The following is a 144179-nucleotide window of genomic DNA, read 5'->3' on the forward strand; positions in this document are numbered from 1 at the left end:
GTATCAAATTTCATTTTATACCTGTAATCATTTGAAAGATTCTCCTATTTTCCGACACCCATTTTAATGCAATACCTTGCAAATCAGACAAAACTTTTAAAGATTGATAGAGGAAATTCAAATTAATTACAATCAGTATATGATTTTTATGAAACCTGTGATTTATTTGGTTTGATTGTATTTTAAATCTTTCAACAAAGGCTTAATAAAGATTGTGTGTATTAAAGTTTTCATGCATGTTTTTCTTTTTTGTGTACAGAGACTAGAGTTTCTTGATTATATCAGATGCACAACTATGACACTCTGTTAATTACCATTAAAATAAACTCTTTAGGAAGTGAAAACATTGTTAAATTAAAGAATCATTTTCTCTTTATATGATTGGTTTTTAGAAATACAACCATTTTTGGCAGTGTTGACTTTCATGAAGCGCGCAGAGTGTTTTTTTTGTAAAAGTCAGATCAGAGGAAATTCGGATTTTCAGCCTTTTTAATTCAATTAGTTGTAGTATTTACAACACAACTCCATTAATTTTGTTCAACAAGAACTTATGCAGGTTCACAGTATAACTAGTTGAAAGAAATTGCCATTTAAAACTGAATTATACGTCTTTTTTTAACAGCATGTAGGGTTTGTAGCATCTACTCCAATAGAGGTCAGAGGAAATTCAGACGTTATTATCTTTTTTTCTAATTCACCAACATGCCAATTATTGATTACTAATTTTTTGCTATTTATCATTTCTTCAAAATTACATTAAAAAAATAATAGTGTAATTATAGGAAATAGTATTTTTTGCAATTTTTCTAGCTCTGGTCACGTCAAAAAATGTCACTTTTTTAGTGGTCAGAGGAAATTCAAACTAAAATAGCGGATTAAATAAAAGGAATTCTTATAATCCATTTTCAGATAAATAGAGTATTTTATTAGCCTTCTTAATATTTTGGTGAGAAAATTTTTCTAGTTAATTGTAAATATGTCTTTTATGATATTTTTAATTTGCATTTAAGTTTTTTTTTTCTCGTTCTAATTTTTTGAACATGGGTAAGTTTGAAGGTCGTTGCCATGGAAACGAACTCACGAACATATGCTTAAAATGTCTTTTTTGACAAAAACAAATCGATAAGAGTCTGTTTAAACAATTTTTTCAATTATTCAATTAGTTTCATGTCAGGTTCACATATCCTTAAAGAAATAAACAGGAAAAATAGCTCTATATGATTTAATTTTGAAAAAAATAAAACGTCCAAATTTATGCTCTATATATTGAAATAATTCTTAGTGTATGTACATGTTAGAAACCGGAAACCACCCAGTACGCTCTAATTCACATTGTATTTGATTGTTTTATTTTTACAATATTTCATATCGATAGAAACATTGTATTTGATCTTTTTTTTTACAATATTTAATATCGATAGAAAGGAAATTGCGGTTGGTACCATCATCATCATCATCATTCCTCCTCCTCCTCCTCCTCCTCCTCCCAAACTTGAATGCATATATGATATTATTTCGCTTTGTTATGTCGCAGGTAAGTTCTTACGGCATATCATTCAGGTACATGTATCCACATGTACATGTCTGTCTGTCTGTCTGTCTGTCTGTCTGTCTCTCTCTCTCTCTCTCTCTCTCTCTCTCTCTCTCTCTCTCTCTCTCAAAACATCCGACTATCCTTTTAATGAAACCAATTAGAAACAAAAGATATTAGAAAGTACATCAGATATTTTCATTCTTATATAACTTTTGCAAAAATACCGGATATGCGGCTTAAAGGTATATGTGCCGTTTTTAACGGCATTTTGCGATGCTGAAAAACAGACTCAAAGGACTATGTGCGGTATGTTCAAATATCTGCCCCCGATTTCAACCAATTTTTAAATAGAATCGTATAAAAATAAAATCTTCACAAATCATTGTATGGAGGATGCCTATAACTTTAATCTCGATTTTAGTCATCATTGCTCATTCGCTGTTAATCTATGACGTCACCTAAATGACCTAATTCCCGCAAATTTGCAAACAAATGAAAATATTCTCATTTTTGCTTTATATTTTGCAATCGGAAGTATAGAGCGCAGATCTGCTCAAGTGCGATCTTAACGTACTATGTTTTTCTTCAGATAGTTATACACATTATACTGAAAAATGGTACTTGAGCAAGCCTGCGCTCGATGTTTCCTAGTCGAAAATCATCGGAAAACACCCATATTTTGCTACAAAACATCACTTTATCAAAATAATGCAATCTTTATGACGTCATTTCTATATCATGACGTCACTGTTGTGATAACCTTTTACACCTCTATTTCCATATGATTTGAACTATCTTTCACCTTATTTTTAAAGCTTTTTCTAAAACATTGATTTTGGGGGGAAAAAATGCATAAAACCGCACCACCTTTGTCGCTGGGGATACTGTTGCATTAGATTATTAATTGATCATTTACTGTTTCATTCCTTTTAACAAATCTTTAACTCATATAAAGATTTCAAAGTTTTTAAAACAGTTTCAAGGCTCTGAATCTTAGGTAGAGAGCTTGATTATCACACATCAGACAAGATAATTCCAATTAACAGCCCCCTCCCCCTGAAACTATCACACATATATGTATGATAGTGAAGAGACATCAAACAAAATAATTCTAACTTAAACTCAAACTATCTCTCTCACAAACATTCTCTCTCTCTCTCTCTCTCTCTCTCTCTCTTTCTCTCTCTCTCTCTCTCTCTCTCTCTCTCTCTCTCTCTCTCTCTACTGAAATCTGATTGGTCAAGACGCAGTTGATAATCCGTTCTCTTACCCTCAGCGTTAGCAACAGACCTGACAACGGGTAACACAACGAATTGTTACATGCGCGTAAATTATGCGCGTACGGTTCGACGTAGAATTCACGTCATTTCTATATAAATGCAACTGAGTTTTCTTTGAAATGAAGACATTCAGTATATTAAAATAAATAGTGCCTGTTTGGAAAGGTAACAGTTCAATTTGACACCCCTCTTAGTTGTTTAAACCGTGACCTTTGGACCAATACTAGTGCCACAAGAGGGGTTCAGAGTTGAACATAGACACAGAGGGAATATGTTTCAAAATTTTGTGATATTAATATGCAAGCATTGACAGATAGTGTAGATTCTGTATTTTTAAGATGCGACCCCCAGGCCAATAATGGGGCCTAAGGAGGGGTTCTAAGTTCAACATTCCACTATATAGGGAAAATGTTTAAAAATATTTTAAACAAGAACTACAATGCTAAAGTTTGTGAGATTACTATGCAAACAATCTAAGATAGTGTAGATTCGAATTTTACACCGTGACCACAGGGCCCCATTGTGGGTTCAAATGTCAATATGAAAGTACATAGGAAAAATGGTTAAACTTTTCTTCTCAAGAAATACAATCCCATGTGTAGTTATATTACTATGTAAGTATCCTCACATATTCGTATTCTCATTTCAAGGTCCAATCATCAGCAAAACTGGTAAAAAATATTGGTAAAGGCATGCATATCCAAATGAATATAATACGTTTGAGGGCTAAATTTATATACCTGAATATTTTGAAAATATCTGGATAACATACTGTAAATTCCTTATCTTACGCAAGTACTTAATTCCGCAATCCCGCTGGTGTTTTATCAAATCGCGAGAATATAAAATCGCGAACGTTGAACTTTTCTCCTTATTTCTTATACTTTTCAACTCTCAGAAAATAATAGCGAGATTTTAAAATCCGTGAAGGATGCTTCTCGCGATTTTACGCGGATTATAATTCCTCGCGTTTAATGAGAAATTTACAGTATTAGCTAAACCCTCTTGTTATGGGGGCAATGGCAATTAAGAAAATTGTATCAAAGCAGTAAGTATTTATCAAGGAATAGAGAAAAAATGATGGGTTAATGTACTTTTAATTTTCCTTTTTTTTGTTGGTCTTAAAATTAAATCAATATAGAAAACTGGTATATCAGTGGTATCAATGCAAAACACAAAAAATTATAATGACTGATGCATTTGTTGAAACAATTCTGGGGCCTTTTTTAATGATTAATTACAAGTAATGCGTGAAACTTTTTACTCTTATTCCTTACTGCCATTGAGAAAGAATTATCAAAATGAACATGTTTTATTTAAATAAAAAATTAAATGAAATAGAATTGCACGCTTTGGGTTTTCAAAATTTTTCCTTGTTCGGCTTTAAGCTCACCTGAATCAAAGGTTCAGAAGAACTTTTCTGATCACCTGTTGTCTTTCGTCCGTTTATCCATCTGCCTGTTTGTTCATCTGTATGTAAACTTTTCACATTTTGACTTCTTCTTTAGAATCACTGTGCTAAAGTAAATGGAACTTTAAATAAAGCATCCTTGTGGGAAGAGAATTCCGAAATGTTGAAATAAAGAGCTTAACACTTTTAAATTAAGGGAGATAATCACTATAGAATGAAATAGGGTGTGTGTCTTAAATATTCTTCTCAGGAGAACTCGCACCAGAAACTCCAATATTTATACCAAAGCTTGATAATGTATATTTAGCATGAATAGATATATGAAAAAAGAAGTTTATAGAAAATTTTGGATTTTTTAAAATAAATATTACTGAGGTACTAGCCATAATTTGAAAATGAATAACGACAATTTACCTATGCATATTCACAAACGGTTTAAGCGATACAATTGTTTAGCCAACCTTGAAATATTTTCGATTTTAAAGTATTTCCAAGACTGCTTGGAAATATCTTTTATGAAAGGTGAAGATGTTTCAAAAGTGATCATGAAAAAGATACAGACATATGATAAATAAAAGTAAATAATTCTACAAATTCAATAAAGTAATAATTTTTCAATAGAAAGGGAATACCATTGATATATAGTGTTACGGGTAATTTAATGTTCAAGTGTGATATCAATATACTATAGTACACTAAACCAAAGTTCTAGGTGATCACCCAATATAAATACCTTTACTATATGAAACAAACACATTTGTTTATGTTGTCGTTAGGGTGACTGATTTCCTTTTATTTTCCAAGTAGTTAAGAATAATGTAGCTCTCTTGGTCTCTGGTTGCGAGCCGAGGCAATTGCCTTTCGGTTTTTGTTTTAGGTTGCCAGTGGAAATGGCGATTTAAAGTGAGAAAACTAAGTTAAATAACATTTTATTCGTATTGCTTATAAATAAAACAATTTTGAGGATAAAAAAAAGCAGGCTCTTAGTAAGTACAATCAGTCTAAAAACAATCCCGAGATTAAAATTTCAACAGTTCAGACTCTTTCCTCAATGGTTATTCTGACAATCTTAAGTTGTTTCCTTTTGAAAAATGTAACTAAAGACTAATCTCATTTGCCAAAAGGTTGCCATTGAAATGAACCACACGCAGAGAAAATTAATTTCTTTTTTTTGACAGATTTCATGACGGATAATTGCTTTCAATCGATATTGTCTTATTTTATGTGTGATAATAATGAGGCAACATAGCGGTTACAAAATGTTCAAAAGTTCACATTTTATATTTTGCAATTTTAAAATTATTCTAATTTACTGAGTAAACAATTAGAATTTTTTTAAGGATTATATTCTTAAAGGTACATGGATATTCATTCAACAATACAATAATATAAAATAATCTCTCTCTCTCTCTTTCTCTCTCTCTCTCTCTCTCTCTCTCTCTCTCTCTCTCTCTCTCTCTCAATTGTTCGTTTTCTGTGTTTTTTGTCAATATCTCTATGTATGCATTACTGTTGAATAATAGCTTCAGAATGAAATTGAATTTATCCAAACAATAGATTTATTATTTCGGAAAAGTGTGTAATTCGTTGCAACAAATATTATTTTTTTAAATTCAAGTTTTCTTCCGACCTAAAAGACTTAATTAATATTTCTTATTTATCTCTATCAAAACGCCATACAAATTTTCCTAAAGAACATAAGCTCAGGAGCAGTTACAAAATTTATCCCTGATCTCATGAGAACTTCCGTAAATGCACTTCAAATATAAAGCTGATTAAAAAAATGAGAGATCTGTTTTAAAAATCACCTTCTAATTATAAACTCTTTACTAAAAACAGGTGCGTCTTAAATATCATACACTGATTTTTTTTACAATTCTTATCAGTTAATTCACATGGGAAAATCTTAACAATTTGGTCAAAATGTAAAGGTGAAACTCAAAATATAAGGTTCAATGGAAAATAATAGTTTAAAATGAGGCACATAAATACACAAAAGAAAGGTTTTATACTGTCCTCTGTAACCAGACCACTGTACATACATTACACAATAGAGAGATTCTAGCGCTAAAAAAAATCAGAGGAGGCTATATTTGTATTATTATTCTCTGAACATGTTTGCAATTGATTAATTGCACCACATTCATACTATCATAAAATTAGCATAAATCAAGAAAGATAACTCCCATTTCAAAATATTATAATTATTTTATATCTATTTGAATAATATATATATATATATATATATATATATATATATATATATATATATATATATATATATATATATATATATATATATATATATATATATATATGACAAACACGTGATTTTCTTCACACTAAATAAAAATCCGTAAACGTTATATTGCATGCAATTTTCATTTTTAACGAAATAATGTTTGGTTATATGATCTGATAATGCGGTTTTAGCATGTTGAAAAAGATGAGACAGATGCTGAATCAGTACTTATATAAACCGACTAAGGACGGATATAATCAAACAGAGGACAGCTTCTTGATACGTGTATATGTATCAAGTTAGAAGAAAATGTCACATACTCTGCTTGCTATATCGCTCATTTTGCTTGGTCTTACGATCGGCGGGAACAGTTTACAAACAGGCACAGAGACAAAGGTTGATTTGTTGAAGTCGCTAATCTACGACAACACCAAAGCCACAGTAACCCTGGATTCTGTGGCTCTAAAACAGCTTATTCAATTTTCATCAGGTAATTTGTGGAACAATTTAATTCCTTTAAGTCATATTTTAGTTCGTTGATACCTATGTATAGTCAAAAAAAATGTTAATTGTGTACAGTTTATTTTGATATGGCTACAGGTTCATCAAACTTTCGACAAAGAGTCAGCTTTTCTGTCTACGTAAGAATAAAACCTCTTATGCTTGGAGCTGGACAAACAGTAAAATATGACGCAGTCCTGACAAATGACGGGAACGGATATGACGACAGAACGGGAGTGTTCACGTGTCCTGTGGCGGGAACTTACATGTTTGTTGTCGATTCTTTATCTAAAACTGGGATCTTCTTGCATTTGAAATTAAACAGGAAAACCGTGGGTACATTGTATGTGTCAACTGCATATCAGAAAAACCCTTTAATCCAAATAAGCAGAACTGTCGTTTTGAAGTTACAGATGGGAGACCATGTCAAGGTTGAAAATCATGGAGGAAATGGTTACATATACAATGACCTATCCTCGGGATTTAATGGAGTCCTCTTATACTGACGTATATAATCAGGCTTTGTTATAAAATTTCTAATCAGAATAAAAATACCAAAACAGGGTAACAGTTTTTGTCATCAATAACAATGTAATCAGAACGATCGAAATTTACAGTGTATAAAAAAAAAAGCAAAATATTAAAGCATGGAAATGCTTAAGATACAACAACTAACTGATAGTACACCAGATCTTAGAAAGTTTTTATTTGTCGAGAAAACAAGCGATGTTTCCCCATTTAATTCTAAGTTTAAAAGAATTTTGCTAAATTTCTAAAAAAATATATATAATTTTTTCATAATGTGATGATAAGTATTATTTTTATTAAATTGTCAATATTTTTTTTTTCGTTGCTTAAAAAGATACATTCCAAACGTATGAATACTCATTTGACGTAATAAAAAAATGGTGATTTTAACAAATTGATTATTTTTTTTTTTAATATGCTTAAGTAAATATTTTCTGCATATTTAGTTCGTAGGTAGATTTACTTTTTATTCATTTAGTTTCCCCTCTTTTAACGAGGCCGGGTCTAATTTGTTCTGCCCTAGATTTTTTGATGAAACTTTTTGCATGAATTTCTACTGATATAATTATTATTTTAAGATTAAAAAATAAGACATTTACCACACCGTTCGTTTAGGGGGTCATCTCAAAGTTTGTTAATCTTTAACATAGGACCCTATGGGATTTTGCTTGAAATGTATCAATTTTGCATATTTTTTACATTTTTTCAAAACTTCTGCCCTAGGGATTTCTTTTTCTGTTCTACATATTAAAGTTATTACTAAAAGGCATCAAATGGTCAAATAAAAAAACCCTTTTACCTCCTGGTTTGTATTAGGGGTCTTATCAAAGTTGATTTTTGTATGCCTAATTTCCCAGATTCGTCAGATAATGGCTATTTTTTATATGAGAAAGGCGGAAAAGGTGATCTATACAGTATTATTAAAACATTCAGACATATTTAAGTAATAAAAAAAATATATAACATCACATATTAAGGGTCATTTATATAAAATACATGGTTACTGTCTTGAAATATATGAATTAAGCTATATTTAGGCGGGTTAAGAAAACGTGACAGAGGGCTAGGTTGCTGAACCCTCTTCACGTTTTCGACCCGAGCCCAAATATAGCTTATACTTCGAGACATTTAAGTTTATTCCACAATATAGCATTATTTTTACGCATCAAACGAGATATTTTCAACAATTTTCGCTGAATATCTGCAGTTGAAACTATCACACCATGGCGTCAACCAAGCAAAAAGATGACGTCACAATACAAATGAAACGCTGCGCGAAAGCGTGCGTACTCGTTCTGTACTCGGCCTCGTTAAATATGATCTGATTAAAAAAAAAAATAAACTTGCAAGATATTTTTCGCTTAGATATACATACCCTTCTTACTATATTTTAACCAATTTTTTAAATGATGTAAATGATGATTTTTATTTCCCTGGTTTTTTTTTCATTTTTGAGGTCAATTAAGAATAGTCATGAGCAAGAATAATTTGGTGGAAATGTTAAAGTTTTTAGCCAGCCCAAGCGCATCAAAAGTAAAGCTGTTTTACATTTAATGGAATAAACGAAACAATTAAAATGTGCTGACTTTTCAAGAATTTAAATTTTTAAACAAGCTCATACTTGATTTTTCTTAAAAGTCTAATGTGTATAATTTTAGAATGACTTAAAACATAAAATTAATCATCGAAAATAAAATGACCATGTAGTAAACATGTATTTTAAGTTCACTTAACCTAAAGGACTAAGTGCGGTTTTATGCAATTTTTGCCCCCCAAAATCAAAGTTCTAGAAAGAGCTTTAAAATAAGGTGAACGATAGTTAAAATCATATTGGAAATAAAGGTGTAAAAGGTTATCACCACAGTGACGTCATAATGTAGAAATGACGTCATGGATATTGCATTATTTTGATAAATTGATGTTTTGTGGCAAAATATGGGTGTTTTCCGATGATTTTTCGACTGGGAAACATCGAGCGCAGGCTTGCTCAAGTACCATTTTTTAGTATGATATGTATAACTAACTGAAGAAAAACATATGTTAAAATCGCACTTGAGCAGACCTGCGCTCTATACTTCCGAATGCAAAATATAGAGCAAAAATGAGAATATCTTCATTTGTTTGCAAATTTGCGGAAATTAGGTCATTTAGGTGACGTCATAGATAAACAGCGCGTGAGCAATGATGACTAAAATCAAGATTAAAGTTATAGGCATCCTCTTTACAATGAATTGTGAAGATTTCATTTTTATACGATACTATTTAAAAATTGGTTGAAATCGGGGGCAGATATTTGACCACACCGCACATAGTCCTTTACTTCATATCAAAATTTTTAACTTCATATTGGAGCTACCTTTACTTGCCCCTTGGGCAGTATTTATAAAGAATATAAAGATTTATTACATTTTCACTTTGTGGTAACATTGTCCCCACCCAAGGGCCTGACCCCTGACCAAGGGGTTCGGAATTTCACAATTTAAGTAAGGGCTTCACTGGCATCATGATCACGCATTTAATTTTCTCCCTTTCTATGGAGGTAGTGAAGTAGATTTTTAAAGAATTGTATACATTTTCACTATTTGGCAATTCACGCCGCTCTATGGTTTAAACCCCTGACCCAAACTGGGAGACAAACTAAATTCATAGTTATGATGTTCATGATGCCCTGTACCTAAATTCAGACATTAGAGAAATGGCTTCATAAACATCACAATCATGCATTCAGTTTGTCCCCAACATCTGGGCAAATAGAGAGGAGATTTTTCTAGAATTGAATACACTTTCACTATGGGGCCATATTGGTCCAGCTTAATAGCCTAAACCCCAATCCCAGGGGTAATGAATTCTACAGTTGATGAGGGGTTTTATAGGTATCATAATCATTCATTTTTTTTTTCTCAAACTTAGATGGAGGCAAAGAAGAATATTTTTTGAAGATTTAATACATGTTTACTATGTAGCAAAATTGGTCCCGCTCTAGAGTCTCAACTCCTGACCACAGGCCATGAATTTCATAAATATGGTTGCGGCAGTCCTTGTCATCATTATTAACATGTGCTTAGTTTCACTTCTAATTATCCAATAGTAAAGACTAATTTTTTTAATGTGCATAATGTTTAACAGTTTTTATTAAAAATAGGTTGTACCTAATCTGTCGGGGTCATGACTCTCACAAATTATGTTTCGCTCTTTCTATGGAAGCTGTTCACCAAATTTAATTTCAGTCAAGTCGTTCCTATTCATTTCAGACAAAAAGATCAAAATGTTGAAATGTTAAAAAACGGTGCTCAACACACGGGCACGGTGCTAAGGCACGGTGCTAAACGAGGAACAAAAACGGAAAGCAATAGGTCACCTAATTGACTCAGGTGACCCAAAATTGCAAATCATGTAAACACTTCTAGGAGGCCGAATGCTCCACAAATTATCGAATGGATCTACCTTAAATTTTAGAAAAGTTTTGATTAAGGTGGCTCACTACATCTTGAAATATTTTCTAAAATCAGCAAAAAATTACTTTATTTTGATAGATATCACAATCGGTAAGAAGTATTTAAATCAAATAGGCCGAAAATGTGCAATTTTAGATGAAAAATTACATTTTCGAAAATTTGATTCAGTAAACAAGAACAAAAGCTCCAGGCGGATTCGAGCTCGTGATCTGCGGTTCAGAAGTCAAATACTTTAGCCACTGAGCTACGACGATATAGAACCGAATCGAATGATATAGACAGTTTGACAAAACATTTAAATCGCCATCTTGTGACGTAGTGTCTTAAAAAGTATAAGTCTGGGTTTAGTGAGGTACCTTAAATATAGACTAATTTTTACATATTATAAAAAAATCAAATATATACTAATTTTTACATATGATTAAAAATCAAATATTTTAGCTTTCAAATTTGAATAGATTCTTATTCTCTATTCTTTTCAAGGAAATCAATTTTGTCTGACAACAACCTGAAACACCAAAACGTTCCACACTAGTTAGTGATTAGACACAATTTTACTTATCAACAATGTGCGTTCAACTTTGTAAATAAAAAAGTTTCAAGCCTTCCGGAAAAAAAATATCATGATAATCAAAATTGATTGATGGAACCTATGAAATATCAAAAGTTAAACACTCTATTTCATGTGTGTAATAAAAAAAGTCTGTTCATAGATAAATATAAATATACATTGATTAAACAAAAAATTATAATCGGATCCATTTCGGATAGAAAGGTAATAATCCTAGAATCCTTATAACAGCGAGATATTGATATCCACGTTAAATCGTAAGAAGCAACCCTCGCTGATTCTTCAAATTTCACATTTATTTTTCAGAGAGTTTAGAACTGTAAGAAATTATGATAAAATACTGTGCGATTTTATATTCTCGCGATTTGATTCAAAACAGTGTAATTAAGTATTTGCGTAAAATAAGGAGTTTAAAGTAATCATATGGAAATTATTGAGAAGAAAATCATAGTTCAAACTTTACAGTTGTTAAAAGAAATTCAAACTTTATACGCAGCTATAAAAATCAATATCGGATGCACTATATTTTACTGAGTCAGGTATACTTTGTAATATGATATATATAAATGGTGTATTTGCATGATAATATGTTGTATCAGTTCTTTTATAAGGTGAACTATGATTGATTCAACATTGTTTTATGAAAAACTTCTATAAGATGTCGATGATTACGCTTTGTGTGTCGTTATCTGGTTTACAATGTCAGACTTACGGAGGAAACACTTTACAGACCAACTTTCGGACTAAAGTTGATTTGTTGAAATCGTTAATCTACGACAACACTAAAGCCACGATTACCCTGGATTCATCAGCTCTCAAACAAATGATTCATATTTCTTCAGGTAATAATGTTTAAATTTTTGTTATCCTAATTCGTACACGTTGCATACATGTTGCAATAAAATTTCAACTTTACTATGCCTACAAGAATTCTAATACACTACAGATTCATCCAGTTCATTACAACGAGTCAGCTTTTCTACCAACTTAGAATCAAAATCTTTAACACTCGGAGTTGGACAAACAGTGAACTTTGACACAGTCCTGACAAATGACAGGAACGGATATGACGACAGAACGGGAGTGTTCACGTGTCCTGTGGCGGGAACGTACATGTTTGTTGTTGATTCTTTATCTTACCCCGGGCTCTATTTATTTCTGAGATTCAACAAGAACACAGCTGCTAGACTTCACGTGTCCGTTAATTACAAAGACAAACCTTTAGTCCAAATAAGTAGGACAGTCTTTATGACATTGAAGTTTGGGGACCATGTCAAGGTTGAAAATCAAGGAAAGAACGGTTATATACACCATGGCCTTTATTCGGGATTTTCGGGATTTCTCTTGTACTGAACACAGTTATGAAATATGATTCCCCTTAACCATGTTAAAATTATCCCTTGATAATCAGTAACCCGTAGTTTAAAATTTATGGATTGGTTAAAGTGATATTTGATACTGTGATCTTAACTGTATGTTTTAAACTTCTGTTAATCTGTTATTGTTATTTCAAGAGAGAAATAAGATGCATTGTCGGAAAAAAAACAACAAATACAGTTGTGTTATTATGAAATTTTTGACAGGCAGTTTGAATAATACAATAATGAAATTGCACAAAACAATTCTTGGGTCACTTATTATTTTGATTTTAGTGCAGTACACCTTCAGTGGAGTTTATAGTACTTCTTGGTACATTGAGAGTGCTGATCTACCTCAATATAAGTATTAAAATGATTAAATTTGATTTTTTTTATCATGTAGATTAAATAAATTAAAAAAATATCTCACAAAATAAAAACGAGTTGACTATGCGGTAATGACAACTGCGATTATTTATTATAAAAAACTATTAAAGGTATACTATGCGAGCGGATCGGCGTTAATTTTAGTTAGATCAGATAAACAAGTTAAATTAAAAAACTAGAAATTCAATGAAACCACAATTTATTAATAATTAGTTTCTACGGAAAAAATACAAATATAATAGTTTATAAGAAATGGAGCATTTGCCACTTTCACAAATGTTCTTCCTAAAAACGTAATTTATGTTTAATATTTTTGATAATGAATTATAATTTTAGTTTTAAAGGCAATCGAAATGATTTGTATGAATAACTTTTATTCTCTTAAATTTTTGTTTGTTTTGCAATTTTTTGAATTTTCTGCAATGAAAAACAGAGCAGTAAATGTACTTATGGCAGATATCAAATATACTGCACCTGTATTATAAAGATAAACTACAATATAACTGTTATTCATCTTATTGCAGATTGACAGTGTATATTATTATGGGAGTCTCTCTCATGTATAGCATTATAATGGGCCAACCTTGAGATTATATTTTGTTGTTGGGCCTAGACTCATGAAATCGGTCTTTTCTAGATTTTGCATTAACTATACTTTTTTTTTCGTGAATTTGGAACGTGAAAGCAACGAAGATTTGATTCTAATTGACAATAATTTACAATTTTAAAGTATACATAACATCTTAAAGTATTAACATTATGGACCCTTGTACCCTATTTTGAGGCAAAGTTACAACTTAAAAGAGCACAATTCAAACTTTTTCTCAACAAATGGTTGTAGAGAGGACACCAATGAAGTCTCTTCATATTTTCCAGATTTTAAAACTTCCAAATAAGTCTGTAGCTGCGCAGTTCGACAGCTGTTCTGAGTGATTAAAAAGGCATTGTCCTGACTTGTATTCATACTTTTCAAACAAAATGAAATAAAGGACTTCATATTTATTTCTTTTATATCTTTTGGCAACATTTTAGGCCAGTTTTGGGCAGAAACAAGCTAGTTCAAGAAACGTTTACATTCTTATCCTCAAATGGACAAAATGGCCGCACATCTCCCTTAAATGTAAAGAAACTACCACACAACTAGTCAGTAGCTCTATATTAACATTTAAGCAGAATATACATCAAAGGCTTAATTAGATGAAAGATCGATTAAGTGTCAATGAATATGAACAGAACTCAAAGATTAGTTGTCCATCTTTGATTGTGGCTTAAAGCTGAACACCGCTCGTAAATAGGAACCGTCACACAGGTACCTGGTATATAAACCCTTCGATTTCGTTACACCCGATTGCACATCTGAAACTCGTGGCCGACGTGTAGTGTTCCTTTCGTTGTCTTTGGATTTTTATGCATTTAAATGTTATTTATGTGCACATTATGTCTGTAAATAATGCAATGACCAGTTCATTTGATGTTAGTACTCTCCTGGTTTGAAAAAAGTGCGTAAAACTTGACAATTTCATCGCGACCGAGTAACATGGCGAGGCAAGATGTACGTCCACACAGGTGAGACCTCTACAGCGATATACTTTGAACTGTTAAGAGGTCTATGGCTTATATAGGGGTGTAGGAAGAGCGGTGCTGAAAGAGAAATATGGCGGACAGTGCCTATTTACGAGCAGTGTTCAGCTTTAAGTTGGATTAAGGCTGTCTGGGATTTATAACTTTATGAAACAGTTGTCGAATATAAATAAGGTTCTACTACAGTAAGCAAAGTCTGCAAAAGTAAGTTTACACAATAATATTACAATCCGTCAAATGGGTAAAATTTCAGATTGTCAACTATAGTACATAGTACACATGGTTTGTAATTTATAATTTTTTTTAATAGAGCTTCATTTTAATTTATTTAATCTTTTTTGATTGGTAGCTTGTTTGTAATTATTTTTCAAATAATATAAATGCTACTTTCTGGATGTTGCCTATCAAAACTAAGTCGGTATAAGGCCATAAAATACAATAAAAAGTAGACAAACTGGTAAGGCCAAGTTCATAAAAGCTGGAATATCAGAATTTCCAGGTAAAATTTTTAGATACATAGTTCGTTAATTTTTCAAGGTCTGACGACATGTTCCTCAATTCTATATAACTTTTCCCAGGAATTTGTTATTGATTTACTACTATTTTGACAAGCTTTCTTGCGAAAAATCAGGATACCTTACCAGGCATTTCTGCAAAATACTAGAGTATGCAATCTCCTATATTATCTTTTTGAAAATACACTTGAATTGCTGATATAAAATTAATAAAATATATAAAGCACAGAAAATTCCCCAATGTTGGAGCTTCATCGGGGCCGGGGCTTGAACTCACAACCTATGAAACCTGCGCTCCTAGCAGGGAGAGGCCACCCCTCTAATTAAAGACGATTTAAAATAATAATAATTTTACTGGAACTCTTTATAACGAGGAGATACAAAAAAAATTCTCTAAGAACGTGTCGTCTGACTTTAAAAAATAGTTCACAGGATGAATGACCATCTTTAAGTCCTCCTTAAAGATAGCTTAAAGGTGTTTAAAGGTAGCTTAAAGACGATCTTTAAGCCACCTTTAAGCTACCTTTAAGCTATATGTATTGCTTAAAGGTGGCTTAAAGAAAGCGTAAAGATGGCTTAAAGGCAGCTTAAAGACTATCTTTAAGCCACCTTTAAGCCACCTTTAAGAACAACTTATAGGTCCTTAATGTCCAAACTTCTTTAAGCCACCTTTAAGCCACCTTTAAGCTACCTTTAAGCCACCTTTAAGCCATTAAAAAAAATTAATTCAATATTGTGCTTAATTTCCAACAAAATGTATTAACTTTATGAAAGAAAAGGTATTAAAACGGTTTTTGTTCTAGAAAGAAAAATGAAAAAAAAAAACACCAAAAAAAACGGCCTCGGTGAGAATTGAACCCGGGACCCTTAGTTTACTAGCATCACCACACATCCTCTGCGCCACGGCAACTTACATATTTTTAAGCGTTTTTATATCCTATATATCAGTGGATATTGAATCACTGTATTGAATGTGTTTACTTGAAAAGATTTTGACAAACCATTCAGTTTGTAACAATCAATTATATCTAATTTATAAATTACATGCATGCATGTATTTAGAATGAAATACGGAACTTGGTCTTCAGTGAACAAAAATATATTATACCTAAATGGAAACCGTTAGGTTCACTATAGTAGGCTTTCTTAGTTAATAAATTTAAACAGAGTAGATATACGTAATTCATCTAATTTATAGCTATAAAAATGTAAGAAAGAACATGAAATCATTTCTTTTATTAAATGCATTGATACTATTAGGGTATTTGTTCAATTTCCCGCAATTTCCCGGTTTTCATGATCGCGGCGCCGTTCCAATATGTTTAAATATTTACATGTAATTGTATGTACATGATTTTTAAACTATCAATTCTATAATAAACAAAATTACCAATTACCGGTGACGTATTTACTGCATGTGGCAATTGCAAATGACTTGTACATACAATTGTATGATGTGCCAGGCCGGGTATATTTGACATATTTACCCTTATACATATATTTAAATAATCAACCCCTATTTATGATCACCGGTACATTAATTAATTAGCCTCAAGATTTTACTCTTACATACATGTATCGTTAATTTGTAGACGTAACATATTTGAAACCCAGAGCTAGGAAATAATACTTTGAAAATGAATTACAAATGTAAATTAACTTTCATTCACTAGACTTATCGTATACTCGTACATACTAAGATTCAACGCCTTTAGAAACCCTGACGTGCACCTGGGCACACGACACACCTGTTGTGTATATCTTGTATATTCTGTGTTAGTTCCAGGGGTTTTCTTAAGTTGGACAAACAATAGACTTTAATTAGATATACACAAACATGCACCTGGGCACACGACACAACTGTTGTGTATATCTTGTATATTCTGTGTTAGTTCCAGGGGTTTTCTTAAGTTGGACAAACAATAGACTCTAATTAGATATACACAAACGAACAAAACTATGTCTAGACAAACAAAGCAGTAATATCCTGCCCGATATAACAAAGGCAGTTGAGAGTCTTTTCATCTTTAACATGTATCTAGCAGATCTAGAGTTAGAAATAATGAAAATTGAAAAAAAAAATACAAACCTTAAACCGATTAACAAATTAAATCATGCATTTTTGGTTCATTATCTTTATTTTGTTTAATAACCAGATGAACTGAGAGAGAGAGAGAGAGAGAGAGAGAGAGAGAGAGAGAGAGAGAGAGATTTTTTTCACCGATTAATTTATAATAGGAAACAAACATACTTTAATTAGTTTTATGCACATATTAAGATACAGAGACTGCGCTCATCCCTACAATAATTTTGAAACCCCCCAAAAATTATAAAGAATTTTATAACGGCAATCTGTGTCCATCGGAGCGGTGCTGATGATAGCGATCTGTGTTTAATGGAGCGACGATTAAAACCGCCTGGACCCCCCCCCCTTCCTTGGAAATTATATTATCACCCGGATGACCCCCTCCCATCTCTATAAAAGAGCTTTTGCATTTAATATATGTTTTTATTGTTCAGCTTGATCAATATTGACTTAAAGGCCACTTAAAGACAGTGTAAAGGCAGTGTAAAGAGAGCGTAAATGCCACTTAAAGATGCTTAAAGGTGGCTTAAAGGTAGCTTAAAGAAGTTTGGACATTAAGGACCTATAAGCACTTGCTTAAAGGTGACTTAAAGGCGGCTTAAAGGTTGTATAGCCTTTAAGCTCCTTTAAGTCACCTTTAAGCCACCTTTAAGGACTTGCTTAAAGATGGTTTTTCGCCCTGTGGTTATTGATAAGTAAGCTGCAAAATACTGTGACATGTATATTATACATGTCATAGAATTTTAGCATTAACAATATGACATACAGAATATGTATTAGTTAAAAGAAAATGACTGAATTTTTAAAAAATATCAAGTTTGATATTTCATTCTATTTGCACATTCCTTTTACATATTTACATTCATTAAATTTATTTTAACTGATTTTGATGGCAATTCTTTGTGTAATAGTGCATAAGTTTTTTGATAAGGTAATTATATGGACCAATTGTTTTGCACAATTTTTTTCTTATGCCAATGTATTTCATTGCTTCAGTTCAATGTCATGATTTTATCGTAACATGTTTCAACTCTTAAAAGAAAAAGATATAAGGAGTTGATGCCATTGTGTAAATGATAAGATAAAAAAAGAAGGTACAGTTTCTCTCAAAATTTGCCCTAAATTTCACAAGTTGATAAATCTCATGAAAATATACCATCTTGAACGCATGGGCATATTAAGTACCAAGTTTTACATTTGTACCTTGTTTTCAAAAAATATGAATAATGACTTCAACACTTTGTCTTTTTATAATGTTGACAAATATGATGAAACATGGCACATTGACTCAAAGTTTTTTGAAGAGGAAAATGTGTGCGTATCCGTCGTTCACAACGAAATTAATATGTTTTATGTGATATCACATGGTTAAGTTATAACGTACGTTTTATAATGGGCGACGGCTGCGGACATGGTTTTCTATTTTAAAAAATCACTGAAGAAATGGTGTCTTCTGCTCAGTTTAAGAAAATTACGGGAAAATGTACTGTTTATGACGTCATTTTTACACTTGTGAAAGTCTTATCAGGTAACAATTTATAGATTCCTACTTAATGGGTATTCTCCTGTAAATAATTGTTATATTTCAATTTTTTGGAATGTTTTTAAAAATCACTCTAAATCAGGACAAAATATGACCGAAACCATATCTAGTTTTTTCTGTAAGAAAAAAGAGCATTTTTTTTTTCAAAGCTAAAAGGGCAAACAATAACCATAAACAATACAATTGTTAATAGAAAGGTGTTCACATATAATTGAAAATTTAAAAAATCTTCAGAAGATCTTGTTGTGAGCGGATTTTAAGTATTTTAAGTAAATTTAATTAAACAATTTTTTTCCTAATTATTTGTTTTGATACAGAAACTTAAAAAAAAAAAACTAAACCAAACAAAAAATACTTAATCTGAGATACTAGGAAAGCTTAGTAGGAACCTTGAACAAATGGTTAAAAAGATTAAAATTTGTCTTAACTGATTCTAAAATGTGAATAAATGAATTAGAATAAATTTCACAGGACTTATTCCATATACTCCACAATCTCAGATTTTAGAAATAAGAAATAAATCTGGAAATTCCAATGTTTGAATAACGACAACAGATAATTTATTGTGCAAGTCCAAGTTAGAAAAAAATAGTGTTTTTTTTTTTAATTTTGAAAAATAGCATAATATGATTACACAGTTATTAAGTTTTAACAAGATTTAATGAGTTAATCAATAGCAGGTACAAATAATTGATAAAGTGTATGATGATTCTGGGAAACAAGTCCAAAGGCCTATACAAATCCCGTTTTAAGGTAAGATAAATGGGAGAGGTGCAAATTACATTCAATACTAATACAAAAGAAAGAAAAAAACACATCCAAAATGTAACAATCAAAATATGGAAGAAAAAAAAATACAGTTCAATATTTGAATAATGATAGATAGTTGAAAATAAGTATGGAATATTTACTAGAAAGCTAATTGCACGAGCCTATATCTAGACGAAATACTAAAAATAACCAATGCAATAAGTGAAATACCATGTACTATTAAAAAACATACATAAAACATCTATAATATGATATAAACATATGCAAGACACTTATTACATTTTAAGTTACAGTATCCTGACGTTGTTTGCTCTCTATGATGATTTTTGAACAATATATAAAACATATTTAACATTATTGTCGCTGAGATTAGAGGGTCCAAAGAGTGATAAGTTACGCTAGTTGATACAAGTAAATATTTGCTAACTGTAATATTGAGTAGTTCACTATGCTTTCGACAATATATAAGATAATACTCATTACTTTATATTGAATCACAGATTCAAAATAGGAAGGGACAACAAAAGATATACAATTTGAGAGCACCGCACTCTAATTCAAGTTTTGAAAGTAAAATGAGTCCTATTCTGGATTTAAATTTATAGTTATCGGGAATTTTATAATGTTACGATTGAGCCCTTTCTTGCAAATCATTTAAAGAAGATTTGTGTTGTATGTCATTAGGTTATTAATAATTATTGCATTCCAAAGCCTTATACTAGGGTATATTTTCGTATGGAATGATTACTTCTTGTATGATGCGTTACATTTAGAGAAGTTTGTGTTTGTAATAGATTAGATAACTATTCTAATTTTGCCGTGGAACATTTTAAAGAATTTAATAAGTCGATGGTGTACTTTACGCTTTCACAGAACTGTAACACCCAGCCTGTTTTTCTGTATAGAATTGGATTGAGAGACATTCTATTATCCCCCAACCCCACCCCGTCACAATTTGTGCCGCGTCTAACTGAAATGTTTCTATTTTTGACTAAGATACTTCGGCATATTATCCCATGTTACATCAGCTCAACATATCGTAAACCTGATCTAAAAAAGAAGGGTATATTTTTTCAAAACTGCTCATATCTGATATAAATGTAACTTTGACATCATCAGGTATAAGCGATAGTTGAACAAACTTCTTAAAGAATCTGGGGGAATAAGCCGTTGCAAATGCCCACGACCCTCTCATGCGTCTTATAAGAAGTAATAAATGTACGAGTTAACTGGGCATTTAAACGGTGGACAGTATTGTCCAAATGAAAATGTCCAAAAATGCGAGAAAGGGGCAATCGACATTTGAAAGACGTAAATGCGCTTACAATTTGTAGTATTTACATATACTTTAAACTAGCAAATTAAGAATGACAATTACATACTCATTTAAAGAGTTAAAATACAAAAATGTTGATTACTTTCTAACAATATTCAATTTACTAATTTACCTCAGTCATCGAATAGAACCCCTAACGCAGGGGAGTCGACAAAGAGTATGGGGGAGTCGACAAAGAGTATGGGGGAGTCGATTTTTCCGCTTCGGAGACAGAAGAATTTAGTTAACTCCTTCTGTAAGTATTCAAAACAAGTATTTTAAAAAAATATACAGTGGCGTCGGAAGCAAATTGAAAGTGGGGGGGGGGGGGGCAGTTTTAAAAAAAAAAAAACCTGACAATCAAAAAAAAGGTCTTTGCTATGTATAAATTTGCAAAAAGTGGGGGGAGGGGCTAAGTCCCCCTTAGCCCCCCCCCCCCTCCCGGTTGATATATACCACACGGAAGACAGCGATAGTCAAACCAGTAACGTATAAAAAGGGGGCTTGTTATAGGTCACTGGTCAAACTTTGTGTTGGTAATTGGTCCTAGTGGTCTTTGTGTCTTTTGGTATGCTTTTTCTTTCACAACAAAACACGCATTTGTAATGTGATTTTCCTGCCGATACAATTGGAAGTGAAATACATGCCTAGTTAATCGTTGACTTTTCTTTAGGCGCATACTGTACATTTGCCTTAGCTTGTATTCTGCATTTTGTGCACAGTTACATGCTTTTGTCCAGCGTATGTCCTTGTTGTGTTAACAAGACTCTCAAGGATTAAAAGATGGAACGTTTTATTTTGCCATTTAATTGTTTCTTGCATACACAACAACCATTTGTTTACAATATGAAATCGTGCAATCTCAAAGAGAATAACATACATTTTATATTTTATGTAAGTAGTAGAAAACGCATATCAAAATAATTTCAAGTTATTATAAGCAAATTTTTATTATTAAGAAAAAAAAGAAAATTACATTTTAACAATGTATATTATTAAGTAAAAAAAGATTACATTCTAACAATGTAAACAAAAAGAGAAAAAAAAACAAAAACCATACCGCATACGATTCGAACACCCACTTTTACGGTTACAAAGATCTCCTAGCTTACCACTACACCACCGATTCGCTTGTTTAGATGCTATAATATAGCTGATTCTATTGTTATCAGTTTAACGCAAACGACTGGACTTAGTCATTTAAAGACCAATCTTAAAAATTAAAAGAAGAAAACTTACTTTTTACCATAGAGTGGGTTTTCGTACCATTTTTTGGAAAATTGAAAAAGATAGACGTTAATATGTGTTAACAATATTCGTTCTTTAAAAAATGGCACGAAGACCCATTCTATGAAAAAATATAATTTGAACATTCGATTTCTATATCATTTTGTTGCCAAATTAGCATATAACTATTTTGTTGTCTTAATATCATTTAATGTGAAGTTACTTTTTGTGGGTTATTGCATCACTGAATGTATATGATCACATATGTTTAATAAATGTAACGAAAGTGAAATTTGCTTGAAATAAAATATTAATAGCATATTGTTTTTTTATGAAACTTTGTGGTTTTTTGCCGCGGCTTATTCCCCCAGATTCTTTATTGGAAATAGTCATAGATTCAATTTTGGTTGTTTTAAGAAAACAAGCTATCTTTAGACCAGTCAATATATTTCAAGATCTGTGTTTAGTAGAGCTGCTGAGATAAACAGGTCATTTACATTTATAGAAATTGAGATATCATCGGCAAACATTTAATACTACAATCAATATGAACCACTAGGCTTTTTATGTTAACAAGGAAATTAAATTACCTAAATTTCTTCCTTGTGGAACGCGCACTTGCACATATTTCAGGTCTGATTTGTTACCGGTTATAACGACACATTGTTTTTTATTATAAAGATAACTAAAAAATCTGTATAAGTATGTAAATTTTTATAAGAAAATGTAATGCACTGTTTTTAAAACGCAATATGTACTGCACTATTCTAATCATTAGTACATCAAATATATAAATGTGTTAAATAAGAATCTGCTCTTCCCTTGATGTTGGACTTATAATATTCATAATAAAGGATTACAATTACTAACAACATCTCTAAATCCATTTATATAATACAATAATTATCTGATTTTTGGGATTGGTCTTGGGTCTGATAGTTATGAAAATAAATAGGGCGTAAACATGTATGTTAATGTTAAAGTAGCAGTCGTATATTTATTACACCATCAAACAAGTGTAAAGAAAATTCGAATTGTCTTTACTATTAAGTCATTAATATGGAGTGGACACAAAAACACCGAAATGGTCATAGGAAGCTACATTGTATAATGAGAATAAATCGGTAATTCCACTCCCCTTGAACTTTGTGACGGGCGCGCTTGATTTTTCCAAAAGGTGTACACCGTGAACACATTTGTAAATCAAGTGCAAAGGTGTAGCGTTTAGGTGTACACAGGGTGTACACTTTTCTACACCGAGTCAGGGGCATGTGTTGTTGGATGTAGCACTGAAACCAATATGGCGGACGAATGTTATGATGGGAACTTGGAAAATGATTTTAAGTAATGTAACGGATTAGAAGTCGCATAAAAGTTGTCGTTTGTATGAAAGCCATTAAATTTGAAATGTGTGTTTATTTTATTGCATTTATATCACAAAAAAAATATTCTTTGTTAAAACTGCACCCTTTTCCGTCATATTCATTCTTAACTTCCCTACACCATGTACACTACACCATTGAAGTGGACTTGATATACAATACAAAATGTTTATACCGGTGTATACCGGTGTATACCAAGTTAAGCTTAATCAAGTGCGACCATAGTTCTTGTTTTGTTTTTTAATTTCAGTTTATAACCCTGTTTTGCTTTTCCTGTTACCCAAAGCGAAAGTGATAATATAAACTTGCAGTTGGTTTGATTGTGTATGGTGTTACTTTGGGAAGCTTTTGATTAAGTTGTCTCAAATATTTAGCGTCTACTTTAGGAATGTGAGTATACATTTTTCATCTCAACAATTTATTTTCACTTTCGATCATCAATAACAATATAAGTTATAATCCAAGTTGAAGGTGATTCTTGCTAATTACAAGTTGATAAATTTGATTTAGTAAGTTTGTTTCAATAATTAGCTGAAGGGACTGTGAAGTATTTCGAAAGATTAGAGGTCTGAAAAGAAGATCGATTTTACTACAAAAGGATGAGTAGCTCAACAATATATATACCGGTATATCTATTGAATAACTCCCGAATCTTATATCTTTCTGAGTCACTTGTACATACATCGTCATGATTCGCCGCATGTTTAAAAACGTCTTGATTCTTGAGAAGAGAAGTGGTTTTCATTTTTTATAATGGCAAAGAAGACAAAATTATGTATTTAATTACACATTTTAAATATATGCGGAAGTTCTCCTTTTTACAAACCTTTAAAATTCACAGGGATTTGATGGTAATGGCACACTTAGTTGTGTTAGAAATTTATATATTCATCATGAAATTGAAAAGAATTGCAATGAAAGAAATGACACGTAACGTTGATTTTGGGGCACTCTGTTGATTGCAGTCAAACATCGGGATTTTTTGAGACCTCTCTTACTCCTGCTAGATGCCAGCTGTTGTACTCACATAAATTTGTGTCGATTATTTTGAACTATTATAGTCAAAACCCTCTATAAAATTTATAATATGTATTATTCTCTTAATAACAATACAACATCAACAACGTTGGAAAAGCTAACAAAATTATAAAAAAAACACCAATAAAGTCAGTTAGATATACATTTTCAGCATTTAATATAAGATATGATTTAACGATTATTTTCCATATGTACATATCAAATTGGTTATGTAACTTTGAACGTGTTGTTTAAGCTTACAATAAGTATATAAAAAACGTGATGATGAAGTTAACTTGTGCTCATACTCCATGATCAGATATGGCGTATTAATAAGAATTAAACGTTATAGATTTCCAATGCAAACATAAGGGGAAATATACACTGAGTTTAAACATTAGACAATGGAGGAGTGTGTCCAAAAACAATCGTCGTAGTCGTTTAATCCTATACTTTTCACTAAGTAATGAGCTAATGATAACATTAACACAGTGTAAGAAAATATAATTGTAGCTACCACTGTACAAAAATCATATAATAATACAATCATAGCCTATTGAAAGGGCTAATGTGTGTCATCATAGACGCGAAGTCCAAGGGTGATATACTCGCAACAGATCTTAAAAACATGTATCTACCAATATTAATTTTGTTTTGTTTAACTAGTCTCAAACTAATATTTTTTGTTAAAATTAAAGTTAATAAAATGGGTTCACGGTGTCTTAATTGTGACATTAAAATGTAGCATTTTAAAATCAAAAGTTTATATAATTTCCTAAGATGAAGTAAGGTTTACAACACGATCAATTGATAACAATGTGACTAATCTTATGTTTTTAAAACGTGATATTATAATTCAAATTGTTCATTTTATCTTGATAATACATCTATCTGTTGTTTATTATAAAACGCGTTTATTTATTTGTCGTATGCAACTTATATTGATATATTGAATGTGATAAGGAGCAGGTATAGGTTATGTTAAAGCACTTTTTGCGGGAAGGGACAATATGTACCGATGAACGAGGATATTTATGTTACATGTAAGTGCAGTTTTGAATATGTCTAACAGCGTATGAAAGGACCCTACTGCGGGAGTTTTTATCGCCGCAAATCAGGCCCTTTCGTATTTCTTGATTTACATGTTTTGGATACATGTTACACTACCTATTGTTCAAGTAATTCAACGAACTATTTCATTATTTGCAAATTGCCTTATAAAGTTGTCGCATTATGACTGTAGCGTTTTCTAATTTTGGTGCATACTGTGGTTTCATTAATATTCAAGGATATCAATTTTCGTGGATAAAGTGAACATCACAGTTTCAAGGATACGTAAATTCGTGGCCATTGACCCTATCAATACAAAATTTTAATAGAAATTGCACTTTAATGAACATTAAATTTCCTGGATCAACTTAACAACGAAATCCACGAAAATTGGTATTCAACGAATATTAATGAAACCACAGTATGTGACAAATGTTGTGTTTAAATTTACAGAAAACATGGCATCGCTAAGCACACTACAGACCTCTATCGAATGTGAGAATTACGCTTGTGCAGAGAAATGTAAATTTTACTGCAACTCTTGTTACACACCGTTATGTGAGAAATGCAAAGATGTTCATCTCTCTAGTTCGGTGACAAGTTGCCATGAAGTTGTACATTATCAACAAAGACTTAGGAGTTTACTAATGGAAAAATGCAAATTCCATCCAACGAGAATAGCAGATATTTGTTGCGAGGAATGCGAAGTTACAGTATGTTCTAAATGCACAACTATTCCTCAACACAAGGGTCATACCTTTGTTGATTTAGAAACAATCTGCACGGAAAGATTCCACTTCTACCAAAAGAAATCGTCTGAAATTCTCGAATGTTATATTCCAGGAGCCCATGACGTTGAAAAAGAGATCGAAATGAATCTGCACATCTTAAACCACTTAGTTGATGATATACGAATTTCTATGTATGAGGAATTTCAGGAGTTTATGCAAGTGGCAGATACCATTCTTTCTGATAATCTGAAAATGCTTGACCAAATGGCGTCAGAACATCGGGCAGAAATGGAAGACCATTACATAACCATTGGTGACTATATCACACATTTGGAAGAACTTCTAAGCAAGTACAATGATGACACAGATGTCGAAAGTACGGATGCACTGATTTTGTTTCAAAAGCACAAAAAGGATTTCGATATTCCGTCAATTCCCGAAAATCGTAAAATGAACAATTTTCCTTGCTTTAAAGCGGGTTCTTTTACAAGGAAAGACATTGCTGATATTTTAGGAAAAGCCTTTTTCCCTAAATCACGAAAGGGAAAAAAGACAAACAACTCTCACTAAGCGTAAAGAGAAAAAAGCTAAATAATTTAAGGATTTTTTCCGTGATACAATATTTTTGATTTGTATACACGTGCAAAGACTGACGTTTTAGGACATTAATGGATGTGATATGTTTAGCAAATATTTTTTTTTTTTACGATTTTGAATTGATTGATGAACAATAGTAATTTTAAAGAAAAATTTGTTGAGATGAAAACAGCTGGAAATATTACGTTCTTCTATATTCCAGTCACATGGTTTAACTAAACACCCCTAAGCCTGTGCAAAAGAGAGCTCTCTTGCCGACTTTGAGGACAAATAGGCAAACCTGTACTTATGTTTTATCAAGATGCAAACATAAAGCAACACATATCAAACGAAGGTGTATGGTAACATGTAATATTTTTTAAAGTAGCTTGATCATCTTGAATCTTATAATCATGATATATTATATAAAAATATCAATACTAATTTAAAGGGACTTGGACACGATTTAAAATCAAAAGGTTTATTTTTTATTTTTTATGTATAAAATGGTTTACCGATGCATTTAAATAATTGACAAAAATATTGAAGGTTAACGTCAAGTTACAAGCGAGATACAGAGGTAAGAATTTTAATTCAATATCTTCATAAATACTATTATCAACAAAAGAAAGATACATTTGATTAAAACTTACACCAGTACAACACATACTTTTATGCGAAAGAATGATAATATTGGAGCATGGTTTACAAAACAAAGAATTATGAACTCTTTATATTGCTTTTAACTTGATATTTGTTTTTAAAATTTTGACATAGCATCATAAACTTCTATATTTATCAGTATAAACATTGAAAGGGGGAAAATAAAATTTGAAAATGTTAGGTCAACCCGTGTCCAAGTCCCTTTATAGTTAAACGGTGTGCCATTTTCCCCTTTACACTCCTAGTAAAACATGGAAGCTCTATTATCGCAAATATTTCCGTAAGTATGCTTTATCAATTCAAAAAGATATTTATTTCACAAATATCACTATTTAAAAAGTATTTTAAAGTTTTCAAGCATGGGAAAAGTTTTTAAATTCAGTATTCTGTAACTGAAATGATGGTTAATATGTTGAACGATTGAAGTAGAAATGATCGCCAAACTTTCATTTTGCTGCAAACCGAGGTCGTCTAAATTCGTGGAAAGGCAAAAAAAATGTAAAAAGAAAAATTCTCTTTTTTTGCATTGTTTATGAAGTTTCGTTAAGACTGGAAACAGTATAGATTATAAACTGTTTTTTAATTTAGTACAGTTTTGAGACATGCATGATAAGATAATGAACCAGATTTTAGATGAACACGATTTAAATGAGTATTTTTGTATCATAAACTATTTTTTTAATCGTGTGTTGGTTTAGTTATGAAAACTAAAAAACCGGATGCGCAAATAGTATTAAATAATCTTGTCGTAAAAAATGCTTCTTTAAATTTCATTAAATTTTTTTGTTCAAAGTGGCTATTTGATGCATATTGTAACGTCAAAGCCAATTATTGTGTTACATTACATACAACCATGAAATTTCGCCATACAAACAACTATCTAGATAGTTGGATGGTTAAAGCAATGTCGAACATGGTCTTTGCTTGATTTGACGGAGAATCTAAAACCAGTGATTCCATAAAAACCCAAAAGTTAATTGTTTTACGTTTTTTTTATATTAATTCAATATTATTAAAATTAATGTATATTTTTTTGTTTACATTTATTTACTCATCTTTTGTTTGTTTTTTTTTTCCTTATGAGATTTATCAAGGCAAACGCTTACGTGGCGTTTAAACATTAACATAAACATTTCATTCAGATATAGTGATTTTGTTACTTTGATTATTATAATTATTTCAAAAGAACTTGAAATAAATGATACCACAGAGTCTGCGTCATCTGTTTCATATTTGGATAATTTACTGGAAATGGACATTGATGGTAACCTAACAACAAAACTCTATGACAAAGTCATGCGTTTAATATTTCTATAGTTACCTTTCTTTACTCATGAAGCAATATACCTTCATTGCCTGCATATGGAGTTTTAATCTCTCAGTTGATTCGATACACAAGGGCATGCTCTTCGTATGAACAGTTTCTAAGGCGAAGCAAGCTACTGACAAACAAGTTGATAAAACAGGACTTTGAACTTTTGAAGTCGTTATCACCACACATAATAATATTTTTGTAAATGCAAACAAAAAGATACACTTTTTGACGACTAATATGATGATAATTATATTAAAAGAATTTTGTTTCAAACAATCTTGATTATATAATTGTTTTTAAGGAATCTTTTGAAAATATTTAGTTTTAACCAGATTTTTTTTTTTTTTTTTGGGGGGGGGGGGGGGTTGTAGACGTGTTTTTTTTTAATTTCGTAGTAACATTTTGTTCTTAAGAAAGTTTGACCTTTTAATTTCAACAAAACCCTTAAACGACTATATTAAACATGTACAAAAGACTCTCAGCACCAAGTTTGATTCGAATTAGCCTCGTAATTCTTCGGATAAACGTAAAGGGTTAAAAAGCTCATTTGAACCTTCCCTAGTAGCGACCTAAAGCTATTAACAAAATCAATTCAATGCTTACTCTATTCTCATCGATACCTTAGTGATATAAATGCTGGTTATTTATTTCTCTTGGTTTATTACTTTAATTTAGGGCTTTATAACAAATATTTTCATTGGCATGACCCGCTGTGTGGAAAACTTAAGTACATATACAGCAAGTAGGCATAACAAGTAAAGCTGTTAAATAGAAGATAGCGCACAACTCTTCAAGTTTTTTTTAATTGCAGATTGCTAATCAAGGGCAGTTCTCACTTTTGGCAAATTTCTCGATCAATATCAATGTGATGTTTTGAATATAAGTGACGTGCTTTCACCCTTAATGACCATAATGTATGTGAAGTTGAGCCAAGTTTTTATCAATCAGACTATACCAGTAAGTTTTGATTATGAAGATAAATACTTGTAAGACAAAAATAATTTGGATTGGTTCCAAAATATTTTCTGATCAAGTCTATCATCATACAAGATGGAAATTGGATTGGGGATCTACAACCTTTAATCTTTTAGGTATTCAGTTTTCAGTTGATCTTAAAGAAATTATAGATATTAATTTTGGGCTTCAAATCAAAAATTGTTGCACTCATTGAACAGTGGAAAAGAAGAATTCTTACTCCTATTGGCAGAGTTACTGTTATTAAAAGTTTGCTTATCCCAAAAATTAAACAATTTATTTATTTCACTGCCTACTCCAAAAAGGGAGACAATTTTATACCTATATAAATGTATCTTTGAATTTTTGTGGAAATCTAAGGTAGATAAAGTTATGAGATCAATTATAACACAAGACTATTTTTCAGGGGGTATGAAAATGGTGGATATAAACAACTTTATTACAGCCCTTAAATGTTCATGGATAAAAAGGTTAACAAAATCATATAAACCTTGGATGGATATTTTTTACACCATCAATGGACATGATTTTTTACAGAAATTATATGATTTTGGAGACACTTTTGTATTGGAATGTCTACATAAAGAAAACAATGCTTTTTGGAAAGATGTTCTCTATTCTTGGTCATGTTATATGAAAACTATTAATAACCACCCAACCATTAAAGACAACATTTTAAATGTTCCAGTATGGTATAATTCCAATATAAAAGTAGCCAACAAAACAATCTTTTATAAATCCTGGTATAAAAGTGGGGTAAAGGTAGTGCAAGATTTTCTTGATGAGGATTGTAATGTTTTAGCTTTTGATGTATTTAAACGCATATACAACCTCAATGGCATATGTATTATGCAATATAATAGCATTACAACATCAATTTTTAAATATTTGAAACTATTATCTATTGACAGGAGTTCTGTAAAAAGAATTCCTAATCCATGTATGCCAGTTTTTTTGCAACCTGTTTTAATATCAGAAAAATGTACCAAAATTATTTACAACTATTTGAATGAGAAAGATGATGTACCAACTGCTATAAATAAATGGAGGACAGAACTAACTCCATATGGTGTTGATGATATTTCAGTAAATGATGTTTTTAAGATTTGTTTTAAAACAATTCATGATTCTTCTGTTCAGTGGTTACAGTTTAGAATTTTACACAGAATTCTTCCAGTTGGGTATTACCTTAAAAAATTAATATCAAGTCTTTAGACAGCTGTAGATTTTGTAAGAAAAATGTAGAAACCATAGTCCATGTTTTTTTTCTTGTGATATTATACATACTCTGTGGAGTGAACTGAGTCTTCATATTTACAGAAAGACTTCTGAAAGGATTGGGTTTAATGTATTAAATATCATGTTCGGTGAAGCTCCATTAACATGTCATAACAAAGTTATTAATTTTATTATTCTATCTATGAAACAATACTTATTTTCTTGTCTGATGTTGAACAAGGTGCCAACACTGATTGGTTTTCTTGGTCATTTAAAGATAAAATATAATGTTGAAAGATATGCTGCAGTTCAAAGTTCTAAAGTGCATAAATTTGAAAAACAGTGGGATAGTTGGAAAGAAATATTTGACTAATAACTTTTCTCTTTGTCTCTTATTTGTTTTATGGTTTTTTTTCTTGTGTATTATGAACTTTACAATAATTTTTTCCTCTTCCTTACTTTTTTGTTTTTTGTTGTTATTTGTTTTTACTTTTTTTTTCAAGCAAGTAACCACTGCTTAGCGCAATTAAAAAAAGTAAGTTTATTATTTAGAATATGATGGCGAGTGTGTGAGTTGGTGTGTTTGTGTGTGGTTTTTGTGGGTGTAATTGTGTGTATGCTTGTATTTCAAAAATAAATAAATCATAAAAAAAAGAAGTTTTGATTATGAATTTTAGGTTTGACCTTGCAAAATGTCTAACAATTGTCCTGTTGCATATATTAAAAGTGATGGTTATTAGGAAACTATATCTAAATAGTCTAATACATTCTTAAATACTGTAACTTAAGGATTGAAACAAAATTTGTCACTCTTTATACTTTTGTAAATCAAGATATGTCAGGGATAATTTCATTTGTAATGACTTTTAAACTTTGCAAAATTAGTTTTTCTCAATTATCAAATTACAGGGAAATAAACTAATTGTAGTTTAGATTTTTGTTTACGTGTTATCATCACGATATATCATCAAAAAAGAGAGTTTACCTTAAAGATTACATGAAATTGCATCAAATTCAGATTCACCAAAAAAATAGTGAGAAAAAATAAATAAAGAAATATTCAGACTATATAAAATCTTTTTTGAAATAAGCAAACTTTGCAGTTTGTTAAATCATATTAAAAATTAGGCAGTTCTTAAAAATCAATGTTGCTTATATAGTTTTACCTACTAATACATTGTATATGTTAAGTAATATGATATATAAATGGTGTAGTTGCATGATGACAGCAGTGTCACAGGTGTTGTATCAGTTCTTATAAAAAGCAACTTATGAATGCTTGTACGCTGTTGCTTTTCAATCGTCTAGAAGATGGTGCATGTTTTGCTTTGTGCGTTGTTATTTAGTGTATTTGGTGTGATGTACGGAGGGAACAGCTCACAAACAGACAAACGGACACAAGGTAACTTGTTGAAGTCGTTAATTTACGACAACACAAAAGCCACGGTTACCCTGGATCCATCAGCTCTCAAACAACTCATTCGACTGTCTTCAGGTAATTGAAAAAAAAATGACTAAATATCACGACAAACATTCATTTATTAGCCTATTGTTGTTGCAAAAACATTTCAATTGTCAAATGTCAGCAATTTGTTTTTCAAAAAGCAGCTTCAGATTCGGCAAGTTCTAAACAACACGTTAGCTTTTCTGTCAACTTGGACTACAAACCTCTAACGCTCGGGGCTGGACAAACAGTAAAATATGACGCAGTTCTGATAAATGACGGGAACGGATATGACGACAGAACGGGAGTGTTCACGTGTCCTGTGGCGGGAACCTACATGTTTGTTGTCGATTCTTTATCTTACCCTGGGATCTGGCTACTTCTGAAAGTTAACAAGAAAACAGTTGGATTCATCCACGTGTCATCTGCGCACAAAGGAAACCCAGGAATCCAAATCAGCAGGACAGTCATCGTGAAGCTGAAATCTGGGGACCATGTCAAAGTTGAAAATCTAAGAAATAACGCTTACGTGCACGACGACCTTTACTCAGGATTCACAGGAGTCCTCTTGTATTGAACGATACATTGTTTGCAAAGTACAATGTATACCAGATATTTTTGCTTGTGATTAGAACTGTAATTTACTTGTTATAAAATTACAAATTAAAAGAAAAACTCGTTAAATAGCCTTTCCCAGAGTGTTTCTATGAATGTTATTATATGTATGTATATATATATACTTTCCAAAATGATTTTCATACAAATGTATGCAAGAAGTCGTAGTAATAAAAATTGTTGGAACCAAAATGGTAAAAATTGGAAAAATTCAACAAAAATTACAATAAAAGACGTTTTAAACTTCTACCTTATTAATTATCAATGAACAAAATAAAATAAAGTTGGCTGTTGATGAACATATACATGTAATAATCGTTGTTTTTGTGAAGATTGTTAGAGAATGACAACAATGAACAGTCTTGCATTTCTCCACAAGGCAGCGCAACTCTTTTGTGAGATTACAGTGATGAGACAACTGAAGATTTTGAACAAAAATATGGATGTTTTTTCATATAAAGGAACGTGACCACATATTTTGCAACCCCCATGACGCCGTTAGGTGTTAGACATTGACAGTTCATTTTTAGGAATTTATTTAAAATAAACAACAACTTACAAAATAATGATAACAAATGTACACACATAGACACGCAAAAAATTGCAGATACAAATGAAGCGATATATACATGTACCAATTCATATTAACTTAATTAATCACAAATGCACAACAATAAATAAAATGAGACTTCAGTTTCATTGTATTATGTTGATTAATAGTCACAACAGGCAAAACACTTTGTTCAAAATGACAAAGTCTGTAGAACTGTTCGGTATAAGATTGGTACTTTTACAATTCTGACCCCTGGAATTCGCATTTTGTAGCCATTCCAAGCGTATTTGTTTAATGACCCAAATTACTTAACATTTATATGAAGTGGTAAATGAATATTGGTTGTTTGTATTTTTAAAAAACCATTCGATGGACATGGATATACTTACATTTGATAAACAGTTTGTACTCCATACCATGCCCATTGAATAATTGTGTTGCCATGGCAGCATTTGACGTCATACTTAACATAAGTACATTCAAACTAATGAGAGAAAAACACATTTAATGATTACCTGTGACCTAAGTGTTTCTCATTAACGTTGCATACATATAAACCTGGTCTTTTGTCATGTGGTATGAATATATAATTTTGTTAATTGGAATATTGGTCCTCTTTAATTTCCTCGAAGTTGTTTTTCTCATTTTCTCGTGTCATTTACATGGTGATTTCATCACTACATTCCGCATGGACTTACACAGTGTATTGTTCTTTTGTAGGAGCAATTTGATCACATTTTTAATCCTTGCCGAACACGTTTACACTTACTGATTCCCAGGCACCTAGTCTTTTATATAACACCAATCTCCAACTCACTGCAAGCCAAAATATGGCCAATGTCATCGCAAATAGAGACAACGTCATTCCGTTGTCAACTTGTCAGTTTACGGTCATCTTTCCAAGATATCACTTCCTATCAGATGGCGTTTTAATTAACGTCATCAACTGTTCAGGAATTGATAATGGCCGTCGAAATCACCGACGTTTATAATGGCGATGATACCACTTCCTCGGAACATGTACGGAAATATTATGCTGCTTTGCTACAGTGGAACTTGTCCTCCTCGAACGTGCACTGTCCGTCCTTGAAATACTGAGTCCCCAGTGGACAGTGCTGGATGACCTCCTGACCTTGTACACACCAGATGTACTTATTACAGAGAGACTTGTGCGGGAAATACACCCCATTCCGATTTGGTTTGCACGGGAAATCAGGATCTATGAAAAAACAACAATCATCATGATTTCCACATGAAAAGAGTTCAGATTTCAAAGATTTCATTTCAACTATAGCCATTATAAAAAAAACTTTTGTTTAGAGGTAACTATTTTCTTTGCTCATCAAAAGAAGCTTTAAAATATTGAGTACCTTCTTTCTGACTTGTAAGAAATGCTCATCAATATTTCTAGACTGTCAAAATCGGTAAGTTTTTTTTTTTTTAATGTGTGCTTTATTTTGTTAGATTGACGGCAATATAAAGTCGTGGATGAAGTCGGACAAGTGTCATTGCGTTTCGTGTATTCATATCTATTGGCCATTGACTGGACTTTTAATATAACCATGAGCAGACCCAACTTCATCTAATTGGACGTAATGCCCAAATTCCAAACTCTTATTAAAGCAACTCTAATTGAAATTCTTTTATGCAAAAAAATTTGGTTTACCTATGACTTCTTCTTCTTCTTTCTGTCTGATGTCACAGTCTTGGGTATCTGTGTTAAAACAAAGTCCTATGCTACACCGCTGTACATACGTGTAACCATCGTGACATTGTATGTACTGGTGGCAATTGTTAGGGTGGGGCCGCTTGTCACGTGATACGCCCTCGCAGAAGTTACCTGTAAAGATATGTTGGAGTTCAGATTCCATAAAGTTAATAAGAATATTATTTAAGATTTTTCTACAGTTCTCATATCAATTAAGATTAAACTCGAATAGCATTCAAAAATTTCTGTTTTCGTGATTCGTTTCTGCAAATTAACATACCCAAGAAAAGGCCTTCAGAATTTGGCAATGGTGGAAATTTATATTCTTATTTAATGGTCACACGTTTTAGTCACGATTCATCTGGATACTTACCGGGTATGACGTGGATTTCTTGTGTCGTATAAAGTCGTCTGCCATCTGGCATTGTGTCTGGATTCTCCACAACGCATCTCACCTCCATCCCATCATGCTTTGCGTTTGGTGTGAACCGGAATTCATTAGTCACGTATGTTTTGCAGTTTGTGGTATTTTCACTATCTCTCTTTGTTTGGAACGGAAATTGTTTTGAAAACTCTTTTTCGCCTTTCATTCGGATTTCCCAGTACATTTTTCCTTTAGGATATCCTACGTTACCAGTGCATCTAACCCATTCCCGTGGCTCTCGACCGTCAATGATTTCAGTTGGTAACATCACAGAAGGAACATCCGGTTTTGCTAGAATAGTAAAGGAAGTCTGTGAAATGATGGTCTAAATACTTTTTTGTATTTCCTTTTGATTTTTTAAACAATGAAAATGTTGATAATTTTGTTATAATTTTAAACTTTAAATATTTATTCTTTGAAAAAAAAAAAACCTCTGGTTTTGTCAAAATGTGGTTTAAAAGAAAAGTGTGTAATGATTATTTTTTATGGAAAACGTAAGCAAACCTATGATGTTGAGTCTTCCAAACGCCTCCGGCACGGCAAAAGGAACGTCGGCGGTACAGGAGAACTCTCCCTCATCCTCGCACCCCAGGGAATACATCCATAGGGTGATCACCACCTCGTACTTGGAGAGTCGGTCAGTAGTAGCCCGCAGACGATTGCTCACTTCCTTCTCTATCACGGGGGTGTTGGAATCATTGTACGCCACGAGGACTCTGGATCTGCTTCCTTCGGCGCCATGTTTAAAGACGGAGATAGATGTCCACGTGCCAACGTGAAGCAGACGACAGGAGAGTAACGTGACGCCTTCATTTAAATAAGCGTCAGCAGACGACATTTCTAGACCTGTGAAAAAAGTAAAGAATTAGTGTTCAATGAAGACATAATTACTTACAACTAAATTAATTCAGCAAAAAATCTGCTCGGTGGCTGTTTGATAATGCGACTGCCATTCGAAGCAACCACGATGTATACAAGGGAATAAATTTAATCCTATTTTTTTTAAAATCTCAGCTGCGTCTAATAATACAATCTCTCTTAAGAACATGTGTTTTGTATAATGAATCATTATCAATCTAATGAATATTTAAACAAACAAAATGCATAAATGAATGAATTAACTGATACATTGATAAAGGTTAGACCTGTTTGTCCACACCGCTTTGTGTGGGGATCGAAGCAGAGGCTGTCGGGACATGGTAGCACCTGTATGTCGGGCCTCCTACATAGAATGTACTTGTCACAGGTGTGTGGATGCTTTATAGTGGTATTATCTGGGACGCCATTACAAACCGTCTCTGTGAATTCAAAACATTCATCGTTAATCGTTTATCAATATATAATTGTGCATACATGTAAAAGCCGCAACACAAGCTTTATATAGTAACAATAGAACTCAGAAGTTAATTGATTCATTTGCGAAGAAATAATATCCCGCCTCTTGTATTCATTTTATTTACTTACACAATTATTTTTATAGTCAAGTACGCTTAAAAACAACTTACTCGGAACAACCTTAATAGTTGCTACATCTTCAAGAACTTTCGGAGGCCCTCTGGGGTTTACTGTCTCTAGTACACATTTGAGTTGGACCTCGTGCAGGAAGTCAGTCTGTGTCATCTGTAAGTGTAAGGTCTTTATCTGTCCACACGCACCCCGGCTATCTGGATTGTTATCATGGTCTGAATTAAAAAAAAACCCGGCGATTAAGTTCAATTTTTTGAGAACGGATATACGGTGTCAACGCACATTCATGATTTCATATTATATAGTGTTTTACCACAATTTGAACCAAAAAAATCCAAAACAAACAAACTCAGGCACATGTTCTCCAAAATTTTTATTAAAACTTCTATTCAAATTCGGGCGAGCTTACGTATCTTGTTAAACTGATCATTTTTTCTGAATTTTTTTCCCCAATCCTGGCTTTCGTGTCAAGCAAGACCATTTTTTCAGTTCTGATTGATTTTGTAAACATGTCTTAAAGTTTGTAATTTGATTTCTACTTACTGCCGATGTTGATGAACGAGGTCTGACCCCTGCTTTTGAACATCCACAGGTACTCGGCCGGGGGGTATCCCACATTCATATGACAGAGGATGGGTTCAGTTATCGGTTTACCCTCAATAATCTCCACTGGAAGTGTAAGTCTGGGTTTGGTTGGTAACACTGTAAATAAAATATATAATTTTTAAAATGTGACTCCTTTTTATAAATACATTATACATATGATTGCTTATCGAAAACCCCAGTAAACATATACATGTAATAAGAACCATAATTCGAAGCTCAAAATTTCAAAAACTTCAGGTGAGGTAATTTATGGCAATGGTTCCATGACGTCATAAAACTGTCATCGTTATGATTTCTAAACAAATGTAATACCAAAAATAAAATTGATCTGAATTTTATTGTAGCTTGGCTTGAAATCAATATGCATGTACATTGTAAATAAGCAATGCGTTTATCATCTTCAGCATAAAACAAACAAAAAAGTTCGTTACTGTTCTAAATGATTCATATTTTCTTAATGTTCCTCATAATTTATTATAATTAATTGTAACTTACGCTTTAAATCCTGTCCGCCTTGGTACGAGTAATCTCCCTTGTGTACTTTGCAGACATACCGACCGAGGTCGCTACATTCCAAGAGGAAGCTGATTCTGATTGTACCGGAAGAACGATTCACATCCATGTTCAAGTGCAGTCTTTCCTTTAATTCCTTCGGGATCGTTATTCTTTCGTTTGACGCCAAGTTCATTATGACGTATGGTTTTCCTTTTAATGGCGTGTTTTGAATTGTAAGGAGTTTCCATCCGTCCATATTTCCAAAACTGCAGACGACTGTTGCATTCTGGGGCGTAGTCCCGTCTGTGTCATTCACTTTCGTCGTTACTTTTACATCTGCACAAAAGAAGATACCAACATATAGACGACATTTCCTTTCAATCAGTGCAAATTGACCATAAAGTACAACTTGGTGACGGGTTTCCGAATTGACTTCTTTATGAATTTAAAACTCAAGTACATGTAAATGCCATGGAAAATTTGGGTTCTTTAGATCTGTCCATTGATTTACTTACATGGTGTTCCTACTGTGCTTTTCGTGGGGGTAACGGTAGTTTTTGATAATTCTGAAATTTTAAAAAACAATAGTCGTCATGAGTTTTAATGCGTTAAGTACATGAAACCGTTTTATTAGTTGATGTAGAGGCCGAGAACGTTTCCTATTTAACATCTAGTATAACCGGTTGAGTTAGATTCCTTGGCCGTATTTGAGAATGCACATACCTTTGTCACCATTGACTGATGTTTGTATTTTAGAACTGTCCATGTCAGCTGTTGTCTTTGTTGCAGTAAATGCCTTTTCTGTTGTTGTTGTTGTTGTTGTTGATTTGGTCGTTACTGTTGTCGGTGCTGTTGTTGTCACTTTCAATGTTGTGTCTGTTGAAATTGTTGAACCTAAAACCAAGTAGACGATATAGGGTTTTTTCTGTTTACATACACACATTAAGATAAACGTGTAATAAAAATAAAAATAAAAATAAATAGAAATATTCTGGTTTTCAAACTAAAATATTTTTAAAATATGTCGAAAAATACCGAAACAGAAAAGAAATGTTGTACGACTTAATTCCCGATTTTGTTTTGCCCGCGCTTGAGATCATGAATATTATTTGAATAGAATGGTTCTGTTTATATTTATCATGAAATATTAAAACATCTGGACCTTGGTTTTATTTGGTCACTCCATAAAACGATTGTAATTTAGTACATGTATTTGATTTCATATTGCAAAAGGAAAATTATTCTTTACTTGTTTGGAAGTATTTTTATTTGATAAGATTTCTGTCAAACACTTAACAGACAGTTTCTATAAACAAAACACTTGCCTATTCCAGCAGAATGAATTGTTGACGAGAATGTTGTCGGATTGGGTGTAGATATTGTTTGTGTGACAACAGGGGTCATTGTTGTTTCCTTTTCCGGTCTAATTTTATTTTGCTTAGGTTCAATTTCCGGTTCTTGTTTTATGACTTCAGGCTCTCCCTCCTCAACAACGGATGGTGCCGTTGTTGGAAGTTGCATGCGAATCGGTGGCTTTTTCCTTCTGAAGTCAGGGATAAAAACGGGCGCTTTGGCTTTCTCTGTAAATTTTCCATAATTATGAATTATTAGTGCAATATGAATACAAAATTAATATTAAATGTTTTGCAAGAATGTCATCGACTCTCCGCAGCATGTACAAAAAACCCACCGATAATTGCAAATTTCTTTTATCATATAAATGTTGTTTATAAAGTAATAAATATGCAAGTACACAAAAAGAAAGAAATAAAACGTTTTATTTGAATACAAACCATTTGTTTCAGGAATGTTAGAACTAGATGATTTTGGTTTTGTGCTTTCTTCAATCGAATGCATAACCTCTGTAAAAAATAAACGAAAGATCATTAGCAATTCATTAACCTAAAATTATTTGTCAAAGGATTTTGGAACTACGTTTAATTATAATGTTAGACGCCAAGATTCTTTAATAACAGGGAGCAGATGATTATTAACATTGTTAACACGATTTGTAAAATAATGTTTATTTCCTTACTTAACAGAGGTTTCGCCCAGAAAGTTTTTTTTTAATTCTAAAATGATATATGTTATTTTTTTTATTGTTCTAAATATGTCTTTTAGGAATTCATTTATGTAAATGAGCAAACAAGCGATATTATTTCACAATGACACAACACCATAGCAAAATCTGTGAAAAAAGAAATTGGTTGTTTAGGATAGAAGTTATACCATAAGATTGCTCCATTTATTCAAACAAATAACGATAATCACAGATTTACATATTAAATTCTGAAGATGCGTTTGATTTTTCATCCAATTAAATATTTTAGTTTTAATAGAAATGTTTTATTATAATCATCAATTAATTAATGAATTAATCAACAGACTAATTTTTCACCTGTTTCACCCTTGAGCGTTGGTTTCTCGGGGTACCTGTCGACTGTGATAAACGATAAGTCCACGTGGATACTGTTGTAGTCCACGATGTTGTCACCGAACCGGACGGCTTTTATACTCTTGTAAGTAATAGGAGAAGAGGAGTCCCGAAGGGTACTGACAAAAACGGACGAATCCCGAAGGGGTTCAACGTCTTGGAAGAATATATCACTGTGTGTGTAAATGCTGCCGTTTCTATGGAAATAGAATAAAAAGTTGTAAGAAATAATTATGGCGTAAGCTAGAAAAAGAGAGTAAAAAGATATGGTCTTTTTTTTCACCTATTAGAAGTTTTAATTCATACAAATTTAGATAATATTCATCATTTTAAATAAAGCCAAAATATTTTAATTTGTTAAGGAGCTTCATGGCATTTCAGATGTTCTGTACAGAGCTGACATAATTATTCGTTGACGACAAATATTGCAAAAATGAAAAAAAAAAAGTCCCTTGACTTTTCAAAAGGTTAATTATTGTCAATTCCTGTTTTTAAATCAACCTAAAAAAAAAAAAAACTATGAAGGGATAATATTTCAATTTTAACGTCAGATGAAATTTTTGGAGTGCTGTGAGAAAACGATAAGTTCCTGATTTGAATTGACAATGAGCAGGTCGTGTCCCACACGGGGCGACCCCTGGTGACTTATTGACAGTCCTTGTCTATTTATCCCTCGACAGCTCACAACTGTAAAAATAAAGTCATCCCCACAAATCACAGCTAAACATCGTGATCACGCCGATCAGGAAATCGCTGATTGATCAGCTGTTACATAAATCAAACCAGTAATAAAGGGCTTGCTGTGAGGTACATGTATTTTGGGGCTTTTTCTGCAAGTGTTTTGGAAGATTGCTGATGCGTGCGGTCATGGTGCATAGTTTTTATTGTTTGAATTAAAAAATGTCATGAAAAAATAAACCGACCTGAGGGCGTCGACGTTGGTTCCGTAGAAGTAGGTGCTGATGTTACTCCTTAGAAAAACCTCATTGATCTGAAATAAGACAAAGCACAAATATTCAAACCATTCACCGATTTTTTTAAGACGGTAAATTATCATTTTTTTTTGGAATGCTAATTCATATGAATTTTAAATTGTTGGTGGTGGTGGTGGTGGGGGGGGGGTTGAATTGACAAACGCTTAAACTTGCTTATAAATGCCTAGGAGGTTGGGGTAGGATATTATATAGACGCTTTTTATAACAGATTTTTTTTATTTTTAAGAAAAATACTAGAATAAACGGGGACGAGAATGTTTTTTCTTGTAACCAAGAATTCTTTATATTCAGGTTTTGCTGCAGATTTGATTACAGTGTAATATCATCCCAATTGGAGTTCCCGAATTATGATTATGAATTATGATGAATATAATAAAGTTATGGATTTCAAGAGAATATCACATTAGATGGTTATACTTGGTTAATATAATGATAATATTAGTACTGACATACTGTCTCAATTCCCACAAATTTTTATTTAAAAATAAAATTTGGTGTTTCATAACACATAATTATCTTTTTTAAAAGTGGTAACTATCGCAATTATGAAAACTATATATGCATTTATTTCAGAAGATATATTTCGATTTATTACCATAATATGAGCATTGTGTTTTTTATCTTCAATAGTGCACAATGTAATAACTTGATTAATTGCTTAAAGTGAAAAAAAAAAACATTTGGACAAATTATAACCATTTGATCTTTGATATGACTAGAATTTTCAATTAACAAGACAGGAGTTATGATCAGCTGTTTAATTATGTAGCAAGGGCGTCGGCATTGTGGCTTCCGTACACCGACAGTGTGTGTCACTGACCGCTCGGTCAAATCAACTCGGACCGAAAACCAATTGGAAGTTGTTTTAAGACGTTAAAAACCACATCAGTCAAAAAGGGGATTTAAAATTCAATTAAAACAATCTTGCCATTTGAAATCCTAAAGACATCATTTGTTTTATTGAGTGACTTTTGCATAATTCTGTGCACATCATACTTTCATAAAAAAATGGCATAATTTTCGTATGGAGCTTAGTCCTAGAGACGGTGCACATTCAAATGAAAAAAGTATTTACTTACATCATCTTCAAACACACTGCTGAATTGTAGAAACTCGACACTGGATGAGTTAGACATTTGTATGACGAACGCTTTGTTCAATACTCGCATATGTGTAATGGCTTGTATCATCCCTATCAAAGTAGACATCAGGTTTGAGAATTCAGGCATTTACGAATCAAAAGGATGTTTGAAAATTCATAACGTTTATTAAATATTATGATTGTGAAAAATTGACAATAATATATATCTCTGTTGACTTTTCAAAGGATGTTTAAAATGGAAATGCTAGAAGTTTAGTCTTACCCAAACCATCCTTCTCTTGAGACGATGAAGAATCTAAAAATAATTAATAAGTCTTAGAACATTTTATTTAATTTCAATCTATCTGTAAAAACTTCAATCAGGCTAAAGAAACACAAGTACATGTGCTTAAGTTTAAAAATTTTGAACATCTAATGAGATGACGTTATATGGAAAGAATGCAAAACATTCTGCAAATGGTGCAGTGATTTCACAATTTTATATATATATATATATATATATATATATATATATATATATATATATATATATATATATATATATATATATATATAATTTAACCTTTGATCTCCAACGTCTTTATTGTTTAAACTTAAATTATAATAATTGTGATAATTTACAGAGTTATGTCCCTCTTTAGAGTCTCTTACTTTTCAAGACCCTTTTTCCCTGTTGTATGTCACTGATGATTATTTCAGAGTCACTGGACAGATTAGGGTTTTGGGGTCAAGGTCACCAGTCTAACAAGGTATTCACCGTGTCAGAGTAACATTGGTCACTAATTAATTACATTGTTTTGTGGCTTCTTAATGGTGTATATCTATATATCTCCTTTGTAAGAAAAATAGCATCATCGCATTTTTACATATGCTACAAGAGTGCCGATTTTTCTCTTGCTCTTTTTTTTTAAATTTTAAATTAGTAATTTTTTTTTTTTATGAACGATACCTTGATTGAATATCCATAACAGCAAAACTCATGCATCCGCATTCCAACATGTATCTTACGGATTTGTTTTTGGTCAATGTCCTTATTACATTTTGTCTGTGCCATTCTTATTTGTTCAGTCATTTGTCATCTTTTTTAGCCAGAGGCGTTTAGGTTTCAGATAATTCTAGAACATCTAAAACTCCCAGTATGAAGTTTATATATGATATAATGTACTCAAATTCCATTTTGAAATTTTGAATACGTCTTTATTAAAAGATGAATTGAACTTCGACAAAATTTCATTGTTAATTAAAAGATATATAAAATTAATCAATAGCTGTTAATTTAAGATAAAAGCACGTGTTTTGGTGTGGACTTATGATATTTCCATCACAAAAAAACAACTCAGTTTAAACCTTGAGAATCTCTTAAAATACCATGAACTTCTTTGGAAATTTGAGAAGCGTAGTTAAATAAATAAAAAGATATGTATAAGACATTTAACAAGGAAGTGGGCCGCATTCCTCTTGTTGATTAAAATAATTCTCACGATTTCTCGCGAGATCTCACATAAATTTCTCCGACATTTGGGACGACACGCCCTCGTAAGCGCGCCCAGTTTAACATAGTGATAAATAGGGATAAAACATTTATTGTCTTTAAAGTTGTCATTTGTTGATTTCAAAACTAATAGGGGAAATGAATATGGATGTAATTAGAGTTGAACTGCAAGATTATTTACGATGACAAGATTTTCTCTTGCATGTTTTCTATGCAGCGAAACATCATTACGGAAAAAATAAAAATATTACATGTAAAGTTAGTCTTAATTACTCTCTAAAATACAGCGTGATGCGCAGATATAATCGATGTTCTCTTTTTGGGACACACAATGATTAAATAAATAGTATTGTTACAGATTTGTAAGGCTACTGTATGGCCAACTTATTAACCACCAGATCCAATGTGACATTTTAAAATATTAATTTTATAGTAAGTTAGTATTATTAAGTAAAGAAAATTAAAATTCCATATACATGAATTTTTAAATTGAAATTTCATTTTCCCCGTATCTTTATACAAAGCTCTTCTTCTCCATATAATTATAGTTTAGAAATGGCCATGAGAACCTGGCTCTCTTAACTGGCATAGGAAATCATTTTTAAAACAGAATATTTAGAGAGTGATTAGAAGAAAGGGAGAAGTAAATGTCTGATTGGAAAAAAAAATTAACACAGAGAGAGAGAGAGAGAGAGAGAGAGAGAGAGAGAGAGAGAGAGAGAGAGAGAGAGAGAGAGAGAGAGAGAGAGTTGTTTTTATGAAGTGTCAGACTATTTCGTCCCCAACTTGTCAAAAACGTTATCAGAATTAAAATGAATTATGGGAACCGTGACACAATAAAATGGAGAACAGGAGGCCCTTTTCTGTAACCCAGTGCAGTATTTATGATATGAACGAGAATCGCCCAGACAAAAGAAAACAAATCCACCATCGTTAACGTGTTTGTAACCGTTGGATGTAACGACCTTTTTTATTGGTCCTCGTTAGTACGCCAACTTGTTCCAGACACCCCGCCATAACTAAAGTCCCCTACCGACCTCTCCGATAGTGAATCGACATAAATGTCTACTGCAGGGGCATCTTACTCGATAGATAGTAGCCATTTATAGTACTTAGATAGATTCAAAAGATTTGTGAGAAAACAACATATCTCTATAGGTCAATTCAATGCTCACATAAAATTAAACCAACAGGGCAAAAAGTTCGAATCATGTTTCTTGGTTTGGCTTTATAAAGTGCGTCGTTTATAACAATTCACTATAGCACTATTTCAATCATTTTTGTACCTATAGATCATAACAGGGGACATCTTAATGCCCTAATCAAATGACACAGAAAAGCGACATTGTTTTATTGTTGTTTTCAAGCTGGTTAAACAAGACTATTTTTTGTGATTTATTTATACAAATAACATTTTTATTGAACATGTTGTCATTTTTTCCTTTGCAGAAAGAAACCTATTACGTATTATTTACTTCAAGTTAACAATATGATAAACGAAGTCATCGGTACTTGATATTTGGTACTTGTTAAGTTATTTGATTAAACCCATTTATTAATTGGAATATAATTGTTTGAGAATTCAACGTATTCATTTAACTTGCACTGAAAACTCAGTACTAAAATATAACCAAACAAGTAGATTAATGATATGACCTATTTAAATATGTTAACAAAACTATCTACAAAAGTCCTTATACCTATATCAAACTGCCCCTCTGTGCGAGTAAGAAGTTGCCGATTTTGCAAATTGAACAATGCGGTAGAAAATTTAAATAATTTAATTAAGTATATTGATTAAAGAGTCAATATTTCAACTACCACAAATGATTTTTGGCACAATAATTGGTTTCAAATATATGTGGTGATATAATTATATAGTGCAAATTTTGAGTGAAATTCGCCAAAATTCCACTTATCCAAAATTAACCAATATAAGGGGTTTTTTGCAATGAATGTTAAGAATGTACTCACTTTTTTGGATCGGACTGACCAAGATGAAAATAACAGCAGATAATAACCCAGATAAAATTAGAATTGTGATTATCACCATGGGAACTAGACATCGTTTCCGACTTTTGCGCATCCTTGAGCGTAGAGGCACAGTAATTTTTTCCGCTTCCTTTGCCGCGCGTTCACGGCTTAAAGTACTCTCTAATGGTTTCTTGGTGGCAAAGGCCGAGATGAAACCGTCGTCAATGTTATTGTTAAGCATTTCCGGATGATGAGATCTGTGTGTATGTCTTTTGTTTCTTGCTGTCACAGTTAACACAACATCCGGCTCCTGTTCATGATGTCCGGGTTTTTTCCGCGTCCGGCTCGAACTTTTCCCACCATGTCGCTTTTTCCGGTTCGATTTTGAATCGTTGAGACTATGCTGTAATGATTAAAAAAAAATAAGATTCTAAGAAAATTGAATTAGGCTGGTCCTAACCGTGAAATTATTCAAAAAATGTTGAAAAGGACAGGTTTTCATTTCTTTCCGCTACATATGTAAATATTCAAGACTATAATTGACAATCACATGCAAGGAATACTGATAAGCATAATTTATGGGCTTTCTTCTGTCATTCGAATTTTAAAAAATGAGTAACACTGGTGCCAATCAAACATTTTTGTCACGCAGAACTGTGAAATCCCATCGTCATGGTGGAACAGCAGCGAGAGATAAATTTAGAAATGAATGAGGTTTTGAGGGGTTGGGCAGAGAAAAGCGTGGTTCCTACAACTTTTTCTTCTCTTTATATTTTTAAAATGTACTTCAGACCAACCCTTAATTAACAAATTTAAACACGTCTTCGACACTTGGCCGGCGCTCGTTTAACTACTACCACATATATAAGTTATCTAAAATATTACTGTGTACATTAAAGCATAAATTGCAACAGAAAGATTTGTGCTGAAGAAGAAAATCCCAGATTGTGTTGTTTCCTGACAAAGCCAAGCAGGCTATTGTCACCACACCCCTAAAATTATAGACATCTGATTCACTTTATCAGAAGAAATGTTATGCTGATGTTAACGTATTTATTGATTTTTAGAAGCTTAACAGAACGAGAAAAGACGGCTTTAGTCAATTCAATTTAATACATTTTACCAAAGGGACAGGGTCTTCTATTTCCGATCATTAGTACACATATGTATAAAGGTACACTTGTAAACTAAGGTGAAAGTTTGTCATAAGAATAACGATAATTATGACCTGTCGATTACATCAATTCAGTTTAGTCAACTGTTGATATTTACAAAATTATATATTAAATTCTTAAATTTTAAAAAAGTCGCCAGATATATATTTTGGGGTAAACATTTTATCAGCATTTTGATATATGGTTGGACTCTCGTCAGTTTGTTGTCTAATGTTACAGAAATGGCTAATGTTCTCAGAATTCGGACCTCAAATCAACTGGGAGATGGTAGTTCTTTGTTTTAAATCTATTCAATATTGTTTTAAATTTGTAATGGTTATATTTAGAATGTTCTTCCTCCCATAGGATTGCATAACAACATAGATTGAGCAAATTGTTGATACATATAAGTCAGGGACTAAGAAGATTGCGTGTCCAAAACGTTCATATCAAAACTTTTATGAAATGTTAAAGTTAAGAAATATAAAACAGTCTCTAACCAAATCTTGCCAGCAGAAACACTAAATAAATCGTAAAAAATGTCACCCCTTTTCCTTTGGCCATTTCTTTTCAATCACTGATAATTACCTGCCGATGAGAGTACACATTCCTGTTTTCTCCATACATTTTTCCGTTCCCTACCACAGAATCTCCAACAAATGTCATATCAACTTTTCTACTTCCAGGGAAAATAAGTTCGTCAAATAAACTTAAAGGCCATTGTAAAGCTGTATACCTCACGGTACAGAAATCACCACGTATAACACAACATGCGGGGTGTATGCTATGTTGTACACGGGGTGTAGGCTACCGAGGCGAGAAAACGGCGTCGAAGGTACGATATTTGTCCAATTAATTAACTAAAGGACTTATTTTGTCAAAAACAGTAGGCTTACGGAAGAAAGCATGAATTACGGAATACATAGAAACGTTTTATTCCATTATACATGGTCTAGTTTTCTCAAACACCTCAACACAATTCCGACAGTCAGGGTGAGTTTGACCCTGACGTACGTTAATGATCAAATATCCGGACAAAGGTTCCGTTTATCATCACTGTTTTGTTACTAACAATTACATACCTTCAGTGTTTGATTATTCATAAATTTTCTGTGAATAAAATCAATCGAATACAGAAATATTTGCGAAAAAGTGATGTTGTACACGGGGTGTATACAACGTGTTGTACAAGGGGTGTATACAATCGCTTTTTATAACGAATTAACGACATTCTAGAGTCTTGACAAATCTTAAAAAGCAGTTCATATTCTTTAACAGATAACATATGTTGCTTTTATCATATTTATTATGTCTATCTCTTCCATCATTGATACGACTGATCAATTAGAAATAGAAGAAGACGATATTATATATCACTATTTATAAACAAGCAATATATGGGTATGAATTAAGATTAAAACGTTATATTTTACACCTTGTATTTTACTTTTTAATATTTATGTTTCAGAAAACATGTATACAAATGTCTCGGAAAAAGAGAAGACTCTGGCTTAATAAACCAAAGCGCATATCTTTCAAGGCAACTAAAAACAAATATGCATTACTTACTGAATCACGAAACTTGCATTGCAATACACCCCCTTCTAGTAAAAAGCATCAGTGTACTCCTTCAAAAGTTCGAACTCCCAAAAGAAAGAAGCTTAGTTCATACACAAATAATGACCAACATTCTCCAACAAACTTTCAGTCACCTTCTAATTTTCCTCACAAAGACAATGAGTCCAAACACATTTCAGAAAGTGACACTGAATTGTTCCGATGTTTCTTCGCAAAAATGCAAGAAAGTGAATATTGTACTGATTTTACAAAGTTCATGAAAAGTGTTGTTGATGATTCTTTCCCATTACACAATCTATCTTTTGTGCTTTTTATGGAAACTGTTCGTTTTTTTTGTACAACAAATACTTCAGAAATGAGGTATTCGGACACATCAAAACTGTTTTGGAAAACAGGTTACAGATTATTCCATGCAAAGTTTCTGTATTTCATGGGAGGACCAAAACATATTGGTCAGATGTCAAATGAACAAGCTGAGACTGGAACGTTTAATCCCAAAAATGCACAAATCAACTTTGCGGTTCCAAGCATTGGTCAGTTAACAGAATTTCGCACAAGCAATGTTCACCTTAAAAATACAATCCCTCCTGGAATTCTTTTTCCTGTTATTGATGCTTTAAAAAGTTCGGATGTTGTCAAAGATAATGAATACATGTTATGTGCGGATGCTAAAAGGTCACAGCCGGAATTGACACAAAGGGGGGAGATGTTGACATGTTTGGTCATGAGAGAGGCGAGAAATTGACTGAAAGAAAGGAAAAATTATCTCATGATGTAGAGAAAATTAATGAGATAAAAAGTAGTCTTTGCATGAATGATGATTTCACAAGAAATGCAGATGAGCAAACAATAAAAGCAGTTATTCCACAGATAACTGATGTTGTACAAACAATATCATCACGTTTACAAGACACGCGAGATCTTGTTGTCAGACAGACATTTGGACTTAACAAATTTAAAGGAATGGGGGGAGACAACTGGAAAGAATCAAGATATGTATACGTCATAAGCGGGCTTCAAGCATCCCTATATAGGTTGAGCGAGTTTTCTCACAATGCTCTGACAACAATAGGGCACATGCTGTCTTATTCAAGTTATATACAACAATCTATTAGTCCATATGCCGTTGATAACCAAGTTGACTTTTCAGTTCAACAGAATATTGCAATGCTGCGAGAGAGTACAGGTGCCCTCACGGAAATAGAGCCAAGATACGTTAAGCAACGTTCAGACATCTGGTTTGAAGTACGCAAACAGGCGTGTGTAACGGGTAGCACTTTGCACTCGGCCATAGGTTTAAGAGGACTAAAAGAAAAGCAGAACCATTTCGCAAAATTTATTGAAAATGTCGATTCTCCTATTTCGGAAGAAATACAAACTCGTCTTAGTCATGGAACGAAGCATGAAAACGATGCTGTTGCTACATTGGTAGGCAGATTTTTACCTGCATATTATCCAAATGCTATTTTTGTTGAAGAAGGGTGCTACGTTCTTCCTGCAGATACAGCCGATATATTCTGTGTTGTGTCACCTGATGGAAGTATTCGGGCATCCACAAACAATAAAGTGATAGCTGCTGTTGAAATAAAATGCCCTTTTCCATCAGAGAAGCAAACTCCTGTCCATTATAGTCTTCCAGATTATTACGTATGCCAGTGTCTTGCTGAGATGTGTGTATTGAACACAGATCGGTTACTTTATGTTACATACTCAGGGGAAAGCACCACATTTTTTAATGTCACATTTTCACAAGATCTATGGGACTGTATCTGGAATCAGACGTTGGAAGATTATGATAGAAAACAAATTACCAAACCAACTCGAAATGGCTCCCGAGTTAAAGAAATCAGGAGAAAAATAAAAGAATTTACTCTCTCAAATGTTGAATTTCTTTGCGAAATACCTTCATGTACAGCAATAGCAGATAGGTTACCTACAGAGGAGACTGAAAATAAATTCTATCTTCGTGCTAAGCGAGATTTGGGAAAACAAACTCATTGTGAATCACATTTCACTGAAATATTACACATTCTGGACGATGCAGTTAAGGTAATTAAAAATGGTTACGATATTCTAAGACAAAGAGCAACGGAAATAATGGTGTGGGTGATTACAAATAAGAATAGAGACTCTTCTACACAAATGCCTTGTTCTCTTCCAATTGCTTATGGTCTAAAAGACTACAAGTTGACCTCTGATCTGATGAGAAGCGCTACCGATCATGTTTTGAAAGAGTGTGCAAAACATGGAATTAGAGTGTTGAGTTTTGCAACAGATGGTCAGTGGATACAACTCATGAATCGTGACTCTATGCACAAACCGTTAACTATATATCAGTTTCAGAAAGACTTTTGGGAAAGTACTAAACATTTGTCAAAGAATGAACTGGTGAAAAAAATAACTGAAATCAACAAAAGTGATCCCGAATGTCCACTGGAAGACAAATGTATCAAGCAAAGACAAGATGGAGTTCTTGAAGTGTCTACAGTTGCAAATTCTTTTTCTGACATTGCAACTCCTGTCGACAGAAGGGTATGGTGTAAGAGCAAGGATACAATGGACGTCAATAACTCTGAAAAAGATTTAACATCCGTAGATCAGAACTGGCTTCCAGATTCGGTTGTTAATGAACTAAATACTGAAGAAAATGACATTGTCCGATCTATCATCACAGAAGTATCCAATGAATTCAGATGTTCTGAGACCACATATGAAAAAACTCACATAGGTTTAGATGAAACAAACAGATCAGAAATTGAAGTGGATTTTGCTATGAATGAGACAGGCATAACAAGCTCACAGGCTTCCAATGATAAAGAATGCGATACAAAAGAAAGTGGTAGAAAACCAGAATCAGTGCAAAGAATTAAGGCTGATGAGACGCTATTTTCGTTTATCCTTGAAGCACTCAAAACTGATCAAAGTACTCTAAAACGATGGGAGCAACGTTCTACCGATCATTTAAAGAAATATATTTGCTCTGTGACAGCACTTTGGGAGCTCACACATACAGATCTCAATGTTATTTACAAGTCAATTGAGCATAGAGTTCCAAAAACATTCAAGAAATTTGGAAAGTCTTGGAAAAAAAATCTCAAAGTTGATTATCTAGCTGAACTTTTTGGATTGATCACTGTACCTACTCAAAACTCCAGAGTACTTCGACTAAAAAGTCCAAGCTCTCTTAAACAACTTTCGACCAAGGTTATTCAGTCGAAACGATACCCAAAACTTGCTTTAAGATCTGCTTATGCAAAGTATTTATTCCCCTTTGCTTTGTTGGAATGGCAATCGGAGAAACCATTTTCAAGTCCGATGCAAGTTGAGGGAATAGCAGAAACAATTCCATTCTGGTTTTCATATCCAGAAAACAATACTGCAAGTGGAAGTTTACTTTGCAAAAGCATCGATTGCTCACATAACCTTACCCATCTGAGAGTTCGCACAAGTACAGTTGGTTTCTGTGGAATATCATCGCAAGCCTGGAGAGAATGCGCAAAATCAAACGAAACATCTTTAACATTGCCATTCGTCGAAGATCTAATTGATAAGCAGAGCGTTCCGAACGCCCGCACGCACTTTTCTGAAGAGGTGGAAACCTGGATGAACGATCACGGATTTAGCGACTCTGCTGCATTGACAAAAATAGTAAGAGAATGGTATGATGCCTGTGATACGCCGGGTATCTCTGCGATTGAACGTATTGGAAAACTTCTTGCAATGAGAAAATTATTATTAAAAGATGTAGATTTCTCTTGTTTTCCACCACATGGCCGCTACTTAAATGGCACACCAGCAGTCACATTTGAAGGAATGTTAATTGACATTGATACTAAAATTCAAATGCACAATTTAACCAACTCGTTTAATATAAGATCTATTGGCAGTCTTGCTGCGGAAACGACTGTCGGTATATTACAGTCATTGTATCCAACTTCTCAAGTCTCTATTAAAGCAAGGGATGTGCCATCACTAATGTCCAGTGTTGTGGATGTTATGTCCTGTAAAAGCAATCCAAACAGGTATATTGAACTTTTAATACAAAATATAATGGATTAGAGAAAATACAGTATACAGGGTTATTTTCGACCCGTATAATTTTCGCCCTTCTACGCAGTTTTAGATTGTATTTAATTCGCCCAGAGACAGGTTGTATTTAAAGAGAGAACTTTGATATATTGGAATTTGTTCTGTCCGCTGACATCATGGGCTAAAAGAGCGAAAATAAGACGGGCGAATATTTCCCTGTATATAAAATGAAAATACCAAATAGCGAAGCATTATTCATAAATGTTTCACTTTTTGTAAGGTAAATGTATACAAATTGTCAAACAGTTTAAACTATCGAATAAATAAAATAGTTTTTATTGGGTTAACTTCGAATTGCAGGGGCTTTCACATGAGAACTAGTCGCACAAGTGGGATATATCCTTCATATGATGCCGATTCTTCAGAAGCACAAGAACGTCAAACAATAGATTCAATAAACAAGACAACAATTGTGCCAAGGTGGTCAATTTTACTGTAAATTGTCAATATAATAATTCTGGTTTTGTTAGTTAATATGTAATGACAAATGAAATATCTTTTCTTATCATAAAATTAAAAATTTCGTATATGTCAGATTATACATGTACATAAAAAATGCTTTCAGAGATCATGCTTTTGACCTTCCGAGGAAAAAAACCTGCAAACGAAACATTAAATTTGGAAAAGTATCAGGTCCGCAAGCTCCCTCCCGTGGTGCTCTGCCAGTACGTCAATATCACAAAACAGACGAATCAAAGATTTTACCTACAAAACGTCTTGGTATCGAAATATAGAACTGTGGAACATCAAGACGTCAAATATGGAAATAAAGACATGCATATGACATTTGTTTTTACATGTTCATGTAATGACTGTAAGAAATAGACAATTTTATGCAGTATACCATAAAAAATAAAGATAATTGTGCAATTATAACGATAGCCTTATGAAATCTGATATTTTTAAAGCTTTTACAAGTCTTTCTAGTTTCTTTCAATAGCTGTTTGAAATTTCCTATAATTTATAATATATCAAAGATTTAAAAAATGACAAATTGAAATACATATGCAACTGAAGAAAAACACAAACATAGCAAGAAAAAGAAATAGCTATTTATGACCCGACATATCAAATTCTTCGAAATAAACCAAGTATATCAGAAAATGTCTGTAAACGAAATTATTAAGCTAACTGCTTAACAAAATTGTCAAATTCCCATTTAATAATTTCGAGTTCTTATTCTGTTGTAGAACACAACAAAAATTACAGGTTCTGATATGAGGATTAATCTAGTCAAAATACTCAAATACCAGACTTTGAACACGCCTTCTTGTGTCTGTTGAGAGAGGACCTGTATTTAAACAATTTCCCACAACAGCAAGGATATGAAGGAGTGGTTTAATGGGTTTTTTTAATGTGCAATTTCAGGCATCTTCTCAATGCATATTTTTTGTCGCAATGATGACAAGTATACCTCTTTTCTGATTTCTCCTTTGTGCAATGTTTCGAATGTTCTTTTAACTTTTTAAAGTTTTTATTGCAAATGGAGCAGTGCTGTGCCTTTTCTTCATGAGATGACAAATGCCGTTTTAAACCGTAATTGTCTTTGAATTTACGTTCACATATGCTACATTCATTACCCCCACCCTTATGCTTAAACCTTATATGGTTTGACAATGCACATGAAGTGTGGTAAGCTCGACCACAATAAGGACAGAGGAGGTTTCTTGGCTCTGTATGGACATTTTTGATGTGGAGATTCAAGTAATGTCGCGTGGCAAATATTTTTGGGCATTGATTGCATTTAAACAGTTCTTTTTTGTGAGCATTCAGGTGTCTATACAAGGACGATCTGTGTTTAAATGACTTTGAGCAAAATTCGCATATAAAGGATTCTTCTTCATCATGAACTTCCTCTGTATGATCAATTTCTATCTCCATCTACAAAGCAGTTTTGGACTAATTTAAAACATTTGATCAAAAGAGTTATCAATATACTCTGTTAAAAGTCTGTACCTACCTTGTGTTGTGCTAACCAAGCTCTATACATGATAATCTAGAATGATCCAAGACAATATAAAGAGCTACATTATCAAAATAAATAAGCATTAAACATTTTCCATTGATTTTATGCACTAGTCTCTGCAAAAAAACCCCGATTGTATACACCCCTTGTACAACACGTTGTATACACCCCGTGTACAACATCACTTTTTCGCAAATATTTCTGTATTCGATTGATTTTATTCACAGAAAATTTATGAATAATCAAACACTGAAGGTATGTAATTGTTAGTAACAAAACAGTGATGATAAACGGAACCTTTGTCCGGATATTTGATCATTAACGTACGTCAGGGTCAAACTCACCCTGACTGTCGGAATTGTGTTGAGGTGTTTGAGAAAACTAGACCATGTATAATGGAATAAAACGTTTCTATGTATTCCGTAATTCATGCTTTCTTCCGTAAGCCTACTGCTTTTGACAAAATAAGTCCTTTAGTTAATTAATTGGACAAATATCGTACCTTCGACGCCGTTTTCTCGCCTCGGTAGCCTACACCCCGTGTACAACATAGCATACACCCCGCATGTTGTGTTATACGTGGTGGAAATCAACACCGGGATAAGTTCTACACACGGAGCTCGCAATGGGGAGAGATCGCTGACAAATGTTTGACAATCTATCTACAGTGATGGAGGAGGTGTTTGTAGTTTTTTTTCTTCTGTAAAATAAAGCCTCAAATCCTTTGTCAAAGATTAGCCGGTGGTTACACCTGACAGATCCCCCATACTAAAGGTGTTTGAATGACTTAGTGGTGGTCGTCTGCTGGACAAAAAAGGTCATGCCCGTTTGTTTTTTATTTATTTATTCAACGCTAATAAATACATGTACATGTATTTAATAGTATTTTATTAATGAATCAAAATTCTAGTTTTGTAATGCATAGCAAGGACAAAGATGTCGAAACTGTTAATTAGAATAAATATATATGCATGAGCAGAATTAGGGGAGGGGGTCGGGGCGAGGGGGGGGGGGATTCCAATTTCTTTAAATTAGAACCATTTTGACAAGAGCTTGGACTTTGTGTAGTTGTGTCAAATAGCAATGTGACGTAGGCATGTCTATTTCATTGCTGGCCAACCAGCCATGGCTCTTTGACATCAACAATATTTCTCTGGGTACTAAGCTAAGATTACGCAATCTATGCATATTTCACTCGAAACCAGCGTCATTTTTAACTTGTTTCAATGCAAGAAATTGATTAATATGTCCTACCAAAAAGCCAAGTTCTTGTTAAAATGGTTCTAACATTATAGATTTAACAAAAAATATATCTCAGACCGCCCCCCTTCCTGGCAACTCAAATAACCGTCGCCCCCCCCCCCCCCCCCCACCTCACCTTAGAATTTTTTGGATCCACGCATGTGTATATATATATATATATATATATGTAAACTTCATTTACGATATTTGTGCAAAGTCAAAGTATGGCGCGTCTATTAGTTTAATTACAAGTATTTAAGCAGGTATGAATAACTTTCACTGCTTTATACACCAATCATATATAAATAGAGTTATCGAATACTAGTATATTAAAAAAATAACATTTATCAAAAAGTTTTTTCAAAAGAATCTATTGTTTCAAATTAAGTCAAAATATAAAATTGCAAAGCCATAACGGATTACATGAATTGTGATATGAGAAATAACATGTTAATTCTTTATGTCCGTGACTGTAATCAAAAACCGTCCCCATACATGTATGACGTCACTTGTCACTTGGATGTTTTAAAAATGAAAAACGGCGCCATAACATCAATGGCAGTTCATTTCTCCTAACGAATGTTAACAACAAGATTTCATGTCTGCAATTTTACAGAAATGTATTAAAATCGAAAACCTGACTCATTACTTTCCTTTTAACGATGCCAGTTAAGTAGCAAGGGACCTCATCCCCTCTCTCTCTCTCTCTCTTTCTCTTTCTCTCTCTCTCTCTCTCTCTCTCTCTCTCTCTCTCTCTCCAAGATGGTTAAGAATCCAAAATGTGAATGCCTACTGAACCAGTTGTAATCGAATGGAATTTTAATACAAAATCCTGCTAAATTAGCAAGGTTAATGATTTCGTGTTAATTCATGATTAACCACTTAATTAATTTTAAAAACACATGCATTAACCATACAAGAAGTGAGTAAATGCAATGTGGTAATTCGTGTTTTAAAGGGAATAAATGAGACCCCAATTAACTCTTAACTAGTATGCCGTGCAGACAATCCTACATGTAATTAGAAATTTGGTATTTAAATATAAAAACACATGTCCATCCGACAAACTTGAAAATTGAAATGACATTTGTTTTGGTGCAAGTTTCCTATATTAATCACAAAGAGAGACTACTTTTTAATTCTTTATTTCCATATTGAGTTTGTGTTGGACAAAAATACCACTGTCCACCTCCCTAGACAAGGTAATTATATATAAACTTTAAGTTTCAAGTTTAAGTTTTTTTTTCCCTCAAAGCATACAATGATGGTACATGTACATGAGTTACATGTACAAAATATATAATTGTTAAAACCAACAAAAAAATAATAATAGATAAATAAATAAAAAATAAAGTGACGTCAGAAGAGCACGTGAACTTAAAAAAAAAATTATGCTTTATTACATTTTGCAATGATATAATAATTCAGTTATTACCATATAAAATTATTCAGTCGGAGAGGATTTATATAGGCAATGCCGCTATCCCAACCGTTGATGTGATATATTGCATGATAAAATATTGTTTTTTAAAATCAATCAGTTACGATTCTGTCGATTTGAAGCTATTAATGAGATAGGGAATAGAAAGTCTAGCATTGTAATAGTCCATGTAAAACGGCATTGTTAATTGTTCAATATGCCGTGCTTATTATATCTATCACATCAAAAAGCCAGCGGTCTGTTGGAAAGAGGTTTTTGTAGATCATTACATCCTATTAATGACTGGTTAACAAGAATACTACCTAATTCATTTCATGTCTTCAGAATTGGCCAAAAAACGGGCGCTATTTATGGCGGGTCTAGAGTCGTAACTATTCCATGAGTGCCCAAATCTAGCTTATAATTATACTTCCATTCCATATCAATTATGTAATTCTCTATAAATTTTCTTGTGCTGTGTTACAATTTCTATCGCAATTTACGAAAATAAGTGTCTTTTGGGTGAGGGTTAACAAATTAACGTTGAGGTTGAGAGGGGGTGGGGGAGGCAGGCAGGGGGTGACTGTTACCCAACCGTCTTTTAATCCATACGTATGGTCGAATTTTTATTTTAGGGTTTTTTGTTTTGTTTGTATGACAATAAAAGAATTTTATTCAAACCGACAACTGCCAACTAATTACTTAGTTTAATAATGCCATAATACCGAATTATTACTTCCTTCCGAAGATGACTGACATCTTAAAACATGTACAATATTCGCATATTAAATGCAAATAGTTAATAAGACGCATGGGGCATTTTTAAATGTTCATAAATCATATGTTTTCTCGCACTGCCATGAATTATGTGACCCTGGCGTTCTTCATTGGATAACCGCCGAACTCATTATTTTTTATCATCCTATGTTTATTTCGGTTTGACAAAGGGAGAAACGAGAATTTTAAGGTCATTAATGTTACAATGACCAATTATTTTCATTATGGAGAAGATCATCAACTTTTTTATGACTGAATCTCCCTGTTTTCTTTATCTACATGCAAAAAAAATAGAGTTATAAGCTGCTTGGTCCGATTTTTTTGTAATTACAGTATCAAATTTTTTTCCATACAAATCATTTATCTTAGAAAGTTATGGACTTTCTCCTATTTACACCAGCAGAATCAGTCTCCTTTCAAAGTTAGAAATATTCAAAGTAAATAAAATTAATTTTTCTTTGGGCAAACGAAAAAACAAACCAAAATGCATCACGGGAATGTTTAGAAAAGGAAACCGCTTGGTTTCGTCCCCTGAATGATTGGGGTTATTCAACCTGCATGCTATGCATCGATTGTAAAGAAAGCAGACTTTGGAAATATTAACGAACAAGACGTACACATGTTTATTTGTAATTTGTATGATCATTTCGACCTTTATTTAAAGCGATGTCAAAGTCGTAATACAACCATACCCGTCTCGTCGTCAGGGGTGAAATTTAACATGAGGCGAAATAACGCGGTACCTTTTAATGTCGTTTGTTTTGTTAGCAAATTTTGTACGTATTTTTCTTCATTGAAATTTGGCACAATTGACGGGTAAAACTACTGCAATGTCTATTATTATACATATACTAAGCATAGCCATCGTTTAAAAGCATGCATAAAATCTGATATAAAATCGGACCAAGCAGCTTTAAGGATTATCTTCACGCGCATTTCCAACACACAATTTACATGTATAAATTCCCTTCCTTGCGAAAGTCAAATTAACCAACGATATCGATAAATAAAAGAAAAATAGAATGTATAAAGTGGAAAACAAATGTGTAACTTGGGGGGAAATGTGTGAATTGGAAAAAAAATGTGTAAATTGGGGAAATAAAGTTTAACTTTGGGAAATATGTGTAAATTGGAAAAAAATGTGTAAATTGGAAGAAAAAAAATGTTTAACTTGGGGAAATCTGTGTAAATTTAACAAAACAAAACTGACCACAACAATTTTTTTGTTTGAAATGAAAATTATCAAACTACAATTAGATTGCTTAGATTAGATTACGGTGTTAGGAAATAAGAATTGTCACTATGGTACATGGTATGTCGACCTTTCAACGTTGTTTATAGGCGTAGCGCTAGCATTTACGAATATTTACATTCATTAATTATACCCACTGACTTCACGAATACTTCGCAAATTGTGTCATATTTAAGTTTAAACCATGTTTTTATGTATGTCTCACAAAATATGAAAAAATATGTAGAATACAAGAAACACATTTAATTTTTAGCATAATTGAATAAAAATTTTAAATTATATATCATGGTATTTTTTTTGTGTGTATTTCTTAAAATTAAGATTAACATTATAAAAATGTGTCGGTTTTTTTCTTTTTTTTTTGGGGGGGGGGGGGGGGGGGGGGGGGTAGGGGGGTCATTAACACATACATATTTGTGTCCATACATGTAATAAAACTCTTCTTACCTAAAAACTTAAATTTCTTACCCAAAATGAAATTCAAATTAGACTCCATATCAAATGAATCTAGTCACAGTCGCCCCACACAAATATCTAAATTGACAAGTTACAGAATGTTCTATTGTTTTGTTTTGTTTTTTTTTTTGGTTATTTTTTATACAACGACTTTATAAGGGGCAAACTAATATCGTTTATCTGATTCTAAGGTTTTTTTTGCATAAACAGTTTATAGAAAGGAAAACAACTTAATTGGAACCCTTTAACCACACGACATATTTAACTTCGGATTTAATCTTCATTTGCAATTCCTACTTCTTATCATTAACAATTCACAGAACAGGCGACATTAATATCCACAGAATAATACTGAAATAAAACTAAATCTCGATGTTTTATATTCCTCCACTTAAAAGCTTACAGGAAAGATAGAAAGTCATAAACATGTCTAACAGGAACATACGGGTCCTATTCTGTCGTTGAAGTCTTCGAGATTTTGGAGTTATGTACGTTTTTAATTTGCATCAAGGTTGTTGTTCTCTTGAGGTCAATAACATAAACAGAAGATTTCTATCAATTAAACACTCATACAATGAATTAAAAAAACTTATCAAAGCACACTAAAGCAAGCTCTCTCTCTCTCCTCTCTCTCTCTCTCTCTCTCTCTCTCTCTCTCTCTCTCTCTCTCTCTGTTAAATATTTTTGTTTTCAATCAGACATTTACTTCTCCATTTCTTCTAATCACTTTCTAAATATTCTGATTAAAAAAAAAAAAGATTTCCTATGGTCAGTTAAGAGAGCCAGGTGATCATCATGGCCATTTTTAAAACTATAATTACATGGAGAAGAAGATCTTTGTATAAAGATACGGGTAAAATGAAGTTTCAATTTAAAAACACATGTATCTCTCTCTTAATGTGTTAAGTTGATGATGATTCACTATTAATAGTAAATGATGGTATTTTAATTTACAATTTCAACAACGATAAACGAGCAAATTCAAAAGAAAGTAAACCATTTCTTGGCTTTTTTTATTGAATATAATAGATCATTATATACTATCATGAATTAAATCTGTCATTAATTCAAACGCGTTGCACTCATCATACGAGGTGGAACCAGTCTCTAAACAACAGGAATGACTATTGGGCAATATATTTTTGTCGGCACCTATCGATGAATTTTATAAATTTGGTCGTGTACACATGTGATAATTAACATGAATATATATTCGATATTTCATGTATCAGACACAAAAACAAAATTTAAAGTTATTAGGTAAAATATCAAATCTTTAACCTACCGGTCTTTGGTCCGTGGGAATATTTGGTAGTTCTCGGGTGGAATAGGCAGGAGACAGTTTCATTTCTAAAGGGTTCTTTGATGGGAAGCGACCGTTACACGACTGAACACTCCCAGAATTCTTACTTCCGGTCTCCTCCACGGGAATGGGAGGGAGAGCCCGACCCTGGTTCACAGATACAGGGGATGAACACTGAAAATCACTGAATACGGAAGACGAGGAATAGTTAGGACTCTGTAACGGAGATCGCGGGAGTGAACCGGAAGTCCTATTTATCGAACCGGAAGTGAAGTGTCCACCGGTTGCACTGGGGATGATTTCTAGGTCCTGGAGTTTGAACGCGTCTTCCGGTAGCACCACGCCCTGTTTCCGTCGCCGGGTGTCCTGGGTTTGTCTGGGACAGTAACCATAGTCCCTTTCCTCCCGGACCCTCCCGGGGTAGTCGGGCTCCACCCCATCAAAATACGTCGCCCAGTTCGGGGTTCCCATTTTACAAGCAAGAAATCAAATGCCCTAACAAAATTCTTTTTTTTTATTTATTTAGCCATCGTTGTATCATTTTCTTTCTTTAATCGTGTTCAGTTTTAGGCCATACTGGTTTTAATTTTTTTATGGCATCTAGTTATCACGAAATGAATGGAGAATGACAACCTTACTCTTGGTTTACGACTATACTTGTAATCATCCAGTCCAGAAATAGCCTCCCTGTAGCCGGATCTCTCAGTTACATCTTTACACAATCGTTGAATAAAAAATCCAACACGACGGATAATCGCTGAATATTCTTTTGGTGACACTTTTAAACAAGAATCTGTCTAGAATAATTCTCACCCCTTCTCTCTCACTTTCTCACTGGCACTGTCAGTTTTGAAATTTGGCCAGCCGAACTTTGCATAAATTGCAAAGTATTACGTTCATTGTCGTGCGTTATAGTTCCCGGTTAATGGTTCCGCCTGACTGACTCTACATTACCTGTGCCGTGTGTTGTTGTTTTTCGGTTTCGGCGATTAATTACTGTCACCTGAGTCTATCAGATGAGCGGCCGAGTGTTCAAGTTAATTAAGATTCTCTATCAGCACGTGTAAAACAAATTGTGGCAAGGACCTTCCCATTTTGCGAGTTTCAAACCGCAATATTTCAGCTTTGCTGTTTACAAATTTTTTTGCGCAAGTTGAAGTAAAGAAATTAATAACTTTGTTGTTCACTTGCAACAAGAGAATTTGATTTCTGCAAATTTTTGTATGATGTTTTACGATATTTTTGTAGAAACATTTCCGGAAAAGAAAAGAAAACACGAACTCTATAAAAAAAATAAATACTATAGATAATTTGTTGTTTACTCCCTGTTTTGACAAAACGTTTCACGGTTTGAGGTAATAATTCAAATATAATTTGGGTTTTTTAAGTTTAAGGAGATGCTAGATGCTTTCAAAGAATAGTAGCATTACATAAAATACACATGACCAACTCTTTAACACTAATAAAGTGACTCTTTTTGTTATTGCTGTATATATTGTTCAAAATGATTCAAATGATTTTTAAGAAATTAGATAAAATGTCGTTTGCTTTTAAATTCAGCCATTCATTAGGCATTTTTGCAACCAAAACGCTGTCATGAGAATGCCGGCCAGAGTAAAACACTTTTCTTACAACGATTCAATGCAAAGAAAGAGGACAACACAACAAACAAACAAAGAAAAAATGACTAAAGTTAAAGCAAAATAACAGAACCTTGATGATTAAACATTATTTTTTTTAAACGTTACTTTTATCGATTTGTTTCCACCAAAGATTTCGCTAATGTGTTCACGCCTGTTTCACCACTGGGTCGGAAACCTGAAAATTTGAGTTTTGTCGTCAAAAAATCAATAAAAATTATTTTTACTTTCCTTCAATTATATAAGTATAGTTAAAGTAAAATGCACAACCGTGGGTGAATGTTATGAGCTCGAATCGAACACACGACGATTTTTTACAGGTTGCCGCTTGACATTTGGCAGTGATATGTATTACGTAAGAAAACCGAAAACCAAGTGTCTATAAAGTTTAGGTAAATATTTATATTATGCAAACAAGCAACGAACTCTCCATGTGAATTATCCAAATTGATTATGTACACTTTGTTTTTCTTACTGTTTATTTAATATGTATATGTTCATATGTATAACCTATGAGACATTTGTCTCTTGGAATAAAGAACTTGAACTTGAAGAAATTGCCCAGTGATATCGTTGGTAAAATTATTATAATCACCCCAATCTCTTTGGAAGTGTAAGTATTTATGTTTGTATAAAACTACTATAATTATCTGCATATTCTTTACATTTATACATACAATTCTGAATCCAGACCATAGCGATATTTAAAATAATGATTAAATGACATTTCTGTAATTTGTTGGGAGGTTCATATAATGCCCAAGACAAACTTTGACCTTTGATCAGCATTTCACGCGGTGTGGCGTAAATTCGTTCAAGAGTTTGAGACAGTTGATGTGGCGAGCATGACTTCAGCATAAAAACCACAAAACCCCCAAGTCTGACGATTATTTGTCCGTCATAATGTCACGTGACCGGTGCCCCAGAAGTTGTTTAGCTGTTCAGTTTACCTGTTTAAAAAGCATGTTGGCGAGTGAAAAATGGATTTTGTGGGTAGTGGATGTCTCGAAAATTCTCTTTAATTAACAACTTGTTTGTGTTGTGGTACCTGCCGTAAACATGCGGAAACATGATAATTGTAAAAACATGATTTACAACTTTTTATTTGACAAATGTAGATTCTTCAATTATAAAATAAATACTTTATTGCCAACTTTTGAACAAAAGATATCTGTAATATCCGTGTTCGATAATGATAAAAGACAGTAGGACTAAGTATATACAACATATTACAATGTGCATGCATACGAATGGCGTTGGAGCATTTCAGTTTTATGAGAAGGAGCATAAAACAAAACAAACAATGAATTTATGAGAAGGTTTATTGTAATCAACAAGTTACGTTATTCGTTCAAATGGACGGATAAACAGTTGTTCAAAAACAATAGATAAAACATAGAGTGTAAAATAATATTTATAACAATTTCATATCAAAATATACATTTGTCATATATATAATATCCCTTTTGTTCAGTTACTAGAATTGTATTTTAAAATTCTGGCAAAAAATATATATCTCGAATTTTTAAATTCAATTTCTAGATAAATGCAATGATGGACAACAATGTAAGACACAAGCAGATTTGAGCATTTGAACAATAGAGTTCTGTGTAAAAAAAAAAAGAAGATATTTAAAATAAAATATAATCAATAAAAATAATCATATATGTATGAAATAGCCTCCCTGTTTTCTCTCTACTCTGGTTGAACATTGAGAGATGTAGCTTTCTTTCGTTTATTTAAGTGAAACCAATTTTACCTTTTATTTTATTTAGTTTCTTTCAATTGATTACGCAAGTAGACTCTTTCGATTGGATACTTATGAGATGCATATCTTTATTTCTTGCATGTACGTATAAGACAACTCTTTTCATTGGTTAATACTGTAAAGCGTCTCTTGATTGATTTCTTGTAGCGGCGTGTTTTTAGCGTCTTTTGGCGCTTTTTGCCACCCGTTTGGTGAATTTCTTATGTTCAGCTTCCCAGGCCAGCTGTCGATCCTTTTCTTTTTGTCGCTCCTTTTCAGCTTCCTGAAAAACAACAACAATAGAAGTGATTAACATCAAGACATACATAAAATAATAAAAAAATAAGATGATACAACATTTGAATTTAATACATTACAATATTAATGACTGTTTATATTGCGGGGTCCCAAAATAGAAATAAAGTAGCTAAAGTCAAGCAGATCTATTAACTGACCGAAATAACAAGCAACTCGAAAATATTTTTTTTACAAAGAGGACGTGTAGATACAAGGTATATGTAATGTCTTTTCTAAAAGAAGCTGGGGAGCGATCAATTCATTATAAGGAACTTGGTTCTCCGTATTATATACGGTATTTCTTTTATGAACGAGGATTATTCCATGACATTGAAAGCGTTGAAAATCGTTTTCATATATCAAGAATTTGTCGACTTTTTGTTGACTCATTTCCACCCTAAGACACTTTAACGGAAAAAAAAACAGCACTGCCTTCTTCATAAAATATGACTGTGTTTGTTTCAAGAAATATCAAAATATAATGAATTGTTACAGAAAGAGACAACAAGCGCTAATTTAGAGTATGAAGTTATCAATTACCTCTTCTCTCATCTTGTTCACCATGTAATCCACTTGCACACGCAAAATCTCCACTTTTCGTTCATTAGAGTCCTCTTCGTTTTGTAAACTCAGCGCTCGGTTTAAAGGGAAGAAATCGTAAATATTTCTATCCAGCAGATTGTAGACGTAGAGTTCCAGGGCGGAGAAGTCGTTTGGTCGTGTCTCCGTCAGGTGGATGAAGAAGAACAGGTACGCCCACTGATAATGCTCTGTCTTGACGTGGTTCTCAAAACCCTGAAATTTCAAAAGAGAAAAAATTGAACATGATTGTTTCAAAACAATGTTTACAATGTACAATAAATATAAACAAAAAACCAAATCTTGCAACTGCGATATGCAGTAGTATACTGTTAGCATTTTTGTTTTTATTCAGCTTTCTAACCCTCAAAGTTCTAACCCTAGCAACTGTCTTATTATAAGAACATTCATTTTGTGAGCTAAATATTCAAGAATTTCCAGAATGATCATGCCAGATTAAATACTTTTAGTTATATATGTAAAACCTGATTCAGAAATGATTAATTAAGGTATCACACTTAGTATGATTAATTGTTTTATGTATAATATTTTTTCTGCAGTGATGTTTTAATTGCATTCAATTCTCATAAGTTTTGTTCATTTATACAAGTTAACTAGTACACATACAGATTGATGTTCACCTAACGCTAAAACGGACCCATTCATTTCATTTGAACTTACGTTGCATTTACGTGACTTAACCTCAAAAGGATGGAAACAATGCAATTTCTCACTAAAAGTTTTAATTCCGATGTTTGGTCAAACATGAATGATTTTTTAAAGGGAAAAACTAAACAACATTTATAACCAATCTATCAAAAATAGAACCTTTGATAACATAACAAATACGCAGTTAAGAAACGCAAGCATACATCAGGATTATTTTTTCTTGAATATATGCATAAATCTTAATTGTCACAAATTACTTTATTGTATAACCCTTTATTGATATTACTTCTCATTTATTCTTACCATGATTATGACTAGTACTTCTCGCAATTTAAAAAGCTTTTTATTATCCCTTGATGTTTATTCCTTAGTCAGCATATCAGCAATGAAAACAATCTCTTAAACAACTCTAATATAAAGTAAATTGGTGGGGGTACATAAGTTTGTTCATTGTCGTGTCCTTCATTATGTGGTGTAGATTAAGGAATACACTTTTTTATCAAATGTTTATTTTTTCTACAAATAAACAAAGAAGGATACCAATGGCTTCCTTTCATCGAACATGTAATGTCTTTTTCTACGCTTCAGGGCAAAATGAGGGATGTATGTTGCAATTTAAAACGCTCCTCTGTGAAAGGACTAACTAATTTGAATAAATTACGTGAAAAATAACACATTGCACATTTTATTTCTTTTTCAAATAAAGGTGCAGTTAATTCACATCAAAGTATCATCATTTGCACACAAAAAAACTTTTTCGTTCGTTATTTACATGCATTTTAAAATATGAACGAAAAAGCTAGCTAACGGATACCATACCCCTCCGTGTCATTCACACAAAAAAACTTTTTCGTTCCTTATTTACATGCATTTTAAAATATAAACGAAAAAGCTAGCTAACGGATACCATACCCCTCCGTGTCTCTCACACAAAAAAACTTTTTCGTTCCTTATTACATGCATTTTAAAATATAAACGAAAAAGCTAGCTAACGGATACCATACCCCTCCGTGTCTCTCAAAATCATAGGATTCTCTGCTGCAGATGAAACAGTTGTTCATCATATCTTTGTCTATCTCCCACTACAAAAAGATCATATAACATTAACGTCAATGATTCATAGAGTATAAAAAAGCACATAATTTTAAATAAGAATGTAGAATATGTATCTTCACTATTTTAGAGTTAAACAATAGCATTGGCAAGACAAATTTATATGTCATTGAAATCCTTGTGATATTTTTTCTGTAGATCAAGCTATATATTGATATAGATATCTTAGGCTATATCAAAGATTGAATGGATATGTAAAAATACCCAGCTATCTAAAGGGTCAGTTGTTTCAACTATTATCAACTATATCAAATGTTGAAATCCTCAGAAAGTTTGAGAATTGTCAAAGTCCGATATTTCAAACACTTCAAAAAAAATCTCCAATCTTAATTATTGAGTAATTGTTAAGAAAATCCGACCTTAGCATCACGAAGCTGAGAGAATGTATCCACAATGATACCAAAGATGATGTTCAATCCAATTGTGGTGATGAGAATAAAGAACGTGACGTCGATAATCGTCAGTTCTATGACGTCAGTGTAATTATTGTTCATCATGCCCTCAAATGTCTGCAAAGGAAATCAATGCATTTAAGAATGGGTCATATTACTTACCGGTTTATGATTGAAAAACAATGCTTAATACAAATTCGGCGTGTGCGTTTAAGTTTTTTATTTTGATATCTTAAAAATGTTTCAAAATATTACGTTTTTTCATCCACATTGAAACACAAAAATATCCCCCGCAGAATGCAAATGGATCTCTAACGTTAGGCAGAGTATATTTTCAGATAACATGAAATAAATGCAATGAAGCACCACTGGTCGGTGCAGGTTTACCAAAACGTGATGTATCAAGAAGACAAAACACTGACATCAACCATAATGCCATGAACTTGTAAATAAGTACTAGAATCTAGTATACTACTACATGTATATTAAAATAATTGGCTCGAATTTTTGGGCTTTAATACCGATAACTCAGAAAAGAACTGTCCTTTGTTTTATATATTTTAAATATCATTCGTACTTGAAGATTATTATTTTGTTTTTATTTTTCTCAACTAAACTTCGCTAATCAATAATCAACGAAAACTTCTAAAACAGTCCCGGAAATCATCTGTTTTTTTTTATTTTACAATCTTGCGCGTGCGCATTACATTCACGCTAACGTGATCTTTAGTTTATGTTTCCACAATATGAAATTTGCATGAATAAACTCAGAAACGATAATACAAATATATAAGTGTAAATTTTCATTTGAAATTTGCTATATATTCTGTTCATATATACTATCAAATGATTTCTTATGAGAGAAATTATAAAATAACAAATATACATATCAACTAAGTACATGTACTTATACATGTAGCTTTGTTATGTGTGTCGATGTATCGATTTCGTAAATGTCCAGTATGCAATGTCAACCCGTGCACGCACGGGTAAAAGTTTACTGTTATATTGAAATAAATTCAAGATTTGAATGTAAACTTCAAAGAAAAAATATCGACCCCCATGAAAGAAGATATTGACACTGATAAGGAGGCTGAGTGATCAGCAAATTAACCATCAGATCTATCTTAAAGTTTTAATTAGATATGATTTTCTAACTAAAAACTATTCTATAGTAAAGAAAAATTCCAAACAATTTAGGTTAAAAATTAATAACATTTTCATTTATCTTTCTACAGAGTTCTTATAATAGTCTTTAAAAAGAAAATGGGCACGACAACGATAAGTAGGTTAAAATTGTTAACATTTCTTTTGTCTCTATACAGAGTTCTTCCTTTCAATGAGATTAAAAGAGTCTTTATTAAATGTTTCTAGGTATTGGGTGACCCACCGTGTAGGGCGTATCCACGAAGCCGTGGTGGATCATGGTGACAAAGCACTGGTAGACTGTCCGACAATGGCGCCCTGCCGACTCCAGGAAATACCTCTCCCTCAGGACGGCGAACGCCACCAGGGAGTAACAGAAGAAGATGGCTAGGCCGAGGAGGGCCACCATCAACAGAGATTTACCTGGAAATAAGCATTCATTAAAAACCCCTGATAAACAAACCAAATTGACGATTTATGAAAGGTAATGATAGGATATTGTACCAAGAACTTATATTTTGTTATATAAGTACATGCTATTATGTCCAGCGAAAATAAAACTGCTTCATTGCTACTTGAATGTTAACCACGAGAGTCTGAGATACTTACCATTTGTAGTGACGGCTTGTCGGACCCTCTTTAACAGTTGGTTTAGTTCTGCCAAATGGAGCAGATGGAAGCAGAAGAAATAGCCGTAATAAACGGTACCCAGTACTGAGCACGCGAAAAACAACTGGAAAGAAAGGCCAAGACTTAGAACGCACGTAATGATGAACACAATAGGATTAAAATAAGAGAATTCTTGTGTGTCCATTTATATTTCTAAAAAATTACATGTACTTTCTAATCAAACCAATCGAAATATACCATGATATAGTGAAAAAGAAGTTAAAGGTTAAGTTAAATCTCAAAAATAATAATGCTGCTTACAAAGTAGTATATGGTATACACATTGTATATTTCAAACTCTAGATGAGATTGATCCTTTTTCTTCTCGTGCCACGATCGGTGAGAATCGTCATCCTGGTCGTCTTTCTCCGACGATCTACAAACAAATTAAAAAGAATGACTGAAAACCCAAAAGGGGAAGAACGTGTTCTGTTTTTTAAACACTGTTGCATTATGCCATATGCCGCCGCATTGATTAATCTAACTGCCATATGAAAAGGGGAATAATTCCATTTTAAATTCAAATATATAATTATTCCCCGTTGCAAATCTTTCCACAAAAAATCAAAGTACTGAAAGTACTGAAAAGCGCTAACCTAGCTTGGTTCTAATAGAGATTTACTTTGTGTAAGCCTTAATTAGAAAAAATCGATTTGATTTTTCGATATTTCAGCTTCTGTTTAGGAACTGTATTTTCTCATTACTGCGTGGCAGCCCCTGCAATGATGTACATAAGCCCTGCACCTTAGATTCACAATAGTCCGTACTTATTATATTAACAATAACCTGTGCAACTATGTGCGTAAACCCATGAAACTAGTTCCCTAACCAGTTTAACTGATGTTTATTCTGCTCATAAGGGGCGGTTATTTGATGCACCGGAAGTAGAAGTCTAACGACAATAAAGCGCTTAGTTATCCTTGGCGCTTTAAAAAGAAGAAAAATCACCACCTACCGCATTAAATTTTAAAGCTTTGGTCGCAGAACTAGAGATTTTTTTTTATTTTTTTTTTTTTGGGGGGGGGGGGGGGGGCTTAATAAGAGCATTTCCTTTTCTATACTTCTTTTAACATTATTATACAATCTAAATATATTTTTTTTTATCAATTTGAAAAATATCTTTTATATACAAAATATATATTTTTTGATAAATTAAAACCGAAATTTCTAAGCCGACTTTCAGACTTACATCTTCTGTTTTATCCAGGTATATAAAGGAAATGTGGGTTGATTTGAGATAAGAAACGTCACTAGAATGCACAGACTCAGAAAATTGTGAGTGCCTCCAACGATGTATAGAAACAGGTAATAACTAGTGCTGTCGAAGTCAAACTCAGGAATCACGCTGAAATAAAGATAGTTTTTGTTAGATCTACGTGTATATTGTAACCGCCAACAACTTTTAAGAATAGAGTTGACCAAAACTTTACAAATTGAATAAAATAACACCGACAAAAGAGAAGACTACCTCCAAGTGAAATTAATGATGCAATACCTCGATTCAAAAGTTATAACGTGAAAAATCGATTTTCATGAAATATTTACCCTTTCAGCATGTTGAAATCCTGAATATTTATAAAAATATCAATGGGGTTTTCCTTTCAAATAATTCTCGTGAACAAATCAAGAGACGAGGAGTTGCCATGTATAGGGGATTACCTGCCAGTGTTTGAGGTCCCGTCAGCGTTCTTAGGATCTCTCCACGTGACCATAATGACGCTGCAGATGACGAAACTCAGAAACAGCGCGGCATAGTTCATGGGAAGCCTGTAACAATTCATACCGTCCAGTCAAAACAAGCGTTTCAGGTAATCGACGTCCTGAATCATAGGTTAAGTTGTTGTTATCTTTTTTTTTTTAATAATTTTGCGGACGACTCTAGTTGTGATAAGAATAAATGAAAAGAAATTCGTTCAGTGGTTGTCTAAATAATCACAATTATATAGATTCAGAACGGATTACAAATCAAGGCAAAACACTATGTAAGCAAATGATTCCTTATAAATACAATACTGAGTAAAGCAATAATTACCAAAGTTTGAGCAGCATCCTCCCTACAATGTTGGACCGGATCTTGCGTTGGTACTTGATGTCTTGGATGATGTCACTGGCCCAGTCCATAAAGTCCCGGATCTTGTTACTAGGCGTGGTCCTGTCCACTTCGTACTTAAACTTATCTTTGATTTCCTCCCTCAAAACGTTCTGTGAAAGGATAAACCATATGAGTAAATTTTTGTAAAAAACATAATGATGTCAAGTCGAAAAATGTCTTTTTCAGTTTGCTTCCATATTATTATATACCCGTTTGTTAATTCTGTTAATTCCATAAATAGTTTATGGTTTTAGACGGGAAATCAGCTTTGCTAAAAAAAATACATTGCTAAACGTATATGAATAGATAAGTACATAAACCCCATAAATCAGATTTTTTCTAAAATGTTTTAAATTCATTTTTTGCTTTAAGTATGCATCAACATAATGGATTAGGGTTAGGGTGAACAGAATTTTTTGAAAAATACATCTGCCTTGTATTTTAGCATAGTCACTACGAAAAAGTATATGACTTTGTATACATTTTTTTTAAATCTGACCTCATCATTAAAACATACAATCATAATAATATACTAAGCAATATGACCTTAAAACATTTAGTGCTTATTGCTTAAGCTTGTTTCACTCACCTTATCTTTGACCCGGAAGTAAACTTTTTGTAAAACGTCGTCCTTCAAAATCTCGATCGAATAACTGTTTGTTTTATAGTATTCAAAAGCCGTTTTTTGTATATCTGTCTTCACCAGCGCTAGATATAAAAACAGTCAAATTAGATAATAAAATCGTATATAATAAATAAGGAATAAGGAAACATTCTTTGAGTATTATGAGGTGATAATTTCGGTCGGGGCGTGATCAAATCCAATAAAGCCCGAAGGGCTTTATGATAGATTTAATCACACCCCGACCGAAATAATCACCTCATAATATTCAAAGAATAAATTTGGCTTCATGAGTTATATAGTACAAAATCGATACATAGTGTTATCACAGGCAAAGGCACTGGAAAATGTAAATATATGGTGATAACCACAGTTACACACAAATATTAAAAAAAACAACGCGTAATTGTGTTTAAATCAAGAAAATTTTTTTAGATTTGACATGTTTAGGAGCAATTAAATTGAGTAAAACGGAGATAAAATATTTTTTTAAAGATTTTTTGACAAAAAAGAAATTTAATGGAGATTAACAGTAAAATAATAAACATACTTTCTTGTTCCAAAGATGGATTCATGTCAAATTTTCGACAAACAATGTGAAAGTACGCAAACCCAGTTGTTTCTATTAGCTCATGCAGCTCAACAAATTCTTCATCTCTCTAAAATGTAACAAAATTAAATATTTTAATGGGACAGTTTTGGATCGTTTTGTTAAAAATAAACATTATTATCTATTTCTTTGCAAAAAGCTGATTTATGTAAGAAAAAATCTTATAATCAATTAATAACAGTAACAATAAATAATATTTGAACATAAAGATACCTTTGTTTTTGATGGAGCTTTTAGCATTTCCTGAAACATAGAAAATTTAATCAATCATTGATAATTTAGGAAAAGATTAAACTTGGAATTCAAAGGATTTATTTAAATGCATATTATTTTTTTGCTTATTCTTGCAGAATTAATTGTTTTCTTTTCCTTTTGTCAATAAAGACTACCTTTGCATAAACATGTATATATATGCCAAAATTTAATTCAAGTAAAAAAGAAAAGCTAGATTGTCTTCAGAATGAACATTTTCTTTTTTCAAATAAAATTTTTTAATAAAAAAGACACCTGGTTATAACATAAAGTTAACCCATTTTTACTTGATTTCGCGACCTTTTTTGAATTCTATTAAAAGTAGATTGCTGCACAGAAATCGTTACCATTGCTTTTGAAAAAGCTTCCGTCATTGTAGAAACACAGAGATCCTCATCTAGATATTCCATGATTTCCTGGTAATAAAATGCATATAAAGCAAAGTGAAATCAACTTTATTTTAAAAAAATTTTTTTTAAAGAATCAAAGTGATGCTCGTCTGTTTTTAATTATCAAAAAACAATATAATATTTTTAATGCACATTATCATTCAAATTCTATCAAAACAAAATACTGATCTCATAAAAATAAAATAAGATACATTAACTACGTTTAAGCTGTTTAATTAGTTGGAATGCATGCAAGATAATCCAGCAAAAGATCAATCCAAATCACCAATCTAACTAACTTAAAGAAAGATACTGTATGGAAACATTATTTAAAGAGTTAATAGGTATCCTTTTGCCAATCTTCCGAAGCTTATTGTAATTAATTATCAAAGCAACCATTTAGAGAATAAGGAACAAAAGAAAACGTAGCACCCATACAGTACCTTATCACAAAAATTATGTTAAATAATCAAACAACTACTAATGTATATATATGTAGCAAAAAATAAAGCTTTGTAAAGGTATATGCGTCTAAGTATGTAACAACTACTAATATATCTACATCTATATGTAACAAATGATTAAAGATTTGTAAAGGTATATGCCTCTCAGTCTGAGTATATAAGCTTGTCTATGTGTTACCTGTTCTTTGCTCTGCTATAAGACAGAAAAACCAAAACAACGCTATTAATTTTTGAATATTTCATCAAATTGAAAAATTGTTATTTCATGTATTCGTTACATTTCAAGTCACCAAGTCAAATGCTGAGAAAAAATTCAAAATAGTATTTTTTTTAAATTTGATGCTTGCAATGTATTATTTTGGGTATATCTATTTTTAACATCTCTAAGGAGAACTTACGGTCACGAAAGAGACACACAGATCTGCGTAGAAATTTAAGATATGATTTTTTTCAGCTATAAACCATTTTTAGCAAATATTTTACTTTTTAAAGAAAATTTATAGAAAATCATTAAGGTCTAAAAATGGCCAAGACCATCGAGCAATCTTAATGCTCGAACTACGTTTTATGTGCAAAACGAACTAAAAACGTTTTCCAGAAAAATGTCGGTTTTAACTTTTTGCAAATAACAATCCTTGATTTTATGACAAAAACTGTATGTTTTGTAGCTCGCTAGCGAATCGAGACTGAGATTTATATTTTCAGAAGTAGTAAAGCATTATAACAATAATTTATATAAAACCAACTAATTAAAAATAATTCAATATAATGCAATACAGTAAACTGATAAATAATTGTCTTCATCTGAAAGTCTTCACATATAATGTATGCTTGTGAATTCAATTATACAGTAAACGATTGCAGCCTTTTTCAATGCTTGCTATAGTAATTGAAAGTAAAACACGATATTAAAGACATTTTTTAAAAAATGAATGAAATAAATATCAAGAATGATAAATAAATGCTGAACTTGATCAGGATTGGTACTCGAAAAAAAGTCAATATTTACAACAAGAGCTCTGTTTCGATATTAGATTTAAGTTTAAAAAGTAAGTCTTCATTTTGATATTATTAAATAAAGCAATACTTGTTCAAAAATCATATCAAAGATCAAAAGGTTACTTGAAACATGTAAAATCTGGTTGAGAACAGTTAGTTTTAGTTCTATTTTATGGTTTGGTATATGCAATTTTATCTTTTAAAAGCGATTATTTAATTTGTGTAGACATAAATACATGACCAAATAACTCAACACATATGTATTGAGAACAACTAAATAGCAACCAAAATTTGAAAACAATTTTACAATCATATACGAAATCAATTCTGTTGTATTAATCTGAAACAATGGAACATCATTTTCTGAACATGGTTGGTCAGTAAAACAACAGCCAATTCTAACCACAAAGTTTAAAACATAAATAAACGTATTTCAGGGAAAACATAATTTCATACTTTTAGATAATTTAAAGGTGCAATATCCTTTAGAAAGAGAATTACTAACAGAAGATTGAAAAAGCCTGTAATTTCTAAGATAATTTGTGATAATAGAGCAAGTTATGTTCGATATCTAGCGCATTTGGTATGTATATATCAAATTAAAGACTCTTTTCCGCAAATTTTATTTAATGAAACAGCATTTCTTATGCATACTAACAAAGACATTGCACCTCTAATATCAACATGGGTTTAGACACAATGATATTTAGGGGGATCTCAACAGGAGGGAGGGGAACACAGAGGGAAATTCGTTCTGTAGTTGACTCACCCAGGACATACTGGACATTTCTCTTTCGTGGTAGTTTATAAATAAACTCTAAACATCCAAACAAAATGCATTACTTATAAGAGTTTCACTAGTTTTTGAATGGGGTGAACTGTATTCTCAGTTTGAATTTGTACGGGGCATTTGGGAACATTCCTAACCCAGGAATATTTGCTAACTACTCATATCTATAGAGACCCAACATCCCAATAACAGGTAAATTTAAAAAAAAAATACAAATGTATTTCCAACTTTCAATTTACAGGTTAGATCAATAGAAACCACGAAGATTGTTTTCTACAAATTTCATTATCGCGATATCATAACCATTAATTGTCGGTATAATTTACATTGCAATTGAAGGCAATTTAAGGTAAAATATATGCAGCATTTGATGATTAGTTTCTGGATTTCTATAACTTTACCTTCGATACAACTTCATCCTCGTCCTCCTCCGTGTTTTCTTCTGTCAACGATCGTATCAGAACAGCTATTGACTTCTTTAATATATACTCCTGTATAAAATTACATGGTACATGTACAATGTAATAAATGTCAAAAAGCAAATATAAAACACACTTTATAGGTCTAAATCACATTTGCATCTAATTCTTTCAACACACTCATAAATTGAGGCAAACTTGCAATAATTATAAAATTTTGAAAGTTTTTACAGCAGACAGATACATTTTAGATCCACTTTTTCTTCAAATCAATGCGAGTTACCTCATTTATACCACAGTTCCCGTACTGTCCTATTCTTAAGACGTGGTTGATATAATCACACACTTTATTTTCAAACACTACAGACTGGTTCTTCTGATTTCCCTAAAAAGACATATTTAAAATTGTTTGATTAAACACTGGATTAAACGTTCTTTGACATTACAAATAATCTCTAAAATGATATATCCAGCTATAAAAGAGCATCATCAACAAGTTATCATATTTTTTAACTGCATTGTTTGAGAATACTGAAAATAACCTTCCTTTTAGATTTATCTAAAATTTATCTAACATTATTTTAGATCAGAAATAATTATAGATTTGACTTGGAATGACATAAAAGAACATGTATGCAAAAATGTAACCAAACGATGTTCATTACAGAACTCACAAATGAGAGAAACGGATAAGAAAAAGGTCAAGCTATCAAAAAAACTAAAAGATTTGACTTGGTATTACATAAAAGTACATGTATACAGAAAAGTAAGCAAACTATGTTCACTACAGAACTCACAAATTAGAGGAACGAAAAAGAAATAGTGGATATTTACGGAAGTGAACTCGACGAGCGTGTCAAACAGCTGTACGACCAGTGGCATGGTTTGTTCGTTGATGTTGGAGTAAAGAATGTTCAGGAACTTGGTCGTCTCAGCCACCAGGTTCACAGACTTGATGTTGTCAAACTGGTCCCGGATGTAGTTCTACAACAATAAAAGAGGACAGTAAAAGTTTCATCATAATTCGTAAGGTTTTCGCGCTGGAGCCAGACTCCTGGAAAGTTAATGTTAGTTTTTTTCTTTAAATTCGAGGAGTTAAATAAATCAAATTAGTGAAAATTGGATGGTATCATGGTGTTGTAGCTTCTTAAATTCGACAAATATTCAGATTTTTCGAAAGTAATGGTCACTTTAGTTTAAATGTGAAAACTTTTACATTTACATTGTCTTGCAAGATATACGTAAAACTTTACTGAAATAATTATTAGTTTAACACCTTAAAAATTTTATTTTACCTAAGAATTTGCAAAACTTATGATTCATGGACAACTACTAATCAAGAAATTGGTTTTACATTTAAAAAAATACGAATATCGAGTTTTTAAATTGACATATTTTCCTATTAAAATTACCATCAAATCTAACACACACGAAGTATTACGCAATTTAACTGCTGTTTCTAAGTTAACTAGTGGTCATGACATGTTTATCCGTAACCCTTTTGTCTTTACCTGTATATCAGAGTGCTGGTTATCACACATGAGTCCCAACATCCTCAGAACTAGTTCAATGTAGCCGTCGTCTTTGAACGTGAAATCTCCCGTCATGGTCATCGCAGCCCCGAGTAATTCCTTCAGTTCCTCCTCTTCTACTTTCTAATAATAAAAATTAAATATCCTCAATAGTAATGAAAAAATTAACATAATGCTTGTTTCTTTTGCCAAATCATTTTTAAATTTAAAGTAAAAGGGAGTTAATAAAACAAAAGATGAATAACTAAATTTTCACATTTTCATTTGAATTGTTTCCTTTTTTGAATATTAAAGAAAAATTAGTCGATGACCTATGATTTGGTTAGTTGTTTCCTAAGAAACAATATATACATTAATTTTTGTCAGCCATATAAATTAGTCTAATATAAAAAGAATAACATAGGATCATTCTCTAGCTACAAATATTAACAATTTTTGTCAAACGTTCCAACTCGATTACATAAATTACCCTACTTCAGGAAGAACATAATGATTTTTCGTTTTTTCATATATGATACAAAAATTAACACAAGCTCACCTCGATTTGAATTTGGGGTGTATCATCCATCGGAGCAACCTTTGTCTTTTGATTGCCAAATCCATTCAAGCTGCCATTTAAGTGGGTCGTGGATTTCTTGAGACCATTTACGGCTAACGTAGGGGGCTGTAGAAAGTTGTTCTCCATCAGGGTATTCCCCCGTGTGAAGAGCAGCGTGTTCTCGCGGCTCATGGGTCCACCGAGCTTTGATTTGGCGCCAAATCGTGATGCTGGTCTTGGAGATAGCTAAATATTTCATATTGTTGGAAAATGCTGAATTTTTCATATTTGTCATTATACTTTAAAGGGACACCATTCGAGCTCAAAATTCAAAATTTCATTTTTCCAAGCTTAATGTTTAAAATGGTTAATATGGATACTTTTAATGCTTTGTCAAATTTTGAAAGTCAAATATTGAGTTTGAAAATCTTTGTTTTGTAAACAAAACTCGAATTTTTGTTATGGTTTACATGTGTTTTATAGGTACATGTATAAGTCTCAATCAAATGTTGCTTTTTTCTGTTTATCATTTTGTCTATGAACACATTGGATAAATTACCTTTTTTACCATGAGTCATTTGGTAATTTCATACTTTACATTATTTGTAAACAAAAATAAGACTCGAGTCTTGTTTACGTAACAATAAATTCTTACCTATGTATCTCTCTTATAACTTGACTTTCAACACTCAAATTTTGGTCAATCATTCAAAATGAGCATGTTAACCATTTTAAACATGAAAAATGAAAAAGAAAATTGTGATCTAAAATCGTGTCCAAGTCTCTTCAAAAGTATTGCTAGTACCGGTATATCCTACAATTGTTTAATTTAAAACAATAAGCTGGGCTTCTTTTAAAACTAGAACTGACCATGTTACTGGCGGGCCGTAAGTTTGTCATGGAGGTTTTGGCCATCGACAGCATTGAGCCTAGACGGTTTGCCTTCAGAATTTCCTGCAATAAAATAATCAAATATAAAGACAAAACTCTTTACTTAAATCACTTGAATCACGACACAGTGAAATGAGGTAACAATTTTCTCACTGTCTGCGCCATTTTGCCGCTCGCCATGGCTTTCTGCAGGGCCTTTGCCTGCTGCACGGCTTCCTCCACTTTGGACTGGTACATAGCGTGAAGAAGGCGCCTGTTGAAAGAGACGATCTCTGAAGTGTTGCAATGCGCAAAACGAAAATAATCGCAAATTTGGTTATTTTTTCTGTTTGCGTTGGAATCCATCGATTTGGTTAAAAGTCATCGTAACTCAGTGATTAATACATCGGAGGATAAGTCAGATCCTCGTTCAAATCCGCCTTATGAGTGTGTTTATATTACTTCAATTTAGCTATTGAAAATCATATCTTTGTAATAAAAATTGGATATTTCTTCCGATATGACTTGCACTCTTCTTATACATTATAAGGTATTTTTTCAAAATCCAGTGATTTTAATTTCGAAGTCTGCTGTTTTGAGAAAACATTTCAAGGTGAAGTGAACCACTGACCTCCAATAAAAGTGTTAAAGTAAAATATGAGATGAAGTCACGATTACTTGTTTATTTGCTTCATGGTGTCTTTGTATTATGTCATGTTTACTTTGAATTATCGATGCATTTTAAGAGGCTGTTACTAATTCACAGACTGAAAAACAAGCCTGCTCAGCAATAACTCTAAGTACCTTTCTCGGGTAGCGATCGCTGACATCTGCATGCGGATTTTCAGGGTGAAGAAAAACGACTCTTCTCGTGTACCCGTAAAATATTCAAACATTTTGCTCTACAACGTTAACAAAAATGCATGTTTAAAACATTTTATTTTATTCCATATTGATTTGAATAACTCAAGCCCTAAAGGTAGAAATACATTTAGTATAGTTGAAAGCGTAGACCAATTTAGCCTTGCCGTTAATTTTATAAAAATCATATCAATTTATACAAAAACTACCATAGATGGGCTCATAAGAAACCGCGAAATTTCGCTAGAGGTTTTCATTTAGCAATCAACCTCTGTCAACATTTGTGTATAATGATACCTGAACGTTCTCGTTCCCATTGTACAGAAGCATACATAAAAAGGCGAGTGTTTCTCGAACAACGTCATCCTGTGGACAATTCAAGTGCTCGATGACGCTGGCAATGACGTCAAAATGATTGAGGGTGTCCTGAACATCTGATATAGCTTTTAATTTTCTGTAAAACAAAGACATATGCATACATGCATTTTTCCTATGTTTGTCTGTGGCTTTTTCAGCGAAAGGGTTTTTTTCTGCAAAATATCATATTTTACTGAAAACTCCTAATCCTAATATGGGTAAAATGGTAGACCTACTTTCGATGCGTGTATGTTTCCGTCTCCCAGTCTGCCGGAAGTTTGACAGCCTCATTGTAGATTAATGCCCTTAACAACTTCAGACATTTAACATCCAGTTCCACTTGTTCTAATTTTTCCTTTTCGCTGAGATGTGTCAGTTTATGCGATATTCTAGAAAAAAATATTAGTTTTAGTTTACCCAAAAAAATTCATATTTGTCTCTTCAAGTAAATTTAAAAAAAATAAATAAAAATTATAAAAGATATAATTCATTTAAAACTTAAGCATCCATTTACGTACTCTAACTGGCGGATGAGTTTCTCACTCATCCTGTAGCGGTCAACTGGGTCCTTTTTACTGGTGTCCATGAAACATCGTAAATGATCTTGAAACTCTGGCCCCAGGGGTAACTCCTCGTCCCCACCCACCTCGGAGTAAACTGTGAGAATTAAAGAATTCAAGAATAGACTAATGACAGACTATGAAAACATATTTGGTAAATGCTGAACACAGTTGCCATATATGTATTAAGCTGACGTACCGGCGTTAGAGTTGTAGTCAATCTGCGCCTCCACGGTGTTGGGTCCGCCGTACGCGACCCTCATGTTGACCGAAAACACATTCAGCTGTCTGTTGATTTCCTCCTCCATTTCATAGTAAGATTCATACTCCTGGAAAAAAAACCCACGTACATGTACCTTGAAATTAACCGTTTATTTTACAGCCTCTAATACCGCTTTACAGAAGGTAGAGAATAAAATGTCTTTATTCGCTTATGTCAGGTTTCTGATTACATTATGCAATACAATCTCAACTCAAAATTGATCATGCTTACAGTTATTAGAAGTAAACAGATTTTTTAAACATACCTTTCGTGCATCACTACGGATATCATGGGCTCCCACTGCCCCTCCGTACTTCTCATGAAATTCCTCCATTATCTAGAGAATATTCATTCAGTTACTAGTTTTTTAAATAATACCCCCCCCCCAATCCAGGATAGTATATATACTAATGTTCAAATATAGATAATTATTACAAACATAAATTTATGTCTCAATTAAATTCCAACATTGCGTTCAGGTTTGTAAAATAGATATTTATTGAAATTTTCTTCATAGTTTGTGTCAGGATGTAGGCTTCCATTAACTTACGTCGACCGGAAGAGTAGAAGCGGAGAGCAGTGACGTCATACAGGCGACCAAGTTCTTCATTTGTCTCTCAATAGATATCAGCGGTGCCACAACCTCCAGGAACCCCTAAACGACAAGTAATTATTTTTTTAGATAAAAATTAATAAACTCAAACATAAACATTGGTATCCATGGATACCTTTTAATGATAAGTTTTTCCCGTCCCATGGATAGACATAATACCTTGAATGAATTCGCAAGTTTATCCATTTGCTCTGGCTCTTCCGGAAACGCAGACGAGTCAGGTTGGTAAAATGAACGACAGAAAATCTAGAATTTAAAAATAAAGGCAGTCAGTTGCAAGGATCTGTGTCAATTGTGTGTCAATGAATACGATTCTGAATCATTTTGTCCATTTTTTTAGAAGTTGAGTGTGCACCTGGAGAAATGGCATGACGCCATCGAACACATAGTGAAGAGTTCCTTTCATTTCTTCCTTCTTGTCTCCCCTTATATCACTGAAAACACAGAGCAATCGCCAGGCTTAGTAAATAGTTTATGAAAATATAATATAATAAATACTAACATGAATCTTACCGAAATCAATACTTTAATAAGGAACTTTTAAGAAAGTGAAATTTAATAATTAACAATAATTTAATAGAAAATTGTTTTTTCTTGGAATGGGGGGGGGGGTCGGGATCCGGACGTCCCTCCCCCTCTCTTGATCCACACATGACATACATGCAAAAAATATGTATGATTTGATAAGTATCTTCAGAGAATAGTATGAACTAAGATAAGAAGGGAAGAGATAAAAAAATGTTAAGTGCGATATTTCAGCTATGCATCAATGTATTAGTACTGTTAATATAATGGATAACAAAAATATTTAGTGCTATATTGTCTAAAGAAAATACATTTGAGTATTTGTGAATAATCATACATACCTCTTTGGTGGGCTTGATTTCAGAAGCATCTTGGTAATTTCTGGTTGGTCCTCTGCATACTTTGTCACACTGGCCAATGTACCCATTATCTCAGAAATATACACCCATATCAACCTTTAGAGAAATGCACTGGTATATGTAAAATAGTCTGCATTTCAAGAAGGTGATTAATTAACTCATAACATGAAAAATATTCATTGGTATGATACATCTAATGCACCTTTGTATATACTCACTGTATAATGACATGATGTCAAAGTCGAAACTAAAGTTTGTTGCACTTAAACTTTCAAAGAAAATTTACAAAAGTAAAGATGTAATATAATACCATTAATTTGCTGATATTTGTTTGTACACTTTACCAAATAATCAGACTGCGAAGATGCTAAGAATTTGCAAGATACATGTAAATTTTAGCTTTTAATGTGTCAAAATGTAAATATATAGTAAGCTGGATGGTCAGGAAATACTAGTGGCCATCAGATCCGATTTAAATGTTAAGGCGTCATTCTTTAAGCAATGAAACGTTTATTTAGTTAAGAAAAAGTCCATATATTTAAACATTTAAATTTCAATGTTTTTCCTATATCCATATACACCGCTCTTTTTCCTCAGGAGATAAACCACCAATCCCTAATTATAACCTCTCATTACACCACTCACTTCTCGTGCGGCATGTCCCCCGCGCCGCTCTCGATCATGCCCCCAGCAGTGTTGAGGTACACCCACAGGAAGAACCGAAGGAATGGCAGCTTGAAGTTGTCACAGATTTGCTCATTGGTTAGTATCTTGAGCAGTTCAGGGATGCTGAAGATGGTCTGACAAATGGACTCGATGTGCCTATTCTCGCCCTACAAATACACCGGAGTTTTCACGTAACGTTTCTAGGTTAAAACTATTACATCATCATCGGAGTTACTAATGGAAGGCTCAATGTTGAGAAACAAGCAATGTTTCCCTCTTCTTCTGGGAACTATATTATAAATAATGTTAATTGTTCATTAAAATATCATGTTCATTACTTACCTCCGCACAAGTGGCCAGCATGTCCACCATAGATATAAGGTACTGTAATGACGTACTTCCGGAGTTCACCAAAATCTTTACTCTACGTTAGAAAGAAAACATGTCAAACCCCAAGTATAATGATTTATTTTCAATTATATCAGGCAGATAAAACATCAGATCTAATTCAAAAACTACAATATAGAGTTTGATATGATCATACTTTTCGGTCGTTTAAAGCAGAATGTAAAACAAAGTAAGTTAGCAAACATTCTTGTAGACTTGATAACTTTCAGTCTATATCATACCTTGCATTCTCATCTTGATCTATCACGTGCGCTATGTCGGCCCTGTACTGCATGAAATACTGCATCACAAAACTCTGATTCCTCTTCAATGGGAGGTCCAGCTCCTCCACCTTCACAATAGCATTCAATAAGTCCAGTAACTGGGGCACAGCCTCTTTGTGAACTGTGACCAGGTTCATGATCTTATGAACCTGGTGACTTGTGATCTTCATGCAAGTGTTTGAGTTTCCGGTAAAGACCTGCAAATGAAATAAAAGTTGTTCTATTTGTATATCAAGTCTTCGATAAAAAAGCTATTCTGCTTTTACGTTTTTCATTGATTATTTACGTGGACGTCTTTGGTGTTTTAGCAAAATATATTGCGTAATGTGTAGTAAAGGTTTTCCTTGTGTAAATTACGGGGGAAAATAAAACTGTTATCCGCCAATACCTCGGTGAGGCACTCTGCTAGCTCTTGTTCCGCTCCACTCTTCGACAGAAGCATATCAAACCGGTCAAAGAGACGACCCTGTACCAGTTTGTTGTCTCGCGCCATCAGTCGCAGCAGAGTAAATGCGCGTTGTAGTACGCTTCTCTGTCCCGTGTACTGATCCTGTTTTGTACGAACGTGAGAATACAGTATCGCTATTTATCTACCTGAAGATCTTTATACATTATATATAGAATATGTCAGTGTAATTTATCACTTTTTTCCAAAACAAAATTTTCTTTCCTCATTTTATTCATTTCTTTTTTTAAATTCCGAAAAATTATTAATGGTTTTATAAATCTGAGTCATCAATGCAAGAACACAGTGAAAATATTGATAATACATAAAACTAGTATTTCATCTATTATAGTATATGTTCTGCAAAAAAGTCTACTCAACACATTAATTGCTTTTAAATAAATAATAATCCATACTAGTAAACGGACGTCCACCTCCTGTTGCAAAATTGTAAACATGTCCTCTACCACTCCTGTAATGTAAATCATTGCTACCATTACTTACCGACATCATCAACGACATTGTTTTGTATGGCATGTATTATAATATTTTATTCGTTACTCTTAGATAAAAAAATATGACATTCTTTGCAAAGTAAACAATTAATTTCCATCCTAGAAATAATAAATGATAATTATGTAAATTCTTTAAAAGCGATTTTGTTTTCATTTAAAAAATAACTTAATAAAGATGGAGTACCGTGATTGTAAAGAATACTTTGGTTCATAGCATGTGCCTCTTCTGGCTCATGTTCAAGATGACACATTCTGAAATTGTCCAATCAAAATTCAAACAGAGTCGCATTTTTTTAAAATCCCGATAAACATAATCTAATACCGTATGATATATAAGAGGGATGTCATTAAATCAAATATATTAAATAACAACATATGTCACGGACTGTAAAAAAAGGCACCGATTGAGACCTACAGAATGAGTTTATCCAACATTGAGTTTAACAACAACATATAACAAGGACTGTAAAAAAAGCACCGATTTAGACCTGCAGAATGAGTTTTTCTCGCATTATCACCGGTGTGAGATCGGTTTTTCCGGTGTGAGACAGCAGTGTGAGATTTTTCTGTCTTACACTGTGTATTACTACGCCGTTTTAAAACGTAAACAAACGTTGTCTGCTGTAGGGAAATGCAAAATGGTGCATTGAGATTATCCATTAAGTAATTGTGTTGCTAAATTAATTACAATTTATTATATTTTTAATTAAAAAAAACTGTCGTATGCTCTCATTTTGACTTGCACTATTTGAAGCACGCGGAGGGATAAACCGAAGGTAATCTTTTGAACGTCATAACAGAAAGTTGTCTAACATCATTTTTTAAGGTTATATAATGCGAGAAAAGTAATCATTCATTATATACTCGTGTGGGATAGTGAAATTCCACCTCGGGGCCAAGATTAACGGTCTAGGACTCGGCAAAGCCTCGTCCTAGACCGTGAATCTTGTCCCCTCGGTGGAATTTCACTATCCCACACTCGTAATAATGAATGATTCTATTAATCCTACATGGAGTTTAACAACAACATATAACAAGGACTGTAAAAAACAACGACTGAAACGTACAGAATGAGTTTATCCAACATGGACACGAGGTCCTCCGTCTGCTGTTTGTCGAGTTTAGCAGACGACAGCCGCCGGAGGTTGGGGAGTATGGTCTCCAAGGACTCCACCAAAGCCACCGACTTGTCTGTGATCACAACCTGAAAATAAACAACGGGAATATTCCACTTTAACCTACAATTAATTAAGGGCTCTTAAAAATTTGCGACCTATTTTTATCTTGTTAAATGTATGGTAGGCGTCAGGACCGGGGAGCAAGGGGGGCCTTTTTTTCCCAAGTTTTAAATAAACATAAGAAAAACCCTTTTTTTTAATTTTTTTGCTTATCAAATATTTCAATTTGCTTCCGATGCCACTGTGCTGAAACTAAAAAAGGGCAAAAAAAGAAGTGGTAACATGAAAATAATAACATATTGGACTCATTTCGTCCGTAAATTAATAAACAATAGCGGTATCATTTTTGGAACAGCACACTTGTAGATTTGTAATGATAATTCTTAAATGTTTTACCTGAGCTTGCACTGTGTTTCTGAACAACTGATGGTAAGCTGAGAAGTATCTGTTCAGAAGGTGCATGGACATTCTGATCATCTCATCGTAGTGGTAGAACGACAGGTCCTACAAAACCAAAATCAGAGCTGTAAACAATATCAAAACAGCCAGGTCCTACAAAATCCCAAAAAGAGCTGTAAACAATATCAAAACAGCCACAAATGAAATCAAATTAGAGTCGAGAAAGAGAGCTTCGAGAAGCATGCCTGATGGTGCATTACATTTGTTTACTTCTTTTGATGGATGACGGGAATATAGATGAGCTCATAAATAGGAGGAGGCAGGCGAGTTTTATTTAAAGTTTAAGTTAGTGAATCAAATGAATATTTCTTTTGTGAATTTTATCCATCTGGTGTCAAAGGACACAGCATAAATGATGATAAGGATAAGGACGATATTGAGGCTACTTTCCTTTTAGTTCATACCTGAAGTATGTCCAAGACATCATAGTTCTTAAAGAAGGATGTATGCTCAAATATGTCTCTCAGCTTCCTAAGAGCACTTTTGCAGACACTTAAAAAAATACATAAAAACACTTTTTAAAAACACACGTCCTTTTTCTTCAAGCAAACTTTTTTTTCGCGCGTTTTGTTTGGGTATTCGTTTTGAAAATATTATTTTTGCAGTTTTGAGAAAAATCAAAATGCACCTTTCGTTTGAAATTCCAGATAATAATTTTAGATCTTTACATTACAGTTAACAGGAAAAACCAACCTTTGCTGCGAGTGCAAGTCAAAATTTTCTGACAGAAGGGGACCCAGCTCTGGCGCCGAGCTGTTGGGGTGGTTAGCCTGTGTGTGTGTCACCTTAAACATGCTCATAAATTTCTGAAATAGTAGGAAATTATTTTTTTTAACAAGAGAGTAAGACCACAAATTCGTGACTGATATTTTATAATGAAAGGACTATGTGCGGTATGGTCAACTATCTGCCCCCGATTTCAACCAATTTTTAAATAGTATCGTATAAAAATAAAATCTTCACAAATCATTGTATAGAGGATGCCTATAACTTTAATAATGATTTCAGTCATCATTGCTCATTCGCTGTGTATCTATGACGTCACCTAAATGGCCCAATTCCCGCAAATTTGCAAACAAATGAAAATATTCTCATTTTTGCTCTATATTTTGCATTCGGAAGTATAGAGCGCAGGTCTGCTCAAGTGCGATTTTAACATATACTTTTCTTCAGATAGTTATACACATTATACTAAAATATGGTACTTGAGCAAGCCTGCGCTCGATGTTTCCCAGTCGAAAAACCATCGGAAAACACCCATATTTTGCTACAAAACATCAATTTATCAAAATAATGCAATATTCATGACGTCATTTCTACATTATGACGTCACTGTGGTGATAACCTTTTACACCTTTATTTCCAATATGATTTTAACTATCTTTCACCTTATTTAAAAGCTCTTTCTAAAACTTCGATTTTGGGGGGCAAAAATTGCATAAAACCGCACTTAGTCCTTTCATGATTTTTGATAGAATAAAAAAAAGAAACTAACCTCCATTCTTAGGTTGAATATGTAGTTGAAGAAAAGGTCAAGAGTGTCTAAAGCTCTACAACAGAAAATTGCAACACTGATAGGCAGAAATAGTTGGATGTGCAAGGAATACTGCAGTACGTCTAAACATATACATGTATGGAGACATTCAATATTGGTCAATGTTGGATCTTCATAAATTTTCATATTATAACCCAATAACAAGATCATATTTTAAAAAGATTAGGAATCTAATGCAGCCGAGTGTAATAATATAGAAAATTCAGTTCGGTATATTGTTATAGCTACTTGGCAGATATTTTTCTCATTACTTTCTTTTCCATAAAAAATCATGAAATACTATAAACAAAGCAAATAATGAAAATGCCGGAGACCACTGCATATAAAAAGTTAAACTCACTGGACTTTTGCCTGGACAATGGCGGAAGTTTCCTCGCTTCGCTCAAATCTCTCTTTCGTTCTGAAAGCTTTAAGTATGTCGTCTGCGTCTTTCCCTATAGAAAAGAAACATTAGCATATCACACATTTTGCATAGTATAGAGAAGTATTCTTTTAAGTATGAAATACTGAAAGTGAGCATCCAGTTTTTATGTATTAATCAAATATGATTTTAGCTTATATCACTTTTTCCTTGTTTCAAATTAACTGAATGACTTTCCTATAATCAAGTACCAAACAAGTACAGAAAAATGTTTACATGTGATATCAACTGTGCTTAATAATGGAAATTATCAATGTCTATAGAATATTGTTGTTATCAGACTAATGTCAATCGTACCTGTGCCATACCAGCACTTGAATTATACGGTAACGGAATAATACGGTAAATTACGGTTCATGAATTATAACTAAATTATCGTTAGTGTATGGTTTGTAAATTTACTTGAAACGTTACATGTATAAGGGCATAGTCACGATTTTGGTCAAATTATATTTTTCTGCTTTTCGTATTTACTATGTCTTAGGAATGCATTTCTAATGATCAAATAAGATTTAAAAGTCAGTCGTTGAGTTATAAGCAAGATACAGGGCTCATAATTCTTCGTCATGTGAACAAGGCTCGTGCCCTGTTTTTGTTTACATAGGTTCAATATACCAGCAAGAAATCTTTTTCAAGCTGATTTGACTATGTTCCTCTTCAGTTTAAGCATAAATAAACAGTTCCTAACGTTCAGCATATTCATTCTAGGTCTAAAACTGGAATTTTCACTTCAACATTTAAAATGTTAACAAAAGCTTTGTTTACATTGCAAAGAATTGTAAGCTCTGTAACTCGCTTAAAACTCAACGAATGAAACTCAAGTATTTGTTGCATATTAAAAATGCCTTAATAAATCATTGTTAACATTAAAATTGGAAAAAATAATTTAAATTGATGACCAAAATCGTGACCACGCCCCTTTGAAATACGGTTTATAAACTTACAGCACCTCTGACGTTAGGACACGGTTTATGAACACCCAACTCTAACGTTAAGGAGGGTTTGTAAACTAACCTGCAACGTTATATGTTAATATTTGCATTTCCATTGTTCTTTCCCACTGTAAGCCCATACGGAGGAGCTGCAATTATTTCTCTATAATCGCAATTGCTCTGTCAGTATACTATGACGTCATAAAGGTGTAACGTTATATATACTTTTCCATGACGTTATAGATTTAAATCACTATACGATACATCATGTGTTTTTCTCCAACTCGATTAAAATTGACGTATTAACATGTAATATTAAAACATGTTTTTGATAACATTTTAAAGGAATTACTGTTATAACATATCATTGATTCTGTTAACAAATCTATGTGAATTAAAAAGATACATTACAGTCTGAATGTTTACTTTTGATGTAATAGCTAAATGTCAGGTCTAGGCTAATATAGGGTATTTGCGAGTGGTAAAATGCAAATATAAGTAATAAACAACGATTATTTAGTGAACATGGCGTTATGAATAGCAACTGCTCTGCTGGCATATTTTCCATGATGCGCTAGCGCGCATCATGGAATATGCCAACAGAGCAATTGCTATTCATAACGCCATGTTCACTAAATAACGTTGTTTATTTCTTAACTGTATAAGAATCGATCACCTTTAACTTTAAGGTGTAGTTTGTAAATTTACCTCAAACTCTCGAGTAGAGTTTGTAAACTTACCAGTAACGTTAAGGTACGGTCTGTTAATTGACACCGGGGCGGTTTACAAACACTTTCCTATAACGTTAGAATACGGTTTGTAATTACCTGTAATGTTAGCATATTAAGTTTAGTAAACTTACCTGAAACGTCATGGTACGTTTTGTAAATTCACCTTTAAGGTCATAATACGTTTTGTAACTTACCTATGGCGTCATGGCACGTTTTGTAAACTTAGCTATGACGTCTTGGTACGTTTTGTAAATTTACCTGTAACGTCATGGTAGGTTAAGTAAACTCACCTGTGACATTAGGGTACGGTTTGTCGTTCCTGCCGTCAATTAGAGACATCAGTGGCTCCAGCAGTTTTTTGATGTCCTCGGGTTTGTAGTAAAATCCAAACGACACCAAATGGTCCACCAGTCGCAGTACCTGGTCAGAAAAGGAGTATATTACTTGTGTTCAGTTTCTGTGTGGGTTTGCCTTTTTTTTTTATAATCAAACATATTAACAAATTTGTTTTCAGTATCAAGCTATCACCTGTTTGACGAGTAAGTTGTTTCCGATCGTTGAGGCTGTCATGTCGCCATTGCTCGCGAGAAAATGCGAGATCCACTCGCAGAGAATTGGGAAATACTTATTGGTCTTTGACAGCGAATTATCTACAGTTTCCTGAAAGCAGAACACATATTATCTAGTGTAATGAAAAGTTAAACGTTTATTGTAAAGTAAAATCTTATTTGCTGGCAAGTGGATTTTTTTAAACGCCATAAATATAGGTGTTTAATTCAATGTTTAAAACTTACAGGTAGTTATCACGAACATTTTATGTGGAATTTCCATAATAATGTGTAAACTAAAGGCATTTCGTTCAGATAGATATTTACTGTGTAATGTATTTGGTTTAAATGGCTATGTATAACATTTGAAAAAAAAAACAAATGAACTAAACCAACAAATATTGGCAATATATTCATAGCAATAACAAACCTGATTTCGGCAAACTACCTTTAGCTTTGTGATAGAATAGTTCGCTATTACACCATATGGGTTCGTAAGAATCAAGTGGAATTTATATGAATTCAAATGATCATAAATTGATTCCCTTTATTACATGAAGTAACTTACATGATAGAAAATTCTTTTTGATTGAACTACTTTATCATTAAAAGTTCTAGCTGATTTATATCTTTAATTAAAGAAACCCTGTACAGTGTACATGATTTTTGTTTTTTAATTTTAAAAATGTGTCCAGAAAATTTTAGAAAGCATTTAAGATACAAAAATGTTTACTTTTTTATAATTATTCAGGTCTTCTCAAATGAGATTTAAGGTCTTCCAGCGAAACATCAAAAATTGAAAAGTGTTGTACGAGTTTTCCGGCCAGAAAGCTAAGAGGATATTATCGACAGTTTTGAGGTTCTAGGAATCAGGTACTACATGAACCAAAACAACACCTGACATTCACGTGTTACCTGTATTATACGAATTAATGCGGACCTAATTGATTAGGATTAAACGCTGTGTGATTGCATGGCATCATGTAAAAAGAAAGAAAACGTGACGAATAAAATTCCAAATTTAATTTGAAAATATATATTATACTTTTGTGATTCATTAATTATAAGTTTTTGATAAAAACTGTGTTATGTTGTCCTGCAAAAACTTCGTTTAACTAATTGAAAAATGGATAGACTTGATTTTGTGCAACATTCACAAAAGATAAAGAACAGCAAATGTTAAGGTTCATCAACCAAATCTCATAAATGTAATATCATTATTCATAATGAAAAAAAACATTCATCAAAATAGAAAGCATATGCAAACAACTTCAGAAACGTTGCAGCTAAAACAATCTTTGTCAAAAATCACTTTTAGGATTTAAAAACTGTATTACATGATTTAAAATTATTTTATTTAATTATCCAGAAAACAACTGAAGCTATAATATTTCCCCTCCTCGTATTATGGACACTTTATGAATTTTGTTTGTAATCTTAATATCAAAGTGCAATATGAGTTATCTTTCATTACAGTGGATCGATGAACCTTAAATCAACCAAGTGCAGTCAGTCACTCGACAGGGTGAAACAATGCTAGGTGTCTTCTGGCTGACAAATTTTTATGACCTGAATAGTATTTATACGTGTATGTATAAACATATTTTGAAATGATTTAATTTCAATGTATGAATGATAAGCATATACATGTAATGTACAATTAATTTGGCACACCGAAGTTTTGAATTGTTAATAACAATCTGGTGTGTGGATGGGGACACATTCAGACAACAGACGTAATGTGATACAACACAAGTTTTTAGCCAGGACCGCATTAAATCAATGAAACTGGACCATGAAATGAAATTCAAAATCATCGCATTTTATTCATATTCATTGCCCAAACTTGTCAACGATTTGATTTTTATTTGTTCATTTGGAAAATCGTTTTTGACTGTTCCATTACAATATTCTGTTTATTTTTGTTTGTTTGAGAAAAGTGAGTTATAAATAGCAATGTTAAAGTGTGTCAGTGTGAGTAAGGTATATGTGTGTTCGTGTTTTTGATTTATTTAATGTAACTGGATAAAAAAATACATGTAAGTCTATAACACAAAACAGAATGAAAGACAACTACAGACACAAGACGTTTATCAATCAGGTTTAACAGACAGGTACATTGGTAAACACAAAGATATGAATACATGCATCAAACATACCCTATTATTATCTAACCGGGAGTTCTAAAAAATGAAAAGCAATTAAACTTTGTTAGATGTGCACCTGTAATGATATTACCCACAGCCAAAGATATATATAGATCAAACGCGGGGATTTCATGTGACTTTTTTTTGTTGAGTACGTGCTCATACATGGAGAGAAAACTATGAAGTGATTTCATGGCATATTGATAATGTAGTTACCGAAGCTACAGATACCATAGAAAGACGAATGAATCATAAATGGTCTTGTACGAATTGATGGTATGCCATTATTTACTACCATTTCGCGAAGGGAAATATATTGACCTTGACCCCTCTCCTAAATGATATGAAAAGAGTGACCTTGATGAAAAAACAACGGATCTTATGGAAAAAAAAATAGTTATACATGTATCTGTATAAATTAAACAAATCTGAATTTTTCTGATACGATCTTGATACGAATCATAGAATGATTTACAACAAAGATGAATAAATTATGCTAAACAGCCAGACAGTCAGACTAGTAACGATTGACCCCTCATCTGTTTTAAAAAAAGTCATAAAAAAAATTAATTCGTACCTCGGCTGAGTCGATGTCGTCATAGATGTAACAAAGCTTGACCCGGTCTACTACTGAGTGGTTGTCACCAATATCCACAAACATGGCTGAAAAGAATTTCAAAAAAAATATTCAGTCAAATCAGGGAAAGTTCATTAATATTTGTGCAGAATTATAACTTTTTTGAAGTTATGCAACCTAAAGTATTCTCTATAAATTAAATTTTACATTTATATCGCGTTATAATACATGTAAATAAGCATGTAAAACTAACAAAATAAACAAACAGGAATAGCTAGATATGACATCATAAATAATCTCAATGATTATGGACTCTTCTATCATGCTTTTCATACCGAATTTTGTGTTTTAAGTAATAGTTGGATATAGCATGATACATGTAGTAATTAAAAATGAAGTCACAGCGTAACACTGATATTGAGGTCAGAATGTAATATTTGATAATTAAATGCAATGACGCCACAGTGTCACATATACTGATAATGAGGTCACAGTGTAACAATAACTGATAATGAGGTCACAGTGTAACAATAACTGATAATGAGGTCACAGTGTAACAATAACTGATAATAAGGTCACAGTGTAACAATAACTAATAATGAGGTCACAGTATAACGATCAATAAATATGAGGTCAAGGTATAACGATCAATAAATATGAGGTCAAGGTATAACAATTACCACAATTACTAAATATTAGGTCAAAGTGTAACACTTACTGATAATGAGGTCACAGTACTGGGAGCGGAGTTTGTCCGGTAGTCGTTCGTCACTCAGGCAGGTGAACGCCTCCTCCCAGGTCAAATAGTTCAACTCCTGTGTGATCACATTGATCGAAAAGTCGTTTTGACCCTAAAATGTAGAAGTGACAGTTTTTAAATTTGATGTTCAAATGATTTAGAAAAGAAAATACTGAAAGATGACATTGTGAAATTGACAATACATTGTTCACTGACACAGATTAAATCCCGTAGAGTCAAAATATGCTGCATCGAAATTTATTTTAATTCATGAGGGCAAACTTTCACAAGTAGACAGATTTTAAAAGGTTTGTTAGGATAAATATCAATAAAGAGTGAGTTAGTTTGCATTCTTGTCTTGGAATAGGGTCATCAACATATGCTTAGTATTTTGAGCCCCCACCCCTCCCAGGAATAATTTAAATTATGTATGAATTCGTTGGTTCTCACGTGACACAGGTATCTGAAGAGCTCGAGCTGGTGTTCCAGGAACAGATAAGCCTCGCTGGTGTTGCCCAGGGCGAACTGGGCGAGCTCTGTCCAGGTGCGGCCCTGGGTGGTGGACACGTACACAACATCCTTCTCCTTGCCGATCTTCTGTCCAAGGTCAGTGTAGTACACACAGTTCTGTCGGCAGAATCAAAGAATTGAAAGTCACGAGAGGTAATATCTTATACATTTTGAGTACAAGTACGTAATTTGTCGTTTTATTTGTCATAGATTTCTATCTTGAATATCATAATTGGATATTATATAATATATAGTTTAATGTCGAAAGTGTCCTAATTAAGTCGCACAATATGTTGCCGGAAACATTTTTTTTTCAACTTCGCATCGTTTTTTTTTCAGACAATTTTGTTTGTGAATTGGCAAACGTATCACATAATATATACACTTGTACAAATACTTGAAACAAAAACATATTAATGAATCTTCAAAAGCTTTTAATTATCAAAACAATATCTATTAATAATATTACCCTGCCGCCTTTCATTAGCCAGACTTCCGTTATATAGCGCTGGTTGTCGGCAATAGACACGCCGTCACACACACACAGGACCTCCAGTAAGTCCAGATATCGGTGGTTCTACACACAAAATGACCAGTCAACTTTTAAATAACATGTTAACCGGTAAAAACAGATTTGCGGGATAAGAAATTGTATTTGACGTATTTTTTGCTTAAATATTATTCAAAATGCTTTCAACAGCATACCAAGCATACCAATGTGTGTTTATTTTACCATAGCGTCGTTAATTTAAGAACTCACGAAAATGTTTGATTTTACAATTTTCATTCATAAATCCTTGTGAAATTATTTATCAATCACAGAAATGTGGATCTGCATTGTTTAAAAATCACAAACCACGTAATTATGTGAATTGAACATTTTTTATGGAATGAACAGAGTGATTGCTGCAATAAACATTTTATGTAAGATCACGACATACCTTGTCCCTCTGTAGAAGACCGACGAAGTTGTCGATGTGTTCGTGGGAAATTCTGTCCACGATTTTTCTGTTGTCACGGATCAACTCCATCACCATGTGAACAGAATTCAAACCAATTTGACCCTGCCACAATTAAACGTTAGAAATTATTTTAAGAATGGAATATTGCATATGTATATCAAAAAATCAATGAAATGTAAGTCTTTATTGTAATTAAAAATCAGAATCATTCCCAGACCTCTCTGAGCTCGAACTGGGACTGGAAGAAGTCGATGTACTTGGCAATGTAGAGCTCGTTCTTCCGGCTGTCTCCCATCAGGTACACGTACATCACGTGATAGGTTTCCACAAATAACTTGGTCATGTGACTGCAGATAAACCATTTAAACATTTACCCGTATTTCATGTAACATATACTGACGTACAGAATAACAAATAATGTTGTTGGTGCATTTTACAATAAATTGCCTCATGTGTACTAGTATCAGAACATTTTGACTACTGTCTCGTACATATATCGTCTTTAAACAGAAGACTTTTATTAGACTTACAACTGGTCAGGCGTGCCTCTAAATGGTATCTGTAGAAGCTTTATCAACAGCTCAACAATCTAAAAAAATATATGAATACTTAGTAACATAAACTTTCCTTTCTAATTTCTTTGAACACGTCACTACATGCACTCATCCTTTACGGTTTCACAGTTATGTAAATTCAATCGATCTTTATGAAAAAGTAACTTTAAATCATAAACCGAGGTTAAGCATGCATTTATTTAGAGGAAAAAACCCTACTCACCCTGAGGTTTCGGAGCAACTTCTGTCTATTCTTGATCGGATGACCGTTCACTACCATGAACGAACTTAACTCTTGTAAGGCCTTAGAAATAACAGCAAATAAAAATAAAGAATTCTTTGTCAAACAGTTACGATATAATGTAAACAAAAATTAGCGGAAAATGACAATGCAAATGTTTTAAAATATCCAGACCCTAATTCAGGGCATCCAGTGCAATGAAAACCTCAAACTTATCAACAGATTCTCAAGACATGTTATTTCTAAGAAATCAAGTTCATCCGGTTAAAAAAAATCCTACCGATTCTGCATCATGGGCCATTTTTGCGTTCAATGCATGTCCTTCCTTTTTCTAAAAAAAATGCAAAATATATATATTTATGTATAATTCATGAAAGTTTTTAAAAGCATAACTTTTTATTACTTGCAAAAAATATAAAAGTAAAAATGAATTGAAACTTTGAAAGGGATATTAGCAAATGGATATTATACATGTACTTACGTCTGCTATCAGCTTTTGAACGAAGGGGACCATTCCCGCCATGTGGTTGAAGATTCTGACTAACTCCTCGTCTACTTTCTGTATGGTGAACGCGTCGTCATACTGCATCTCCTCTATCGTCTCGATCTGAAACAACAATGGTTAACCGTCATCATCCACGCTGATTGGTTTTAGTTAATACGCTTTGAAATGATTCGATTTTCGATATATTTACTTAGATCGACCCTGTCTCCAAACTTAGTCATATTTTGTGAGATTAATGGTCAGGTGCCACATGTTCACTTCATTTTTTTATTTTCTACACCTAATTGTCGTTTGTTGAATGTTTAAAGTTTTGACTTGAATTATCTTCTATTTCCGTTCAATCATATTTCCTGTTATTAAAGATCGAGCAAATGTCTTTTAGACGTCTTCTTAAAAATTAATTGTCATTGTAACAAGGCGGGATATTTGTAGCAAAAGGACCCGGAAGTGATTATTTACTGACCACTCGGAACTCGGCCGTGGTCCATTTTAACGCCGCCATGGATTGTATGTTGTCATCACCATCTAACTGTTTCTTCTTGTATGTCTCTGAAATACAATGTAAAAACCAAACCATCAAATTGTCCAGTTTCAGTGTTTCTGAATGTGCAGAACATGTTCTCGATAAAAATATAACCGAGTGGTAAGATCACTTTGTATATTGCTGGTAGTATTAATTTTAATATTGTAAACAAAATGTAAATTCGACCATGCAAAATAATTGTTTATCACTATTTTAAGATAAGGTTAATTTGCAGGTTGTACAATGTAAATAGAGTAACTTTCTTACAAAACTATTTCGTTTGATGCAATCAACACAGCGACTACGGAAAATTAGACCTCCCTCCCCCACCAGTGGCTAGTAGATCTAACAAGAGGCCCATGGGCCACATCGCTCACCTGAGCAACAATTGCCTTAATTCTGATCAAATTAGCATTACAGTATCAAAATATCTTGACAACTAAGTACAGTAGATCTTGCTAAAAAAATAGAAAATCTGTCAATTTTTATCCACCTCTTTTTTTGGGTAAATACCAAGCCCCTTTTGTTGTTGTACCTGTAAGAAGATTTTTCTCTATTCCAATTTACCCCCCCCCCCTCCATTTCGTGGCCCCCCTTTTCTCTAGGGAATCATGGTTTCATCAAACTTAAATCTGCATAACCTGTGCTTTCACACTAAGTACTTGGAGTTTTGGACCGAAAACTTTCCCAGAATATTTTTAAAGATTTTTCTCTATATATTCCTATGTAAAAATTCAAACTGCCGTCATGGCCCAGCCCTATCACTAGGGACTGTGATTTTGCAAACTTGAATTTACACTATCCGAGGATGCCTCTACACAAGTTTAGGCTTTTCTGGCCAAATAGTCTTTAAAAAGAAGATATTAAAGATTTTCTCTATATATTCCTATGTAAAAATTCATCCCCCATTGTGGCCTCACCATACCCCATGACTATTATTTAAACAAACTTGAATCTTTACGATCTTGGGATGCTTCCACTTAAATTTGGGCTTTCCTGGCCTTATAGTTTTGAGAAGAAGATTTTTAAAGATTTTCTCTATATATAAAAATTTATCCCCCATTGTGGCCCCGCCCTACCCCCAGGGACCATGATTTGAACAAACTTGAATCTACATTATCTGAGGATGGTTACAATTTGAGCTTTCTTGGCCATAAAGTTTTGAAAAGAAATTTTTTTAAAGATTTTCTCTATATATTCCTATATAAAAATTTATCCCCTAATTGTGGCCCCACCCTACCCCTGGGGACCATGATTTGAACAAACTTGAATCTACACTATCTGAGGATGCTTCCACTCAAATTTAAGCTTTTCTGGCCTTATAGTTTTTGAGAAGAAGTTTTTAAAAAAAATTTCGATATATTCCTATGTAAAACATGACCCCCCTCTTGTGGCCCCACCCTACCCCCGGGGACCATAATTTGAACAAACTTGAATCTACACTACCTGAGGATGCTTCCATTTTAATTTGAGCTTTTCTGGCCTGATAGTTTTGTAGAAGAAGATTTTTAAAGATTTTGTCTATATATTTCTATGTAAAACTTGATCCCCTAATTGTGGCCCCACCCTACCCCTGGGGACCATGATTTAAACAAACTTGAATCTACACTATCTGAGAATGCTTCCACTCAAATTTAAGCATTTCTGACCTTATAGTTTTTGAGAAGAAGATTTTTAAAAAAAAATTCTGTATATTCCTATGTAAAACATGACCCCCCTCTTGTGGCCCCACCCTACCCCCGGGGACCATAATTTGAACAAACTTGAATCTACACTACCTGAGGATGCTTCCATTTTAATTTGAGCTTTTCTGGCCTGATAGTTTTGTAGAAGAAGATTTTTAAAGATTTTGTCTATATATTTCTATGTAAAACTTGATCCCCTAATTGTGGCCCCACCCTACCCCTGGGGACCATGATTTAAACAAACTTGAATCTACACTATCTGAGGATGCTTCCACTCAAATTTAAGCTTTTCTGGCCTTATAGTTTTTGAGAAGAAGATTTTTAAAAAAAATTTCGATATATTCCTATGTAAAACATGACCCCCCTCTTGTGGCCCCACCCTACCCCCGGGGACCATAATTTGAACAAACTTGAATCTACACTACCTGAGGATGCTTCCATTTTAATTTGAGCTTTTCTGGCCTGATAGTTTTTTAGAAGAAGATTTTTAAAGATTTTGTCTATATATTTCTATGTAAAACTTGATCCCCTAATTGTGGCCCCACCCTACCCCTGGGGACCATGATTTAAACAAACTTGAATCTACACTATCTGAGAATGCTTCCACTCAAATTTAAGCATTTCTGACCTTATAGTTTTTGAGAAGAAGATTTTTAAAAAAAAATTCTGTATATTCCTATGTAAAACATGACCCCCCTCTTGTGGCCCCACCCTACCCCCGGGGACCATAATTTGAACAAACTTGAATCTACACTACCTGAGGATGCTTCCATTTTAATTTGAGCTTTTCTGGCCTGATAGTTTTTTAGAAGAAGATTTTTAAAGATTTTGTCTATATATTTCTATGTAAAACTTGATCCCCTAATTGTGGCCCCACCCTACCCCTGGGGACCATGATTTAAACAAACTTGAATCTACACTATCTGAGAATGCTTCCACTCAAATTTAAGCATTTCTGACCTTATAGTTTTTGAGAAGAAGATTTTTAAAAAAAAATTCTGTATATTCCTATGTAAAACATGACCCCCCTCTTGTGGCCCCACCCTACCCCCGGGGACCATAATTTGAACAAACTTGAATCTACACTACCTGAGGATGCTTCCATTTTAATTTGAGCTTTTCTGGCCTGATAGTTTTTTAGAAGAAGATTTTTAAAGATTTTGTCTATATATTTCTATGTAAAACTTGATCCCCTAATTGTGGCCCCACCCTACCCCTGGGGACCATGATTTAAACAAACTTGAATCTACACTATCTGAGAATGCTTCCACTCAAATTTAAGCATTTCTGACCTTATAGTTTTTGAGAAGAAGATTTTTAAAAAAAAATTCTGTATATTCCTATGTAAAACTTGATCCCCCCATTGTGGCCCCACCCTACCCCCGGGGACCATGATTTGAACAAACTTGAATCTACACTACCTGAGGAAGCTTCCACTTTGATTTGAGCTTCTCTGGCCTAATAATGTTTTAAAAGAAGATTTTTAAAGATTTTCTCTATATATTCCTATGTAAAACTTGATCCCCCCATTGAGGCCCCACCCTACCCCCGGGGACCATGATTTGAACAAACTTGAATCTACACTATCTGAGGAGGCTCCCATTTTAATTTGAGTTTTTCTGGCCTGATAGTTTTTTAGAAGAAGATTTTTAAGGATTTTGTCTATATATTTCTATGTAAAACTTGATCCCCCCATTGTGGCCCCTCCCTACCCCTGGGGACCATAATTTGAACAAACTTGAATCTACACTACCTGAGGATGCCGCCACACAAGTTTGAGCTTTTCAGGCCGAATAGTTTTTGAGAAGAAGATTTTTGAAAAATACCAACAAATTTTCAATAATTCTCAATTATCTCCCCTTTAAAGAGGGCGTGGCCCTTCATTTGAACAAACTTGAATCCCCTTCACCTAGTGGCGCTTTGTGCCAAATTTGGTTGAAATCTGCCCAGTGGTTCTTGAGAAGAAGATGAAAATGTGAAAAGTTTACAACGCCAACGCCAACGCTGACAACGACAACGACAACGACGACAGACAACGGACAAATTGTGATCAGAAAAGCTCACTTGAGCCTTTGGCTCAGGTGAGCTAAAAAGTAAACACCCCATTTTGCTAGCTACTATAGTAACTACGTGTGATAATAAGTAAAGACCCCCGCCCCTCTTACCTGACCCCCCGTGCAGCCATTGACCGGTGACTACGTGTTCCATCCTACAGTAGCTGTCTGGAGGAATATCATCACTCTCCTGTACGAATGTAAGATATAATGTAATCATATTAAGTGCAATGTGATAAAATAAAATATAATATACAATGTATTATAAATATTATGTATACGTAAGGTAATAAAATGATTTTTAAATTATGAAATACGAATTGAAGCCATACATTGCAGTTATCAAAATTCATCGAATTATAAAATGCACGTTTTTATATTGAGGTTCAAAAAAATCTTCTTTTTTTTTACCCTTATGACAGGATGAAGTCTAAACACAGTTGCAGGGTCAAGGTGATCACTCGTCAAGGTCACCTGGCCGTCCTTGACCGTCATATACTTCCTGGTACACATGTGTATGATCTTACATTGTTGTTCCCATTTCAAAACTCCTCCTGCAAAGATAAGATTAATCGTATAAACTTTTACAATGGTATTAAAGACATCTTTACGCTGATCTACATGTATATTTTCACCAAAGCTAATATTTCTATGTTTTAGTACTTAAAATAGAATTAATATTTATTTGATAATTGGTACCTATTATGTACCTAAACATGTACCATACGTGAGAGGTGTTATACTTACCAGACACGGGGCCCTCCTGTCGCTCTATCTGCCAGTATGTAATGGCGGAAGTACTGGGAGACATGGTCTTAGGAATGGACTGGTTTATTGGACGAAGGCGCATGTGAACTATTTTAATGTAAAGAGAAAAAACCCATCAATTGTCATGGTAAAGATAACCATAGTGAAGTACAATAATTAAAATTGGTCTTTGCATATATTAAAATGTATCGCTGATAAATGTCAAAACACCGGGATTTTTCTTTCTACAAAAGTCGTTCCTACTGTGTTTGAAGTTTTTATTTTTTTTAATCATCTAGTTTTGATGATAGAAGTGTTACCATCTTCGCATATTTCGTCGTCAAACAGTCCCTCTGCTACTAGGTAGGCCTCCATCTCCTTGTGGTAGAACCGGATGATGTCTCCGAACTGTAGCTTCGTCTGGTCTCCGGCTACGGGTTTGTACTTCCGGTTAATCGTAAATCCGGACTGTTGGACAGACACGTTTAGTTCGTGGCTGAAAGCAATCAAAACGTAGATAAATGGCTTTTCTGCAAGATTGTAACACCATAACAGAAAACAAAAAGGAGATGCATTACTAGTAAGTGAAAAACCGTAGACTAAAACTGTTCACATTTCAGTAAAGTTCGAGATACTACAATGTATGATGTCAACTATAACAATTCAATTTTTAATTAATTATTAAACAACATGGATGTGAAACTTTTCCCTTGAGTCATCTTTTTCAAAGCACAATAATGATACAGAATTACGGTTTACGGAACAACAGCAATCACATAGAACAATATATTACAGATAACCAATACATCTTGGAACTGGTGCATGGGGATAGTGTTATCGTTGCCCGGTTGTTCTCTTATTGTTGTTGTTTAGTTGTTTAAGGTTGAAGATGCACTATTTCGTTGTTGTTGTTGTCGTTATAATTGTGTTGTTGCTGCTGTTTTGTCATTCTTGTTATTATTGTTGTTGTATCATAACTGACCTTTTGCTGTAGACTGATCCGTGACCCAGCAGAGGTTTGCTCACGTGCAGGAAGGACCCCGGGGATTTCATGCTCTCCAGCACCACCTGGTCGTCAACTTGTACCTGAACAAAGAAAGAATAGGTGGAAAAATGAACCTGTATAGTGTGTGACCCATTTTGTATTTTAAAAGTTTATTATGTAATCAAGTTCTCACAGTAAAGTTTTCAGCCCTCTTTTGATATAAGAAAAATATTTATCTATATGACAGCATGACTGTTCCCCATTGTAAATAGACGTACCACATCTCCCTCGGCCTTGACCTTGTACCTCGGCATAAGTCGAAAGAGCGCATGCTTAGAATTTTCCTCCTTCAGCTCCACCTGGAATAATGTGAAGAGACTCGTTTCAATGTGGTTGAAATCAATTGGAAAAAATTCAAAGACAGTCAATTTTTTTTTTGGATAACTATATTTACCGCCATATTGTTGGATTCTGTATCAGAGGTTTTGGTCGTGCTCACATGAATATACTTGTTTGTAAATTGATGTCGGAGCTGAAAAGAAAAGAGTTCAACAGAAGGAGGTCTTCATGATTGTACATGCTATAGTAATAAAACATTTTATCTATTTTTATTGATATTACAATATTAGATTTTTTGTGCATGGATGCTTCTGTTGTTAAAATATACATTAGGTTTTGAACCACTCCCATTTTCTGCATTGTAACATTTACCTGTATAACCTGTCCATATAGAACTTTCTTCCCCAGCTGTCTCTTCTGTTCCAAAATGTTGTCATCATTTTCAGCGTCCGCTGCAGCCTATAACAGAAATGCAGACATGCACAGGTACTAGTACTTTACAAATCAATATTCCGATTTGACATAAAAATGTTCTTTGGAGAACTCCTGTACAGTTTTTCAATATACTGAGTATGATATTATAGCTGAGGAAGAGAGGGGCATCATGGTTAATTGTAGTAGAAAGTTGTTATAGAGTCGATGGGAAGAGTTATCTTCATCTTAATTTCTGTCGTTGTGAAAGAAGGCGGATTGCCATGCGGTCTTTTATTTGTGTTTGCCTTGCTTTCTACGAAGAAGGGCATTATCGATACAAAAGGCAAATCAAGATAGCGGTAGCTCAGAGAAAAAGTAGATACAAGCATTATAATTTATAACATTTATTTTAAATAAATGTAGAATTAAAATAGCCCATTCTCGTAAAGACATATAGGTGTATCTCAGCAAATAGAATTGGTTTTACCTATCTAATTTTGTGTAGTCTGCTCCCAATGAAAACTTTAATTAAGAGAAGCAATAGCAATAGTTTCCTTTCATTTTACTTTGAATGTTTCACCAGATTTAGAGAGTGAATTCTTTATTTTGTCCAAATATGATACTTATCAACAAAAAAATGCATGGGTTTTGACAACTTTTGTTGGACAAAGGTCATATGTCAACATGTTTATGCTTAATATTGACTTTAATATTTAAAGAGAGCGCTGAGGGATGATTAACAGTGGGTGTGCATTTAAATTTCATTCACGTGAAAATTCAATGCATGTTCTATATACTGCCATATAAGCTCAAGAACTTTAATAGAACTTAGGGAATGTTTTAAGTCCTTGCCCGATAAATGGAAAATTTAAGTATACGCGACGGAATTCTCTCTCTCCTCTCTCTCTCTCTCTCTCTCTCTCTCTCTCTCTCTCTCTCCAAAAATGGGAAAATTTTCAATTTCATTTACTTTATAAGACCATGAAAGATAGAAAGCACGCAAGATGTTAAATACATGTCTGAGATCATTTGATATGTATTATCAGCACTACGACATTATACATTTATTGCATGATGGTGAGATAAATATGAAGATTTATTCCTCTAAGAAAAATCATATTTTCCGAGGGAAAATCATATTTCTCCAGGATAATTTAATTTTTGGGTGAGAATAAATCTTCATGTTTCCCGAACATTCATGCAATTAAAGTTTTAATGTATAACGTACCGATCAACATATGAATACACACAATACATCGATTTCTAATAATTTTACGACTTGTCGAACGCAATTACGTTGTGATTGTTTGTTATTTGTTTTTTTTATAATTATCTCTTTTCTTTCATAGATTCGAATCAAACATAGTAAAATTAGGAGAATTCAAATCATTTTAAAAATATTTATAATTTGATCATCTCTGTTAAAATCGTATGCTCGTATTGGCTTGTTCATACATTTGGATGAAAAATCCCGAGACTTCTGTAGAGGAGAGACACAATATGTATTCCCCGGGAGACTTGACGTTGTCTTCGCCCTGTCACGTGACTTTCTTGACTAATAAGATGACGCGTTATATAGAATGATCATATTGAGGTAAAATAAAATGTATTGACAAATACACATTATATAAATAGTGCCTGTTTGGGAGGGTAACAGTTGAAATTGACACCCCGAGAAACCATTGTCAACCGACGCGAAGCGGAGGTTGACAATGGTTTTCGAGGGGTGTCAATTTCAACTGTTATCCTCCCAAACAGGCACTATTTATTTTGTTATACTGAATGTCTTTTTTAAATTTTTAAGAAAATTTTACTGCTTTTATATAGGAATAACGTGAATTCTACAGCGAACCGTACGCGCATAGTTTTCGCGCATGTAACATTTTTTAATGTTACCCGTTGCCAAGTGCGTTGCTAACGCTGAGGGTAATAGTAAATATTATTAACTGCGTCTTAACCAATCAGATTTCAGTATTTAACATGAGAGTATAACAATAGAATTTGTTTTTTGCAAAACAGAATAATTCTTAGCTAAGCATTGTGTTCACTCTTCGAAATTTTCAGTTTTCGCCAAACAAACTTCAAAAGCCAGTCACAAAGACTGGTTGAATTTTAAACGACGAGGACATCTAACCAAAGGTTTTACAAGTTCTCCAAAATATTTACTGTCGTTATAATGAGATACATCCCCGAATAATTGTCCAAATGAACTCCCCAAGGTGTCGTTGGTATGTCACCAAATTTATTACCTCCTCAATGTATTTTCTACAATGTTTTAGGTACACATGTATACGTAAGACTGAATCAATTACTCAAAAATATATTCAACAAGATACGGGGTATATGACTATACTAATCCGGCGAACGTTTTACTTTATAGGCATCTAATAAATTAATATATGACTAATTAATCATTCAGAAGTTGGTTCTACATGCAGTTCCTGTCTACAGTGTATGTGGTATAAGACGGTATCTGACTGAAAGGAATCACCTCGACGGCGAATTAGGTTTATCAAGGTTTGGGAAATGTGACTGAAGTAATTACTTCGACATGTACATCTTACAAATAGGGTATAGGGTTTGTGATTGAATGAATTACTTCTGCAAAGGTCCAACAAAGTCAGAAATGTGTAACTGGTTGAACTACTCATACCTTGGCTCTGCAAGGTCTTTGGCGTGTGACTAAATTAATTACTCCGACAAAGGTTCGACTTGGTCCAGGGTATGCATATACATGTACATATACATGTAACTCCTACATCCTTAGGTATGTGCTGAATTTATTATTATTAATGTGTATGTTTTACATAAAAGTTAACCTGTGGTGTATGATTGTATCAAATACTTTGCCGTACGACTTACCTTTGCTCTGGACACGGCATTTCGCATGGAGATGTTCTCGGGGTCATCTCCTAATTTGGCCTGTATCTTCCTCAGCTTCTTGTTCAGTTTGTATCGATTAGCGACCTCCAGATGAAAGGAAATCACTGACAAAAAAAAACAACACAAAAGTTGTCTTGAATTATTTCAAAGAGACAAACAAAAAAGCAATGATTCAATATGTGTCTAAAATGTTTGAGTTTTTTTTTTGGCAAATTTATAGAAAATCAGTGGATTAAACATCTCTTTAAGAAAAAAACAAAACAGATAAAAGAAAACATTCACAGAACGCCTAGCGGATATATGAAGAGACACCATAGCTAATTTTCCTCATCTTGGTTATTTCTTTTTTAACACAATTTATTAAAAAAGAATAGAAGTTGTGCATTTACTGAAAGTTCGAATGTTTTACTGTAACAAATATATCGCGATTGCGTGTTAAAGATGTTTCGGAATTCGAAATTATCATCATATCGACTCGAACATTGCATTTAATACATCACGCGATTTAAAAGTGACAACAGCTGTCAATGGAATATTGGATATATAGCTTTTTAGAAATTAACAGGTAGTGGAAACAATTCATGCACAGGATCATGTACATGAATAATTAAAGCGTCTTAAATCTTAATGTTAAGAACTCTTTACGATTGTTACGACCTCAGAGTTGCTGTACCATCCCTGTTAGTCTGGTATATTTGTTGTGCTTTTTCTGATGTTGTTGAACCTTCACAATTAGTTCTGTATACTATCCTGTTAGTTCTGTATTTGTCGTGTATTTGTTGTTTTTTTGTTATTCTTATATTACTGTTGTTGTTGTGCCTACCCGGTTGATCCTATATAGTTGTTGTTGTGTGGTCTGTACCTTCCCTGTTGATCCTGTGTATTTGTTGTTGTTGTTGTTTTTGTTGATGTTGTACCTAACCTGTTGGTCCTGTATATTTGTTGTTGTGTTGTGTGTTGTTGTTTTACCTACCCTGTTGGTCCTGTATATTTGTTGTTGTGCTGTGTTGTTTGTTTTTGTTGTTGTTGTACCTACCCTGTTGGTCCTGTATAATTGTTGTTGTGCTGTGTTGTTGTGTTGTGTTTTTGTTGTACCTACCCTGTTGGTCCTGTATATTTGGCCTTTGTCTGTCCTGGCGAGAACCCACTGCGACCTCATTGTGTACGGAGCTGTAATACAGAGATACATAACGTTAATATAGATCGGGGTTACATGAAACATAATTATAGCAGTCATACAATAAACCAGTAAGTTAAATCTACTAAGTTAGATGTACCAAACTGTTCTATCTGTATCTATATGTAATTAAAATTAATATACGTCATGCATCATGAGGCCTCTATAGGAAAATAAATTCTATTTTATTATATTGATATACATTTTATTCAATATCAGGTCAGTGACTTGAATTTAAACTCGTAACCTTGATCTAGAGTAATTCATACACATTCAGCCATGGAGAAAGTTATAAGTATTCGTCACTGGGGAAAAGTACAAATTCAAACAGATAATTGAATACCTCTAAAAGCCAAACGTTTAAAAACCAGACATTTTGTATTTAAAAAGCTATTTACCGATCTAATCTCAAGCCTTGGAAATAACAAATACAATTACATACATTAATGGTTTAAAAATTCGATCATTTTTAAAATCTGTAAAACTGAATTTAATGAGTGCAAGGGGTGGCCATTTTGCTGCAAGTTTATATTTTGAACAGAAGGTGTCGATAACTATTCATTAATTCCTGCAGTCAATAATTAAATGTCCCTCGCACGTTAATTTTCAGGGTTCTTAGTTTTTGTTGTTGGAGCCATCTGTCATTTTTATATGTACAAAAGAATCAACTTTTATACAAGCATGTTCGCATATATATTCCCAAATATACTTTCCCAACTTACATTAACCAAAGCATTTTGCTAATTCTACAGTACAAAGAGCGAATAAGTCTTTGGAGAATTTTCGTAAGTAAGGAAAAAGAGACTTTAAGCATTTATATATAATTCCCAGGAAATCTTCATCTGTTGGGTGTATCAGAAATTTTAAGACACCGACTGTAAGATCGATCACTAGTACTTTTTTTGAAAGATTAATTTTCTTTTCGTTATGCCGTTCTTTTGAGCTTTATAAAACGGTCTTGAATATTAGAATGCTTTGCATGCTTTAGAATGCTTTTGTAAATCATTGATACTTCATAATCATTATTTAGTCAAACAATTTGCAAATAAATATTAAATACTTGTATATTTAAACACATGTGCATGTTCAAAATATATATCTACATGTACATGTAGCTCTCACTTCTCAGGAAAACATTTATTAGCCGTAGTTGTTATAAGAATTGCATGCATACATGTACGTTTGTAATTATACAAAGACACCTATTAATATATAGTCATAGGTATAGGTCATAGGTATACTGGTCGTTTATATCCAAAGTCTTTTTGAATCAGGAGGTCAGTATTTAGTAATTCTCCGTACTAAATAATGCCTTTGTATACCTCGTGCCGTTAGTGTGCCAAGAAAATATAAGACTTTGCTTGCTAAAAACCAAAAACCAAAGTAAGTATTGAAGGTACATATATATTTAGGTTTCTGACTACACTTTCTTTAAAAGGAAAATTACATACATGGAGGATTATACATTGGGACAAAGGAAACCATGCACTTTGCTGAAAGCCAAACGAACGCACGGTAGTCACTTATAAATCAACGAGTTGAATTAATTAGCAATGTTTGGTATTAGTGCCCATTGATTGCATATGTCAAACTACGGCATATAATGCATATGATTTACAATGATTTTTTTTCAATGAATTAAATTTAAAGTCTAGATACGTCCTAACATGGGAGGGGGGGATCTACTTATTTTTTTTCCTCTCTCTCTCTCTCTCTCTCTCTCTCTCTCTCTCTCTCTCTCTCTCTCTCTCTCTCTCTCTCTCTCTCTCTCTTTCATTGCATCGTAAATTAATCATAATGCACTATTGATGCATCAGTATGATGACATATTCAAAAATTAAAAGAAAACTTTTAGTTTGTTAAAGTCGCTCTGTTACATACGTAATTAATGCAACTGTAGTGTTATTTTATGTGTTAACCTTAACAATTAATCACTTTGTTTGAATGTTTAGGTGCGAATGCAGGGGGGCAGGGGTGTGTCGAGAGATCATTCAACTTTTTAATACAATGAACATATAATCGTGTTTTATATTAAAAAAAACTTATTGGAACAAAGTTACGGATTTTCTGTTACAGAAACAATTTGGTTAAAATTATCATCCTCATTTTTTATATATTTTTATTTTTTTGGTTTGTGGGGGGGGGGGGGGGGGGCTCACACTATGTACATGTATTCCTGTTATAGCTCGCATATTGATGGTAGATGTTTGTGTACATTATCGTATTCACCAAAACACTCCTAGAGATCATTGCTACAATGGTTATTAAACAGTAAATACTAGTACAAATTCCAACTGACATCGGAAGTTCCAAAGTATATCCATTACATTTTGTAGATATTCAAAAATCTTATACTATTTCATTTGTCGTGTTGTAAATTTTGAATGTATCGGATTGCAGTAAATACAAAATTTACAACATGACAAATTCGTCATTTAGTAAATGAACAGCAACTACGTGCATGGAGATTCTTTTTTTTTTTTCAAGAAATGGGCTTAATCGTCGTATTGACCTAAAAAAAAAACAGCAATAATTGTTTATCCTAGAATAGCATTGAAACATTTCTTCGGATAAAAGTAAATGAGTTGGTTTAATCTCATCGTTAAGATTTTGAATGTACTAAGATTTGTCATCATAGTTGCAAAACGAAATTCCTAAATACAGCTCTGTAGTCTCAAATGTACAGAACGATCAAGAAAAGGTGTTATATTTTGTAAAACTGTTTGCTGAGACAATGTAGTTACACCGTGAACCTATATAAATGCATGAATCTTTAACTTCAAGGGCGCCACTAATTAAAAGTGGCATATTAAGGCAAACTTTATACTAGTATATTTTTTTCACTCACAAAACATGAATTAATGTGTGAAAAAATAAAGAAATACGAATACTCTTCCATCGGCCAAATACTCTCTAAGATGGAAAAACACACGTAAAAATAGTCACCCAAGTTAACAGATCACAAGCCCGAAACTTTATTCACTCGGAGTAAGTTACGTATTGCCGTCAATAAAATCCCTTTAAATTGCGTAACCTTTATTATTTGTATACTCATGTTTATAAATTGACAGATAGGTCCGATGGCCCGGGTGTTTATTCATTAAGTTATTATATAATATACATGTCTCTATATTTGTTTATAAAACTCATGTCACAATAATAAATCATTAACTTACTTACTTACTTACTAAAAAAAAACAAATGTCGTTAAGATCGGAGGTCAGCCATTTTGTGGCCACCTTAATATCAGAAATGGCAATAACAGTAATGTTACATCTAATGAAATGTAAATGTGTACATTTTTTAATCTGTTAAAACGTCTAATAAATTGGCTTTTTTGTTTGTTTTATTTTAGTCAATCTTATACCATATCAAAGATAATCACAAACTTATATTCACCCCAAAAGCATGAAACATATCGAAACAGTCTTATGATCATGAATTAAGCGTAAGATCAGCCGATTATGTTGTGAAATGCTGTGAAAATCGCACAATACATACAATATTCACAAGTGTTATTGAGATTTAATCCTGCATTGTCTACTAGAATTAAGAGATTAAGGGTTATATAATTTAAAAACCTCATAGTTCATGCTTGTACATACTGGTCACTGATTCCTTTAACAAAACGATTTCATAATTGCGACACTGTGATTAAATTAGACTTAATAAGACCATCATTCATCTTTTTTATCCTTGAATTAAACTGCCAAGGACAAACGAAGCTAATATTCAAATATCATAGCAGATATAACTAATGATACCCAACGCACTATACATAGTTTCATTATAATAAACTCTTTAACTATGAGAAAATCATTAAATCTTTAGTCTTAAAAGAATATTCTTTATCTAGCTGTAAACTCTCTCTCTCTCTCTCTCTCTCTCTCTCTCTCTCTGTGTTACTTTCAACTTTCCGTGCATATATGGTATTATTTAGGTCCTGGGGAACTTATATGGTAGCACCTACTATTTGATTCGCTGAGCAAACTGGCACAACATTTATTAGTTATCTTTTGGTAAATGTTTGTGTGTTTTATTCATTTGCTAAGTTTTGAAAAGTTCCTACAATTTTTAATGATCATGTTTTTAAAGTTTTCTCACAGTTGATAAATTTTTTATCAATTCAAATTTAGTGTTTATCGATCCCTTTTGTAAATCCACTAGAAATCATTTAACAGGAGTCCTCGTCGTACCGTACATGTTATTCAAACACCGAACTGTCTGTCTTGTTACATGGTAATAACCCAAATATTTCCCATTTCATTTTAATTCTCTTTGTATTTGATACGGTGCCGTATAACGGAATAACGTTCTAAATTTCTTTGCAACAAAGACGCCCTCTCTCTCTCTCTCTCTCTCTCTCTCTCTCTCTCTCTCTCTCTCTCTCTCTCTCTCTCTCTCTCTCTCTCTGACCATGCAAGTACTTCAATGCAGTTTACTCCAAACAAATTCTAGTATCTTACCTGGACTGGGTAGAGAAAATAAATCCAAAACTCTCCGCGGAATACAAACAAATTGTATCCCCCACACTAAGTGTGTCATCCATATTAACTCATAAAATAAACTAATCACTAATTAATCCTACGAAATCATCGCCTTTCTCTTCCACCGAATCGTCGCCGTTAAAAATAAAATCCTTGATTGGTAGAAAATGGCAATGTCTCTATTCGTCAAATGCACACGGACATATATAATACTGGACCTGTTATATGTTAAAATTCGGAGTCTAAACACATGTGTAGGTAATCCTTTTAAGGCGGATTAGGGGCTTGGTTACCCGTGTTGATTATAGAAAATAACACCAGTTCCAATGAAAAGGAAATTCCGACATTTATTAAAGGGCGCCCGACTCCGTATTCATTTGTCTGAGTTTTGTCCTCTCCTTTTTTAAATGGCCAGGAATACGTTCTTTAAAAGTAGTTGTAAACAAATAAGTTAAAGATCCTGATTAAAGAAGTTTGAGCATCAGCTCATTGTCATATATGTGTGATCACGTGGGATATTAGTCAATGGGTCGACTATACTGCCTGAGGGGAGATCGAACTCGTAACATCTACATCGTTATATAACCGACTAAGAATCTAATTTATATCAATCGTTAGAAAGAATGGAGTATCTCCATTTTTGTGACAGATCATAAAATTAAATGAAAGTAATCCCATCTAATATTTATCTTCCATTTTTCCACTTTGTGTGGTTCAGTCGCAGGCGACAACAGGCGGTGATTTGTCTGTCGTTTGATTTGAACGTATTTCATTGCATTGTTTGAACATTTTTATTGCATAAACATATACAATGTACAAATGGTTTGAACACAACTTCTAACAACTTACTAGGTTCTTAAGTTACCATTTCATGGGTAATCATTAATATAAATACATAATATACAAAACGTATTGAACAGGGGTTCCTACACCTTCCAAGCGGTGTTCTTACCTAAATATGTACATTATATATTTGACAACTCTCATTTAAAATACATGTACTGTACATAAAGTAAACAAATTTTATCAAATATCTTGACAGTTGGTTCAAATCCGGTTGGAAAAGCGCGCGCGGCATTCAATTTGTCTGCACCGATTGGTGTGTCATAGGACCGACGACATCCAAAAATAAGCATTCAATCTTTAATTAATTCCTGAGCGTTTGAATGGAGGAGGGTCGATAAAAATTGGGTTGTCTAAACGCGAAGCTAAAAATGTATTTGCTCTATAGAACACGGAGCATGGACCCGTGGAACGCAGAGTCTTTACATGCAACAATCGTAATATTGTGTGTATGGTTTCATTATGGCTGCGCAATGTCACTGTCGACGTTTACTTTTTGTAGCCCATTTGCAGTTTTACTTAGTACATGTATAAAATGTACTGATTCAGCAGTAAAACATTTTGGTGGCATATTTCTGTCCTTACATGCAAGATAAATTTTGTCAACATGCAAGAAAATTATGTCAACATGCAAGATAATTATGTCAACATGCAAGATAATTATGTCGACATGCTTGATAATTATGAATACATGCAAGTTACAAATCTTTAAAGAGAACCTGTTTTTTATATGGGTAAAATTACATACTTATGCCCGCATCTGACATCATAGATGCAAGATGCAACATAATTATGACAATTTGCGACTTGTTTATATTGACATGCGACTTACTTATGTGAACATGCAGGTTAGTTATATTAACATGCAAAAAATTAATGTCAACATGCGAGATAATTATGTTGACATGCGACTTTTTTATGTTAACATGCAAGTTAATTATGTTAACATGCAAGATAGTTATGTCAACATGCGTGATAACTAGTTTAAATGCAAGTTATTGATAAAAACATGCGAGATACATGTAACTTCTATGTTCACATAAATATCTTGAATATTAACATAATTAATTCGCATGTTGACATAATTAAGTCGCATGTCAACATAAATAAGTCGCATGTCAACATAAATAAGTCGCATGTCGTCATAATTATGTTGCATAATGCACCTATGATGTCAGAGTACGGCATTAGTAAGTCATTTTAACAATTAAAAATCAATATCTCCAACAGGATCCGATTTGTAACTTGCGTTTCAACATTATTAATATTGCAGTTTTATTTATCTTGCATGATGACATATTTTTTTTGCTTGTTGACATAATTTATCTTGCATGTAGGGGACAGAAATATGCCACAAACATTTTTAAAGAATCACACAGCCATTTATTGATAACGTTGGTATGGAAAGCCATGGGGGACACCCATTACTTTCCATTTATACAGTCATGTAATTTGTTACGGAGGCTGGATGATCATGATACTGTTATTTTAGCTGAGTCTGCAAACGATTTACAGTTTGCCCTTAATGAATTCTATAGATACTGTGATACGTGGAAACTTACTGTTAATATTTGTAAAACAAAAATTGTTGTATTTTCTAAAGGTCGTCAACCCAAATATGTCTTTTCATATAATGGTTTACCTATTGAAATAGTTAAGGAATTTAATTATCTCGGTGTAATTTTCTCAAGAACAGGCTCATTTTTAAAGCAAAAAAACGGCTATGTGAGCAAGCACAGAAATCAATGTATGGAGTTATAAGGAAGATAAGAACTTTTAATTTACCTATTGAGTGTCAATTAGATTTATTTGATAAAATCGTTGTACCAGTTTTATTGTATGCATGCGAAGTCTGGGGTTATGAAAATATTGAGATTATTGAACGTGTCCATTTAAAATATTTGAAACATATACTTAATCTGAAAAGTTGTACACCTAGTTATATGGTATATGGCGAAACTGGACGATTTCCTCTGTATATAACCATTTTTACTAGAATGATTTCATTCTGGGCCAACATAATCAATAGCAGTGAAAACAAGTTAAGCAAAATCATATATATGTATGTACGTATTCTTTTTGATAAGGGACAAATATTAAATCCATGGCTATGCTCTATAAAAAATGTTTTAGATAAATGTGGGCTTTCAAATTTATGGTGTGATCATGAATCGTACCATTATAACTCCAGTTGGATTAAGACAACTATTAACCAAAGGTTAAGAGATCAATTTTTACAAAAATGGCATAACGATATTCAGGAATCGACTAAGGGTGTTATATATAGAATTTATAAAACAAATTTTGAATGTGAACGCTACTTACTCTTGTTACCCAGTAAATTAAGAAAAATATTAGTTAAGTTTAGAACTACAAATCATCATCTTCCGGTTGAAATAGGAAGGTGGGGTATTGTTGAAAGAAGTAAACGTTATTGTAATTTGTGTAATTGTAACAAAATTGGTGATGAATTTCATGTTATATTAGAATGCAAGGCATTAAGTAAATTTCGAAGTCAGTTTTTAGATACATATTACTGTTCTTCTCCTAACACCAAAAAGTTTTATGAAATCATGTCTTCAGTCGATTATGTCACATTAAGAAAACTGTGTTTCTTTATTTCAAAAATTAATCATATTGTTCGTTCACCCCACTTACTTTCTTGAACTTTACAACTATATTGTATATATGTAAATATGTTTGTTCTTCTTATGTACCTCTTGTACCATTATATGGTGTTGAGTGAAAATAAACTGAACTGAACAAAACTAACCTAGAGATCTACAAAACACTTTATGTTATGATTTGTTAAGCTATTAACTAATAATTAATAAAGAAGTATATGGAGCCGTCATAGCTCGTATAGAGGACATGGCAACCCACGTCGCTTTAAGCAGGTAGGGGACACTTCCATGTTGTGACGTATTGTTTATCGAAATGAACAATAAAAACAAGTGTAATTATTTTAGTAGTTTCTTTCCCATGAATAGTCACCTAACAGCAGTGGGTTCATGGGTTAACTAGGAACCAGTACGTCATGAGTTCGAATCCCGCTGGGGCTTTTACAATTTTTACCTCTCCAAATATATCTAAAAGCTATCTTTTTGTTAAATATTGTAAAATTTGAAAATTCTAAACCGATAAAAGTATTTTAATTATGATATACTTTAATCCACATAAACATCGTCAGATGTCTCATACCACCATACCATCTTAATTAATGCACAAAGATGATCTTTATGGAATTAAACTTCGTATATCATTGTTGCTACATGTAATTAAATTGTCCGGTTTTGTTTTTTGTTCACTCGAGCTTTTCTATATTGTAGTTCGTTTCAAGTATTCGTAAAAATCGTGAATTATGAGTTTGATGTGAACATCTATTTAGTTTTGACTAATTTGTAGAAAAGAGTTCTTAATAAATGAGTAAAACATTTTCATGTTTATACCCTTTACTTTCAATTAACACAAACGGTACATACACTGTACATGTTTAAAGAGAAATATGTATACAGTAACTATTACGATGTATATATAAAAACGAACTGAATTTCCCTCCGCGTTCAGTGCGTTCCATTTTAACATATTCCTCAGGTTTAGCAAAATTAACATCCGCGTTCAGACAATCCTATTGTTATCTACCCTGTCCCTTCAAACGCTCTTATTTCAACAATAAGTTAAGAAAATGACTACACAATTGACGATATTGTAGATTAATGAGTTTGACAGATTTGTATTTTTTTCAAATTGCGTTGAAATGGCAATAAGCAGTTACACTTGTTGCTAAATTATTTGCTTTACAAAATAAATAGACGATTTTGTTGTTTTTGGCAATGATCTAATTAAATATGTATAGATTTTTTTCTTCAGATTTCTCAAACATCTCTCTGGGGATATGTCCTTATCAAATTTTACCCAGTTGGCTGTTTTATCGGTATTATAAATGCTGGAACCGTTGCAAAAAATAGAACTGATTGCGGAAAGTCTAGGATTTACAACGAGGTCTAATGATCTTGACATATGACCTACCAAGTGTCGATGAATTAAGTATTGAGTTTTAAGTTCTCTAAGTAGAAGTATGCATCCAAATAACCCAAGTAATTATTTGCGGAACAACTTCAATATTTAACAGTTCTTATAGTGGCTTTCTAAACAAGGAACTCTTCCAACAAAAACCGTAGCAACGTTGTTTCTTTTAAGCAGACTGGAACCTTAAATACAAGTAATGCCAATCACCCGGAAACCTTTTTCCTATAAAAATGGGAACTCAAAATGTTAATTTACTTTATTTGTGACCCATGTCACATGCCATTTCTTTATGTGGCCCAAACAGAAATGATAATTTCTTGAAATTGTTACTAAAATTTGACATAGATAAGAAATTGATTACTTGAAGAATCAAACAAATTTTTAGTTTGAACCATTATCTAACTATAATTAATTACAGTATGAAGATAAACAAATGTAGTGAATGTAAACGTTATATATAAGTCAAGGTTAAAAACAACCTTGCTTTACTAGTGGCTTTATAAGTCAATACATTATAAACACAAGAGCATAGTATTAATATTGTTACAAAATTAATGTTAGAGTACTAGCTCAAATTATAACGCAAATACAATTAAAATTAAAAGTATTGAAATATTCCAAAAACTTTGCATACAAATAGATTTAAAGCTAATGTTTCATGTAAAAGTAACAAAACTAATGTTGGGGTCACATTTTAAAAAAGTTTAAAAAGTAATTAGTTCAGTCAAGTGATTTTACTTGGGTTAATATACTAGTACCTGTACCAGGCCTCTTTATAAGTGATGGGCCTCGGTTCCTTTGTGGCCTTGCTCCATTGCTGGTAAAGAATTGAGTGTAACTTGTCCATTTACCCTGATGTAGTTAATACATGTAACACAGAGTTTAGTGATAACCACAGGTAACAAGTACAGTCCATTGATTGTTTCTTATAAAATTGTATACACATACTAAAAACACAGTCACTTATTGTACATTTTAAATAGAAAAAGGTAGTTTCTTTATAAAATACATGTAATATAAAGTCACTTGATATCACGTGACACATATAAATAAGTTTACATAATATATATAGACATGGTCTATGTTTGTTTACTTATGTATCATCAGAGAGAACTTTGTTTACATACAAAACAGAAAATTATTAATCATATTTTAACAAATCAAGATTGATGCCTTGCAATGATTAAAAGCATGAAAACTTACTATTTATACAGTTAAACAGTCTGTCTATATCTTGGTAAGTAAGTTAATGTGTGAAACTTTATCAACACACAACATGTTTACATCTGGTATACATCTTATAATGACACACAACGTTAATAGTTTGATTGCATGTTATACATACAGTATGTAATATTTACTTCATACGCTTTGCTTACATCTAATTAACACAGTTAAATGATTTACGTGTAATATTGGATTTTCTTCACTTTACCAGTGAACTCAGCCACAAAGAGGTTTTCTCTGGTGTCCACACATAAACCCCATGGGCGCTTAATATCACAGTTGTCAATGTAGCGGAGGAAGTGTCCGTCCTGATCCAGGATGTGAATACAGCTGTTGTTATTGTCTGCTGTCAGGATCCGACCCTGGCTGTCTGTAGTGATGCCGTGTGGAAGAAAATCTCCCTTGGTAGTAGAGGGATGACCAGTGTAGGTAAATCGGAATTTCCCGGCCTGATTGACCACCACTACTGCACGGGCTCCAAGGTCTGACACACAAATATCTAGGTTCCTGTTCTCATTGATGTATTTATAGTCACCAGATGAATAGAGAGGTTATCCTTTGTCGTCGTACTGAATACTTTGTTTCTCTGTGGAGCCAGAGTAACACACAACCTTTGCTTGTTTATAATCATCACTGTCCATGACAACCAGGAGGTCACCGGAGGAGGTACTACAGACACCACGAGGTTCCCACTCATGAAGTCTGATCACTGTCTTTATCTGTGTATTCTTCACTGTGTTCACAGTTCTATCAATGAAATCAGCATAAATTAGATCTCCACTTCTTGTCACTGCTATGTCCTCTGGACTGATCTCTGGATTGGTTTGAATGGACTTCACTCGTTCCCCTTGGATGTTGAAGAGTTTCATCATGTCATCATCACCACACATCCAGATCTCTGTCTCATTCAGACACGTCACACCCGTTAAACATCTATACCCCGTTTCTATAGCAGTGATTACCTGGGGTACATCCATCGGTGACTGATCTTGGGGTGAGGACTCGGCTCCCTGGGGCAGCATGCTGCAGTTTTGTTGTTTCTTTGTTGTAAAAGATAATGCTGACAGAGAATTAAAATGTTTAATCAGCTGATCTGTGTGGATTTCCTGCGGCCTAACGTTTGATAAGGAAACTTTCAGCTTAGGAGGCAATCTTTTGAATTCAGCATTCATGGATTTGTACTCAGAGACAAGGCAGAAAAAAAACCTATGAAAAGTCAGAGTCAGTTTATATTTATCTATATAGAAGAAATTACAAAACACAAGTAATGGTGTAATTAGATTTTTATTGTTTGGCGTTTTTGGTCGTGGCAATAAAAGCAGCATGGGTCGCCAAGCAGGGCACAACAACAAAGCAGCAAGTACAACAACATGAGCAGCACAAATATTTTTTGCTATTTCGGGTTGACCGCAAACAGCTATAGTTTGAACATTTGAATGTTTATAATATAAGTTCAATATCAGCAGCAATTGTAGTTTGAACATTTGAATGTTTATAGTTAAAATGCAATATGGTAGCAGCAGCAGCAACAAGCACAAAATGAGCAGCAGCATAAATCAATAGCATTTGATTGTTCCGGGTTAACCGCGAACAATATATTTGTTAATTATTTCACAAACTTGTCACATCAGTTGAATGGACGGGCGCACATGCTATTTCAACAAACTAGCCGCATCAGCGAATGGACGGACTCTCATGTTGTTTACACAAACTGGTTACATCAGTTCAATGGACAAATGCAGACGCCATTTACACAAACTTGTCACCAAAGTTGGAGGACAGGCGCATGTTAAGCTTCAAGTTCCACACTTTGATCACTGCACAGTCATTTTGTTTGCCACGACAGTTATACTTCATGCAGCACCAAGATATCAGCATTTACCAATCTGAAAAATATATTGGAAAAACCGAAAGCAGTATCTTTTTTACAATAGGGGAAGGGTGGGTTGGGTAAAACTTAAGTTAAAAAGATTGTAATAATTTTTTGAAAAATTGAGCGAGCTAAACTTTTTGCTACCTTTCAGCCCTGGTTGATTTTGAAAAGGATTTGTATACCGAGCCCGATTCAATATCGAGCCCGAACAAAAAGAACACCGCAATTTCCTCATTAGATAAAGGCATCTATATAACATGCATATAGATGCTATTATCTATATAGAAGAAATTACAAAACACAAGTAATGGTGTAATTAGATTTTTATTGTTTGGCGTTTTTGGTCGTGGCAATAAAAGCAGCATGGGTCGCCAAGCAGGGCAGACCCAACAACAAAGCAGCAAGTACAACAACATGAGCAGCACAAATGTTTTTTGCTATTTCGGGTTGACCGCAAACAGCTATAGTTTGAATATTTGAATGTTTATAATATAAGTTCAATATCAGCAGCAATTGTAGTTTGAACATTTGAATGTTTATAGTTAAAATGCAATATGGTAGCAGCAGCAGCAACAAGCACAAAATGAGCAGCAGCATAAATCAATAGCATTTGATTGTTCCGGGTTAACCGCGAACAATATATTTGTTAATTATTTCACAAACTTGTCACATCAGTTGAATGGACGGGCGCACATGCCACATGACCTTCAACTGAAGGTTTAAGGTCACCCCACAAGGGGAGCCCAATTCAACTGACCTACGACCAAAAACCCATTTATTAAATTTATGATTTTAATGTTTAGGGATAACCTATTTTAGTTTTAAGTTGCATTGTTTGTATGTGAAGTAACTTTTATTGGCGTTCGTCTGGAAATACTGTCCCAAGCCCTTTTCGGAAATATTCAAGGCCCCCCTGAGTGTCACTCAAGAATTTTTTGTTACCCAAAGGATTGAGATGCACATTGTCATTGCCCAAAATCTGGTTGATGTTCCTAATAATATCTGGGTGCCTAATATATGCCCCCCCCCCCAAGTCCTGTATTTGACATGCTGTTGCCCTATTGAAGCGTTTACGAATCCTCTCCATAGCTTGCGTGGCAATATTTGAGACCAAACTAACTTAGTCTTTGGTAGGAGATCAGCTAGGCTGGTTATGCTCTCGGACATGTGTTCTATTAATTCAGCGAGGGGCCAGTCAGGGTCACCTAAATCATTCCCCCCACAATGAATAACAAGAAAGTCAGGGGCTTCCTCTAACCTAGTAAGATACATAACCTTTTTCTTTAGGTCAGTGAACTTTAATCCAGCATACCCTTGCCACCATATTTTTATTCCCAATCTTTCCAACCCCAAGTTAATCCCTCCTGTTCTAAGCATGGCTGCTAGAAAGGCATGTTTAATAATGGAAGACCCCACACACCATACTGCAGAATCTGAAAGCAGAAAGTTTAACAGCAAACTTGTTTAATAGGGCAACGAATGTAGGATTTATAGATTTGTGATTTCCATCTGCCTGCCTCTCTAATAGAATCTGAATGGCAACCTTGCTGATATGCAGCAGTGGCAGCCCCTATCCTAAAAGAATGTGATTTGTATCGATGGCTATGCAGTCCTAGAGCATTAGTGGCTTTATTTAACACTGCTGAGAACTGAAATCTAGTGAGTGGGCTACCATCAGAATGACAGAATACTGGACCATTAATTCGAGGCCTAATGGACAAAAAAGCTAACATATACCTTATTGGACAATGAAAACTGGAAGATTTTTCAATGCAAATAGTTACCCCTCTGCCGTATTGGTCGTTCTTTGATTGCCTGATGGTTAAAAACATGTTGGACTTATCAAGGGAAAAATTGATGTCCGATACATTAATGATAGTAGCTGGACTATTGCCTTTGGAAATTGCTAATTCCCCAACTCTTAAAAAACCAAAAAATGCTAACATATATGCAGCTTGAAAAAGATGAGACTCGTACAAATTAGTACAAACTGAAGGTAACACTTGAACAATTTTGCACAGAATAAAATGGGTAATTGGGAGTCTTGTGTCCTTCTTCACGGATAATCTTTTCATTCCCTCTAACATCTTAACAACCAGAAAATTTCTTGTAACATCATCTAGGTCCCTAGACTTGCATTCAAAACCAATTGCTGACACATATAACCTAGCTGTAGCTGAAGAAAACTCTTTAAGAGATAAATATGCAATAAACTGCACAATGTGTTCTAGTGATGGTGGCCATACCTTTTGAAACTTGTGCTCCAATCTAAATTTTTGAAATGCTGTTAAACCTGTATCATAAGCAAGTTTTGTGTTCTTTGACAATGAAGCCTGAAATAACTTATCTACTTGAAACTGTAAATCATCTGCAGAAAATCTTGTGGAATTGGCTCTGCCTGCTCCTTTGCCTCTGGTGCTAACTGTCTGAATTTTCCCCATTGCTTGCGTGAAATAGAATCAGCGATACAATTATTGCTACTTTCTATATGTTTAGCTTTGAAAATACAATTGTACTGCATAAGCATAAGAACAAGTTCCCTCACTAACTTCATTACCCTCTTAGACTTGGAAGTTTGTTTGTTAACAATGCTTACTAATGCACTATTGTCTATGAAAAACAAAACTTTTTTGCATTCCAAATCCTGACCCCATAACCTAATAGCTAAAACCAAGGGAACTAGTTCCAGGAATGTCATATCCCTAATTATGTCAGATGAATGCCATTTTGGTGGCCATTCAAAGAATGCCCATCTCCCTTGAAAATATGCACCACATCCAAGCTCTGCATTACCTGTACTATCTGTAAACAATTCTAAAACATCCAAGCTGATCCATTCTCTGGATGGAAAATATGAAATGCCATTAAATTTCTCCAAAAATATAGCCCACATGTGTAAATCATCCTTCAACTCTGACAATAACCTAATATGATGATGAGCCTCAGAGGCCCCACTCATTGCATCATAGAATCTGCGATTAAATGCCCTACTTGACCTGATTGCTTTGCCAAAAAAATTGAACATTCCTACTAATGATTCCAATTCTTTCAATAAAACTGATTTCCTGGACAAAAATTCCTGCACATACTGTTTCAAAATTTCTACTTTTGGAATTTTTATGAGCATATTGACTGTGTCAATTTCTAACCCTAAATATGTAAGCACAGAAACAGGACCCAAAGTTTTGTCCTCTGCTAATGGAATATTAAGCTCTGTACAAATATTATCAAATTCTGACATAAGTTTTTCACAGTTGTAAGTCCCTATCTTTCCTGCAAAGATAAAGTCATCCAAATAGTGATCTAATGTTTCTAACCCTGAGCGTTTTTGAGTAAGCCATTGCAAAAAATTAGCAAATGTTTCCCATATCTTACAGCTTATTGAACACCCCATTGGCAAACACTTGTCTACATAATATAAGGAGTCAATTGAAAAACCTAACAATTCGAAGTCACTTGGATGAACAGGGATTAACCTAAATGCACTTTTCACATCTACCTTTCCCAGTAATGCCCCTTTTCCTAGGGAAGATATCATGTCCACAACATTGTCAAATGAAGAATAATGCACAGAACACACTTCTGGGTCAATAAAATAATTAATACTTTCATATTTAGGATAGGAAAGGTGCATAATCATACGCCACCCCCCATCAGCTTTAGGTACTACTCCTACAGGTGAAATATGGAGATTAGATATTGGCCTTTCTTGAAAAGGGCCCATGATTCTACCCATACTTATTTCTTTTCCTACTTTATCCATTAAGTGTTCATAATGTTCAGAGGCTGACCTTAAATTTTTGGACATGTTATGTATCCTAGGCCCATTGTACTGTAAATGAAATCCCTCAGTAAATCCCCGTTTTAATTCCAGTGCTGATTCTTTCCTAGGATAGGCATCAAGACAAGTAATCAAACTGTTGATTTTAATTGGGGTTTTTCCCATATCCCATAGTTCTGGTGGAATATGCGTTATGATAGGTAGTGGTGGGCCAGTTATGCCTTGGGGTGTTGCCCCTGGGGACCCGAGGCTGTGGTGTTCGGGGACGAAAACGAATGGGGCAAATGCTTGATGGTTAACTAACTTAGGAATTGCCTGGTTGTTAAACCTTATGTTGTTGACCCGAGTTTGAGACTGAGGGTAGGATAGTGCAAGCGGGCATTGGGATACTGGGTGGTTACCGTGGCACCTGATGCATGAATGGTGATAAACACAAACTGGACGAATACAATATCCCTTGTAATTGTAATCAAAACATATGTTGGCAGACTGCTGGGAAACAGTGGAAGCAATTTGCAATGAGCTAGATGGAGACATGTAAATAAGCCAAAGTTCGCTGTCTACCTTTCCCCATGGAATTGAGGGATCCATGCTACGCCTTAGGCGGAATTGTTCATCGTAGCTTTTAAACCCCAGACCCCCTACTCTTACTGCCCCCAATCTAACATCATGCAAATATTTGAATAAACCTTGAACTGAATCAATGTGGGCTGATGAATAAATACTGCTATATATCATGAACGCATCTGTCCACTTTTCAATACTGTCAATTTTGACCGAGGGTTTACTTGTTTCTCTCGTCATCAGTTCCCCCTTTTCATTGATATAGGTAGACTTTTCTGTAGGTATTACATTCGTATTACTCAACAGCAAGCAAGGTCTACATAAGCTGAACTAATAATTTTGGCCTTAATATTTTGAGAAACATTAATTGCTATTTGGTACATAGTGCTTGCTAACAATTGGGGCATTTCAGGCGTACCTTGCCATGTGCTTGCACTAGTTGTCGGGTTTTCAATCCCTGTGCTAGTCGCTGCCTGCTGGTGCTCATCGACAGCAGTCGGAGGCACTTGTGTGACCTGTATGGCACTGAGGGTAGGCTGTTGGAAATCTAGTTGACTCTCCGCTCTTCTCTTTCTCGAGTCCAGGCTTGACGGACCTCCGCCGGCGCCGGAGCACGTGGCTCCTTTGTCCTTGTTCCCTTTTGGTTTTCCTCGTGGCATATCGAATGCATGAAAGCAATTTAAAGAAAATGGTTCAAGTATTTTTATCGCATGATTTAATGTACTTAATTTCAAGAATTTAGCAAAAGGGGGATTTTATTAAAAATAAATTGTCTACAATTCAATCCATTAAAATCCGAAGCAAATTACCGTTAAACATTAACATCAATGCTTAAAATCTTTTTCAAAATACTGTGGTATTTACGTCGGGCTCGGTGCCACTTAACAATAGAACTCAATTAAACTGAACACTAATCAGCGCCTTTATTCCCTTGTCCTGGAGACGTTCACACGTATTTCTAGGATTGAGGACCTGGGCCATCTACTGCTGACCATTTAGTAAGCTTTAGTACAGATATATATAGTCACAAATATAACATTGGCGACGAGGATAAAAATTAGGTCACTGAAATTTACATTATTTACTTTAGTTACGTATTTTCCCGTACTTTCCCATTTTGGCGCTAAATTCAAAAATACAACACAAAGATCGTTTTTTTTTTCTCGTTCTTTATTAGGATTTTTTCGTTTATTAAATATAGTTTGACGGTTGTTTACACAACAAGTTAAACTAATCATTTCATTTTTCTTTTTGGTCCCTCAATTTTTTTTTCCCTCTTTTATGTTTTCAAAGTTCTGTGTTCTTTAACAATGGGCACAATACATCTCCAAACTGCTTCAGAATTTGAATTATCGAAATTACCGATAACTCACCATGACGTTGACGACATCATTAAGGTTAGAAAAAATTGTGCAACAGTTGAACCTAATGTGTTAGGTAAATACACAAACATCCCAAAAAGGAAATGGTTAGAGTGGGAGAGAAATGGATTAGTTTCTTTTGATTCAGGGGATTTATTAGATTCAGATAGTCAGGGTGACAGGTGTGAGAAAGCACTGAATGTGAAATTAGAGAGACAAGTGGCAGAACTTCAGCTAGAGAGAGAGAGAAGATTGAAAGCAGAGCACGAGTTAGAAGAACATTTGAAACAAAAGAAACTGTTAGATGCAATTCCATCAGATGGAATTTACACCCCAAGATTAGGCACATTCAAAGACAAAATTGCATCAACACAACAAATGGATCATGCAAATACAAGGGGAAGAAAAATTATAGACACACAAGACATTATAGTTCTTCAGATTCAGATCAATCATCCTCAAGGTCTTCATCTAGCAGTATTAGTTCACACAATGACATGCGTGAACACAAACACAGAAGACACAAACACAAAAGTCGCAGCCCAACATCAAAAATGAGTACATTTAGTGGGGATGGAAAAATTAGTTGGGACACCTTTATCACACAATTTGAGAGATTGGCCGAGAGGCATGAATGGGGAAAGAGGAAAAAATCAGACAAATTATTGAGTTGTTTAGAGGGGTTGGCATTAGAATATGTGTGTAAACTAAAGTTAGATAAGTATAGAGACATCAAAAAAGAAATGAGCAGAAGATTCAACACCAAAGACAATCCGATTTCTGCCAGAAGGAAACTTCAGTACATCAGACAACATGAGGATGAAAGGTTACAAGAGTTTGCACAGAGGGTTCACTTTATCACAATCGATGGATATAGTGAATCGGGTAGAAAAGCAATAGACCAAATTTCTACAGAAAGTTTTTTGAGGGGTTGTAGAGATAAAGAGGCCGCTAGGTCGGTGATGGAAAAAAATCCAAAAAATATTCATGAAGCTTTAGACCTAATTAAAGCATCAATCGCAAATCAACAGGCAGTGTACGGTAGTAGCAAGGCATACTATCATAGACAAGTCTCTTTTGCCCCATCAGAACAACACACCGACACTGATCATGGTGAAAACAAATTTTCAATTCAACAGAAAAAAATTGAACAGTTAGAAGAAAAAATTACAAAATTAACAGATATGGTGTTTTGCATGAAACAAACAATAGATGAAAGGTTGCCAGTGAATAGGTTTCCAAACAATACACAGCAATTTCAATCAAGGCCCAGATCACCTAGTCCATACAGATTCTATGACAGGCAAAACGCACAGAACACTAAACCATATCAATCTTTCAGCAGGTCTTTGTCTCCTCTCAGATCAAATCCACGATCTCCTGCTGGTAGTCCGTTTAGATCAACTACTAACAAACCTCAGGGCCCTACAAACTCTCCAATATTGGTACAAGATTTAAACTCTGTCCAACCAGCCTAGCTGACCGTAGACTGGTTACCGAAGACATAGGTCAGGATCCTAGAATTAACCTTAACGAAAACTCTAAAGGTTTAACCTTGGAGATTCCTATTGTTGTTCAGGGTCACCAAACTACAGCAGTTGTTGACACAGCAGCTATGATGACCTTGGTCAACAAGAAGGTCTTTCCAGGTAACAACTCTTTTGATATTACACCACAAGAGATTTCTTTGAAGGGTTTAGGACAGCAAAATGTTACTGGGCAGCTATTCAAAAATGTTGAGTGTCAAATAGGATTGCATTCTTATACACTAGATATGTGTGTAGTTGACATGAAAGATTCTGTAATTCTAGGGTTAGATTTTCTTAAAGCCCACAAGTGTATTGTTGATCTTAGGAGAAATTTAGTAGAAATTGGAAATGACAAAATAACAGCGAGTCTCAAACACATGACTAAAGAATCTGTTACAATATCAAGGGTCACAGTTCAGAGCAAAAGTATTATTCCAGCAAATTCTGTAGGTTTTGTCAGTTGCTCTTTAAAAACCCCTATAGATACCAAGTACATAGTAGAACCTTTAGAATCATCCAATTTTTTATGCTCATCAGTTCTTGGTCAGGGAGACACTGTGAAACTCAAAGTTGTAAATGACTCAAACAAAAGTGTTAAATTCAAGGTAGGACAACACGTTGGAAATGCAGAATCAGTAGAAATACAGTTAAATCAGTTAGATTCTGACATTCCCATTAACAAAGTATCTGTTGAAAACAATGCACCATCAAATCAAACACTTCCTAATCATTTACAAGAACTTTATGACAGGTCCAGTGAGGGGTTGGATCAAGATGAGTCTCAGATGCTATTTCAATTGTTATCAGATTTTTCAGACATTTTTTCTACTGGCGAAATGGATCTGGGTTGTTTGAAAGGTGTTAAACATCATATAAACACAGGGAATGCAACCCCAGTAAAACAAAAGTTCAGGAGAACACCATTGGGTTTTCAAGACCAAGAAAAAGAACACTTACAAAAACTAGTAGACACAGGGGTTATAACACCATCATCATCTGAATGGGCCTCTGCTCCAGTTTTAGTTAAGAAAAAAGATGGCAGTGTTAGATATTGTATAGACTTTAGAGATTTGAATTCCAGAACTGTCAAAGACTGCTATCCCCTACCCCTTATTGCTGACTGTATGGATGTTTTGTATGGCACAACATTTTTTAGCACATTAGATCTAGCTATGGGGTATTATCAAATAGAAATAGATGAGAACAGTAGAAATAAAACTGCATTTTTGACAAAGTATGGGTTGTTTGAGCACCAGAGAATGGCTTTTGGTTTGTGCAATGCCCCAGCAACATTTCAGAGGGCTATGGGTTTAGTTCTGAGAGGTATGGACTGGGAAGAACTATTAGTGTACTTGGATGACATTATTGTATTAGGCAAAACATTTTCAGAATCTTTGGAAAACCTTCGAAAAGCATTTCAGAGATTTAGAGAATACAATCTTAAATTAAAGCCAAAAAAGTGTTGTCTTTTTCGAAGAGAAGTAGAATTTCTCGGGAGAATTATCAATTCCGAAGGTGTACACATTTCCCCAGATAAGATCGAAACTATTAAGAACTGGCCCATTCCCCAAGACAAAAAACAGGTTCAAGCTTTTCTGGGTTTTGCAAATTATCACAGGGACCACATTAAAGGCTTTGCAAACATTGCAATACCCCTGTATGATTTACTTCAAAAGAAGACCAAATTTGTATGGGCCCAAGAACAACAATGTGCTTTTGACTGTTTAAAACAAACCCTCATCAATCCAGAGTGTCTTAAATTTCCATCTCCAGACGGTACTTTTCTACTGGATACTGATGCTTCAAATCATTCTATTGGGGCTGTTTTATATCAGATCAATAATGGTAAAGAAGAAGTCATTAGCTATGCTAGTCACGCCCTTCTTAAAGAACAGAGAAAATATTGTACCACAAGAAAAGAGTTGTTAGCCGTGGTCAAATTTTGTAGACATTTTCGCCATTATCTATTAGGAAAACCATTTTTGATTAGGACAGATCATCACAGTCTCACTTGGCTGATGAGATTTAGACATATAGAGGGTCAATTAGCAAGGTGGCTAGAAGAACTATCTTCCTATGATTTTCAGATTAAACACCGGTCTGGATCTTCTCATGTAAATGCAGATGCCCTCTCTAGAATTCCAGAAACTCTTTCAGAGTGTGCATGTTATGATGCTGGAAATTCTCCAGAAAATCTTCCTTGTCTGGGTTGTCCCTATTGTACACGGGCTCACCACCAATGGTCTAGGTTTCAGCTTGATGTTGACGATGTAATCCCTCTTTCCATTAAGTCTGAACATAATAAAACACCTACAATATTAACAACGCAGTTAAATTCAAACAATCAACAACAACAACAACAACAACATGTAGGTTGTAATTGGTGTGACACTTTTCAAAATTTAGCTCAACTTCAGAAAGATGATGCAAATATTGAACCAGTTATTCATTGGCTTAAAAATCAAGTAGAACCAGCTGATCTTGAAATCAGGTTAACAAGCCCCGAAACAAAAGCTTTGTGGTTGTGCAAAGATAGGCTTCTCATTCAAGACAATGTTTTACATTACATTACGAATGGCTGAAACACCCCGATACAATTCTATGTCTTGTAGTTCCAACATCTCTAAGACAAGAAGTGCTGAATCTTTGTCATGATGTTAAATCTGCAGGTCATTTAGGCATTGAAAAAACATTAGCAAATTTAAAATCAGCTGCTTACTGGCCAAATATGACCGTAGAATGTTATGATTATGTAAAATCTTGCTCAGTATGCAACATAAATAAAAAACCTACTAAAACTGCTAGGGCTCCTTTGAAATCTTTTCAGGCAGGGTATCCCATGGAAAGAGTACATCTTGACATCTTAGGTCCATTTCCTCCTAGCGAATCTGGAAACATATATGTTTTGGTAATAGTAGATCAGTTTTCCAAATGGATTGAGTTAGTTCCTATTCCAGAGCAAAATGCAGAGCAAATTGCAAAAATGTTCTTAGAACACCTAATTGTTACTTTTGGTTGTCCACTAGAAATTTTTACTGATCAGGGTAGGCAATTTGAATCAAAATTGTTCAAATCATTGTGTGAGACATTAGAAATTGTAAAGAAGAGAACAACTCCATATCACCCTAGTTCTAATGGGCAAGTTGAAAGGTATAATAGGACTATTGTTCAAATGATTCGCTGTTTTATAGAGAATAAAGACAGACAGTGGGACAAATATCTTCCTCTTTTAGCCATGGCTCTTCGAGCAACTATACATAAACAAACAGGCTTTACCCCAAATCGGTTGATGTTAGGTAGAGAGGTGATACGTCCTTTGAACATTATGACGGGTGCTCACGATCAGATTTTGAAAACTGCTGAACCATCCTGTTGGGTACAAGAATTGGAAAAACATCTGTCTGAAGCTCATGAAATATGTAGAGCAAATCTCAAGTCTGCCCAACTTCGGCAAAAGAAAAATTATGATTTAAGAGTTTTAGAAAACAGTTATCAGATTGGTGATGTAGTTTTACTGTTTAATTCTGCCACCAAAGTTGGACAGTCAAGCAAATTGAAATCCCCATGGAAAGGACCTTATTTGGTAGTAGATTCAAAACCCCCTCTATATACTATTCAAAATAAAAAAGGAAAGCAAACTGTACACCATGATAGAATCAAAATTTCAAAAGGCCCCATTCCATTTGCTCTAAGACAGATGCGTAACCAATTATTTCTTCCCAATGAAGAACAGGATGAGGTTGCCATTGATTGCTCAAGCAATAACATTCCTGGCACTTCTATAGATAATGCATCCCTCATTTCGGTACCCTGCAAAACATATGACACTTCAGATAAAGCACCAGGGGTATACCAAACAAGAAGGGGGAGAAATGTCAGAGTGCCAGGATACTTGAAAGATTATTGTAGTTAAATCTTTTATTATTGTATTTTTTATGCTGATAAGTACTTTTAAGCAAGACTGGTTTGTTATGAATATTATGTAGATATTTGATAAGGTTGAAATCTTAAAATCTGTTGAAAGAAGTTTACACTTTATTCACAGATTTAAGCATTTCTGAATATGTAAATACATGTATATATTTTGAGAAATAATAATTTTGGACAGTGATCTGTTGACTACAGCATAAAGTATTCAACAGATATATTTTTTCCCATTATTACCGGTATAAAGATTACTTTTCTTGCGTATACAGATCTCAACATCATAATGGCTTCCACTGAGGGTCTTCTTGATCTCGTGTTTGATGAGATGAATTTTAAGCCTGATTACAGTCCGGATTCTGATGATGAAGAAAAGGAAAATGTGCCAGTTGTAAACATTTCTAAAAAGAAAAAGAAACAATGTACTTTATGCAAATTTCAAGCTTCTGTTATGAAGAGACACATTATCTTAATGCATTTACCTTGGTTTCTTTACCCGCTCACTGCATGTTGGGATTGTCAAGTACAACTTTCCACACCTTGTAAGCTTTTTCAGGAGCATATTAATGTTCACACAGTCAATCAAAAACATTTTGATAATGAACAATTTTTGAAATGGTGTTTCCTTATACTAGGGTTTCTGCACACAATTTCTAAATTCCTTGAGGTTCCATTTGGCAGTTTACTCTCTTTCGTACAGCAAAAGAAAGAACTGCATTCTTCACCAAGTAAAGAACCATCATTTACCTATGTTGAAACCTGTCTCTTCCAAGAATTTTGCAAAACAGTAGGTTATCAAGATATTCCAACTTCTTTTACTGTTAACCCTCCAAACCACATTATTTCCTTATTACACTGGAAGTTGATTAGCAATATTCTAAAATTGTTCAGCAAAGATCAGCAATCAAAACTTTCATTAGTAAAATCAATGACAGATATATCTGGGAAAGAGTTCAAAGAAATCCCCTCAAGCATATCTATTACAGATGTAGTAGTGGACTCCCATTTTCATCTTGATCAGTTGTGCAAGAGAAACCATGTATTGAATTTTCAAGTTTTGGCTGATTATTTTCACAAAAGCATTCATGTTTTAGATTTTGTTATAGCAAACTATGTTTTTCCCTTTTCTTGGAAGTTGTGGCAACAAAGCAGCAAGTACAACAACATGAGCAGCACAAATATTTTTTGCTATAAAAAATATTAATACCTTTCAAACAACCCAGATCCATTTCGCCAGTAGAAAAAATGTCTGAAAAATCTGATAACAATCATTTATAAATGAAGCTATAGATACATACTAATTTAAATCTGTCTATCTCTCGATACTACTCGTATGAACGGCATAAAAATGATACTAAGATGTGTAAACATCATAGTATATTGGAGGCATAAAATCAAGAGATATAAAAACATACAGGTAAATAAATATTCTGTACTTTATACATTGTAAACTTCCCTAGCATTTTTGTTACAGATTTTGATAAGAACGGTTGGCGGAATGTTCAAAATCTTCGATACTTGTGTAGCCAAAGATGAAATATACCAAGGCCCATGGGGAGATAAATACGGACTATCTGATTCCAAAAGAAGTTTGTTCAAGGGAATTTTCTTCAAAGTATTAGCAGTTAAATGTTTAGAAGTAATGCCAAACTTTACATTTGGCAATTTATCAATCCATAGGGTCAGTTCTTCGATGGTTCCTGAAAAACAGTGGCGATGAATTTGTAGTTGCAGAGCATCAGAATCTATAAGAACATTCAAAGCAATATTGGCTGTGATAACAATACCTGATGTGATTTATTTTGACAATATTAAAACTTAAGTTAAAAAGATTGTAATAATTTTTTGAAAAATTGATCGAGCTAAACTTTTTGCTACCTTTCAGCCCTGGTTGATTTTGAAAAGGATTTGTATACCGAGCCCGATTTAATATCGAGCCCGAACAAAAAGAACACCGCAATTTCCTCATTAGATAAAGGCATCTATATAACATGCATATAGATGCTATTATGATGTACATATGTATTATTTTGGTATGATTAACATATCTATTAATATAAAGGATGTAGAGGTTCCATTTCATGCCTGAACTCTACATTTTTGGTTTTTTCACTGAATTTAGAATAAGGTAAATTATCTAACAGGTAAAAATCATTACTCCAAATGATTTAATGATTGATAAGAATAAACAATAAGAAATTCAGTGGGTTATCAAACTTACCTAGCTAATGTTATTACAGTTTTTCCTCCGTAGGTAAACTACAAAGCTTTACAATCCAACATGGACGGCTTCAGGTGTTTATTGTTATTGGTCAGTTGCTACCTGTGCAATACCATTTGATTGATTTAAATGCCAGGTACAAACTTGTGCATGGTTTTACAGTTTTGCATAAGTCTAGATCTAGGTCACTCATGGGGGGGGGGGGGGGGTAAAATTTTAGATTATTCATTTTGTTTTTCAAAAAAGAAATCGTTTTTCATGATTTAAGATCCTCCTATTCCTATTTTTCCTATAAAAACAGGTGTGGTGTAATGGTGCACACATTGTGGGTTCAAATCCCATCATCAGCATCCAAATGTAGAGAAAACAAATACATGTGCTATAAGTGGATATGTAGATCTAGAAAAAAAAAGAAATATATAGTAAAGACTAAGCGCAGTCTTATACGTGTTATTCGAGCAAGCGAGTCCCTATCACTAATTATTAGAATATAGACTAGCAATACAAACATTACATAGGTTTGTTTTATCAATTCGTATATGGCATATCGAAGCATACTTTTAGAGAAAACTGTGTCGCTCACAGTAAACAAATTGCTATCTCTAAAACCCCTGTCACACCGGAACTGGGTCCTCACAGTGATCCCGCTGCGTTTTTAAATCATGTAAAACGCCAAGGAAAAAGCCCTCTCACAACAAGCTGTGTCCCCACGGCGTGTTCACGGTGTGTTCAAGGCGTTGTGAAATTCATGGAATCGCCGTAGGATCGCAAGGAAAGTTCTAAAAAAAATGTCCAGTTTTATTTGAAATTTTACAAGTGGAGATGTAACGGCGTCCTGACGGCGACCGAAGCGTTTTACGGAGCTCCCACGGCGTGTAACTGCGTTTCCACGGAGTTCTACTTGGCGATTAACTGCGCTCTCGTCGAGTCTCCGCCGAGCGCTCATGACGTGCTAAGAGTTTTTACCGCGCGACCGCGGCTTGTTCTGCGTGCACAAGACGTTTTTTACTTCTTGGTAGGTAAATATTAATTTGTACAATTGCATGGTAAACAAACTAGAATTTACAACTAGTAAATGATAAAAAAATTGTTTTGATTTTATGAAAAGGTGTATTGTAATTGAAACATAACTACATGTAACTGTAAACAATTTGTGAAGAACTAGGATTAAACTCTTAGTAGTCAGATTCGTTATTAGTTGTTAGAAAACATAGAAAAGATGTGAAAACATAAGAACCAAATGGCATGGATTCCATCTACGTCCATTGAAAGGTCTATTGGCAAATGCTACTTTTTACATAATCATCTTCATCCAGTTTGATAATTATTACATCGCTTGCTATTGTACAAGAGCCATTGTTCGAGTTTTCTTGGTCTTAATGACAACGCACTTTAATGCCGTGGGAGCGCGGTATAAACGCAGAAGAAACGCCATGAGAGCGCGATGAACGCAGCAACAGCTGTTTGGGGTCGCCGTGTGAACGCAGCCAAACAAAAAACAACTTGTTCAAACGCTGTGGATGTGCAGTGAGAGCGCAGTGAGATTGAGAGCGCGATAGAAACGCAGTGAGATCCCAGAGGACTCCGCGAGGTCTCCGTGCAAGCGCAATTGACTTATCACTGCGTCTACACTGCGATTAGCTGCGTTCATTGAGCGCGCCGACGGAGCTGTCTTGGCGCTTTTTGAGATCTTACGGCGCTGTCACGTATTAATGTTTTCCTCCCCCCTACAGAGGTTACATATTGACACGCGGATCCAGCAGTTGTTTACTTAGTAGGTAGGCGAGTTTTGCTTTACCATATAAATTCAAATAAATCCTACAGCGCCGTAACAACGCAACGGCATCTTCGTCCGTCGCGATGGAATCGCCAAGAACATTTTAGAACGCCATGCGACGGCGCGCACTTTGAATATGCACAAAGTACGCGCCATGTCTCTGTGTTCTGATTAACACGCCGTAGAAGTGTAGTGAGGTCGCCGTGACACCGTAACACAGACACACAATTTATTGATTTGAATTATCATTATTAAAAGGTAAAGAAGAGATAAAAAAAAAAACGGCTTTGTGTTTATCAAAATATTTTAATAAGTCTGTTTAACATTTTATTAATGCTCAGTGGTAGTTTTTTGTTTAAGTGTATGAGTCATTCTCAAAATCCGCCAAAATTTTGGTCACGGGTCAATAAAAAATTATATCAAGGAAAAATAATATAAATTTGTACATTAATATATACCACACAATATTCTGCGGTTAGCAAAACACTTTAATTCTTTTTGCATGACATGTTTAAAGAAAATTTGCCTTTTTTAATGTCCAAATTAGCATGATTTGCCAAGTCACACACTCTTTTTGTTGCACTTTCATGTGGTTTATAAATATATCCAGTACATTTTGCTCTCATTTTTTTAAATGTATGCTTTACACAATTCTTAAGAAATACATTTCAAACAATAAAAGTTTTATAAATGTACTTGTTTTATGAAATATCAAGACTTTAATGTGTGTCACAAGAGTTTTCGTCTCTCCTGTTATGTTAATGTAAAAACAGAAAATAGAAATATTTAGAATGACCCTTTTTGGATTCAATACTTTTCATCAGCCTTAGACGCCATTTTTTTGAAGTTCGTTGGTTTGAGGAAAATGTCCCAAATGTAAGTATGATTTACTCATAATTGATTTACACATAAAACTAGTCCTTACTGTTACATTGAAAATTGACTTAAACATGAATGTAAAATGTTTTAACTTTTCTTACAAAATAACTTAACAATTTTGTTTCAAACTACTGCATCATCAACAGTGTATGGTAGACAGGAAGGGAAACAAACAACCATATATAGATTAATTGTCTATCCTGTTATTGTCCATCCTGTTACATGTAAATTTGTAACAGGAAAGACATTTTTATATAAAAATGAGGATTTTAAGACATTTTCATTATTTATATAGCAATAACTTTTCATAAAATATTCAATAAAGTAGTATGTACAATAAATTAACATTAAGTAAGGATTTTTGTTTTAATAGTTTATGTTATTACATAAGAAGTGATTTTGTAACAGGACAGATATATCATTGTTACAGTACGTACAAATGTCCATAATAACAGAAGAACTATGAATATTTGTTCACTTGTCAGATCAAAACATTTTTCATATCATTTTTTGTGAACAATCACTTCATATTCTGTTTTTTATTACTTACAAATAAATATTGTTAGTTAATGATGTCAATATACATTTTTGTAACAGGAAAGACATGGACTGTTACAGGATAGACAATTAATGATTGTTTTTTTCTTTAACCATCATGCTGATTATTATATACAATCCATAATAAAGATATATGTTTTTTAATTATATCTCAGTTGTTTACAAATCAATTCAGCATCTAGTGATTATGTATAAATATATTAAGGCATTTTAATTCAGTGTAACAGGAAGGACAATAAATTGTTTCTCAAGCAACATAATTTTTCCACCTTTTAATCAAAATATTTGATCTGCAGTTAAGTAAACTATTTTTATTTTTAAAGAATTATATCAATTTCGTTGAAAAATGAAAGTCGTCTTTTGGTATAGGTAAAAATGGGGATGTCCAATGCTGACAGACAGAGAAAATACAGGCAGAAGAGAGATGCCTCATTCCAGAGCCAGAAAAGTTAGATGGGAGTACCCACTACAAAATCATTGACAACATCTGGAAAAAAGTAACAGAAAAGTGAGACAGCCTACAGTCCATAGTCATACATAAAGCTTACAAATGCTTTAAGTACTCTGTTAAATGTAATCTTTTTATTTCACTCTACATTGTCCTTCCTGTTACTTCATTTTCTTTAAAAGTTGATATTTTCTAAGGCAAATATTATTATAGGAAAAGTTTGTTTCTCTTGTATTTTACATAGTAATCAGAAATAAATCTGTTATTTAATTTAAATATCAACATCAATTTCCACTACTGACCAGATTGTGTTATTAGGAGTCTCTCCTGTTACAGTTGTAAACATTTTTCAATTTTTATTCTATATTTTTCAATAAATTTTACTTCTTCACAAATGTCATTATATATTAGGAACACCTTAGTAAATTTTCAAGATTTTTTTATGTTCAGTGTTTAACCAAATGAAGATTTTGATCTGAATGTACACAAGAAGTCCCTCCTGTTGCTTATTTTGTTCTTTCCTGTTACACTTTTTACTGTAAAGATTATAAAACTTTTATCATAGTATTTAATGGTATTGTTTAAGGTTCATCTATATTTTAACAGCATATTAATTGACTCCAAACTGTGAGATTGATGCTAAGTTTACTATCAATCAACTTTAAATCAGAATTATGATTTTGTAACAGGAGAGACTTGTTTAATACAACGTACTGTCTTTCCTGTTGCGAGACTCAGTCTTTCCTGTTACAGCACCATAAATATAAAAATATGTTGCATGTGTATATTTCTTTTAGGTTTGGGTCTACACATATGCTTAAAGTTTTATATCTGATCAAATATAAGCACTTTGAGCTTTATACTTCTGTAAAATTGTGAAAATAACAAACAAAATGTTTACCTGTTTGAACATTTTCTATTATATTATTGTAATTTGTATTTTGCTTCTGTTTCATTGAAAAAATGTTAGTGGTTCTTTATTTGTCATGCTTTCACAACATTGTCTGAAGAAATTTTGGAATATTTTTTTGCTTCAATTTATAAAAATTTGTATTTTCTTATGTGTAACAGGAAGGACAACATTTAAGTATGACCAGTTCTTTGATCGTGTTTTACTCAGAAATCAAATAATCTCTAGGTGGGAGTTAAGTGTTTTTGTATTCTTCAGATATGTGTTTATTGTTACAATTGAATAAAATTATTTTTCAACACAAGAGAATTCTTGATTTTTCTTCAATTTTATTTCTGCGTTTTTTGATAATGACTCGTATAAGCCTAGGAAGGGACCATTGGAATAAAAGTTTGATATCTTCCGGTTCCTTGCGGTGGTAAAAGTTTTCGAGACAAAGCAAAAGATTTTTGGTTTGGTTAAGTCCACGGGTTGCATTTTACAATGATGACAGATGTGTGGCTCCTTCTGCGCTCGCCCAAACGGTCACACCGTAAAACATATTATTAACCTACCAAGAAATAAAGAACGTCTTATGCACTCAGTCAGCGCGCATAGCATGCCGTGGACGCGCGGTAAAAAACTCCTAGCACGTCATGAGCGCTCGGCGGAGACTCAGCGAAAGCGCAGTCAATCGCCGAGTAGAACTCTGTGGAAACGCAGTTACACGCCGTGGGAGCTCCGTAAGAACGCCTAGGTCGCCGTCAGGACGCCGTGACATCTTCACTTGTAAAATATTCAAATAAAACTGTAAATTTTTTCGGAATTTTCCTTGCGATCGATTTCATTAATTTTATAACGCCATGAACACGCCGTGGGGACGCAGCTTGGTGTGGCAGGGCCTTTATAATACACACGGTACCCATCGCAACCATCTTGGATTGGTTTCAAACTGTCACATCAGCTGGAAATTTTGCTTGAAACTCATCGGTTGAATTATTTTTGCGATCCTCTCTGTCTCTTGATCGGTCATTCAACATCTAAGCTTACAACCAATTCAACCAAAATGGTGCATTACTGCTATCAATAATAAAAATCATCCCTCAGTCTGCTTAAAAGATTTATCAACATCAATCAGACAATTTGCAAATATAGTTATTTGTGACGAAGCACTATTCACTAATAGTAATCAAGTTGTTCGAAACATTCTCCCCTGAGACTCCTTAAGAAGACAGAAAAGCTGATTCCTTGTGCGGAGTTCGTCGGATTTGTGGCGATGTGAAAAGCCATAAAAGCCATAATTGTGTACATAATTGATAGATGGTAAGGTATTCATTGTATAACGACCACATGTTTTACTTAATAAATGAATGGTCTGATATTCATTTTGAGGGTGTTATCAAATGAAAATACTCTACCAAAGGAATTTTAAAAAAATCATTATTGTCCAATTGCACCCTGAATTTTACATTAAAGTCTATGAACAACAATCAGAATATACGAAGAATTTCCATAACGCATCTGTCGTATGGGTGCGAATCTGCGTCCCAAAAGCGCTTGTCAGACGATGTAAACACATGTAGCTGGTATTCCCGATGATGGCGATTTTTTGATGATTTATCAGGTATGTAGAATAGATATACAGTGTATTTGTAATGTACCAGATAGCTTAATAACTATTTCATTGTGATTCTATACTGTTGATGCATTTCTGATCGACTTATTGTGTTGTTTCGTTCAAAACATGAGGAGAGACTGCATTGTTTACATTTAGGCCTATGACAAAGTAGGCTACATGTAGCTTTAACTTTATTGCCAGTCCGTTGAATTGTTGATCATTTTCACCAATCGACACGAATCAGTTCAAAGTACTTGTACTGAGTGACAATATTTAGCTCTACACAAATGTTAGTGTTTTTTTTCAATTTGTAAGTAAACAATTAATTATACAAAGACTGTGTGAAAACAGCTGATTTGATTTTCTGAAAATCAGAACAGTACAGGCTAAAAGATGCTGATTTCATTTTCTGGAAGTTAATGAACAGCTGATCAATAATACCTTTCTACTGTGTTCAATATTCTTCCATGACAGTTCATTTATATTTTTGCACATTCATCCAGCTGATATAAGATGTTTTTGCACATTAATTCTTAATTATTATTAGTTAGTTTTTAGAACTCATTATATTACTATCATAACACTGTTTGAAGTCTTGTCACCTGGGTTCATACTTATGATGCTGTACTATTGGTAATAAAAAAAACACCCAAATAATAATAAACAAATGACTGCATGTCTCCATCTGATTTTCTCAAAATGAGGAATCTACATTCATGGTCATATATGGTATTGTTTGTGTAGAATGTGCATGTGTTACTTTCAAATAATATTTGAAGTGTTGGTCATTTTACCTATCCATGCTAAATATATGTAGACCTTTCACAAAAATGTTCAAATTATTGTTGACATGTTCTTATGTGCATGTAAATTAAATTGTATGACTTTCCATAATTATTTTTTGTTTTTTGCAGAGTAATTTGAAAAGTGTCACACTTATTTGAGGAAAAAAAGGCTTGAAGAAGATGTAAGTAAATAACATACATGTATACATACACAATAATTTATCATTGAAATAATGAAAAATCTGCTAATTCTATGAGACAATTCAATTAGAAAAAGCATTTCCATGTTTGAATGGTTTCATGTTTTATATGATTGATAGAAACCTATTTTATTTATAAATCTACAATTTTGAATAGTTCATGTTTACAAATTGCTCATCAACATATTAACAATACTTTGGAATGTTTTCATACTGACCGCACCAGCATTATAATATCAATCTTGTATAAAATCAGTTAAAGAGAGAGAGAGAGAGAGAGAGAGAGAGAGAGAGAGAGAGAGAGAGAGAAGTGCACTTTTAAGGTCATGCCGGGTAAAATAAAGAGGTGCAATTAAACTCTCATGCACATATCAGGGGTGAGGATGCTAATAATTTCAAATTGATCAAACTGAAAAGATATTTCAAAGCTGTATTTGAATTTGTGCAAAATTTAAATGCACATCAAAACATAATAAAATGTTTATTGAGATAAACAATTCCATTTATTGTCTATCAAATTGTAGAAAATTCTCCATTTCAGTCTTTCAGCCATTTTGATTACAAGTTAAACTTACTGAAATATGTATAATTTTCATTTTAGCTGGTACCTGCTTTGTTTTGGGATTTACATAAATGATGTTCTTATTGATGACAATTTACCTGCACACTTATACTGGAGTCATATATTAAAGATGAAATGATGAAAAGAAAAACATGAACTTTAAGAACAGGAAGACTATGTTTTTGAAGAGAGAAGAGGAGCAGAACTAAGAAGTCATACAATAAACACATTGAAATCATATAAATAAATTGCAATTTTGAGCTTGCATGCATATGTGTCAGGTTTAAATGATGTCACAGAATTTTTTTTCCAGAAATTTCTTTTATCTTCTTGAATCAATAAAACTAATGGACCAAATTAGTTGTTTTTATATTCATAATTTTGTTTGAGAAGTGAAAGGGGACATTTACTTAAGTTAATATATCAAATTGCTATATGCTGCATGTATTAAGGATGTAAATGGGTGGGAGAAAGAGAGAGTCTCTGATATAGGAGAATTCAGACTTATTTAAATTCTATATATTGATGTGAACCAAAATGTATTTTGATCGCCCTTGTTGCAGGATTTACACACCCTCTTTTCTTTCTCAGTAATGAGAAATGAGCAATTAAAATTTATTTTGTGAATGAATAGATATGCTAACCACCCCACCCCCCCCCCCTTTAATCATTCTGCATGTGTTGAATAAAAATAAAAGTAAATTTCAACGGATGTTAAAATTAAAAGTGTAACATGTGTAACACAAAGGTGAATACTGTTGATTTGCTTTATAATATGGGGGATGGAAAAAGGCCTCATATATGGGCAGAACTACATGATAGTCCCCGTGAAAAATTCTAATTTGATTCACAATTTATATAGTAAAACATCATGTTACCTGGCCCCATGGCAAACTGACAAAAGGTTACACCTTTGAACCCCCCTCCCCAAAATAATATTTACACTTACAGACCCAAGCAGTGCTATAGAATGTGCAGTCATTGCACGGGCAAAGGCAGCACATGCATTCATCTGGCATTTAATCATTGTGAAAAAACTCCATATCTTATTTTTTTAATATATATTATCCGGGACGTATGTATACTCTGATATCATATGAGACCAATTTAATAATAATAATATCAGAGCTTTATTATTTAATTATAATAATATCAGAGCCAATTTGACACCCAACCCCTCAAATAATTTTGTACAATTAGCTCTTGTATATTTTTCTCAAATTCCTAAAAAATATTAAGAACTCATTAACTCCACGAATGCGGTTAACCAAGAAAACTGATACACAGCGGTTGTTTGTTTACATCCATGATGCGACTGAGGAAATGCGGGCGATTCATCGTAACCTTCTTGAATAAATAAAACATAAACACTATGATTAAATAACCATTTACATAATGTAATGTTGAAACATATCTTAAAACTAGAGACGAGCTCGTTGCAAGCAACGATTAGGTCTTCCGTCGTAGCTGCGTCATACTTGTGACGTAATATAAAAATTGATACCTGACCATGGTGCAATATTAGATGTATAAACACTGTGTAAAAGAAACAAAGTACATGTATATAAGCAAATACAGATCTTTAAAAGTTGTCTGAAGTTTGATTCGCCGCATGTTGTTTTTTTGCATGTGCATTTTATTTTGAGAAACTTATCGAATCATCATAATTGACTCAATATACACAGAATATGGACGACGATTATAATCACACAGTGGGTATGCCCGGTATGAACGTAAAAAGACCAAACATTTTACTCGCATTTTTTATCGAAAGCAAGGGCCAATGAATCTTTTAGAATGTATGCGGAGATCCTGGAAATTTTACAGGGGGTTCTGAAGAATAATTTTGTTTTTTGAGGGGGGGGGGGGGAGGGGGCATGCGCGGATAAGAAAAATTTTCCTGGGGTGGGGGTTGAGTGTCTGACGGTTATTTGAGTTTGCCTGGGGATGTCCGAGGCATATTTTTGTAATTTTATATTGTACATGTAATGGAAAGAAATTTTGCGGGGGTTGGGGTGGGGTCTGGAACCCTCACCCTACTCTTCTAGATTCGCGCATGGGGAAGGCCGATGCCGGTAATTTAACGGTAATTTTAACCATTTTTATTTAATTAATCATTTTCAAAATTATCGGAATTCCAATATTACCTTTAAACGCAGTTAAAACTTAAAATACGAACCATTTAGTCTCGGTGAGTATTCGGCCAACATGCGTCCGCGTACGAAAGAAATGGCAATATTCAAGAAATTTGGATGGACGATCTGGGTCCTAGGTCGTCCATCCGATTCTTTTTCAGACTAAGAGCTACAGAACTGCA

General features: G+C 33.5%; 7 protein-coding genes, 1 long non-coding RNA gene and 2 pseudogenes across 16 annotated transcripts; 6 read left to right on the forward strand and 4 right to left on the reverse strand.

Moving 5' to 3' along the window:
• Window positions 1-6748: 6748 nt before the first annotated feature.
• Window positions 6749-7511, forward strand: LOC128179666 (complement C1q subcomponent subunit B-like). Its single transcript, XM_052847178.1, has 2 exons — window positions 6749-6957; window positions 7068-7511. The coding sequence occupies exons 1-2, from the start codon at window positions 6777-6779 to the stop codon at window positions 7472-7474; spliced, it is 588 nt and encodes a 195-aa protein (XP_052703138.1). The 5' UTR covers window positions 6749-6776; the 3' UTR covers window positions 7475-7511.
• Window positions 7512-12172: 4661 nt separating this feature from the next.
• On the forward strand, window positions 12173-13144 carry LOC128179671 (complement C1q subcomponent subunit B-like; annotated as a pseudogene).
• A 10158-nt stretch (window positions 13145-23302) lies between these two features.
• LOC128179661 (probable RING finger protein 207 homolog) lies at window positions 23303-28630 on the forward strand. 2 transcript variants are annotated; one of them, XM_052847171.1, is made up of 2 exons: window positions 23303-24077; window positions 26208-28630. In XM_052847171.1, the coding sequence occupies exon 2, from the start codon at window positions 26213-26215 to the stop codon at window positions 27053-27055; it is 843 nt and encodes a 280-aa protein (XP_052703131.1). In that variant the 5' UTR covers window positions 23303-24077; window positions 26208-26212; the 3' UTR covers window positions 27056-28630. The 2 variants fall into 2 exon arrangements, with proteins under 2 accessions (XP_052703131.1, XP_052703132.1); XM_052847172.1 differs by lacking the exon at window positions 23303-24077 and adding an exon at window positions 25584-25747.
• Window positions 28631-32532: 3902 nt separating this feature from the next.
• Window positions 32533-33393, forward strand: LOC128179663 (EMILIN-2-like). 2 transcript variants are annotated; one of them, XM_052847174.1, is made up of 2 exons: window positions 32533-32727; window positions 32838-33393. In XM_052847174.1, the coding sequence occupies exons 1-2, from the start codon at window positions 32544-32546 to the stop codon at window positions 33251-33253; spliced, it is 600 nt and encodes a 199-aa protein (XP_052703134.1). In that variant the 5' UTR covers window positions 32533-32543; the 3' UTR covers window positions 33254-33393. The 2 variants fall into 2 exon arrangements, with proteins under 2 accessions (XP_052703134.1, XP_052703135.1); XM_052847175.1 differs by having other exon boundaries at window positions 32841-33393.
• Window positions 33394-33818: 425 nt separating this feature from the next.
• LOC128179670 (uncharacterized) lies at window positions 33819-62626 on the reverse strand. The gene is made up of 18 exons (XM_052847181.1): window positions 61761-62626; window positions 46542-46944; window positions 43338-43370; window positions 43053-43165; window positions 41902-41969; window positions 40943-41175; window positions 40338-40406; window positions 39870-40124; window positions 39268-39438; window positions 39060-39110; window positions 38545-38880; window positions 37987-38145; window positions 37482-37658; window positions 37122-37274; window positions 36481-36822; window positions 35926-36267; window positions 35511-35684; window positions 33819-35063 (listed from the first exon to the last, which is right to left on the reverse strand). The coding sequence occupies exons 1-18, from the start codon at window positions 62247-62249 to the stop codon at window positions 34876-34878; spliced, it is 3756 nt and encodes a 1251-aa protein (XP_052703141.1). The 5' UTR covers window positions 62250-62626; the 3' UTR covers window positions 33819-34875.
• LOC128179649 (uncharacterized) lies at window positions 50373-54221 on the forward strand. The gene is made up of 3 exons (XM_052847158.1): window positions 50373-53295; window positions 53663-53782; window positions 53928-54221. The coding sequence occupies exons 1-3, from the start codon at window positions 50441-50443 to the stop codon at window positions 54094-54096; spliced, it is 3144 nt and encodes a 1047-aa protein (XP_052703118.1). The 5' UTR covers window positions 50373-50440; the 3' UTR covers window positions 54097-54221.
• A 2096-nt stretch (window positions 62627-64722) lies between the features above and the next one.
• Window positions 64723-113213, reverse strand: LOC128179647 (inositol 1,4,5-trisphosphate receptor type 2-like). 5 transcript variants are annotated; one of them, XM_052847153.1, is made up of 70 exons: window positions 112774-113213; window positions 108230-108300; window positions 107110-107234; window positions 104206-104292; window positions 103949-104026; window positions 103773-103853; window positions 103492-103595; window positions 102830-103005; window positions 102510-102617; window positions 102174-102316; window positions 101874-101952; window positions 97964-98049; window positions 97477-97602; window positions 97276-97326; window positions 96978-97058; window positions 96731-96789; window positions 96418-96547; window positions 96180-96302; window positions 95708-95815; window positions 95179-95355; window positions 94708-94840; window positions 93990-94075; window positions 93425-93448; window positions 91246-91377; window positions 91008-91137; window positions 88974-89067; window positions 88574-88628; window positions 87772-87884; window positions 87483-87570; window positions 87016-87123; window positions 86509-86645; window positions 85626-85693; window positions 85343-85398; window positions 84870-85031; window positions 84440-84678; window positions 84153-84234; window positions 83790-83977; window positions 83127-83240; window positions 82616-82694; window positions 82420-82506; window positions 82198-82302; window positions 81913-81984; window positions 81585-81714; window positions 81344-81482; window positions 81062-81214; window positions 80766-80922; window positions 80412-80509; window positions 79782-79881; window positions 79608-79691; window positions 78738-78983; window positions 78179-78322; window positions 77502-77651; window positions 76951-77052; window positions 76650-76739; window positions 76228-76275; window positions 74638-74652; window positions 73954-74022; window positions 73568-73597; window positions 73295-73403; window positions 72712-72830; window positions 72063-72232; window positions 71690-71797; window positions 71220-71375; window positions 70292-70406; window positions 69971-70094; window positions 69606-69784; window positions 68183-68332; window positions 67715-67792; window positions 66003-66257; window positions 64723-65448 (listed from the first exon to the last, which is right to left on the reverse strand). In XM_052847153.1, the coding sequence occupies exons 1-70, from the start codon at window positions 112854-112856 to the stop codon at window positions 65344-65346; spliced, it is 7851 nt and encodes a 2616-aa protein (XP_052703113.1). In that variant the 5' UTR covers window positions 112857-113213; the 3' UTR covers window positions 64723-65343. The 5 variants fall into 5 exon arrangements, with proteins under 5 accessions (XP_052703113.1, XP_052703114.1, XP_052703115.1 ...); XM_052847154.1 differs by lacking the exon at window positions 74638-74652; XM_052847155.1 differs by lacking the exon at window positions 93425-93448 and having other exon boundaries at window positions 112774-113212.
• A 4693-nt stretch (window positions 113214-117906) lies between these two features.
• On the reverse strand, window positions 117907-134241 carry LOC128179660 (uncharacterized; annotated as a pseudogene).
• LOC128179650 (uncharacterized) lies at window positions 121535-125957 on the reverse strand. Of its 3 annotated transcripts, none has more exons than XM_052847162.1 (2): window positions 125530-125957; window positions 121535-122199 (listed from the first exon to the last, which is right to left on the reverse strand). In XM_052847162.1, exons 1-2 carry the CDS (start codon window positions 125768-125770, stop codon window positions 121691-121693), a joined length of 750 nt encoding a protein of 249 aa, XP_052703122.1. In that variant the 5' UTR covers window positions 125771-125957; the 3' UTR covers window positions 121535-121690. The 3 variants fall into 3 exon arrangements, with proteins under 3 accessions (XP_052703122.1, XP_052703119.1, XP_052703121.1); XM_052847159.1 differs by lacking the exon at window positions 125530-125957 and adding an exon at window positions 123118-125260; XM_052847161.1 differs by lacking the exon at window positions 125530-125957 and adding an exon at window positions 124171-125260 and having other exon boundaries at window positions 121536-121642.
• A 5972-nt stretch (window positions 134242-140213) lies between the features above and the next one.
• Window positions 140214-142414, forward strand: LOC128179677 (uncharacterized). Its single transcript, XR_008243117.1, has 3 exons — window positions 140214-140321; window positions 141230-141282; window positions 141902-142414. It is a non-coding gene; the product is annotated as an uncharacterized LOC128179677 (long non-coding RNA).
• Window positions 142415-144179: the final 1765 nt, after the last annotated feature.

This window comes from Crassostrea angulata, chromosome 4 (genome assembly GCF_025612915.1).
Source record: "Crassostrea angulata isolate pt1a10 chromosome 4, ASM2561291v2, whole genome shotgun sequence".
Lineage (NCBI taxonomy): Eukaryota > Metazoa > Mollusca > Bivalvia > Ostreida > Ostreidae > Magallana > Magallana angulata.

Bases quoted from the DNA above. Each gene is read 5' to 3' on its own strand.
- LOC128179666 (XM_052847178.1), top strand. From the start codon at position 6,777: ATGTCACATACTCTGCTTGCTATATCGCTCATTTTGCTTGGTCTTACG. The intron at 6,958-7,067 runs GTAATTTGTGGA...ATATGGCTACAG, and splicing joins GCTTATTCAATTTTCATCAG to GTTCATCAAACTTTCGACAA.
- LOC128179650 (XM_052847159.1), bottom strand. From the start codon at position 125,138: ATGGATCCCTCAATTCCATGGGGAAAGGTAGACAGCGAACTTTGGCTT. The intron at 122,200-123,117 runs GTAGATAAGTTA...TTCTGCTTTCAG, and splicing joins CAGATGATTTACAGTTTCAA to ATTCTGCAGTATGGTGTGTG.
- LOC128179647 (XM_052847153.1), bottom strand. From the start codon at position 112,856: ATGGATGACACACTTAGTGTGGGGGATACAATTTGTTTGTATTCCGCG. The intron at 101,953-102,173 runs GTAAAAAAAAAG...ACATTCGTACAG, and splicing joins GACTTCATCCTGTCATAAGG to GAGAGTGATGATATTCCTCC. The intron at 93,449-93,989 runs GTACGAATTAAT...TTCATTTTTTAG, and splicing joins ACGACATCGACTCAGCCGAG to AACTCCCGGTTAGATAATAA.
- LOC128179670 (XM_052847181.1), bottom strand. From the start codon at position 62,249: ATGGGAACCCCGAACTGGGCGACGTATTTTGATGGGGTGGAGCCCGAC. The intron at 43,371-46,541 runs GTGAGTACATTC...AATTATTTTTAG, and splicing joins GGTCAGTCCGATCCAAAAAA to ATTCTTCATCGTCTCAAGAG. The intron at 40,407-40,942 runs GTGAAAAATTAG...TATTTTTTACAG, and splicing joins AACGCTCAAGGGTGAAACAG to AGGTTATGCATTCGATTGAA.
- LOC128179661 (XM_052847171.1), top strand. From the start codon at position 26,213: ATGGCATCGCTAAGCACACTACAGACCTCTATCGAATGTGAGAATTAC.
- LOC128179649 (XM_052847158.1), top strand. From the start codon at position 50,441: ATGCTGCGAGAGAGTACAGGTGCCCTCACGGAAATAGAGCCAAGATAC. The intron at 53,296-53,662 runs GTATATTGAACT...TTCGAATTGCAG, and splicing joins TGTAAAAGCAATCCAAACAG to GGGCTTTCACATGAGAACTA. The intron at 53,783-53,927 runs GTGGTCAATTTT...AAATGCTTTCAG, and splicing joins AAGACAACAATTGTGCCAAG to AGATCATGCTTTTGACCTTC.
- LOC128179663 (XM_052847174.1), top strand. From the start codon at position 32,544: ATGGTGCATGTTTTGCTTTGTGCGTTGTTATTTAGTGTATTTGGTGTG. The intron at 32,728-32,837 runs GTAATTGAAAAA...TTTTTCAAAAAG, and splicing joins ACTCATTCGACTGTCTTCAG to CAGCTTCAGATTCGGCAAGT.